Here is a 135284-nt window from a genome sequence, read left to right as displayed (position 1 = left end):
AATTAAACAAAAACTTCCCTTAACCACCAGACAGACAACCTAAATCCTTGAAATTTAGGAAGGTTTTCCTGGACTTCCCTGCTGATCCCAGGTCTGCTTGCTCCCTATTCATAGAACCATTATTTGGGTTGGAAGGAACATTAAAGCCCATTTCACTCCACCCTCGGCCATGGGCAGGGACACCTTCCACTAGCCCAGGTTGCTACAAGCCCCATCCAACCTGGCCTTGGACACTTCCAGGGATGGAGCAACAGGTTCTCTGGGGAGCTTGTGCCAGGGCCTCCCCACCCACACAGGGAAGAATTTCTTCCCAACATCTAATCCAAACCTGCTCTCTTTCAGACTTGAAAGAGATCCCCTCTTGAGACCATCCCCTCTTGCCCTGTCACTACAGTTCCTGATGAAAATATGAATTCAGAATGTGAATATCCTGTTTCTAAAACTTAATTGGGAAGAGCTGCAGACATTCACAAGTGCTTCACAGAACATGAAGCCACTCCATAGATTTCATGGGACACTGTGAGAAGACATTAACAAAGCAACATTTTTTGATACACCAAGTCTCTACCAAGACAATCCGAGTGTTAAATCCTGCCTCCCATGCCACACTTGTCACAGTTTTGGATTTGCTTACATAGGACCAGTTATTTGCTTACCTGAGCATAAATGTTTGACAACCTATAAAAAAAAGTCCGAACTGACAGACAGCCCATACTGAAATATGGGCTCAGGCCTGTGGTGCTTGGAAGCAGTGAGTTTGGGATTGTCCTTGATTTAGTAAAACTTGTTACCCAGCCCTGAAATGAAAACAGAAATCTGGGTTCAGGCAGCACAAGATGACACATGGCCAGTAATAAACAGAGGAAAGCTCTTGGAATTGGCTTCACTAACACAGGGGCTTGTTTGATGTCATGTCTGGAAAACATTCCCGCTTCCCAGAAATCAAGGACAGCAAAACCCGAGCCCAAGCTGCCACCCTCCTCCAAGCCAAGCTGGGCACTGACCTCAGCCCACCTGGAGCCACCACCATCCCCTGTGTTCCATCAGGGCTGACCTGGTCAGTCAAATGTTGCTCCAGGCGCTGCAGCCCTTCAGTCTCCCCTCCTTTCCAAGGGGAAAGGCTCTCTGGGGAAATCTTCAAATCCACAGGGAGAGGCACCCTGTAACACTCAGCCAGGCCTGGGTCAGGGGCCCTACATCTCCTAAGGTGAGAGAGAAAACTCTTTGACAGGAGCAACAGGAGCCAGGAGAAAGAGGCAGTCCCTGTCCATGCACATACCAACTATCATCTATCAAGTCCAACCAGAGCACAGAGAAGGAAAGCACAGTGAGAAATCCCAGGCTGTACTCTCCTGGGGGAGAAGAGTTCATCCTGCAAGAGTTCATCCTAGGGGATTCTAGCCTGAACCGGGGAAGAGGAACAGTCCCACCAAGTTACAGTGCTCAGAGCAGTCAGCTGCATCCCCAGCTCAGACCCCTTTTAATTCCCATGCCCTACACAAGGCTCAGAGGCAGCTCCTCTCCAGTTCCTCCCAGCTGTTACATCCATCCCTCGGAGGGAACCAAGAGCCTCCTCAGACCCTAAACACAATTACGGTGCTGCCTCCAAATGCCACCCCAGCTCCTGTGCCTCTGAGTAGAGGTCACTCAGGAGTCACAGAATCCCAGACTGGTTTGGGTTGGAAGGGACATTAAAGCCCATCCAGTTCCACCTCCTGCCATGGGCAGAGACACCTTCCCTACATTGCTCCAAGCCCCAGCCAACCTGGCCTTGGACACTTCCAGGCATGGTGCAGCCACAGCTTCTCTGGGCAACCTGTGCTAGGGCCTCACCACTGGAGAATTTCTTCCCAACATCTAATCTAAACCTTCTCTCTTTCAGTTTCATAGGGAAGGAGGCAGATCAGCTTCCTGGGCCACCCCAGCTACTTGCTCCTAACCAAGCTGGGGGCCCCAAGCCCACACCCCTTAGCAGCCCCCTCCCACATCTCCTCAGCCTCAGTTGCTGAGGCTTCCCAAGGCCTCTGCCCCCCATATGGCTGGAAGAGCATCAGTTTGGTTTTTCTTCCACCCCATAAAACACAGATGAAGAGGCCCAAGGAAGTGCTGGTGACACAGAGACTTCTCACAACCCATGAATTAACTCAGACATCAACAGATCTTTGTACTTACCTGGACAAACCTGAGCTCAGCCCTGCTGCAGACACCTATAGAGGTGGGGCCAGTGCAGCTCTCAGAGCACTGACATAGCTCAGGCCTGCTGGGAAGCACGTGAACCACTTATCTCTCATCAGCATTAATTTTAAAAGTCCAAACAAACAAATCAGGCAAGAAAGAGAAAAAAAAACAGCACTCAAAAAAATACAGGAACTTACATATCCCAGTAGTTACATAAGTCTTGCCATCAGACTGCCTGAGGACAACATTCAGGAAGTAACAGGACTCCCCCAAGATGGGAAGATCCAAGCCTGGGTTGGAGGCACTGAGCTGAGGCCATGCAGGAGGTACCTGATATTGAATCCCAAGTACCTGCAGTCCCATTCCAGCTCTCTCCTGCTCCAGTCTTACTTCCCTTTGGATCACTGACCTTTCCTCATGGAGAGCAAAACACAAGACATCCTTGACTCTGAGCTTCTTTTCAAGTCCTGGGAAGCAAGGGCTCAGTCTCTCTTTCCCATATAACAGATGGGAGAAGAGATTTAAAGCCAGGAGGGAACAGTAGCATCATTCCATCAAACTTCCTGCATAAAACAAACTACTGTACAAGGTTCATCCAATTCCTGTCCAACATCTTGAGAGGAATGCAGAGCATGCCTTTGAGTAAATTCCCCAGGCTTTCCTCAGCAGGAGTTTGACATCTCTTAAAAGCTTTTCTCAAGGTGTGTCTTAGGTTACAAGATGTGGCTGGGGGTGTGTATTCTACTGCCATCTGTTTGAGATGGGACAGTTATCGTCTGTTAATTGGGCCACCTGTTAAAACCAGGTGAGGCAGTTGTCTTTATATTTTCACACTCTCCCTCAGGGGAGATCTCTTCTGTTCATGGGCCAGTGAGTGTCCCTGCATGGCTGATAAAATTCCATCATCTCATTGGGAGATGCTCCGCCCAGGGGGAGGAGTCAAGCATTCCTACCTGGATAGAATCTGACTTTTGGAATACCACAGTCAGCCTTTTCCACTGGATCCCAGAGGAGCAGCTTTCTTCTCCACTGGATTCCCAGTGGAGGACCAGGCCCATCTACACCACCACTGGACCTTCAGAGGAAAACTACACCCTTCCACAGGATCACTGCTTCAACAGAACCACACCTGTCACTCCAAGATGATTGCAGCCACCATTTAATGGGACTGCTACCAACACCCTGACCCCACAGGGTGTCAGTTCCTATTCTGATTCTGTCAGTCTGTTTTGGTTTTTTGATTTTTTTTTTTACTATTGCATTTGTATTTTTAATTTTCCTAGTAATGAACTGTTATTCCTATTCCCATATCTTTCCCTGAGAGCCCCTTAATTTCAAAATTATAATAATTTAGAGGGAGGGGGTTTACATTTTCCATTTCAAGGGAGGCTCCTGCCTTCTTTAGCAGACATCTGTCTTTTCAAACCAAGAAAAAGTGCCTTGCAAAAGCTTAAGACTTTTATGGAATCACAGAATTATTAAGGTTGGAAAAAAACTTTTAAGTCATTGAATCCAACCATTATTTTGTGAGGTATCCCACATGGTGAGAAATCTGCACAAATATCAAAAGAGATGAGTATCAGACCATTCTGCCATCTGGTCTCCCCTCCCAACAGCAAACACATCCCCTGTATATACAGAATCAAAAACCCTCCATGCACAGAAATAAAAAAAGAAAACATCTAAAATGCCTCATTATCATTTGGGCCTGGCTCTTCTTTTGGGCAGAGAAAGAGGACCAGCAATTCCCGCTCACAGGCTGGTACTTACTGGAAGTCTTCAGCTGTGAGGTTTCGGACAGGCACCTCAGGGTCACCAAGCAAAGACAGAATGTGAAGGAACCTCTTGTAAGTTAATGGGGGACTCCCACCATTTAGGTCCAAAATCCTTAAAAAAAAAAAACAAAACAAAAAAAAAACAAGATCTCTTCTCACATAAAGAAACCAAGGAAGAAGCTGGAACTGCCAGTGGACAGGAAGGTGGCATCACAGGCTATAACAACTCCATTACTGCAACTGAATGTAGAAATTACAGATTTTACAAGTGAAACTCCCCTGGGTGAATGTACATCTATCCCAAGAGCAGTTTCTCAGGACCTAGGACAACAAAACTGGGATCAGGATTCCAGCCACGGCTTCACCTGCAAAGCCACACACAGCCAGGAGACATGGGGCAGGGTGTGGGACACCTCTGGTGTCACAAAAAACAGGTTCAGGGCAGTAAATAACTGTCCTCTCTGAACAATCACCTGTGCAAACAGCTTGAATTCAAGATAGCAAGTTACACACATCCATTCATTTACAAAACTTAGGGGTTTTGCAAAGTTGGAGTGTTAGGGCTGGTTTAATTATTACTTATCTTCAGTCATTCAACACTGAGTAACAGCTTGGATCCAAGCATATTCAGACACCAGTGAAAGTTGATTTGAAAGATTTCGAAAAACTCTGACACCAAAACCTCTTACTATATTTAATAGAACTTTTACAAGTCCTACTAAAGGTGTTAAGAGAATTTCTTCTGCTCTGTTTAAAAGAGTAAGTTTTTAGGTAAATTAAACTGCCCAAAAGGAAAAGTTAAGCAGCTGCTTGGGCTGAAATCCTAAAACCTGTGCACAATCTCTTCTGTTTCTTCCAAGAGAGCAACACACAAAGTTCTCCCAGCAAACAGCACCACATTCACCTCAGACAGTTCAATTTCCTCCAAAGGAAAAACCAAGACACTTGGCCTTTTCTCTTCTAAAATGACCTCCCTGGGGAAACTTGTGGGTTTGGGGCAGTCACATACCGCTGGGTATTGTACAGGCTGTGGCTCACCAGGGAGAGCACCTCAAAGCCCAGCTCTGCCCCCAGGCGCTGGATGTTGGCCTCCATCTCCTTGTAAAATGGCTCCATCTCGGCATCCAGCGTCACTTGTGTGATATTCCACTTCCGGATGTGATCCCTAAGAACAATCTCATACTCCCCTTGAATAACCAGCAAGCAGGAGCCCATCTGACCCAAGTTTTTGTGAAGATCCTCAAGGGACTGGAGCAGGAAATTCCAGCGCAGGGCCCCAATGTGCATGGAGGAGGTCAGGAATACTCTGTCCAGGATGTACACGGGGTACAGGGCCTCTGAGGACTCCAGGGCAGCCAGCAGCACTGGGTTGTCATGGAGCCGGAGTTCCTTCCGGAAAAGGTGAATGGTGCGATGCAGCATCCTGGATACAGAAGGAAGGGAACCCTTGGCTTTTAGGATACCAAATCCCTATAAAGATGGAAGGTCAATTAACAATTAGAAATAGAGCTCAAAAAAAATCCTCTGCAGTTTTTACCACAAACTTCTTGCTTTGATAAGTTTTCATAAGAGCGAAACGCAGGAACAAGACCAAACCTCTCCCGTGGCCCCACCATTCAGCAGCATGATCACCCAGCTCCACAGAGAATGGCCTCTGCCCCAAATGAGTCAATCAAATCCTTAAGTTAAATCTCTCAATGAAATTATATCCCAATAACCCTCACCAGAAGGAAGGAATCAAAACAGATGGAGCTGCCAGAGCTCGATTTAGTGCACAAACACTTTTTAACCCCACAGATGTGGCTGTCAGCAAACCCTCTGGAAGTCATCAGCTGATTTCAAGGAGGTCCACAGGAGCAATCAGCTCATCAGAGACCTGGTACAATACACCCTCTGTCAGGTGATGTTAGTAGGAGACACGTGAACTTATGGATTTCACTGAATCCCAGACTGGTTTGCGTTGGAAGGGACATTAAAGCCCATCCAGTTCCACCTCCTGCCATGGGCAGGGACACCTTATTCTGTCCTAGGTTGCTCCAAGCCCCATCCAACTTGGCCTTGGACACTTCCAGGCATGGTGCAGCCACAGCTTCTCTGGGCAACCTGTGCCAGAGCCTCACCACCCTCACAGGGGAGAATTTCTTCCACTCTCTCATCTCACCCTGCCCTCCGGCAGTGGGAAGCCATTCCCCCTTGTCCTGTTCCTCCAGACCCTTGTCCAAAGTCCCTCTCTAGTTCTCTTGAAGTCCCTTTAGGCACTGGAAGGGGCTTTGAAGTCTCCCCTTTTCTAGGCTGGACATCCCCAGGTCTCCCAGCCTGCCTCCAGAGCAGAGCTGGGTGTGATAATGACACAAAACTACTCTTGATTCATACTTTTATTCCCCTTTGAACCACTTCAGCTGAGTTCAGAGGGTTAGCAGGAGTGCTAACTTTGTGTCTTAGGCTGAAACATCTCAGGGTACAGTTTGGGAAGCAGCTCCCAAGCTCTGGCTGCCCTGTTCAGGACAGTGGACCCAGCAGATGCTGGGAAGCACAGGAGGAGCCCAGCTGCCCCCTTGTGCCTGCACCAAGCCCAGCAGCACCTCCTAAACTTGCCTTCCTGTGTGAAATTGGGAAAGTTGAACGCCCACCTCCCAAGTGGGTCCCCACCTGCTGCTAATTTCCATCCAGCCTTACCCCCAGAGGAGAAGAGATTAGAGATTAACAAAGAACCAAACAACAATCCCTAATCCAGCTCAGCTCTTCCAGCCAAACAGCTCCACTCACCCCCTCACAATGGCTGCACCAGGCAACTCAGCCCTTGTCCCTGCTCAACCCACACCAGCAGCTTTTCCATAAATCTGATTTGCTCCATTCCCAAACACATGCACCAGCAGCACCCAGACAGGCCCACTTTGTAACAACCCCCCAGTAAGGCCCCAAACTCACGAGCTCAGGGTGCAGCCCAATGCAGGGCTGGGCTGTGTGGCGTGCTCTGCCCTGCACCCACTTCCTGGCAGAACCGGAAAAACAAGGTGACTCTTGCTGCTCAGGGGAGCACCCAGATGGCATTTTTGGGTACTAAACCATGCAAAGTGTGCTGGAAGAGTCCCCTGCATCCTATGCACCAGCTAGACTCACTGAAGGACTGCCCCAGTCAGGGGCTCCAAGGCCCCCACAGCCTTACAGCCTTTGGAGCTGTAAAGCCCTGTGGCCCCACATGCTCTGCAGGGTCACCCCAAATTCAGGGCCCTGCAGCCCCCTGATGTTTGTGGGATCACATTCATCCTCATGCCCCTTCGTCTCACACACTTGAGACTGCTCTGAGCCCAGTGCCCTGCACAGCCCATGGGATGGCCCCAAGATATGTCCCTAGGCAGAACCCATCTCATCCCATCCGTTCCAGTGATGGCATCCCTGCAGGAGCAGTGGGGAGCAGGCCCACACCACAACAGGGACTGGGCTGGGCACAGGGCAGGCAGGCCCCAGGCCAGGGCCTGGATGGGCTGTAGGGTCTGGCTTAACAGCAGCTCTGGGGATGCCACTAAAGGGGACTGGGGGAATCAGAGCTGGGGGGACAAGGATTTCATTAAAACAGGCTGGGAGGAGCAGGGGCTCCATTCAAAGGGGCTGAAGCTCATTGAGGAGGTTGGGAGCCTGTTGCTGTTTGTGCAATACAACAGGAGCCCAGAGCCAAAGAGGTGTCAAAGCTGGGTGAGGAGCTGGGATCCCCTGCTGGGTGGGAAGGAAGGGGGAGGCAGATCACTTGTGCAGGCCATGGGTGGTGTCAGAAAGAAACTGAGCTCTAGGACACTCCTGTCGTGTCATAAGGAAAGGAAAGATGCTCTGGGATGTTGGAGAGGGCAGAGCAGGTGCTGTCTGTCATTGACATCATGTTGGGATTTATCCACTGTTACTCTTCCATCTCTCCATGAACCAGTGGTTTGAGTCTGTTCACCCAGCAAGGCTGGGCAGATTCCCTGTCACACCCAGATCACATCTGCTCCCCAAAAATCAACCAGGCAGGCAGAAAATACACCTCACACAGGATTCATCCCTGCACTTTGGGACAGGTACACCAAGACAGAAAGCAGGGAAACTGAGGCCTTACCTTGAAGTTTGCACAGTTGATGCCCCAGAGTCTTTACAACATGTCACCCCAAAAAAAGGAGGTCACACAGTCACTGATCCCAGCTCTCCTGCTGCTGAGCATTTCTCTCCACAGGCAGGAATGTGCTGCAGGGGTGCAAAGGCTGTCAGTGGCACTATCCAAAATCCACTGTGCTGCTCCTGTTCCTACAGGCATTCAGAAATGAGTTGCCCAGTTTTAAACACCACTAAATACCATAAATATCTGCACTGATGGGGATTCTGCATCAAAGATGGTCTAAGCCACTCAAGCTTTTGTGTAATTCCCAAGAGCCAAGGAGGAGGATTGCAGGCAGCTCCTTTCTGGTCCCACTGGCCCTTGGAGCTGGCAGAGCCAGATGGGGCAGGGACAGACCAAGGCCTAAGGAACTAGGAAGAGAAATTTTTAACAGTTTAATTTCCTCTGGGGACACTCTCCATTGTCAAATGCTCCTTAACTATATCTTGGCTGCTTCAGAAGCAATAGTGAAACAGATAAAGACAGGTGTCAGACACCTGGAGAGAGCAGCCTCACACCTGCTCTCTCAAACAGTCTGGGCTTGGGAAGTGGAATAATTATCACCATTAATTTGTTTAATGTTATTCTGATTTGACAGACTTGAGAACAATTCTTAATTGGGATCTAAGAATAAATTTTTTGCACTAATCTGGTTCCATAATCCCACTCTCCACACTGAGCCAGACCTGAGGCTACGGTTGATTCCAGCCTCTAGGTTCTTTCCCTTGTTTGAATACTTTAGGTGGTAAATACAGTGCTGGATACAGCTTTGATGCAAGAAAACGGCATATTGAATCAGAGGAGGAAATAAGTCCCAAACACATCGAAGTGTAGGGGCTTGACTGGGGCTTCTCCGGCAACGGGTCGAGAACCACACCCGAGTCTCTGCCTATGGGGGATGGGGCGGAGAGAGGACGGGCTGAGGCTCCAGGACCCCTTGCCCGGGACCCTCGGATGGACGGGGAAGTGGCGAGGAGGCAGCAGCTAGGGGCGAACGGGCCAGCCTGGACTCCCACCTCCTCCCTCGGGGGGGGGGGGGGGGGGGGGGGGGGGGGGGGGGGGGGGGGGGGCCCTGAGCCCGCCTTTACCTCCTTCCCCACGGCCTGTGGTGGCGGCGGGCGCGGCAGCGGTTCCTCGCCCCACGGGGCCGGTTACACAACGCCGGCTGGAACGGGTTATGTAAGGACCGTTCCAGCGGGGCCCTGCCCGCTGTCCACGGCGGTTTAACGCGGTTCGGGGGGGAGGGTCCCAAGGCTGGAGAACGCTAGGGCCGGGAAACCTGGAAAGTCCCCGAGGGTCCCGGAGCGCCTCCGACCCCGCTCCCACCTCCCCGCCACAACCTCAGGCCACACCCGGCGCGCGCCCAACAAGGGGCGGAGCTTGGGTTCCCGCCCGCAGCGCTCACTCAATAGCAGCGCCCTATTTCAATTGAGGGGCGGGGCTGAGCGCCAGAACAGCCAATCAGCGCCAGAGCGGCGGGCCAGGGGCGGGGCTGCCCGCCCGGAGCCCGCCCGTTGCCAGGTGATAGCGGAAGTGCGGCCCCCGCCGCGCGCCGCCTCACGGTCTGTGCGGCGCGAGCCCGGGCCTTGGTCAGTGGGGAGAGCGTTAACTAGTTAGAGTGAGGCGGTAATTAGTAAGCAGAGAGGGTGGAGGTCGTTCCGAAGAGATTGTGTGGGGGATCTTGGAAGGGTGGGGCTGTGGGTAGCCGTTCCTATCCGTGGGGAGTGGGAAGGGTGGCGCAGATCTTGTCTGCGGGGGTAATTAGGCTGAGGGGTATTTAATTAGGCTGATGGAGGAGGGTGAAACGCTTCTTTAGTGGGGATAGTTAGGCTAGAGGTGTAGTGAAACTGAGCGGTGCTTGGGCGAGGGTGTCTGTGGGGTGGTAATGGTCTGAGGGAAATGATAATCCCTGGAGGGGGCACTTAGGCCTCGGGGCTGTCCCCCGTCCTCAGGGTGAGTGGTTAAGGCTGTGGTGGGTTATGGTTCCTCTCAGGGTGGACTGGCAGGTGTGCTTACATCCTTGTCTGTGGGGACTGAGGGGCAGACACCTCCTTTGGGAGTGTCAGGAGCATTGGTGTGGCGGGGGGTGGCCCATCCCTGAAGCAGCTTTCAGGTCTCCCCCTGCACAGGAAGGGGGAGATGGAGCCTTTGGGTAGGAAGGGGCACTGATGGATGGTCCCAGCAGGGCAGTGGGTACCTGAACCATAAAAGGACACAGGTGATCCCAGGGCAGATGTTACAGTCCCAATAAGGGGTTGGGAGCCTGGTTATAGCCTCCCAGTTTATTAGGGTTTCTTATACCCCAGGGTTTATTAGACTCAGCTGGGGACTGAGGGGATGGGATTGATTATAAAGGGTTTCATGCCCCTCCACCAGCTGGGTGCAAGAGTAGTTCTAGGAACTAGCTCAGCCTCTTTGTGACTCTGATATCACATCAGGATAACAGCTCAATACCCAGGTCCTTAGCAAAAAAGCTCTCAGTTTAAATGCTTTTTTAAAAAATACAGGTTTGTCAGGAATAGAATTTGGTTTCAGAGCTCTAGCACCATGCAGAGAGCTTCGCGGCTGACAAGGGAGCTCTCGCTCCTGGCTACAGAGCCACCTCCGGGCATCACTTGCTGGCAGAACGGGAAGCTGGATGACTTACGGGCACGTACGTACCCTGGGGGTTCCCAAAGGCAGGGCTGGGCTGCAGTTTGCTGCTAGGTCTCTGCATGCTTTGGGCTTTACAGGCTATGTGGAAATGTGGGATTGTAGTTTCCTTTAAACATAGCTTGGCCTGTGCCTTGGCTGGTCTGCCCTTAATTTTGATTGCTAGGGGATGGAACTAGTCTTACATAAGATGACATTTTTTAATCCTGGATTCTCCCCTGTGAGGGAAGTGAGGCCCTGGCACAGGTTGCTCAGAGAAGCTGGCTGTCCCATCCCTGGGAGTGTCCAGGTTAGATGAGGCTTGGAGCAACCTGGGATAATGGAAGGGGTTCCTGGAACTGGGTGGTCTTTAAGGTCCCTCCCTATTGCAGTGCATCTCCCAACCCTTAACATTCTGTGAATCTGTCACCTGAGCAGCTGTGTAACTGTGGGAGGTACATGGGAACTGCTGGACAATGAGGTGATCTTGAAGGTCCCTTCCAACCCAAACTATTCTGTAATTCTGATTTTGAATGTAATTCTTGTATTTTCATCTTGCTCCTAAAGAAATTTTAGGAGGTGTGGACACACCATATGAGAAAGGAATATTCAACCTGGAAATCATAGTTCCTGAAAGGTAAATGGGCAATAGATTCTAGCTAGATTAATTAAGAAGGAGTTCTCCCCTGTGAGGGTGGAGAGGCCCTGGCCCAGGTTGCTCAGAGCAGCTGTGGCGGCCCCATCCCTGGAAGTGTCCAAGGCCAGGTTGGACAGGGCTTGGAGCATCTTGGGATAGTGGAAGGTGTCCCTGTCAATGGCAGGGGGTGGAGCAAAATGTGCTTTAAGGTCCTTTCTAATGTAAACCTGGCTGATTCTCTGATTAAGTAGTTGGTGTAGTCCTGCTTTAAATATGAGTAAACTGATGTAAGGTATTTGCTGTAAATACTAACATGTTAGTCTTTATCCTCTCAACAAGGAATTGAGACCCTCATTTTAAGGATAGTAGCTGATACTTATTTTGCATTGCACATCAAAGATGTGTGATTAAAAACCTAAAAGTGCCATGATAACAATTTTGCCTCATCATACTGTCTCAAAGCTTTCTGGAAAGACCTTGTTCATCAGTACAAATTTTCTTATGTTCTTCCCTTTGTAGAAGGCTATCCAGGGAAGTGTTAGTCCGGCACAGCTGGAAGCAGCCAAGGCAGAGCACTGCCTCTGAAGATTTGTGGGGAAGGGTGTCATGTAAGCTGGGAGGAGGAAATTATGGCATTGCTTGAGTGACAAAACAACTAGTCCTTTAGATATAGCAATCACTTTTGTTTCTTAATGCTTATCCCTTCAGGTATCCATTTGAGCCGCCAAAGATTCGCTTCCTGACCCCCATCTACCATCCTAACATTGACTCTGCTGGAAGGATTTGCCTGGATGTTCTTAAGTTACCACCGAAGGTAAGACAGTGCTTGGGTGTGGGTAAGTGAGCCTGGGCAGGATAATGAACTCCTTATCTGCTTCTTGTAAAAGCCTGATTGAATGTCTATTTGGTCCTGACTTATTTACAGGGAGCAGGGGATGAAGTTTTGAGTGGCATCTTCTTTGTTCAGAGCCAGAACATGATGGGTTTTGTTCCATATAAGTTTCCAAGGCTTTAAAGATTGGAGTCAAAAGGCATTATGTCTGAAAGTGAGTTGCCCCAACACAGCAGAGATGTGCAGGGTACAGCCCATAGAATTATGGAATCTCCTGAATTGGAAGGATCATCAGGGTCACAAGCTGGATTTGCACAGGACAAGCCCAAAGTCCCACCATGTGCTTGGGAGCTTTATCCAAATGCTCCTTGAGCTCTGGCAGCCTTGGAGCCATGACCACTGCCCTGGTTGTCAGTTGGGCTTCCTTGGAGCCTTGTATTGAGAGTGGGTCTGGTATGTTCCATGGGGGATTAGGTGCTGGAAGTCCCAAGGCAACTGTGGGCGGGTTGTGTTGAAGTGCTGTAGGTTCTGAGTTTTCTCTGGGCTGCCGTGTGCTGGTTTCTTTCTCCAAGCTGCTGCTCTCATCCTGTTTCATTACAGGGTGCATGGAGGCCTTCCCTGAACATCTCCACCCTGCTGACCTCCATCCAGCTGCTGATGGCAGAGCCCAACCCTGATGATCCTCTCATGGCCAATATCGTACGTGAGCTCCCTCTCTCCTGGCCGTGGACACAGGTGGGGAGGGAGTGGGGGGCTGGACTTAGGCTCAACTTCTGCTTCACTCTCTCTGGATTGACACACTTGGAGCATGGCTTGACCTGGATCAGCTGGGGCATCTCTGGGCTTCCCTGAGGCAGTTGAGGCAAGAAGAGATTGTCAAGGTCTTGTCTTCAAGCTTTATCTTCAGTGCAAATGGCAGCACGAGTTCTTCAAGCTATATGAATTTTACACTTCATGCTTGTTGCAGTTTTAGTCTGGTTTAGGAGTCCTAAAGCCAGACTTAGTCCCAGCTTCTTGGTGACATGTAGTCAATCAAATCTCTGTCTTTGTCTTGCTCTTCCCATTTAGTCCTCGGAGTATAAGTACAACAAGCAGCTGTTCCTGCTCAATGCCAGGGAGTGGACTGAGAAATACGCAGGGCAGCTTAGGGTAAGGACCACACTCTGCTCACTTGGTATAGCTCCCTCTTGGTCTACAGTCCTTTTGTCTCAGTTTTCCTTTCACAGTTGCTTTGTTCTTTCCTTCCTCACCTTCTGCTCTGTGTTTTGGAGCTGTATTTAATTTCCTTATATTTTTTTAAGCTCATTATGTTCTCTCCTTCTAATTAAATGTGCTCATTCACTAATAACTGCCATGCTGCTCGAGGAGGAGGGACAGATGGATAACCCTTCCCAGGGACCCTGTAGCCCTATTTTCCTTCAGCTCTGTTCCCTGTCCTCCTGTGCCTTGAAGCCCACCTGTGCCTGTTCTCCACCTGCTCATCCATTCACTGACTGGTCTCCCTATTCCCTGATGGAGTTCAGCCTTCCTCCCATCATCCTTCCTCTCTTCCTGCCTCCTTTCCTTTCTGTCACCTCACCAATGTGTCTCATAAAAATGAAATCACACTTAAGCAGATCAAAGCCTCTGCCCAAAAATCAGTTACCTTTGGGCTTTCTCCCTTCCCTAGGTGCCTTCCCTCCCTTGCACCTGATTTGGGCAACACCCTTTCCGGGATGGGGATATCTTCCCTGCAGGAGCCATGCTCACTGCTCCAGCTCTGAACGCATTTCCAAGTTAACTGTAGTTGTCAGGAGGGCACAGAGTGAAGCCATCCCTGCAACAACACACAGAGCCCTGGAGCAACCTGCCTCATCTATGTGTGTTCTACTGCTCTGCTCAGCCATTATCTTGTTCTCTTGTCATCCTTCTTCCTAAAAATCCCAGCAGTAGGAGCAGAATAACAAAGGCTCACTGGGTAAGAGCCAGAGTACAGTCGGCTCTGACCTTGGTGGAGCACTGGGCATTCCAATGACTGTAAAATTAAGTTATTCACAACTCTTTAATTTCTTGGGTTATCACAGGCTTCCAAGCCTTTGGAAGAGAAAATCATCCAAAGTGGAACAAGCACCAGCAGTGAATTGACCATGCAGAAAAGAAAAGGGGTTGACATCAGTAGGAAGGAGAAGAAATCCCGCCCAGATTCCTGAGGGGTTTTTGTTCTCTGTGGGCTGTCACTGTCCCCTTCCCCTCACACATGTACAAGGCAAGAGTCTGCCGTTCAGGGGCTGTACCAGCTTTATGTTTCTGTTTCCTTGGGGTGTTATTTTTTTGTGAAAAGTTCCATTAATAAAATATAAAGCTTTTAATTTATATCTACTTTTCTATTTTGTTGAGTGGAGATTTTGAAATATTCAAAAGAAAAGGTGAGTTGATGTGGCTCAGCATGGTTTTTGGTAGCGGGAGAGGGCCACAGGAGTAGCTTCTGTGAGAAGCTGCTAGAAGCTTCCACCATTTCTGACAGAGCCAACTTCTGATGGCGCTGAAGATGGACATGCTGCTGGCCCAGTTAGAGAGGTTGGTATTGCCTCTGTGATGACATTTAAGAAGAAAGTCAAAACAGCACACAGGCAGTTTTTCTCCAGTGGTGGGGAGGCACTGCCTTGCTGGTGTGGCCTGTGTTGAGCCTTGCCTGCCTGGCCACGCCTAGCTAGCCACTGCGGACAGAAGCGCAGGATCAGTGTCTTCCCCTTCCCAGTGCCCTGCAAGAGGAGAAGTGTTAAATGGTGCCAACGCCCACGCAATGACAGCCAGGCCAACTGGTCAGCAAGGGAACCAGGGCAAGCAATTCCCTGATGTGGAACCTAGATGAGATCAACTTCTCTGCGCTGCAGGATGTTGCAAGAATTAGAGGGACTTCTTGGCAAGAGTACCTACAAGCAGCGGTTTTTCTTCTAGTCAGAGGAGAGGAGGAAGTGAGAACATGTCAGAGAAAACAACATGGCAGCACCAAGGTCAGTGGGGGAGGAGGTGCTCCAAGTGTTGGAGCCAAGATTCCTCTGCAAGCCACGGTGAGGACCATGGTGAAACAAACTGTCCCCCTGTAATGCACAAAGTCCACAAGGGATGCAGAAATTCACTTACAGTCCATGAGAAAAGGGCTTGTGCTGGAGCGGGTGGATGCCAGAGAAAGCTGTAATCCAGTGGGAGACCCAAATAGAGAGGGCCCTTGCTTCCAAACTAGAGCAGCCTATCATTAAAAAACTACATGCCCATGATAAGTGACCTATACCACAGCAGTTTTAGTTTTAGGAAGACTGTTTGCCTGTGGGAGGGACCTCACAGCATAGGAGAGAAAAAGCTCTGCTCCCTGAGCGAACAGAAGATCTCAAGTGACAAAATGAGCAAAACCCCCACACCCTGTTTCCCTACACTGTCAGTGGGGAAGAGGGAGGGGCTGGAGGAGAAAAAATGTGAGAAGTAAAAGAAGCCCTTAAACTATTCTCCTCTTCTGACTCTGTTAATAATAAATATACTTTATATCTTTAAATTTGAACCTGTTTTGCCCTCAGTGTTTCTTTTCTCCAAGTCTTTATCTCAATTCATGAGCCCTTCATTTTTTCCCCCTCTCCTCTGCCCAACAGTAGCAGGAGAGGGTAAGCAAATGACTTTAATGCCTGGCATTTGGCCAGTGTCAAATCATTACAAAAGGAAAACTGAAACCACTGCTTCAGCTTCCAATTTCCAACTTACAGAGACATGGCAACAGTGCCAAGTAGTTCAGTTTCTATTTTCACAACCAAATGAGAGCAGGAGCTGAGCAGCAGACAGGTTCAGAACCAGTTGGTGGGAATCCTTTCCCAGGAAAGGCTTAGTTTTCCATGTAATCTCAAGGGCTTAGTCATTAAACTCAAGTTTTACAACTCCAGCTCTCCAGAGCAGTCTGTTAGGTTCCAGTTGGACCATTTAGGACAACCTGGATGGTGTCTTGGCTCTATTGTGACTCCAAGAGGTAGCCAGTGACAAGAACCAGCTCACAGCTGGTGAGGAAGAGCCCAAAGGATTCCCAGGGATCTGGGAGGATGGATGTGGAAGAGCAGGATGTCAGCGATGTGCAGGGTGAAGAGCGCAAGATGATTGGGCTAAGGAGATCAATTCTTGGTGCTTCCACAGACCCAAAGATGCGGGCTGGTGGCAGATTGCAATAGGAGCAAGTCAGGTGCTCAGCCTCTTGCTCTGCAGGTTCTCTGCTGGGAATTTAACCCATGTCCTGTCCCTGCTCCCAGAAGAGCGAGTCAGGCCCATCTCTGCAGCCGAGAGGACTCAATGAGGTTCTCAGTGCCTGGGAAGCAATGAAGCTCAGTGATGTTATGAATAAGGTGTAGTAATTGGTTCATGCAAATGAGGAGGGGTTAATAAGTATGGTGGGAAGAAGTTCTGTTAAGGCTTACAGTTCTTTTGATATGTACTTTTGTTGTTCCAGTTTGGTTTTGAATCGTTTTCTGTTCACACCATCACACCAGAAGCTGTTTTAATTCTAGTTACAATGTCTTTTATAAATTTTTTATCCAATCAGCTATCTCCACAAAGCTCACCAGCATCTTCATAAAACAATCATTAATTGCTATGTTTTATAAGATTTTGCTGCAATGCATCTGTTTTTATCCAATCATATAACTCTACAGAAACTTATTGCTCTATCTTGTACTTTTTACTAACTCTATGACAAGTTCCATCACTAGACTTTAAAATTTTCTACTATCTTGCTTAACATATTTATTCACTTACATGAGGCATATTTCTACTTGCATAAAACATTTTTCTGCTTAAACTACAAATCTTTATTCTTACTTTGTGTCTGTTTCACTTTTTTATTCTAAACCTTCAAGCCTTCTCCAAGGTCTTAGGTCAAACATTGTATCCATCTCTACCTCTGAGCTTGTGTGTTCCAGACTTTGGGAGCTCTCTGTGCTTGCATTCCCCACATCTCCCCCTTTCTGTCAAACCACAAATACTCCCTTAAAAGCTTTATCATATTTATTATATTTATTTATGCTGCATACATTGAAGCAAGCAAGGCACCATTATTAGCACAACTACTATGTCAATTTGTATGTGTATATATATATATATATATATATATATATATATATATATAACATACACACACACACACACACACATATATATATATATATATGTATATATGTATATGCCTGTTTTTAAAGTTGTTTCAGCCAAGGTGTGAAACTCCATCTCTTGAACAGATCATCTAACCAAGTTTTATCAACAACCCTAATTTTGGATACACCTTCTTTCAATTGCTGTATGCTTCCATGGATGGATTCTGAATGATCAGACAGATTCATACAACACATTCTATCAAAATCTTTGCATCCATGACCATGTGCCAATAAGAGAAAATCAATTGCCCTATTTTGCAGAGTTGCATGTCTTACACCTTTGACAACTTCTAACAAACCACTTAATGCAAGAGAAGTAGCATTGGTTTGTGATCGGTTTCTCCTTGAGCCTGGTCTTATGAGCACTCAGAGAACCTATCACACCCAAGATAGCTCAGCTACCTCGAATGGCATAAAATTAGCAGGATGGCTTCTGAAGTAGTGTTTTAAAAAGTTTTAATAAAAGGCAAAAAACAAGGATCTTTCAGAGAAAATCCGAGCCTGGGGCAAGAGGTTCTTGCTCCTGCTAAACACTCCACAAAACCAATTATTTCCTTTGTTCTCTTCTTTTTCTAGTGAATTACCTAGGCAGCACCTTTTGGCCTCAGTCCAGTTGGGCAGCCCCAGGTTTGAGGTGCAGTTCCAAAGGTCCTATGAAGTGTCTTTTTACCAAATTGAGGAGAGAAACTGTTGGGCTTTTTGCCTTTTTAAGAAGACAAAGAATAATTTGGTCATTCCGTCAACAGGGGGCACATTCCTACAGATTTGTTTACTTAGCCAGCAGCCTATTAGATTTATTTGCTTTAACACTACTGCAGAGGCAAGTTGAGGCAAAAGTATAGATGCTGAAAACCTTCTTCAAAAACTCCAAGGTTCAAAATCACCTTTACAATCTGATTCATATTGATGAACAAACCTCTTACCTCTGTGTCTATTGTCAGTGATCATTTTTATACTCAGTGTTAGCAAAGTAAATCTCCCCAAGCTACATGGGCCACCTATGATGTGTGATGGAATGGCAGGCCAGGATCTATCTCCACAGATAAGAAACATCCCTTGTGGCAGCTGTAAAGGTGTGTCAATAGACCTTTGTTATGGAGAAGTATAATTTCACCAAGTCTTGTTCTGATAACTTGGTGATAGGGAGAAACATTTTTAATCAACCATGACTCTTTGCCTGTATAGCTGAACTTAATATAAAAATCCATTTTTACTGAGCCAAGAAGATCAATCTCCTGAGGCTCTGAGGATGTTCAAGAAAGTTCTCCAGACCAGTAATTCCAAGTGTCTACAGGGTTGTGATCCCAATCCCACATGCTGCCAACATTTTTACCTCTTAAAACCTGAATAGTTTTCTCCTTTATTGGCCATGTGTCTGCGGGCCGTCTTACTAAGCAAATGGAAAATGGATTTTCTGGGGTTGTAGTGGCTAAGCATATAGTGCCTAAGCCTGATGCATTTGCTAAAGTCACCCAAACATTTGTTTTGTATTGATTAACAGGAAAAGTTGCGCTACTAAAAGCAAACAAAATAAAAAGACCTAAGCGTGACATTTGATTTAGCTCCACAATCCCCCAGTTAAAACAGTCACTTTCTTGCTTCCTTTTGGCCTTCCTTGTGGTTTTCTTACTAGCTGTGTTTTTACATCACCCTGTGGGATAATAGCTATGTTCCCACCATGTTCCTGTAGCTGTTTCTTTGGTCTCCCCCTCTTTTTCTTCTGGCCTTTAGTCAGTGTAGATGAGATGGGGTTCCTGGCTCCTCGTTGCTCATGTATGCACTCTCCATTGCTAGATGTAGTCTCTGCTCTGCTCACGTCTGCCTTCTTATTTCTCTGCTTGTGGGGTTGTCAGCGTGTTTTTGCACATGATATGGCTTTACATTCTTTGCTGGAATCCACTTAGGTCCTCTACCTGTCAAAACACAAGCATACCCTTTGCCCCAGGTTATTAAAGGAAATGGACCCTCAATTTGTCCTGTTTCTAATTAAAACTATTGGATTTTCTTTCAACTTTGCCTGTGGGCTATTAGAAAAATGCCAAAAAATTAGTGGGTCTGGTTCTGCAAAAGAGCTGTTAAAAAATTAAAGACATAAAGGTTTATTCAATTGCATCTGTGGTGTTGCCTGTGTTACTCCCCCTTTTAGTTTATCCAAGATATGTTTCAAAGTGTGATGTGCTCTTTCACTTGAGCCGTGGGAGAGTAGGGAATACCAAAAGTGTGGTGAACACCCCAGTCCATTAAGAATGTGGCCACTTTTTGAGCTGTATATGCAGGACCATTGTCTGGTTTTATTTCTTGAGGTACACCTAAGGAAGCAAATGCTTGCAAAAAATGTTGACAAGCATGATTGGCAGTTTCTCCTATGTGTAAGGAAGCAAAAACTGCACCTGAAAAAGTGTCCACTGACACATGAATGTTTTTAAATTTCCCAAAAGATGGATATTTGGTGATATCTGTCTGTCATAATTGCAAGCTTTGCAACCTTCATGGGTTGATAGTTCCTGTGGACATGAGAGGTTGCACAAGTTTATGATCAGGGCAAGCATTTACAATAGCTTTTGCTTAATCTTTAGAAATAGAAAACATTCACATAAGTGCTTGTGCATTTTGATGAAAAAAGGCATGACTCAATTTTGCTTGTTCAAAAATATTGGGTAAGGTATTTGCAACAACCATTGTTAATTTATATGCTCTTGTGTTTCTTTCCGCTATAAATCCTAGAAGCAAAGAATGTGCCCCAATATGGGAAATAAAATATTTGTTAGTTCTCTGTTGTAAATTTAGTAAAGCCATGTGAGATAACAATACAGGGTATCATTATTAACATCTTTTAAAACTGATTCTTCTATTCTTCTAACCACAGTAGCAACATAAACAGAATCCATAATCAAATTAAACAAACACCTGAACAATTTAGCAATGCAATTTGTAAGTATTCTGAATGTTGTAAAGCCCAATCAAAATATTTCTTTTTCAAAGAAGGTAAATCACAAAAAATCTTGGCCTGCTGTAGTTAGCAATCTTGCTCTGGCTCTGATTATGATCTGAGCCATCATTTATAATGTTGTAAAAATTTTTAGGGATCTGTAAGGTAAAAACATCCACTCTATTATCAGCAGAGGATCTTTTTCAGAAGTGTCTCATTGAAACATGATACCGTACAACTGCATTTTTTTCTCCTAATACTGCAAGAAAAAAGGGTTGTGATATTACACAACGGTGTGCTTGTCTTTGTTGAAGAGCTTCAGTAACTTTTTCAAGGGTTTTTTGGGCTTCAGGTGTAAAAATTCTAGGAGATTTAATGTTACAATTTCCTCTTAACAATCAAGAAGTGGTGCAAGCTCATCATTAGTAATCCCTAAGACAGGTCTAATCCAACTGATTTCTCTTAAAAGTTGCTGTAAATCTTGCAAAGTATAAACACTGATCTGAAGTTGTATTTTTTGTGGCCTAATTGACTGTTCTGTTATTTTCCATCCTAAATACTTCAATGGTGAGGATTCTTTTATCTTTCATGTAGAAATTTCTAGTCCAGCATTTTGACTTTCTGTGATTATGCAGTCACGAGCTTCTTCCATCTCCTTTCGTGTTGGTGCTGCAATAAGCAAATAATCCATATAATGTAAAATCATTGTTTGAGGATGCTTCTGTCAAGCTGGAGACAAGGCTCATGCTACGAACCATTGGAAAATAGTAGGTGAATTGTTCATCCCTTGAGGAAGAACAACCCAGTGACATCTTTGCAAAGGCTCTTGTCTATTGATGCTTGGAACTGACAAGGCAAAAAGAGGGGCATCTATTGGATGAAGTGGAATATTGTAAAAACAATCTTTTAGATTGATGATAACAAGAGGGCAATCTCTTGGGATCATTTAAAGAGAAGGAAGTCCCAGTTATAGAGGTCCCATGTCTTCTATAATTTGATTAATTCTTCTAAGATCATGAAGAAATCTCCAAGAGTCAGAGTTTTTCTTGTGTATGACAAACACTGATGAATTCCAGGGGCTGTTTGTTGGTTTGATGTGGCCCTTTTGCAATTGTTCATCCACTCATTTTTTAAGAGCACTAAGTTTATTATCTTCTAGGGGCAACAGGTCCATGCAAACAGGATCGCTGGTTTTCCACGACAGCTTTAGAGTGGTGAGTGCTGTCGTGACCCCCATCAAAAATCTACTTCTATTTTCGTTCCCCACTGGGATAGCAGGTCTCTTCCCCACACTATGATGGGTTTTTGCATGATAAAGGGACACATGGCTGCTGTTTTCCTTTCAGGCCCTGTAACAGTAATCACAGTTCATTCTGTAATTGTATTTTGGCACCCCCAGTACCTGTGAGAGAGTCCAAAGGCGTTATTAACTTCCAATCTCTTGTCCAAAACACATGAGATATTACCATGACATCTGCGCCAGTGTCTTGCAAGCCTGTAATTGTAATTGTCTGGTTATTATATGTCAGTAGCAGGTCACCTGTGGTTGATCACGGCCAATGTGCTTTATCCAAAAGACATCAGTCTCCGTGTCAGAGCTTTCAGGTGGTGACTGCTGGCATTTTGTTAACCAAACTCACTTAGCCAGGTTAGCTGGTAAAGCAAGAGCTGTTGCTATTGGGGTCTTTTCTGGAATTACTGATGGTCATCGATATGCTTGAGTAAAGACTGTAAGTTCTTCATTACAGTTAGCTGAAACAATGGTTGGAGAAACAACAAGTGCTAGAAAGTGCTAGAAAGCAGTTTCTATCTTTCCCCATAATAAAAAATCTTGTCTTTTCTGTGGTGTTCCAGTAACTCCCGTGGGAACTGCAACATGAATCTCACTCGTAAAATGTATTAATTTAGAAGTTGCCAGTTTGCATTGTGCCCCTGGAGGCAAGAACTTGGGGTTGCTTGCAAAATTACTGATAATTTCGCAAATTGTATCTGGCTGAAGTCTCCAGTTTGATTCACCCTTACAAAGTTTTCAGGTTGTTGGGCTGCCACTACTTGTGTCGTCAAGCAGTGGTGCTGCACATTCACTTGTGAGTTTCCTGACAAAGGCTTCCCAGAAACATCAAACTTTGAGGGGCATTGACTTGCACAGTGTCTTCCTTTCCTGCACTTAGGGCAAAGAGTAAGTGGTTTTTTGCTTTCTGCAGGCTCTGGGCAGCTTTTTTTTTTAGTGCATGTCCAGGCTTTCCACATCAGAAACATATTTTTTTAACAGTCTCTGCTTGCATTACTGCCTTAAAAGTGTTCTGTTGAGGTGTTAAGAGCAGCAAGGGTTTTTATGAGTTTCTGGTCTATCACTTCTGCCTGTGCTGCAAAGGCTTTTTCAAGTCTCTTTCCTAAAGTGTCTGCTTGTATTGTAGCTATATGCTGTGGACTACCTATTTTACTACAAGCTTCAATTATCTGATGCAGGTCTGGCTGTATATCCGCCAAGTCACAAATAATCTTTTTACATTCTTCATTAGCATTTGCAAAGGCAATATTATGAAGCATACGTGGAAGGACTAAATCACCATCACATTGCCTTTCAATGGCCTGTGTTAAGCGATCTATGAAGGTGGTGAATGGCTCACACATTCCTTGCCTTCTTTGTGTGTAGACCCCTTCAGAGCTCCCTGCCAGCTGAACTTGCAGGATAGCCTTGTGAGCAGCATCTTTAATGTTAGCAAGCACAACCCTAGGTAATTCAACTGCTTGACCCTCTGCTCTGTTGTGAGGCCGATCTCCAGCCAGATGGGCAATTGTAAAAGCAGCATTTGCATCTCCTGCATAGTTTTTATCAGCCTATTAAGAAGCCTTCTCCACTTTAAATCCCACAAAACATATTGTGAGCCCGTTAGAATGATGGATGAGACATAATAACAATCATAATGTGTTAAATCATAATTACCATAAATGCCTTTCAACAGCTATTTAAAATACAGTGAGCCTAAGCCACTGTCTTTAATAGCTTTTTGCAAGTCTTAAATCTCATCAACTGTCATTGGCTCCCACCTTGGATTTACGTTCTGCCTGCCGTACCTCACTGGAATAGCTAGGACCCAGTCATACCCTAAGTCAAAGTTTCTTTCTTTTATTGCTTTGTGCCATATTTCAGCCCAATCATCAATTTTAAATTGTTTTTTGAAAAAGCCTTTGATTTGGAAAGGATCAGGAACTCTCTAGGGTCAGGAGGGAACAAGTCAAGTTTTAAATCTGGGTCCATGGGACCAGAGTCTAGCAGATCAATTTCTTCTTCAGAAGTAGAATAATTTTCTGACTCCTGCACCCCCATAATCTGTTCAAAAGTTCCAAGCTCCTTCTCATCTTTTCCTTCCTTTGTGGTGTTAGAAGCAGCTAAGGATGGCATAGTTGGAGCTGCAGCTGCAGGCGCAGCTGCTGCCAGGGCAGAAGAGCAGAGGCAGGAGAGGAAACCACCCAAGACGGGGGTGCCGCCAAGTAGGCACAGCCACAGTGGGTGGTGGTGGGCTTCATGGAGCTGAGGGAGTTACCAAAGGTGCAGCTGGACTAGACTACTTGCTAAATATCTCAGTAAGCGCATGACACACTGGCAGCAACATAGCAGCCGTAAAATCTCAATGGGAGATCGCATTATAGTGATTAACTCCAACGGCATCCCAAAGAGACGTAGTAAAAACAGACTCAAGATCTGCATTCGCAAAAGTTTTTTGTACCCGGCTTAAAGGCCTTTATGTTCTTGCTTGGGTACGACACGGAAATTAGATCTTATCAGGGTTTTTAAACGGGTATAAACTTCTCTCTGTTCTTTGGACATCTCTTGTCCCGTTCCCCAGAGCTCCCCTGTGCTCTCTTTGCAGGTGATCCAAGTCAAGCTGAGGCCGGGCACAATCCAGCAAGCACAGTTATTCTGCTGCCTCTCAGCAGCAGATTAGAGCTTGACTCACCCTCATCTCAGGTGTACATTTTCCACAGAATCTGCTTCCTTTCAGCAGCCTTTTAAGCGTCCTCTGGGGCAGTCCCAAACTGAGACAAAAAGTCTTCTTCCTCACACAGTGGGCAACAATTGTTTGGGATACAGAGTACACGGGGTTGAGTGATGAGGCGATTATAAAATGGTTTATTGCAAAATCAGCCTCATGGAAGGGTGAGACTGTAAGGTTGTTGCATCCAGCACCATCACACCAGAAGCTGTTTTAATTCTAGTTACAATGTCTTTTATAAATTTCATATCTAATCAGCTATTTCCACAAAGCTCACCAGCATCTTCATAAAACAATCATTAATTGCTATGTTTTATAAGATTTTGCTGCAATGCATCTCTTTTTATCCAATCATATAACTCTACAGAAACTTATTGCTCTATCTTGTACTTTTTACTAACTCTATGACAAGTTCCATCACTAGACTTTAAAATTTTCTACTATCTTGCTTAACATATTTATTCACTTACATGAGGCATATTTCTACTTGCATAAAACATTTTTCTGCTTAAACTACAAATCTTTATTCTTACTTTGTGTCTGTTTCACTTTTTTATTCTAAACCTTCAAGCCTTCTCCAAGGTCTTAGGTCAAACATTGTATCCATCTCTACCTCTGAGCTTGTGTGTTCCAGACTTTGGGAGCTCTCTGTGCTTGCATTTCCCACAGCAGGGTAACACCTCAGCACCAACCAGAGGCACAGAGGACTAACTGACAGACCTTGGGAGGAGCCAAATCTACTTGTAAGAATGAGATCATGGACCCTAGGAGGAGCCAAGTATATTTGTATGGGCAAAGCCACGGACTGTGGGAAGTGCTGGGAGGACACAGAAGGACTGCATATGAATATTAATGTGGCTGATGCAACCTTGAGTGTATAAAAGGCAAAGATGCTTTTGTGAGCTGAGCCTCTGGTGAGCAGAGAGAGTGTCACTATGCTCCTAGCGCCGTCCCCTCTTTGCTTTGTAACTTTAAGGGGTTGTAATTAAATTTTATTTAGTCATTTCCATCCAGGGTCTGAGTCGTTTATGCAGTGATGAGCTGATCTCTGCTGGGTGAGGAAAGGCTGTGTCCTCAGCTGCTCCCAAAGCCTTGGGCATGTCCCTGTCCCACTCAGTCGAAGTTGTAGTAAAGGCAGAAGGCGAAGAACATGGCAAAGATCTGAAATGATGGAGGTGGGAGAGGGTCAGCCCCATAGCAGGACCGGGCCAGGCCAGGGCAGAGAGGGGCTGGAGGATCCCTGGCCTGGGGCCATTGCTGTGCCCCTCAAGGGCCTGATGCAGCTCTCCTGGTATTGCACAGGGACACTAGGGCAAGGAGACCCAGGGGGAGTAAAACAAACCCTTCCTTGTTCCTTCACCTATCCTATCTGCAGCGGAGAGCACCGAGACAGACCTGAGCCCATTTGTGCTCTCCTTGCCCACTGAGCAACCCCCCTGCAAAAAGAGTGGACGTTTTGCCTGCCCTGTCCCCAGCCCTCCTCATTACCTCAATGCCTAGCACGGCTAAGCTGCAGGTCCCAGGGAGGGAGATGTACGTCTGCAGGGTCTTGCCGAAGGTAGAGAAGCAGCCCTGGGGCAGAGAGAGGAGGGAGAGGCTCTCTCATGTTCCCCATGGCCATAGGGAGCCCAGAGGGGAACTGGGATGCAGGGGGATGTGGGGGGTCCCCTGTGGGGCAGGACAAGCTGAAGACTTTGGGAGCCACTGCACTGCTGAATCACAACCAGGCGATGTCCCTGGTTTCCGTCCCTTATGCTCCGCTCCACGAGCCTGGAAAGGGCTGAGGCTGGGACAGGTACACAGACACAGCAGAGCTGTGCCATACCTGCTCATGGATGTAGCCAGGGCTTCTGTCCTGGCACTGCTCCCAGCCCAGGAGTTCTCCCACCTGCAGAAGCCCATCCCGGGCACAACATGCCCGTGGCCATGGCATCCCTGGGTGCAGCTCTTGGAAGCGGGAGCCGTTCCCAAAGTCTTCAGGTCCTAAAACACCACAGCACGAGAACTGGAACAGAAGGGAAACATCATCACCATGGTCACCCTTGGTGGATCCTGTGCATCCCCCAGGAGCCTCCCAGCTGCTCACCGTGACCATGAGGGTGTTCCAGGCTGTGGAGAACACCTCAGCACCCTCGTCCCCACCATAGTTCTTCTGCAGCTCAGACAGGAAGTGCTCAGGCTGGACCTGTGGAATTGGTGCCAGGGTTGGGACTGTTCCTCTCCCACTCTGCTCAGGACTAGCTCCTATTGAGGAGAATTGGGCACCCAGTGGATCCCCCCCACCTGCTTTGCACTTTGTATTGTGGTGCTGATGATGGACGTGAGGGGAAGGGTGTCCCTACACCAGCCCCAGTCGCCTGGTGGACTCAGAGCCATGGCTATGGCGTGACAGGGGGAGGCTGGTGACACTGGGGATGGTGTCGGTACCTGTTTCCAGTGCACCAGGAAGAGAACGGCCCCAATGAGCTGCGTGAGAAAGACAAGGCTGACGAGGATGAAGAACTGGAAGGCAGCAGATGAAGGAGTCAGAGACCAGCCTGATCCCACTAGCAGCTTGCTCACATTATCCCTGCCCTCCTCTGCACCAGCCCTGCCCGTGCCCTGTGTCCCCGAGACCAGGGACATGTGTACAGCTCCTGGGGATGGATGCCACATCTCTGACCACTGTGGCTGCAATGCAGGGGTTAAAAACAAGCAGTGTCTGCAAGGGACTGAGGATGCTGAAGAAATGGGGGTCTTGGTGCTCAAACAGGCATTTTTCTGCCCCTTACCAGCAGTAGAGTCATCTTGGAAATGCCACATGAGACAAGCCGGTGGCTTCAGAGAGAATTGACCCTACTTGGTAGCTTTATAAATCCTCTGGGCTCTAAATTGAGATTCACAAGGTGGGGAGTGGATGGCAGGACATGTTGAGGATGAGGGGCACCAGCTCCTTGCTCCTCCAGGAACACCTGCATCCCAGGAACACCACCATCCAGCCCATGACTCCTGCCCCCAGTGCCCCCTGGCCGTATCCTGCAGCCCCTTCCCACCCATCTTCCCTCCCTCACCAGCAGCAGGAGCGGGCGGCTCCGGCGCAGGGCCCCGCAGCAGCCCAGGAAGCCCAGCAGGGAGAGGGCGATGCCCACGACCAGCAGCAGCCACACGCCTGCACTCAGCACGGCCCTGGTGGCCACGATGTCTTGGAAACCAGCTGGGTCCACGGCCACCCAGACTCCCATGCCTGCCAGGCATGTTCCCCCAGCCTGCAGGGGGAGGTCAGGAGATGATCATGGGCTCAGGGGATGTCCAAGCCTTGGTCCCCTTCCTGGGAATAGGTGTCACCCACCCCTGAGCCAGACAGAAATGTCAGCCCATGTGGATGGGGGATGCTTCACCCCTTGGTTCCCTCCCTGGGACTGGTGTCACCCACCCCTGAGCCAGATGAAGTTATCAGTCCCCAGGCACAGGTTCCCTCCACCCCTGCACCCCACAGGGCCCAGGGGGACTCACAAACACCAGCACGTTGAAGATGAACATCAGGTACTTCATGCAGCTCAAGACACCCATGGGGACACCGAGAGGCAGGACACGGCAGTATTTGTCCCTATGGAGAGGAGAGCAGAGCCCTGCCCACAGCCAACCCTGACTTGTCCTGGACCCCATGGCTCCAGCAGAATGTGGGGGGATGAAGCTTCCCAAAATTCCCAGATCATTTTCTATCCCCACCCTCTCCCATGACACCCCAAAAAGCCCCAAACCTGTGTCCTCTCGAAATCCGTGTCCCCTCCCAACCACGTGTCCCCTTCAAACCCCATGTTTCCAGTCCTTTGTCCTGTCTAAATCCTGTGTCCCCTCCAAATCTTGTGTCGCCTACAAACCCATGTCCCCTGCAGACCTTGTGTCCCCACCAAATCATGTGTCCGCTACAAATTCCATGTCCCCTCCAAACCCATGTCCTCTCTAAATCCTGTGTTCCTTTCAGCCCCCACACCACTCACCCTGCAGGGATAGTGGGCGACCCAGGTACCTCCAGCCTTCCCTGGTGCTGCCAGCACCTATATAACATCACGAAGGTCAGAAAATCTCTCCCCCCTTGCTACTCCAGCAGTCCCCAAGAAATCTCTTCCAGCAGCAGGGCCATGAATGATTGATGGGGAACAGGATCCACCATTGTACAGCTGGCGGCTGGGAGTCTCCTGCTCTTGTCAGCCAAGGAAATTAAACCTGTGGGCAGGGAAAGATGAGCCGCCCCATCAGGCCAGGGGTGACCTCAGCCATTGCTGTGACCGTTCGGGAAAGCCCTCAATGGCCACATGTGGGCAGGCAGGTGGTGCTGCAAGGGCTATGGGCTGCTGGGACAGAGGGACATCACAGGTGGATGACAGGGTCTCTTGCCTCTTGTTGCCTACTTTAGGAACTCTCTAAACACAGAGTCATGTTAGAAAGGAAACATTATTTATTCTGCACCAGGTACAAAGAGGAGGTTTCCACAAATCAAGCGCATCGAGGGGTAAAAGGTTAAATACAGTAAAATTTACATGAACCCACATATCTGAAGCACATTCTTTGCCTGCCTAATAATGAATATTTGTTTTGGTGATGTGACTTTACTCAATGCTTGAAACACAAAGTTCTTCATTAAAGCATCTTCTGTTGGAGAAATTGAATTACGACAGTAACATTTGCAAAAGGCGAGCGAATTCGTCCTGGGGCCGCCAATTCACCTGGGAGGCGGTGTCGGTGTCACCGCGGCGTCACCCAGGGACCCCGGCGCCCCGGCCCCCGCTGTACCCCCGGGCTGCCAGCAGGGGGCAGCGGAGCGCGCAGCCGCAAAGCTGCGCCGCGCGGCCAGAGCGGCTTCCGCCGGGCCCCCGCGAGGCAGCTCGGCCAATCGCAGCGGGCGGTGGCTGTTGGGGCGGGAGAAAAGAGGGACAGACAGTGCTCTTGACCAATCACAGAGCGCCCTTCTGCGGGCTGGGGCCCTGGTGGGGGCGCGGCCCCGAGGCCGGAACCAACGCTGTGCGTTCCCGTTCCCTCAGCGTCGCTTCCGGTGCCGCCGCCGCCGCCCGCGGGATGTAGCGGCCGGTGAGGGGCGGGCGGGGGAGCCGGGCGTCCGCTGTTTCCAGAACCCCGGGGAGAGCCCTGCCGCCGGTCCCCTCGGTCCCGATAACTCTGTGCTTCTTCCCCCCCCAGCGCGGCGGCAGAAGGACGCGGAGGGACCTTCACCGGCTGCCTCGGAGCCGCACGCACCCGCCGCCCCGATGGCGTCCCGCAAGGCCCCCGCCGGGGCGGGCAGCGGGCTTGTAGCCGCCGGCCGAGACCGGGACCGGGATCGGGAGCGGGAACGGGAACGGGCGCACCTGGAGCTCGCCGAGCTGGGGCCGCTCCTAGAAGAGAAGGGGGACCAAGGACCCACCGGCGCGGCCAGCGTGAGCCCTCCGGGACCCCCGGGCGGAGGGGATGCAGAGCCTGGCTCAGTCTCCTCGCTCCGTCTTCGCGGATTATCCCGGGAATCTGCCCGTTATCCCATTAAGACCTAGAGGAGAACGGCTCCGTGTTGCTCCTCGAGCCGGTCCGTGTTCCGAGCCGGCCCAAACAGCTCCTGCCGAGCGGGCATGGAGCCGGGATAGTTCTTCACAGGGATGTCACTGAGATCGCTGTGTCTGTACCGGGTGTTTCCAGTGTCCCAGCATTTCCACAGGGCCAGGAATCACCTTCCTCAACCCCTTCCCGGCTGAGGATAGCAGGAGCCGTGCCGGGACCCAGAGTGTTCCCAGCTCGGAGCTGCCTCTGCTCGGGTGGGCCGGCTCTGGTCTCCCGGCTGGGCCAAGCGGCCGTTCCAGCCTTGATTGTAGGGATGAAAATCCCTGGTGCTAATCCTGCTTTTCGACAGGATAAATCTGGGATTAGCATGCCTGGATGGGTCAGGCAGCAGCATGTTGCATAAACGAGGGTGACCGGCGGGTCCTGCCCATCCTGTCAGAGGGATGAAGCCCCAGGTGCTCTCAGAAGGGCAGAGGTGATTCCTCTCCCGGGGGCTGGAATGATTCCCTCCTGGCTCTTTTTGCTGCAGGCAGAGGACCCACCATGCCCAGTGGCCCATGAGGAGGAGGAGGAGGTGGTGCGGGTGCTGACCCTGCCTCTGCAGGCTCACCATGCCATGGAGAAGATGGAGGAGTTTGTGTACAAGGTACCAGAGCCTGTGGCGATCCCCCAGTCTTGATTTTGGAGCAGATTCCCCAATCCCCGGGTTTGGGGTGACAGGATGTGTCCGCATAAAGCACACGGCTGCAGGTGGCTCCAGCTCTGCTGGGCTCCTTCCAGCAGCATCCCCGAGAACAGTGTGGGAAGGGGATGGCCTGGATGGGAGTTCGCCCAGCCATGGTGGGTGAGAACCTGGGAGCAATTCAGATGTTCCCGCGGGCCTGGGTGGGGCCTGGGAGTCCAAGTGCCAGATGGGGTGTCACCCAGTGCCTGCAGTCACTGTGGCTCCTGTGCTTCTTCCCTGATCAAATGAAAACTGCAGGGAACAGTCTGTGGGTATGGAAGGGTTAAAGCTGAGGGTATTAACCACCCCCTGACTTCCTGGGGGGTCCTGGAATCTCTCCCTTCAGGGGCTGGGAGTCAGTCCTTGTGGGAACTGAGGTGGGGGTAAAATCACTCCCTGGGGCGACTGGGAATCACTCCCTGGCGAGTTATGGAGAGCAAAGGGCAGGATGTGGGTGCGTGGCTTCCAGGATCCCACAGGGCACCTGATGTCAGAGAAGCCAAACTTCCTCTGCCTGAGGAGCATCCCAGGGCTGGGCTGTTCCCCATGGATTTGGGGCTCTGGGCTGCCCTGATCCCTCTGGTGTGTTGCAGGTGTGGGAAGGGCGCTGGCGTGTGATCCCATATGACGTCCTGCCCGACTGGCTCAAGGACAACGATTACCTCCTGCATGGACACCGGCCCCCCATGCCCTCCTTCCGCGCCTGCTTCCGGAGCATTTTCCGCATACACACTGAGACAGGCAACATCTGGACACACCTGCTGGGTGACTGTGGGGAATGGGGATCCCTGGGGCTGGAGGTACTCAGACCCTGCATTAGGGTCACAACGGGCCTGGTGCCGGGTCCTCTCCATGCCCAGGTCTCCCTGTGCGGATCCTGTGCATGCATGAGGATCAGACATGGAGGGCCTGGAGTTCCTGGAGCCCCCTGGGAGAGAGGACCAGGGCTGGGCTCAGCCACTGCAGGAGTGGGACAGGGAAATGTGTCCTGGGCAAAACAGGGGAGCCTCAGAGGATGTTCCTCTGAAATTAGTCAGAGGAGGCCACAGAGATGCTCTGAGGGCTGGAGTTCTTCTGCTCTGGAGTTGGGCTGGGAATGCTGGGAATATTTAGCCTGGAGAAAAGAAGGTTCCAGGGAGACCTCAGAGCTCCTTCCAGTACTTAAAGGGGCTCTCCAGGAGAGCTGTAGAGGGATTTAAGGGCCAGGAGTCACAGGACAAGAGGGAATGGCTTCCCACTGCCAGAGGGCAGGGATAGATGGGAGAATGGAAGAAATTCTTCCCTGTGAGGGTGGGGAGGCCCTGGCAGGTTGCGCAGAGAAGCTGTGGCTGCCCCATCCCTGGAAGCGTCCATGGCCAGGCTGGATGAGGCTCGGAGCAACCTGGGATAATGGAAGGTGTCCCTGCCCATGGCAGGGGGTGGAATGTGGTGAGCTTTAAGGTCCCTTCCCACCTAAACCAGTCTGTGATTCCATGACCCTGTGAAACAGCAGCTCAGCAGCTCTTTGCCCTGTGCCTGCCCCTTGCCCTTCCCCCAGCCCTTCTTGTTTGCATGAGCAAAGGCTTCAGCCAAAGCCCCACTGTGGGTCACTGAGCACCCCTGGGATACATCCAGGACCTCCAGGAGCATGGCCAGGGCTGTTCTTATCCTGGCTTTGCTGAAATTTCCCACTGTCCCCCTGACTTCCCTCTCCATGTGTTCCTGCAGGGTTTGTTCTGTTCCTCTGCCTGGGGATCCTGACCATGCTGCGGCCCAACATGTACTTTATGGCTCCTCTCCAAGAGAAGGTGGTGTTCGGGATGTTCTTCCTGGGAGCAGTGCTGTGTCTCAGCTTCTCCTGGCTTTTCCACACTGTGTACTGTCACTCGGAGAAGGTCTCACGGACTTTTTCGAAGTGAGTCAGCATGAGTGTGGTTGTGTGGTCTTCCGGGAGGTTTTGGATTTTTGCAGCACTTCCTTTTGGAAAGCACTGCGTTCCCAAATGTTTTATCCCGGGGGAAGGGAGTGTCAACCCAATCCAGCGTGGAACTGAGGGGGATCATAACAGGGTTCTGGAGGGTTCTGCCTGAGCACCTTAAATGTGCCAGATCAGGAGCCTCAGGTGCATGATAAAGATCCTGGGACCCTGCAGCTCCCAAGGGAACAGGATCCTGGCTCCCAAGGGAATGGCCTCTGTGCTCCCAAGGGAACAGGTTCTATGCCCCTTATAGTAGTGAATTGAGGAGGGGTCACTCTCACGAGGCAGATGGGGGCCATGGCCAGTTTGGCAGGTTCCAGTTTACTGGATGCTTTTAAAAACTTCTGTTTTGGATCCAGTTTGGACTGAAGCCAAATGGAAAGAAGAAACACAAACAGGATTCCCAGGAGATTGGGAAGGTTGGTCAGTGTTTGGTGCCTGTTCCTGGGCTGCTCCAAGGGTCAAGCTCCCATCAGCCTTTACAGCGAGGCTTTCAAGTGACATTCTGCTCCCATATGGCTGTTAAAGGCATTTATTTGGGTGCTGCTTGCTGGGAATCCTGCCCATCCCCTTTGCACAACCACCAGAGATCCCGTGGGATCCTGTCTCCAGAACAAATCCAGCAGGAATGCCCTTGTGTTCCTGGGAAGGCAATGGGGACAGTTCAGGGGCTATGTTTCTGTGGTGAGATGAGTAGAGGATCACAGATCCCTGTACACAGGGATTTGTTCCCGAGGGTTTGAGCTCCACTGAAGAGCTCCTCGTCTTGTCCCTCCCCAGCATTCCCACTGTGCCCAGGCCCTTTCTCCTGGTGCACCTGCCCAGCACACCCCTCCTGCCCAGTGACTCCACTCAGGTGCAGGCTGGAGAGTTCCCACACATGGAGGGGTTGGATTTTGGGGCTCACATGTGGCTCTCTGTCATTGCACCCTGCCTGCAGGTTGGATTATTCAGGAATTGCACTGCTGATCATGGGGAGCTTTGTCCCGTGGCTCTACTACTCGTTCTACTGCTCCCCACAGCCAAGACTCATCTACCTCTCCATCGTCTGTGTCTTGGGTATCTCTGCCATCATTGTGGCACAGTGGGACCGATTTGCTACCCCCAAGCACAGGCAGACCAGAGCAGGTAGGAGCTCCCTCCTCCCCGAGTCCTGGGAGGCACTTTGGGCAGATCCCATTTGGGAGAAGCTCTGGGCACCTGCAGGATTCATTCCCCCTGAGCAGTACAGCACTGCAGGGAGTGGCCTCCTGCCTTCTCTTGCTGTACTGGGGATTCAAAACCTGAGCAGAGCCTGAGGTTTGGAGTTTAAAAATAGCCCTGGGCAGGCTGGGGCTGTGCCTTTTCTCCCTTCTCTGGGAAGCAGTTTAAGCAACAGGAACCTGCAGCTGGGGTGGAGGAGGAAGGCATTCCTGAGCTCTTCCCTGCCAGGGACATGCTGGCTGGTCCCTGCCTTCCTGGGGTTGGAGTGGGGGGCTGCCTCCAGCCCCACACCCCAATTTACCCCAATTTTAATGGCACATCCCATCAGCCTTGCTGAGCACCAGGAGACACCTCCCTCCCTAAATCCCAGGGGTCCTGACAAATGTCTCTCAGAACACTGTCCTGGCTACATGAGTGAGGAAAGACCATGCTGAGACAGAGGCCATCTGAGAGCCCTCAGATGAGGACAGGGGACAGGCAGGACTCACGTCCCCATGGCTCCTCCCCACTGCATCCTGTTACCCCAGCATAAGCAGGATCCAGCCGAGTGCCACCCAGAGCCTCTCCAGGCCAGTGTCACTACGGTGCCACTTGTTCTCTGCCAACTTACCAGAGGCCAAAGTTGAACATTTCAGCTGCTGCTGAGCTCCTTCCTCAGGAGCTGCAAGAAATTACTTTCTTGGAAGGGGTGGCTGTGTTCCTGGTGCAATCCAAAAGGCTGGCACCTTCCAAAATGTCCATTCCCATAGCCAGGAGTGGGAGCTGCTGCAGCCCTGCATAAGAAACACTGGGCAGGTTCTGCCCAGTGAGCCCAGGTGGAGCATGCCACACCTGGGATGTGGAGCTGCGGGTCCCTGATTTTGTGAAGGATAAGTGCCACGAGGATTGGAGAAGTGTTTGGACAATGCTTTCAGGCACAGGGTGAGATTGTTTGGGGGTCTCCAGTGCAGGGCCAAGAGTTGGACACAATGATCTATATGGGTCCTTTCCAGCTTGAGATATTCTATGAATTCAGTGAAGAAAAGCTGCTTCCCTAGCACAGGATGAGGGATCAAGGGGAGTTTGTGGGAGGAGTGGCTCCCCCTCCACACTTGAGCTCTTTTCCCTGACCTCCTCTCTGGGCCACAGGCGTGTTCCTGGGGCTGGGACTGAGCGGGGTTGTGCCCACCATGCACTTCACCATTGCCGAGGGCTTTGTGAAGGCCACCACGGTGGGGCAGATGGGCTGGTTCTTCCTCATGGCTGTGATGTACATCACGGGCGCTGGGCTCTACGCTGCCCGCATCCCTGAGCGCTTCTTCCCGGGCAAGTTTGACATCTGGGTGAGTGTGGGGGTGAAAAGGTTGTCTGGGGGCAGTTCTGGGGTTAGGGGAGGGGGCATTGAGGGGCTGGAGGCTGGATGTGTCCGACTCTGCTTCAGCACATGCTGGCAGGCAGACCTTGAACAGGTTCTGTATGTGGGCAGGGCAAAGTACAGGGTGGAAATCGCTGCTGGGTGCAACAGAGCCGGGGGAGCAGAGCTCAGAGGACAGTCCTGGAGCAGCAAAGCGGAAGAGGAGGTGTTGACAATGTTGCTGTCCCCTTTGTTGTGGTCTAAAGGCTTTTTTGCTTCCCTGCAGTTCCAGTCTCATCAGATCTTCCATGTGCTGGTGGTGGCTGCAGCCTTTGTCCACTTCTATGGGGTGTCCAACCTGCAGGAATTCCGCTACGGCCTGGAAGGGGGATGCACAGATGACTCTCTCCTCTGAGAGTGCCTGGTTTTAGTACAAGCTTCCTAAGTGCTTTTTAAACTCTTGTCTTTGCTAAAATCAAAGGAAGACTCAAAACCATTTGGGGTTGTTGGTTTGTTGTTTTTTTTTTAAGAAACAAAAAAAAAGAAATGGATAAATCCTTTAGCAAAGTTGTTGACCAAATCCTCACCCCCTTCCCCATGCACTGCGCTGGGGCTGCAGGGGCACTCCCGACTCCTCCAGTGTTTTAGCTGCACCGGGATAACCTGCTGCTCCGACAGCACAGGGAACAGCTTCCTGCTCCCACACAGCCAAGCACATCCCGCTCCTCACGCACCAGGAGTTTTGCATATCCCCCACAGCAGTGCCTGGCTGGGGCAGCCCCAGGCATGGGCACGCACTCATGTAATTTAAAGTTTTAATTGTCCTTTTTGTTTTGTTCTGTTTTCCATGACAAAGTAATGTAAACATAAATTAAAGAATATTTAATATTTAATACTAAGCTTTAAGACAACATGCTGCCACCGCAGTCCTCGGCTCCCTTGCTGTCGGGAGGAAGGACGGTGTTGTAGGGAATGTAGAGCTGCTGTAGCTGATTGAAATAAAAGGTCAATAGTTCAGTGTCACTGCTGTGTCCATGTCCATTTTTGAGGCAGGGAAGAGAGGGCTCTGGGCACCCCAGGAGCAGGGCAGGAGTGCCCTGGGGCAGTAGGATCCCTCCAGCTGCAGTGGACTCTGAACTGGGCTGCAATAAAACATGAAATCAGGGTGTTGCGGTGATGACAGGGCAGGAAATACAGCCCTGGTTGGTGACAGCTCCGCAACTGTGACTTCCCTTGGGGCTCAGTAGGGCAGGAGAGGTGCCACAGCCTGTCTAGGGTGGGGGCAGTGCAGGACTATGCCCCAGTCAGAGGCTTCTCCTGGTGCACAGGGGACAGTGATTATCAGGGGATTTGGAGGGGCAGATGTCAGCACAGTAAAGTCGAGCTTGGGCAGCAGAAGGCCATTGCCTGACCTATGAGTGAAGGAGTGTAGGCAGAGCCACTACAGCCCCTGTGCCCCCTGTCCCTGCCCTCCCCCAGAGATGAGGGTGTCCTTCTGCTGAGCTGTTTGGATGTAGCCCAGCTTTGGAAGTCCCCCAGGCTCCCTACTGTATCAGGAACTGCCAGCAAGCAATGACGTCAATTAGTTAATTAACAAGTTACAACAAAAAACCTCACTGGATGTGATTTTGTAACTGCTAGCAAGAGGGAAGGGGCTTCCACAGCTGGAATTTAAGGACAAAACCACAGAGCAGATGTGGTAACTCTGCTCAGGCCAAGCTCTGAGATGAAAAGCAGGAGGCTGTGCTGGCAGCAGGTGCAATGCTTCCCTCTCCAGCCCCATAACCTAAATCTAACAGGGAAGAGGCTACATTCCAGCTGTGTTCACTGCAGGTGCAACATCCCAGACGAGACTCTGAGACTTTCACTCATCTGTGTCCAAAGGATGACAAGACTCCATTTGGTCCTTGTCTCAAACTTCCTTGTATTCTACCAGACATGTGTAACATTACAGCAATGGAATATATCAGGAATAAATAGATTTTCTTTTCTAAAAGTTCTCCTGAGCAGTTTGATGTTGAGAAATGTTGCAGGTCCTCCTGGCACGGTGTGTAAGGGACAACCATTGGTGTTAAGTACAAACCCCCTCCGCATCCTCCAGGTGGGATGACTCAGGAACAGGGAAGGAGAAGAAAGAGGAGGAGGAGGACGAGGAAGAGGAGGAGAAGGAGGAGGTGGAGGTGGTTGGGGACCATCATTGATACTGTCGGTAGTCGCTGAAAGGGGGTGGCTGGAGCTGGGATGGATCCTCTGACAACTGTGGGCCTGGAGGACGGACAGGGAAAAGGCAAATAAATTCCAAAATGCAGGAGATTCTTCCTATTAACAGAATTCACAGCTGGTTTGTTTTTATAAATCCCTCTTAAAATTAACCATAAAACCTGGAATTGTTTGGATTTCATAAAAAGTTTCAAAAGTTACATAGAATCGAAGACTGGTTGGGCTTGGAAAAGACCTTAACGCTTATCCAATTCTACCTCCTGCCATAGCAGGGACACCTTCCACTATCCCAGGTTGCTCCAAGCCCCATCCAACCTGGCCTTGGACACTTCCAGGGATGGGGCAGACACTGCTTCTCTGGGAAACCTGGGCCAGGGCTTCACTACCCTCACAGGGAAGAATTTCTTCCCAATATCCCATCTAACTCTGCCTTCTGGCAGTGGGAAGCCATTCCCCCTTGTCCTGTCCCTCCAGGACCTTGTCCAAAACCCCTCTTCAACCCTCTTTTAGGAAAAGTACACTGTTCAAGCTGCTCCAAAGACAAAGCGCTTCTCTCCGAGTTTCATAGAATCCATGGAATTGTGGAATGATTTGGGTTGTTGCAGCTGGTGGGTGAGCCCACCAGGGGAGAGACGATGTTAGATCTGTAATCTGCAAATAGAGAAGGGTTGATGGGAGATGTGGTGGTTGGAGGCCACTTGGGGCATAGAGATCATGAAATTATAAAATTCTCAATATTTGGTGAAATCAGGAAGAACATTAATAAGACTTTTACACTGGACTTCCAGAGGGCAGACTTTGGCCTATTCAGGAGACTTATTCAGAGAGTTCCTTGGGAAGTAATACTTAAAAATAAAGGAGTTCAGGAAGGGTGGGCATGCTTCAAAATGGAGATCTTGAGGGCACAGGAACAGACTGTCCCTGTGTGTCAAAAGACAAGTCAATTAGGCAAACGTCCAGCCTGGATGGGCAAGGAGGTTTTGAAGGAACTCAGAAACTAAAAAAGGATGTATTATCTTGGAAGGAGGGTCCGGTTTCTCAGGTAGTATTTAAGAGGGCTGCTAGAGTATGTAGGGAAAAAATTAGGGATGCTGAAGCTCAGTTTGAACTTAAAATGGCGACTTTTGTAAAGGATAACAAAAATGTTTTTATAAATAAATATATTAGTGGTAAAAGGAAGAGTAAGACTAACCTTTGTTCTTTATTAGATGGAGAAGGGAACTTAGTAACTGCAGATGAGGAGAAGGCAGAGGTGTTTAAGGCCTTCTTTGTCTCAGATTTTAGTGAGAAGACTTGCCTTCAGGATAACTGTCCTCTTGGGTTGCTCGATCATATCAGGGAGCAGAATGGTCCCCCCATTATCCAAGAGGAGACAGTTAAGAAAACTGCTGAGCTGCTAGGATGTTCATAATCTATGGGACCAGATGGGATCCACCCCGGGGTAATGGGGGAGCTGGCAGATGAGCTTGCAAAACCACTCTCCATCATTTACCAACAGTCCTGGCTCACTGGTGAGGTTCCAGATGACTGGAAGCTGGCCAATGTGACTCCCATTCACAACAAGGTTGAGAAGGAGGATCCTGGCAATTATAGGCCAGACATCCTGACATCAGTACCCAGTAAGGTAATGGAACTGTTTATACTGAGTGTCATCACACAGCACTTACAGGATGGCTGGGGGATCAGACCCAGCCAGCAGGGGTTTAGGAGGGGTAGGTCGTGTTTGACCAACCTGATCTCCTTCTGTGACCAAGTGAACCGCCTGGTGGATGCAGAGGAGGGCTGTGGATGTGTCTACCTGGACTTTGGCAAAGGCTTTGACACTGTCTCCCACAGCACACTCCTGGAAAAGCTGGCAGCCCACAGCTGGGACAGGAGCACTCTGTGCCGGGTTAGGAACTGGCTGGATGGCTGGCCCAGAGAGCGGTGCTGAACGGTGCTGCATCCAGCTGGCAGCCAGTCACCAGTGCTGTCCCCCAGGGCTCTGTGCTGGGGCCAGTCCTATTTAATCTCTTCATCGACGATCTGAATGAGGGGAATGAGTCCACCATCAGTAAATTTGCAGATGACACCAAGCTGGGAGCATGTCCCAGCTTGAGGGTAGGAGGGCTCTGCAGAGAGACTTGGAATGGTTGAATGGATGGGCTGAGTCTAACAGGATGAAGTTTAATAAGTCCAAGGGCTAAGTCCTGCATTTTGGCCACAATAACCCCTGCAACGCTACAGGCTGGGGATGGTGTGGCTGGACGGTGCCAGACAGACAGGGACATGGGGGTTCTGGTCGACAGCCGGCTGGACATGAGCCAGCAGTGTGCCCTGGTGGCCAAGAAGGCCGATGGCTCCTGGCCTGGATCAGGAATGGTGTGGCCAGCAGAGCAGGGAGGTCATTCTGCCCCTGCCCTGGGCACTGGTGAGGCCACACTTCGAGTGCTGTGTCCAGTTCTGGCCCCTCAGTTTGGGAAGGACGTTGAGATGCTTGAGCACGTCTAAGGCAACAAGGCTGGTGAGGGGCTTGGAACACAAACCCTGTGAGGAACAACTGACGGAGCTGGGGGTGTTTAGCCTGGAGAAAAGGAGACTTAGGGGTGACCTTACCACTCTCTACAACTTCCTAAAAGGTGGCTGTGGTCAGGTAGAGTTGGATTCTTTCACCAGGCAGCAACTGACAGAACCAGAAGTCACAGTCTCAAGCTGCATCAAGGGGAATACAGGTTGGATATTAGGAAAAAGTTTTTTACAGAAAGGGTGATAAAGTTCTGGAATGGCCTGCCCAGGGAGATGGTGGAGTCACCATCCCTGGATGTGTTTAAAAAAAGACTGGATGTGGCACTTAGTGCCATGGTTTAGCTGAGGTGTTGGGGCATGGGTTGGACTTAATGATCTTTAAGGTATCTTCCAACCTGATCATTCTGTCAATTCTGTGACCTTAAAGCTCATCTTGCTCCGCCCTCTGCCATGGGCAGGGACACCTTGCACTAGACAAAGTTTCTAACAGGGAAATGGACCAGAGGAGGGAGAGGGAAACCTTTCCAGTCATCTAAAGGAGCTGGAAACTTGCACATGAGGGCTTTTGATGTGACCTTGGCCCTTCTGGAAAGGTTTAACCACGGTGACTTGCCTGACAATAAAGCAACCAGTGAAATGGAACAAGTGTGGCATCACCTTCCTGATCCACTGCCTGCTGCTGGAGGGAGCAACACAACTGTGGTGGGACAATCCAGAGAGAATTAATTGTCATGGACAGATGATACACTTTCTCCAAGGCAGACTAATTTTCAAGCATCTTTAAAAAACAGAAATTGTCATAGTTTAGGTTGGATGAAGAATATTGGTGAACAAACCTAGGAGAGGATTCACTTGGGAATTAGTGACCTGCTAGTCATCCAACACTAGTGGTTTGTGTTCTTCGCAAAATAAGGTGGAGCATTTTTCCTATGAGGAAAGGCTGGAAGAGCTGGCAATGTTAAACCTGGAGAGCAGAAGGCTTAGAGCCCCTTCCAGTGCCTAAAGGGGTTCCAAGAGAGCTGGAGAGGGACTTCAGACAAGGACCTGGAATCACAGAACAAGGGGGAATGGCTTCCAACTGACAGAGGGCTCAGTTAGATGGGATATTGGGACAGAATTCTTCCCTGTGAAAGTTCCCTGGCCCAGGCTGCCCAGAGAAGCTGTGTCTGCCCCATCCCTGGCAGTGTGCAAGCCCAGGTTGGACGGAGCTTGGAGCAACCTGGGATAGTGGAAGGTATCCCTACCTATGGTAGGAGGTAGAATGAGATGGGCTTTGAGGTCCCTGCCATCCCAAACCAGTCTGGCATTCTGTGACAGAGGTATTTAGGATTTTCCACAGGAAGCATTCACACAACAGTTTGTGACTCAGTGAGAGTTCTGCTTGCATTTTACTTGGGAAAGAAAAAAGGGATGTAGATACTGAAGCAGTTTAGAAAAGAATCACCACCACCCTTTTTGGAAATCATGTATCTGTACCTGCCAGGTCTTTATCCTCTCATTTACCTGGGATTCCCCAGAAAGACCATGGCCTGCCAGAACCACCCCTCTTTTGCACAATTTGCTGCCTGCCATTCCCTCAAACCATTGTTTCTCACCCCTGAGTAAAACCCTTCTGCCACCGTGTGTGGCAGAAGCCAGGGACAGCAGGAACATCCCTGCTCTCAGCCATGCCACCTCCCATCTCCCAGGGGGAGATAATCTTATGTCGTCAGCACCTGCAGCTCCTCCTTGGCTTTCCACAGCCTCAGGAGCTAGCAGGGCAGTGCAGATTCACTCTAGGATAAGATGATTGCCAGGGGCACATCAGCAAAGCAAATCCTTGTGACGCATCCTCTGCCAGCTCCTTACCATTTGGGAATTGTGTGGAGGCAAATCTTGTCAGCAGAATGCCAGCTCCTTCGATCAGGGCCAGGAGAATTCCTCCCATTGCAGCAGATCCAACCATGGCAACAGGGCCATCTGGAAATGAAAAGCACAAACCAACACTTAATTTCTTTGCTGCATGTTAGAATCCATTGAATCCCAGGATGGTTTGAGCTGGAAGGGACCATGAAGATCATTTCGTTCCACCCCCTGCCATGGGGAGGGACACCTTCCACCATCCCAGGTTGCTTCAAGCCCCATTCAGCCCGGCCTTGGACACCTCCAGGGATGGGGCAGCTACAGCTTCTCTGGGCAACCTGTACCAGGGCCTCACCACCCTCTTCGTGCTTTAATCTCTCCTGAAACAGACTCAGAGCAGTAATTTTGCATCCATTAAGCTGCATTAAAGGATAATTACTGGGCAACTCCCCCCGTCCTCCCTTCAAGGAACACCAGGAACATTTGGGAGCCTGATTATTACTTTCCTAAGTACAGGAAAACAGTTTCAGATTATTTTTCAGCATCTGAGACAGCAAATTCCAATTAGGGTGTCACAGACTGTTGCTTTGCTATAACAATGACAACTATACATTTAGAAAATAGGAGATTTTCAACTGATATCCCCAGTTTCTTACTTCTTGCAGCTAAAATGGCTCCAGTCAAGGCTCCACTCGTGATGGAATTCCAGGGATCTTCCTTCCCTCTCATTCTAACCATACTGCAGTCAATCATGGAGAAGAGACCTCCCCAGACAGCAAAGCTCCCTGCTCCAAATCAAACCAAAGCCACTTTGGAGAGAGCAGAGAAGGCAGTTATGCTGCACAACACATGCTGTGGTGTTACTGTGCTCCCTTTCAGACATGAAGTAAATTCATAAAGAGCCAAATACAGGTTAAAATCAATACAGGGAAATTTCCAACTCAACACGTCATCATCCCCCTCTCCCCCCATTTTATATATTTTTATATAATTGTATAAATATATATATATTTATACAATAAACTACAGAAAACTTATCAAACTGTGATTATAATGGAACTTTCATCCCAACAAAGTCAGATTAGCTAAGGGAACTTCCAGATTTATCCCTTTTTAACATACTTCCTTACAGACAATGATGCAGTCATGTCACACCTCACACCCCATCCAACTCTGCTCCTGTGGCCTCAGGAGCTTGGCACCCTACAGCACATGCATGGACACGCCCAAGTTCTATTTTTCATCCAAACTGGATCACTGCTTCTAATGAGTTAGTTTTATCTTAACCCCCTTCACACCATGAAGAGGTTCCAGGGAGCTCTGCTGTTTAAGATATGACCAGTTATTACAGGTGGCTAATCACTCCAGGAACATAGACTGTTTCCTCCCTAACCAAACCCCTTTTGGATATACCAGAACTGAATTTACCTGTTGCTTGGGCCAACAAACCTGCTGAGACTCAGCGCAGGTGTCAGTGCAGCTGCACCATGTTACATTCCCAAACTCTATTATCTAACAACACTCAATTCTGTGCAACAAAACCCCAAAATCCATTACCTCCCAGTTGTGGAGCTCTGGTTTTAATAGCCGTCAAACTGCCCCGCAGCCGGTGGTTTACACCCTAAAATAAGAGAATTCAGTCAAAATAAAACAGTACCCACACAGGCCCAACACATTTCTGAGCCCCCTCAGCAGCTGTAAGGAGCTGAGACAAAGTGTACTTTACACCTATTTCACTATTTATCACTCCCATACAATATTCCTGTCAGGTACAGATGGGAATTACAGTCACCAGGCAGGAAACAATTTGGGTTCACAGTCTGAGTGGGACTGAAGGAGGCATTACAGTAACATTTATCAGGATAATCAGTGATTTTTCACATGTATAATTTTTTCTTCCCAGCTGCTGGGCAATCCCACTAGCTGTCCTATGTTTAGTCATTCTTGCAGGTGAAATTGTAGGTGTCTTTGTAGTCAAGAGAAGCAAAGTCATGCTGGGCCTTCCAGAGTCCAGTACTCAACATGTCATCCAGGGCCCCACAGAACAATTACACATTATCCCACACTTTAACACAGTTTAAAGAATATCGACCAAGTTTTATTTTTGTTACAAACACTCAGAAGTGGGGATAGGTATATTTAGCAAGTCTTAAGCAAAATTAAGACTCTTAATTAAGCACATAGTCCTTTGCAAGTGAAGTGTCTGCAGGATCTGACGAGTTTGGAAACAGCTATTTATTAAACCCACCTCAAGCCAACAGCTTATTGTCAGACTAACATAAAAAAAAACCTTATCTATGAAGTCAGAGAAATTTTAAAACTAATGTTCAAGCAGCAATTGAATCTTAATTTATCAAATGTCTCTGCAATGGGTTTATAGACTAAATTTTGCAGCAGATATCCCAAAAGTGAAAACCAACTTGTACCAGCAAAACTTCCTTCCATGTTTACTCACTCCTGCATTGAAACCAAATCTGAGCATTAAAAAATCGAGCTAATAAAAATGGCAATGATTAAAAAGAGATTACTTAAAGAAAAATTGACTCTTTAATATAAATCTGAAGGAGAAAAATATTCTTTCTTTGAGTCGTTCCATGTTTTAAAAGAAAGGAAAAGGCCAGGAGAGAAAGGAGAGCCTAGGCTTCATGTCCCTCCATGCAGACAGAACCACAGGCAGATGGATCTTTCCTGCTGCACTTCCCCATCCTGAGGGAAATGTTCATCAGTTAGGGAGGAACAAGTGACCAGTGTCTCACAGCGGCCACCAGAGCAAACAGGAAGCAGCAATTTTATCCCAAAAGATGAACCCCCCCCCAGATCTTGAGCCAGGACAGATTCTCATGGTCTGGATTAACAATGCAGAGGTCTTTAATCAGCCCTGCTCCCTGCACAGGGATTTATTATCCTTCCCCTTCACTGCCACACTCCCTAGGGAAGGACAGTGCAGACAGGCAGTGCAAGACTGCAGTCAATGCACCTTCAGAGGATTTTACTCACCACTGGGGAATTTCGGAAGCCTTTGATTGCCTGGAAAATGCCCCCTCCTATGGCCCCCATGGTGAAGGCCCCTCCACAGTCATCCACTATCCTCCAGGGACTGGAAAGAAAAATAGAGATGAAAATATTAAATCCCATCATGTTAAACCATGTAAGTGAGTGGGATGGATCCAGCACTTCAGCACTGGTATAACTGGGGTGAAGATTGAGCCTGGTGGCTATACCATCTCACATCCAGCTAACTGAGCAGGCAGCAACAAAAAAATCAAGAATATTACAGCAAAACAGAGTCAACCTTTGCCAGAGTCTCCTGGCCCAATTCTCTGGAGTGGGAAGTACCAAATACATGGAAATGCCTGAACTCCTCACACAAGGCAGAGAGACATACTTCCATCATAAAAAATTCCTGCAGAATTCCAGTTCTGCCCTACACTATTTACATAGTGTAAATAGCTTTAAATTCCCTGATCTCATTCTTCTCTTGACCTACAGAGAACTGAGGTACCAAATTCCATGAGATGCCACTCCCAGGTGGTCCAAACACTTTTTCTTGAATCACTCGTCCTTTTCATTAGTTCTGCTTATTTAAGTGAGACTTCAAAGTCATCTTTGCTGAGCTGGAAAGGTTTTTCCTGATGCATCCTGGATCTCTGAAGTCCATTCAAACAAAAGAGAGATCCCCTCAGAGCACCCACAATAGCATCCACAATTCCTGCTCCAACACCACAGAGCAGCCAGGAAAACCTTGCATAAAACCTTCCTGCAGCACAGGCTGTCAGTACCTGCCAAGGGACCCTTGTTTACAGGTTCAGAACCTCTGGCAAGAACTGGAGCCTTGCAACCCTAAACCAAACTCCTGGATTAGGTGAGCTCTAAGATGTCATTAACTTCTGCTGTCACCGTGGAAAATTTCAGAGCACAGAATAACAAAGTTGTTTGGTTTCTTTCATCTTGTATCTAGATCTTCCAGCCAAGCACTCAGGTGATTTAACTCCTACACTGCCAATCATCAGAAAATGCAAAAATCTGCCTACAACAGCATGCAGGTCATAAATCTGAGCACCATGGCAAACTCAGTGTTTCTGTCAGGCAGGAGCATCGATGAGCGCTTGCAATTTCACTCGTAATGTCATGTTTCTGTTCCTGAGGATCCCCTACAGCTTCCAGCTCCTGCACATGAGGACATCATCCCTCACCTGCCACCTCCCCACCTCACAGACCTCCTCTAGCAAGGGGTGACAAACCCCCCTCACTGTGCTGCAGGCTTTGCCACAAGGTGTTTTCTTCCTGGAGAAAGTATCACTAATTTTCAGTCTCTCCCCCTGAGTGTCCTCCCAGGCTCCTCATGTTCACAACCTACTTCCAAACCTCCTCCTCCGCAGCCAGCCCTGCCTCCTACAAAGAGAACTCCTGTGTGCACAGGTCACACTCAATGCTGGCTTTGCTTCTGTACCTTGGATTGCTGGGTTGTTCCCAAGGCACCAGGACCACACCCAAGTGTCATCACTAAGTGTCCCCAGTGACAGCTACATCCAGGTCCCAAACCCACAAAGCCTCAGGAAGCAGGGGGGTGTATTTTATCCTCCATCACCTCCTGTTTGTCTGCCATGCCTGCATATGGTCTCATCTTATCTCATTACAACCCCCTTAGCCCTAACTGCATTCAATAATTCAACAGTTTATTTTCCTTCCACTTTTTCCTGCATCAGGAAAAAGTTCTTAGACTCTTGTCTAAGATGCCAAGATGAAAAACAACTTACATCATTTTTCTCACGGATTTTTTTGCTGTTTTGTTCTTACATCTCCTGTGCAGATTTTTATCTCTTCTGCTATGAATAAAACATCCCAACCCTCTTCCTTTGTTAACTCCGAGAGTGATCTCGTTAAAAGGCTTTTCGGAAATATAAATGGATTATATAAAGTGGGCTTCCCTTATCCATAAAGTCAAGGAATTCCAATCTACAAATCATGGCTGCTTTTTTCTTGAAGCCTTGTTAATGAGACCCCAATCAGGGAATGCTTCCCTCTTTAACTTCATTAACTGTTACCTTCAGGGTTCCAAATTTTCCTTTTAAACTACTCTCCAAACTTTTCTGAGCAGCTTTTAAATGACAGAACATCTTTGATCCCAGCACAGCCAGCATGTGTCAGCTCCTCCAAACTCCCTCAGAGCTGACGCAAAATACTCCCAGTTCTGGCACTGCCTGACCTCATGAAGAATTGGAGGAGAAGAAAAGAGATTATGCCATTGTTAATCTGGCACTTATCTACAAGCAAAACATTACTGTTAATTGTTTCCCTGACTCAGATGGGAGCCCTGGCTATAGGGAAATGCCATGTGGATAAGGTTGGGTTCCTGCTCCTGATGGCACCAGAAATTTCTCAAGATGAGGACAGCAGATGGCAAGACTTTTCCCAGGGCTATGGGACAGCCTCACACCAGCTCTGGCTGCCTTGGAGAGGGGTGAGTCCTCCCTCCAAGCCCCACAGCACCCTGCAGCTCTCCCGAAGGCTGGATAACTACTGGAATCAGAGGCCACCACAGTTTAAATTAACAAAGGGGCCTTTTCTCTGTGCCAATGGTTCACAGGGAACCAGCCTGACTCCAGGATAGCAGCTCCCAGGGGCTGGGTAACAGGAGGACCACCACAGGGTAACCAGCAGCCAAGGGGCCAGAACAATGGGGGACACCAACAGCCCTACACGGCTTGGCAGCAAACCATCCCAACTGCACAGCATTAAGGACACAGCTTCATGCTGTGCCTGGGGAGGGTCAGGAGGTTATCAGGAGGAATTTCTCATCAGAAGGGACTGTCAGGCATTGGAAGGGATCTGCCTAGGGAGGTGGTGGAATCCCCATCCCTGGAGGTGTTCAAAGAATGGCTGGACATGGCACTCAGTGCTCTGGTCTGGTTGACAAGGTGGGGTCACAGGTTGACAATGGGTCACAGGTTGGACTTGATGGTCTGAGAGGTCTTTTCCAACCTAAGTAATTCTGGGATTACCTGGAGTCCACAGCAATGTATTAAGAAATACTATTTACTTTGCTCATGTCCCAGATGTTATGCTGTGAAAAGGCAGGAGTGATATTTATAAAGGACAAATGTAATACCTGTCAGCAGAGCAATTTGCAAAGTTTGGGAAAAGCCTCATGAACAGTCGCAGGTAAACCGTCTGCAAAGGTGAACAGAATCTCAGACTGGTTTGGGCTGGAAGAGACCTTGAAGCTCATCCTATTCCTCTCCCTGTCATGGGCAGGGACACCCTCCACCACTCCAGGCTGCTCCAAGCCCCATCCAACCTGGCCTTGGACACTGCCAGGGATGGGCCAGCCACAGCTTCTCTGGGCAACCTGTGCCAAGGCCTCATGACACAGGGAAGAATTTTTCCCCACTGTCCCATCTAACCTTGCCCTCTGGCAGTGGGAAGCCATTCCCCTCTGTCCTGCCTGTGACTCCAGGCCCTTGACCCAAGTCCCTCATCATGATGAGAAACTCTGCTCATGATTCAGTAACCCTGCACCTGAGCTTGCATTTAATCCTTTTACTACTACAAATACAACCTCTGACTTGCAACCAATGTGGCTGTGTAGGTCTACAAAGACAGTTCTGAACCGTGACAGGATTCAGACGCTGCCAGCTTGGCATGGAGGGGGCCAGGCTAGGCTTATGGAAATGGAGAAGGAAAAGAGAAGGGCCACGGGAGGCAGGAGGGGAGCCTGGGAGGGCCAAGGATGAGGGAGGACTTGAGGACTGAGGGGAGGCTGAAGATGAATTAAGGGTGAGAGAAGGCTGAGGTGGGGTGTGGGAGAGGCTGAGAGTGAGGTGGGCTGTAGATGAAAGGAAGGCTGAGATGGGAGGCTGAAGATGGTAGCTCTGAGAATCAGGAGAGCTTTGGCTGAGAGGGAGGACTGAGGATGGGGGGACTGAAATGGTGGCTGAGAATGAAGAGGGGTCTGAGGATTGGAGGGGTGGGACATCGGGGGGAGACATGAGGCGACCTGAGAATGAGGGGCGATTGAGGATGGATGATCTGAGATGGGGAGCAGAGGGGGAGGGGGGCAGCCTGGGGGGGATGAGGAAGGGACCGAGAATGTGAGGAGCTGAGGATAAGGGGGAGTTGAGGCTAGGGAAGCCGATGGTGGGGACTGAGAATGAGGGGGCAGTGAAGATAAGGGAAGGCTGGAAGGGAAGCTGAGGATGAGGGACGGAGGCAAGGTTGCGAGTAAGGGGTTGCTGAAGCACCGAACGCGGGACCGTCAGTGCAGGGCCCGCAGCCCCCGGAGGCGCATGATCCGTGCAGGTCGCAAGACCTCGCCGGCCCCTCGCCGCTCCGGGAGGCCGCACGGGGCTCGGTAGAGGAGGGGTTTCGCTGCCCAGGCTCCGAACGGGCCTCGCGGCACGGCCAGCACGGCCTCCCCCGCCTCCCTCAGGGGGCCCCACCAAGGTCAACCCCACCCCTCGACGGGGAGCGGCCCCGGGGAGCGGCCCCGGGGAGCGGCCGCGGGGCGCGCCCGCACCGCTTCCTCGCCCCTTCCTGGTGCTCGCAGATCCCGATCCCAAATCCCCGATCCCCGATCCCGATGGCCGATCCCCTCACCAGGGCTCGCGAGCGTACTCCTCCATCTTGGCCGGCCCCACCGCCTCCCCGCGCGCGATTGGCTGCGGCGGCCCCGCGCCGGCCAATGGCAGCGGAGGGCAGGACGAGGCACGGCGTAGGGACGTGCCTGCGCATGCGCCATGCCCTGGCCCCGCCCCAGGCGCTGATTGACAGCGCGGTGACGGTGGGGGTGTCGCCCAGCCGTGAGGAGAGGAATGTCGGAGCGAGGGATGCGTTGGCCCTTAATTCCCGTGCTACGCCTCGCTATGGACAAGGACACTTTCCACTATTCCAGGGCGCTCTAAGCACCGGCCATACTGACCTTGGACATTTCCAGGCATGAGGCAGCCACAGCTTCTCTAGGCAACCTGGGCCAAGGCCTCACCATTCTCACAGGGAGAGGAATTCCTTCCCAGTACCCCATCTAACCCTTTGGCAGTGGGAAGCTCTTTGTCCTGTCACTCCAGGCCTTTGTCCAAAGTCCCTCTCCATCTCTTTTAGCCAGTATCTGTGCAAATTGCTCCAAGGACAAACCACTCTGCTACAAATTTAATGGAATCAAGGAGTGGTTTGGGTTTGAAGGGACCTTGAATCTCATCTCATTCCACCCCCTGCAATGGGCAGGGACATCTTCCACCAGACCAGGTTGCTCCAAGCCTGTCCAACCTAGCCTAGAATGTCAGGGTCCAAGCCCATGTCTTTCCTGATGCTGCTGCATGAGCTGGGCTGACCTCACATGTCCCAGGGGATGTTCTTGTGGTCCTGCATGCAGCTGGGAGCTGGGACTTGACATCCCTATCACCAGGTCAGTTTCCTGGGCAGGCAGAGCTGGAATCCAGAGAACAGCATCTGTGCCACCAGAAATTCCCAGGCAGCTTGCAAAGCTCTCAGCACAAGATGAGGGTGTTCCCTCTTGTCCCATGGCTTGTTCCCTGGAACCACCTCTACCCCCACCCAGCTCCACCCTCCTGTCAGGGAGCTGTGGAGAGTGAGAAGGTCCCCCCTCAGCCTCCTTTTCTGCTTTGGAGCCTTGCCCAACCCAGGGGTTTGCAGCCTCTCTAAGTTGTAAATCGCTTATTCTTTTCCACTTCTAATTTAACAGTACACATTCTGCTCTGCTGCAAGGGCAGCAAATCATTCGGTAGCAAAAACTGAATGCAAAAGAAGTTGTTCTCCAGTGACTTCATTGTTTTAATAAGTAATGGTCTGAAGCACAATGAAGGAACTGGAATGCTCCACCTGCTGTGTTGGGTTTTGCTGCTTTAAAAGACTCCTACTGTCTCACGAACAGGTGTGTTTGGCCTCATTTAAGGTGGGGGAGTAGAGGTCATGCAATTTTGGAGATTCCTGGGAATCTCCAGGTATTGTGGTATTGTTGTTTCCGCTTTGGTCAAGAAGGGGAGATGGGAAAAGTAGGAAATATTGGCCTCTCTCAGCCACTGGAGCAACTCTCCCTAATCCTGTGTCCTTTGGCACTGCTGTGACTTCACCCAGTTGTGCAGGGCAGTGGTGAGGCAACACCTCCAATCCTGGGGTCAGTTCTGGGCCCCTCAGTTCAGTAAGGACATTGAGGGGCTGCAGCATGTTTAGGGAAGGGAACAGAGCTGGGGAAAGGACTGGAGAACCAGGAGCAGCTGAGGGAGCTGGGGGGCTCAGCCTGGAGAGAAGGAGGCTCAGGGAGGACCTGCTGGTTCTGCACAACTCCCTGACAGGAGGGGGGGAGGAAGGGAGGTGTTAGGTGTCAGGCTCTGCTGCCAGGGGACAAGGGACAGGTCAAGAGGAAACGGCCTTAAGCTGGGCCAGGGAGGTTCAGTTGGGATACTGGGGAAAATTTCTGCCTGGAAAGGTTGGTCAGGCACTGGCACAGCTGCCCAGGACAGTGGTGTAATCACCATCCCTGGAGGGATTCAAAAAACATATGGATGTGGCACTTGAGGACATGGGCTAGTCGTGGCCTTGGCAGTGCTGGGGAACTTACAGGGGGCTTTTCCAAACTCAACAATTCTATTATGATGTGACTGATCTGACTCTTCTCACTGTGGCAATCCTTTGCTGTGGCCCTTATTCTTTCCCCTAATGAGTGGTAGATTAATTAAATCAGGCTGAATGGTCATTCTGGTCCCACCTTTCACAAGCTGTAGGAGAGCTGGTGAAACATGGTGAGTCCATGAGGTACAGGAACTTCTGCATCACCCAAGAAACCTGGTGCCACCCTCGGACAGGCTCACAGAAGATACCCAAGGGCTTTCTGGGATTTGTGAGTTTCCCCACAGCCAGGATTTTGTTAGTTCCCCAAAATATATCACCTTCTCCACTCTTGCTGTCATGTAAGCATGTGTCTGGAGAGAAGGTTTTGGATAAAGATGCATTGGGTTTGGGAGAGAAGCGATTTCTCTCACTGGCCACAAGACACACACTGCCTGCTGTGGCCAGGAAGGAAAGGTCACTTTTCAGTGAACAGCTTAGAAAATTATAAAAAGATCAGTTTTCAGCCTCAGTCAGCTTCTGTGGGCTCTGAAGGAAGGAGAAAGATAACAGGCTAGAAAAATTCACTCAAAAGTTCAGTGGTCCTTTATCAGCTAACAGGGAAGAATAATAGCAGATGGATGGTCCCAGGTGGCGATGAAAGAGGTGGGGGCACGGAAAGCTTTCTCAGCTCTACCAGAGGTTGTAAATATGCCTGGAAAAGCTGCTTAATCTAACTCTGTCCCTCCTCTCTAATGGCTTGTTGCAGTCCTTCAAAGACAGTGGTTTGGAAATACCCATCAGTGCCCTCAGGTGTTGTTTGCTATGGAGATGGGACCTCGATAAATCCAGGACTAATGGATTCAGAGCTGCCAAGAGCTCCTGTGTGCCAAGCCACACAGCATCCCAGTGTTCTGAACCATACAGGGCCTGGACCATCTCTCTGAAGAGGAGAGACTGCAGGAGCTGGGCCTAGTGAGTCCAGAGAGCACTGAGAGGGGATACCATCAATCCAGACAAATACCTCCAAGGGGTGTCAGAGGATAGTGCTAGACTCTTTTCAGTGGTGCCCAGTGACAGGATGAAAAGCAATGGCCATAAACTAAACCCCAAGAAGTTCCATCTCAACATGAGGAAGAACTTCTTTGCACGGGGGAGGGCAGAGCACTGGAACAGCTGCCCAGGGAGGGTGTGAAGTCTCCTTCTCTGGACATACTCTAAACCCACCTGGAACTGTTCCTGTGTCACCAGGTGACTCTGCCTGGGCAAGGGGGCCAGACTGGATGATCTCCAGAGGTCCCTTCCAACCCCAACAATTCTGGGGTTCTGGGATTCTGGAACCAGCTTCAGAGCATGGCCCAAGGGTCCGCAAATACATCCCCATTCCCAGTTGTTGGTAGCCCATGAAGGACCAGTCAGTGCAGACATATCCAGAGCTTCTCTAATTCTGGGGTGAAAACACAAATTTTTTTTCTACTGTTTTCTTTGTACAGCTCCAAGAACCCTGTGGAATATGGTCTAACAGAACTGTGCCAATATCCCAGTTAAAAAGGACTGTGTGACAGCCAACATAAATCACAGTGAGACCATCCACTCTGAACCATTGTCAGAGTCTCCCCCAGGTCAGGGTGACCCCGAAAGGTGGAAAAGTCTCTGCTCCAACCCGTGCCTTCAAAGAAAGACTCAGTAGTCTTCAGTCGTCCGGTCTCAAGGTAGTTTATTGTATGTTATCTAAAAGATTTTCTTCCTGAGCTGCCGAGGTCTGCTCAGCAGGTCAGCCAGAGGCACATTCTCCGCCCCGAGGCTGGTGCTATCTTTTATACTAAAAACTACGTGTACTATATTTACAATTCCGTTCCAATAGCTATCACCTATGTTAGACAGTCAGCTTCTATTCTAAACCAATCTAAAAGTGCCAACATCACCCAAATCATGGAGGCTAGGAAGAAGAAGGAAGGAGGACAAGGCACGCCCAAATCCCTCCATCTTAGAACCTTTGACCCCCATGTACAAAACTTGGACCCCTGTGTACAAGGCTTAAAACCCCCTTGTACAGCACTCAAAAATCCTTCCTTTCACTTTGTGACTACTTCTACTACAATACGTAAACTTTTGTGACTTGTAATTCTTCATACAGAGTTGGTAATTTGCTCCACGGGCTAAGATCGAAACCCCACGTGTCTTTGGGTCTTTGGCTGCATGCCAGGGTCTCAGAGCCCCCTGCCAGCGGCTCAGGCCATCCAGGGCACCCACAGGGGTGTTCCTGGGTTCCGACAAACCATGACAAGTTTGGGGAGTCCCCTGCTTCTCTCCCTGATTCTCTGCTAATGTAGGAGTATTTGCCCACAAAATTATGGTCTGTGCTACCTCTGCCTGGCTCTGCAGTGTAGGGGAGGAGTGCACAGCAGTTGTGGACTCCTAGATCAGGAAAAGATGGGTGATACTTCAGGAGAAACTTGGAGTCTCCCAGGCCACATTCACAGCTTCTTAGGGAATTTGGTGTGCGGTACCTCCCATCACATGAATCAAGGTTCAGGAATGACAAAATAGGGATTTTATCAAGGTGTTGACAGTGATTGTATTTTGTTGAAAACCTATTTACAACATGGGAAAGTTTGCAAACATTTACTATGAAGGAAAGGCAGACAGAGAAAATTCCAGATTTCCCTTTTAAGTAGAAGGATTCTTTCTCTGGCTTAGCATTGCAGATTGTCCCTAGGGCTGTCTACATGTCCTGTCCCTTGAGCCAGGGGTGGCACACCTGGGAATGCTTGGATTGTTCCAAGAAGAGGCCGACACAAAGATGTGATTCCTCACTACCTTTTTGTTGTGTGCTTTCCAGTTGGGAAATTAGCTTCCAGTTTGTTGCTCTCCTCTCATAAGTACTTGATGATTGAGCACAACAATACTGTAGAAACACTGGAGGGTTGGGCATTTATAGAATAGCATAATGGACTTGTATAGGTTGAAAAAGTCTTCTAAGATCATCAGTCCAACTATTGCCCCAGGACTATCACTAATTCAGTAAATTCCTCCAAAGCATGGGGACTCCACCACTGCCCTGGGCAGCTGCGCCAAGACTGAGAAATCCTTTCAGGTAAGAAATTTTCCCAATATCCAACCTAAACTTCTGCTGGTGCAACTTGAGGCCATTTCCTTTTGTCCTGTCTCTTGTTCCCTGGGAGAAGAGCCTGACACCCACCTAGGTCCACCCTCCTGTCAGTTAATTTCTTCCACCCCCAGGCTCTGTAACTGAAATTTCTCTTCCAAAACACACAGTGTTAGAACATGCTCAGCCTTGTATCCTGAAAAGGGACCAGACAGGACCTTAAGAGAGATTCAGGTCTGTATTAAGGTGGAACAAACAAGACACTCGTTTGGCTTCTTTAGGCAAAGATGGCACCAAATGGACACCAAAGACTCAATTCACTGTGGTTTCTGTTGCCCTCAGCACTGTCACAGCTGTGGCAGTGTTGTGGAAAGAGAGTTAAAGGAGATGAAGAGGAACTTTTCATCAGGAACTGGAGGGACAGGACAAGGAGGAATGGCTTCCCACTGCCAGAGGGCAGGGTTACATGTGTTATAAGTATATCAAAATTCATAGGCGGATAAAACGTTATTATGATATTGTTATGAATAGAGTCAAAATTCATAAAAATAATAAATGTTATGGTGAATATAATATAGTTATAAATGTGGGGAATAATAAAAATAAGTTAGAAGTAGTTACAAGAATTAGGAGGTTATGTTTTAGCACAAGAAACTTGCCCAGACAAGTTTCCAGGGGCTAAGAAAAACGGCTTGCAGGATTGGGAAACCGGTAGACATACAGATACCACAGAACACGGCCACATTTACATGTGAAGGGGAAAAAGCAACACAGAGTTTAGGAGGTTTTAGCTAAGTAAAGAATTACGCCATCAGCAGCACACCCGGCTGCTGATGACCGGAGTGGGGGAAGACACATCCGATGAAAATTCATTCAGGCTTGTAATCTGTTTCTGGGAAATCCCTTAGTATGAAACGGATTTCCAGTAAGGACTGTTTATCATGTATCAGGACTGTCAGCTGGGGTATCTCTTTAGACATGGGATTTTGTGTATTGTAAATGCGAGTATTTGAGTTCTGTCTAGCACAAGACAAGAAGTCGATGAATTATTCCCAAGACATCGAGAGCTGGACCATCTTTCATCTGATAGCATTATCCTGGACCGGAGAAGCTTTTTGGACTTACTTGATTAAGAAAAGGACAAAGGACATCCTGGCCCGCGGCAAGAAAAAGAGTATAAGAACTGAACTCAAAAACACAGTGGTGTGCCACTGCACTCTGATGCATGCAGGGGCTCAGAGCTGTGTAAGTGCAGCACCCAGGGTCTAGTCCCGGGCTAGACTCTGTACAATTCGTGGCTGATCTAAATTTTGTCATTCGATCGCGAAATAAATGTTATACTTTGTTATTATATCATAATTTGGCTCTTGCAAATTATTGATTCGATTAGATTGGCAATTTCATTCATAACAATATAAATATATTAAATGTCATTTTCTTACAAGGATATTAAAAGTTCACTGATAAATGAAATATAGTTACATTGACCAAAGGTAGAAACTGCTAAAGGAAGCATGCCCAGACTAGTTGCCAAAGCCAAGAGGGGAAGCTTACACTGAAACTGTCAGGATTGGGAAATCAGTTGTCTCACACATACCACCTATAGTCTTGCAGAATTTACATGTGAAGAAGGAGAGGCTGCAGGAACTGGAGATCTTGATCAGGGTGCAAGACATGTTGCCCACCTGGCCACTGATGTCTAAAAGATAGCATAACTGACAACTAACTTAAACATGAATAGACAGTTCTGGGAAACCTACTAAACACTTGAAAGCCTATGCCAGGAACCACTATTCAACTTGGTGTGTGTATTTCGAAGCAGCCTTTGTTTCAAGGGAGACGAGGTTCTGTGAGGAACAGGAAAAGGAGATGAATATGGATGAAGGCACGAGACTGGACTGTCTACACATCTTATCCGTGGACCGTGGACCAGAGGAATATTGAGAAACCATCAGATCAAGAAAAGAACAAAGAAAATCATAGCTCCGGGCAAGAAAAAGAGTATAAGAACCGGACTCAAACTTGAGCAAATCGTGAACTCACCACTCTGATGCAAGGAAGGGGGTCAGAGCTGTGTGTTTTCACCCAGAGCCAGAGTCCCGGGCTTGGCTCTGTCCTTTTTGATTCGTGGCTGGCTTAAATTGTGAATTCGAACGTGAAATAAATTTTTATATTTTGTTATGTTATCATAATTTGGCTCTTGCAAATTATTGATCCAGCTTAATTGGCATTTCATTTATAACACATGGGATATTGGGAGGAAACTGTTCCCTGTGAGGGTGGTGAGGCCGTGGCCCAGGTTGCTCAGAGAAGCTGTGGGTGCCCCCGGATCCCTGGAAGTGTCCAAAGTCAGGCTGGATGGGGCTTGCAGCAACCTGGAATAGTGGAAGGTGTCCCTGCCTATAGCAGGGGCTGGAACATGGTGAGCTTTAAGGTCCTTTCATACCCAAACCATTCCATGATTCTGTGTGCGGGGCCAGCTGGGGAAGAAAATGGCTGTGTCCCTCCTAGTGCAAGCAAGCACCAAGACCCCCTGGTTGCAGGATCAGGGAAACAGAAGTGAGGGAGATAGAATTCACCACGGCAACATTTAAGTTTGTGCACTTAGAAACTAAAACCAACAAATACTTCTACAATCTGGAAAAAATCTCAGCTGTGCTGATGAATCATAGGAAGGATATGAGCCGGACCTGGACACTGCAATGCTGGAGATAAAGGAAATTCTGGAATGCACCAAGAATGTACATTTCCTGTCAGGATAGAAAATGTCTAGTTTGTTACTAGGAGACTCACCTGGAGCACCTGGTGCCTGTGTGCAGGGTGGGATCTGGCCACGAAGACAGGCAGAGGAGGTGATTAGGCTGAGGAAAATCCATGGGGAGCTTTTTTTGTCAAAAAACACCAAAGGGCTCCTTGCTTCAATCAGCAGAGAGGCCTGGGAGCAGGCAGTAAATATTAGGAGGATGATAAAGGATGAAGAAAACCAGGATGAAGCTGGCAGGATAACAAATGGGTATAAAATGCTGGACATGGGGTAAAGCTGCCTGTAAACTTGCAGAGAAAAGCCTGTCTCCTGTCCCTGTGGGAGAGCTCCCACGTGCCAGTTAAGCTTCTGTATGGATTAGGGAAATGGAAAGTTGGTGCTGCCAGCCAAAGCCCAGGCTTAGGCCACTGCCTGGACCAGGAGCAGGGGAAACTCAGGAATTCCCTGTGTGCAGAAGAAGGGATGTCTTTGGGGCTTGGCTAGGGCAAGTGAGAGTGTGTGAGGAAGAGCGGCTGCGGGAACAGCCCCTCAGGGTCTGAGGGTCGGAGCTCCGACAATCCTCGGGGAGTCAGGTCTGCAGAGCCGGGAGCACTCACTACCTGCTGCCTCCATCCCTCGATGGAACCAGTCTGCCTCACCCCCACCACTTCCAGCTCTTTCCTGTGGGGCTGAGCGCGTCAGCTACAGCACCAATCCCAGACTGCAGCGGGACAAAGAGGAAAACTTCCTCTGGAGTGGCTGCTTCCTTGCCGATTTTAGCTAAGAGCTGTCACTGTCACAGCAGAGACTGCCCTCATCCCTTTGTAGCCACGCTGCCCACTTTAGTAGCCCCCCAGCCTCCATGACACAGGCTGGGGCTGCCTCCTCCACCCCCCCCCCCCCCTTCATTCCCGGCCTGCCGGCTCGTGCATTTTTCCCTGTTTTCTCACTAGGTTGGCCCATTGCCTTTAAAAGGCGAAATGCTCCGCACTAAATTTGGTCATGTAGCTCTGCACGGTTCCCTGGAATGTCCTCGGGTTTCAAGCTCCTCTGATAGCACCATTCCCCGCCTCCCGCCGGGCTCCATTGGCTTCCCAGCGCCCGAACCGCCGCTGGGTCCTGTTATTGGCCAACTCTTGGACCGAGGGGTGTCCCCTCTGGATAACCACCGTAGCTCGGGCTGGAGAGCTGCTGAGATTTAACACTTCAGCACCTGCTACCATTCGGGAAGCAGTCTTGGAGCTTCGGCTTCTTTTTTTCCTCCTGCTTTGGGTACCACACAACCGCCACCGTGTCTCGCCAGCGAGCCAAGATGTCCAAAGTGGCCAAATACCGGCGACAAGTTAGTGAAGATCCAGATATAGACAATTTATTGTCTACTTTGTCTCCAGAGGAGATGGAGGAGCTGGAAAAGGAGCTGGATGTGGTGGATGCAGACGGGAGCATCCCTGTGGAGCGCAGTCAGACAAACCAATCAGAAAACTCCTTACCTGGCCCACAAAACTGTGACACGGAGCTCAACCACCACGACAAGGACACCAGGAGGCTCCTGCAGCGGGAGCAGTCGATAGACGTAAGTCACGTCCCCCACTGCTGCTGCGGGAAACGTGGGAGCACACCTCAGACCCCCCCTTCCCTCGGGCTGAATGAGGGACGAGATGGAAAACACAAAACCCGAGAAAGGAGTGTGCTTGCTGAGGAGGAATAGCTGTCCTGGAGAGACCAGGGAGCTGGTCCTGGCGCTTGGGAGGAAACAGGGTGTCATAAAATCCCGGTGTTACTAGCAAAGCCCAAACCTGTGCTGGAGCCAGGGATTTTCTCCCTGCCCCTTCTCTAACGTCCCTGGGCAGGGCTGGGAGCGAAGCTGGGATTCACAGGAGGCTGCTGGAGGGGCCGGTGCAGTGATAGAGATGCCATGAGCTGCGTTTTTTCTTTTCTATTTTTTTCCTCCCCCCTCCTTTGGAGATCTCTGGACTCTTGATCCTTTCAGTTCTTCTTATGCAAAAGATTAAACAGTCTCTTGTGGAATAAAAATGTTTCCTGCCCTGTGGAAATCACATCGAGAAGCAGGTTTCACCCCATGCCATTTGTTTTGCATTTATTGTTCACTTAAAAGTCCTTCTTTTAGTTTGATTTGGGTACATTTATCTCCCTCTCTGCACCTGGCAAATCCTTTAAGAGTTTGCTTGGAGCTCAAGAGCTTCATATCAGTCCTTTTCCTCTTTTTGTGTTGTGGCTTAGTGGGAGCCAGTCCTGCTTTTCTGTAACATTTATTAACCTCAGTACTAAGAATATTTGGTATGTGCTTTGTGCATGGAAGCCTGAGAAGTATCTGGTTTCCCTAGTTTTCATGGCAGGCTGAGCCAAAAAATGAAAAACAGCGATTCTTCAGCAGTTGATCCATGTGATCATGGGCTGGTTTCATGTCGCAGGCAGGATTCGCATCTGCTGTGCCGAGGCAGGGCTGGAGAGTGTTGGCAGCACAAGCAGTGCCAAGTATTGTGGGGCACTGCTCTGCTCTGGCTCTGATTCCAGATCTATTCCAAGTCACCCAGCTGCAACCTGGGTCTTCCAGCTGGGTAATCAATCTGTAACTACCCCAGAGCACTTGGATATTTCTCTTTCTGGATATTTATGGAGTTTATATAGGAGGGTCCTCTCCTGACTGTGGCCTAGACACCATTATTCCTTTCTAAATATTGGGATGAATGGGAATGAAAATTGCACCCGTAGGAAAAATAACTGAAGCTTGATTTTGGAGAGCAGAACAAAGGGTTAAATTGTTCCTTCCCACCACTGTCCTGGCAGCCTAGGAGCTTGCTCTGGCCCTGAGGATAAAGAGCAGCTTTCACCTTCTATGTGTGATGCTTGACATGGGCTAGGGGCAGTGAGTGCCATGCCCCTCACCACAAGGGCTCTGCCTTGATTTCCTCACCAGTGGAAAATTGCCCTGTGGTGGGGAAGTGCAGGTGCTGCAGGACAAACCTGCCTGGAGAGGGAAATGCTTTTATGTAGGACCAGTCATCCCAGTGACGGCTATTTTGCAGGTGATCCCAAGAGGTGACACTAAAAAATCTTGCTTTTTCAGGTGGGGTGACATTTGGGTTTGACATCACTTGTGTTGCTGTTTCAGTGTTAACTGTTGGAACAACAGGGCTTGATTGGGAATTGGCACAGGGAAGCGTCCATGACCAGGAGGAAGGGATGAAATTTGTGAGTTTTGTTAAAAAGAGACCTGGGAAATTGCCTGATTTAACATAATGTTGTTTGGAAATGCCTGAGAGTGATGTGCAGTGGGAGAAGACTTGGGATGTGGAAAGGGATGGCCTGGGGAGGAGAGACACGTGAGTGAGGGTGTAGGGCTCTGGCTGGAGGGGAGGGCAGCACAGGGGTCCTAGAAAATCTCCTGCTGCCCTCTGCTGCCCTCTGAGTTAAGGAGATTCAGACCATGGAAGAGAGCAAATTGGCAACAGGTCAAGTTTGTCAGTGAAAATGGCCCAGTTTGATTGTATTGCAGTAACTGGATAGGGCAGAACTGACTTTCTTCTTGTATTTCAACCCCTGGAGGCCAAGAAAAAAAAGTATACCCTACTCCCCTCCCTCCCTGCCATTGTTAGGATCTGGGATTAGCACCTAGAAAATGCCAGTTTACAGTGCTGGCACATCAGATCATGCTGGTGGTGGAGTAGGGCTGCCTTCTGCCATGGGGCCCAAGGAAGGGATGGGATGGGATGGAATCATCAGACCACAGGAACAGTCACAAAAAACAGTGCAGGAAGCCAATGGTCCCCTCTGTCCAAGGAAGCCCCAGGCTATGTTTTGCTGAAGGATGGAATGAGAACATGGAGCCATCCAGAGCACCCCAGGCAGGTGCCGAACTCTCCCCCAGCTGCTCAGAGCTCTGAGGTCTCCGATGACAAATCCCTCTCGTGTGTCAGCAGATTTCATGTTGTGCCAGCCAGCACAGGCATGGTGGCTGCACTCCCACGGGGTTGGCATTCCCCCAGGGTGTGTAGGCATCACCCCATACATGTCCATCCCAGCCCCTCTTATCATCAGCTCCCAGTATTCTGAAGCAAATCCTGAGGAGGTCACAGAGATGCTCTGAGGCCTGGATTTCCTCTGATCTGGAGACACACTGGGAGAGCTGGAGATGTCCAGCCTGGAGAAGAGAAGGCTCCGAGGAGATCTCCTGAAGAGACATCACAGACACAGGATAACATCTTCTAGATGTTCACAGGTAATTCCCACTGGAATTACCTCCCATTCCTTCCCTGACCTTGTGCATGTGCTTCACCACCCCACTCCCACCTCCTGCCCTGCTCACACATCTGCTTCTGGCTTGCAAAGGTTTCTCTTGATGCCTTAAATTAGGAATGCCAGGCACTGTCTGTGATGTGTCTTCAGTAGGGAGGGACAGGAGGGCAGATTCTCGTCCTTGAACTACATGGAGTTTATCTGTCCTTAGTTCATGGAATCATGGGATGGTTTGGGTGGAAAGGGACCTTAAAGTTCATCCCATTCTAACCCTGGATGGGCAAGGACACCTTCCACTATCCCAGGTTGCTCCAAGCCCCATCAAACCTGGCCTTGGACACTCCCAGGCATGGGACAGCCACAGCTGCTCTGGGCAACCTGTGCCAGGACCTCACCACCCTCACAGGGAACAGTTTCCTCCTCATATCCCATCCAACCCTGCCTTCTGGCAGTGAAAAGTCATTCCCAAGTCCAGGCCCTTGTCCCAAATCCCTCTCCAGCTCTCTAGAGCCCCTTTAGGCACTGCAAGGGACCCTGAGGTCTCCTCGGAGCCTTCTCTGCTCCAGGTGAACACCCCCAGCTCTCCCAGTCTGTCTCCAGATAAGAGGGGCTACAGCCCTCAGAGCATCTCTGTGGCTTCCTCTGGACCTGCTTCAGAAGTTCCATGTTCTTCTTATGTCCTCCCTGCTGTTCTTCCATGCCTCCTGATGGGAATCTCTGTTGTGGGACATTGTGTGTTAGCTGGGATGTGCAGGAATCCCTCCAAAGTGCAAAATAAGGTATTTTGAAGGGAAATGTTGAGTTTCTGCCCATCTCACTGTTCTTGAAGTCATTGCCCTGTTCTTGGACTGGCTCCAGGCACCTACATTTCCACCTAAATATTGGGAGAAGTGGATATATTTAGAAATATTGTTAACTACATAATAACACATCTTCTTAGTGATGAAAAGGGCAAACTAGGGTAACTAGGAAGCAGATTATAAACAGCCCAAAACAGACGTGAGCTTTGCCCCAGCCTTTCCACACTGGGCAGCCAAATTCCCATCTCAGCGATGCAGTAATAAATTAATCTTAATTGTGTCTTGCTAATGAGTGGAAGTATAACCCAGCTCAAGGGTGGGGCTTGGGCCAGTGCCCCTCTCTGGATGTACTCAACAAGGTCCATGTGTCACGGAGGCTGGTCACGAGCAGATAAACGAAGAGATGATTTCTGTTAGCTCATGGCTAGGCATAGCAAGAAAAAATTCCAATTAGAAACATGCTGTGAAGTTGGTGCTGTGGTATTAAACTGCCAGAGGGCAGGATTAGATGGGATATTGGGAAGACATTCTTCCCTGTGAGGGTGGTGAGGCCCTGGCACAGGTTGCCCAGAGAAGCTGTGGCTGCCCCATGCCTGGAGGCATCCAAGGCCAGGATGGATGGGGCTTGGAGCAATCTGGGATAGTAGGAGGTGTCCCTGCCCATGGCAGGGAGTGGAATGAAATGATCTTTAAGGTCCCTTTCCACCCAAACCAGTCTAGGATTCCATGAGTTACCTGGGGCACAATTGACTTGCTGTCACTTGAAATCCTTGTATCATGCCTGGGATTTCTGTCCAGAAGAGGAAAAGTTGTATGTGTCAGAGCACAGGGGCTCTGTGCAGCTGTCCGTGTGGGATGGGTTTCTCTGAGAGTTGAGCTGTGTGAGGAAATGTGGTCTGTGGGAGCTGGTTCCATTCCTCTATTGCTGGTGACATCTATAAAAACCCATGTGTCTGTGCAGAGAGCACAGTTCTACCTTCCCTGAGAACATCCCATCCATAGGGTCTCTTTCATGATGGTCTTTAAGGGAATGATCTTCAAAGTCCCTTCCAAGCATAACCATTCCATAATTCCGTGATCTTTCCCACTGGCACTTGTTTAGCCCTAAACACTCTCAGGGAACCTCTGCCAGATGGGACCTAGATGAGAAGAGCTGTCCCATGGGAAGGATCTCCATGTGAACTGCACGTGCCATGGACTGGTGCTTTGGTGTACGAGTCCTCCTTAGCAGTTGCCAAGTCCACAACAGGAAGTTTTACTTTCCAAAGCATTCCACTAAATCCACCTGCAGCTGTTCATGGCTTTGCTTGGATTCTCACCTGGCCTCACCACAGCACCCTGGTGACTCCCAAAACACCAAGCACCTGATGGCAGAGGCAGCTCCTTCTTGTGATTTCCCTTCTCTAGCATCACTGTCTTCCCTGGGAATGGATGGAGCCTTCTTCTCTCAGCTCACATAATGATGGAATATCCTGAGTTGGAAGGGAACCACAAGGATCACTGAGTCTAACTCCTAGCCCTGCACAGGACAACCCCAAAATCCCACCCACCATGTGCCTCAGAGAGTTGTCCAAATGCTTTTTGAAGCTTACCTGTAACGGGAGGACACCTGCATGTCCCAATCCCATCAGAGTTCCCAGTCCTGCCTCCCAACAGGGCTTGTTTTGATTTGGTTGCATGCAGCTTCAAGCAGGGATGGCTGGGAAGTGCAGGGAAATTGCATGAGCGAGCATTATCCTGCTTATACAGGGGAATCATTCCAGGGCCATGAACCCAATTTTTTATGAAGATACTCATGTCATGGATGTCTCCTTCCATGGAAGCCCAGGGACCAGCTTCCTTGAGGAGAAGACTCTGAACAGGGGATGCTGGATGTCAGGGCAGTTTTGCACAGCCAGACCCAGACGTGCACAGCCAGGGCCAGATGTGCACAGTGCAGATGGTCCCCGTATTTTTGTCTCATGAAGGCTGAACCCCCTTTGCACAGGAGAAGCTGAGGTGGTTCAGTTATCTTCCAGCACCTTTTCGCTTTCTCTCAGATATCTCACTCCGCAAGAGCACTCCTCTGCAGGCAAGACCTCCTCCTGTTCCAGGTCCATACATCCTTATCCCTGCAGGCTCCTGGGAACATCTGTATGTCCCCAAATTCTCTTCTTGTAGGCTGGACAGGATCCTTATGGCCTGGTCTGGATGCAGAGGGGGGAAAAGTGAGCTCAGAGGGTTTATTTAATCCAAATTCTGTGTGTCTGAAGGATGCTGGTGCCAGAGGACAGCAGGTACTGGAGAAGGATTTGTTTTTACAAGACCTTGGGAAGGTCTTGTAAAAAGTCCTGCCTTCCTTTCTAACTCTCTCAGGCTTGGAACTTGCTGCTGGGTGATTTTTAATCTAGTCACCTGATTTCCCTCTATGGAAAGTGGAGATCCTCAGCAGTGAGCCCTTCTTCAACACCACGGGCAAACAAGCCAGGATTTAAATTTTTTATTAGTGCTCAAAGCTTGTCATCTTTCCATTAAAATATCTGGAGGAAAAAAAACCCAAACAAGCTCTTTATTTAACTTCCTGGTTCAGACTTGAGGGAATTGTCAAACAAGGGTACAGCAGGGGTTAAATCATTCCTTGAGCATCTTCCCAGTTTGTCCCTAACACATGTGTACTGAAACACTGTTCTTCTGTTTAGTTCTCAGTTCTCCGTTCTCTTGACTGCCAGGATCGTTCCTTCTCCCTTCCAAGAGTCTTCACTAATTCTCAACTTTTGCCTTTGTTTTAGCCATGTCCTGACCTGGTCTCTTTTCCCTCATCAGAGAATCTTTATGATTGGAAAAGGCCACTAAGATAATCAAGTTCAAAGAATCCCAGAATCCCAGACTCGTTTGGGTGGAAAGGGACATTGAAGCCCATCCCATTCCACCTAGCCCTGCCATAAGTAGGGACACCTTCCACTATCCCAGGATGCTCCAAGCCCTGTCCAGGCTGGCCTTGGACACTTCCAGGGATGGGGCAGCCACAGCTGCTCTGGGCAACCTGGGCCACGTTCTCATCTCTCTCATAGGAGAGAACGGACCATAACATATTGTTCTGAAGAGCTTCTGGCCTCCAAAAGAGATGAAAGGGGTGGGGGACACTGGGACATCCATCCAGACGCTTCTCCAGTGGCTTGCGGCCCATGGAATGAGAAGTGGGCAAAGCTGTGGGTACTTCCACTAGCACACAGAGAGGAATAGAGCTGGCAGCTTCCTGGGCTTTGCATTCCTCCATGGATGATAGCCAGGGATATCCAAACTAGTCACACAGTTGGAAAGAAACCAAAGGTATTGAGCTGTTCCTATTTGGTCCTTAAAGGAGGCCGGGGATGGTCCCTCCAGCTGCACAAGTCACTCTCCAACTCCCTGGCAGGAGGGAGCAGCCAGGTGGGGGTCAGGCTCTGCTCCAAGGGTTCAACTTGGACATCACAAGGAATTTCTCCATGAAAAGGGTGGTCATATATTGGACAGGACAGGACTGCCCACGGCAGTGATGGGGTCCCCTTTCCTGGAGGTGTCCAAGGAATGCCTGGATGTGGCACTTAGTGCTCTGGGCTGGGTTGCAAGGTGGGGGGATTGGTCACAGATCGGACTAGATGATCTCAGAGGCCTTTTCCAACCATACTGATTCTGTAATTCTGTGAAGTCCAGGAGATCCCTTTCATTGCTCAGAAATGAAAATTGTTGTCTGTGCTCTGGTGTTTCATTCTGAGTTTCTGAAAAAGTCCCAACCTTGTCACAAGAGGGATGAGCAGCAGCAGCAGGAGCTGTTACCTGCAGCAGAAGATAAAGCAACCCTCCAAGGTTAACATAGAAGCAAGAACAATCCCATAACAGCTCCCAGAAGGATCTGCATTGTGGAGAACAGCTGAAAAATGTGAAGCAAGAACACAGGCATCTTTGAGCTGAATTCCTAAAAAAATGGTGTGAGAAAGACCTTCACAGCTGCATCAGTGTTTTTGTGATGCCCTTGGGGGCAGAAGCTTTGCTTTCCTTGTTTTTCCTTTTGTGACCAGGGTGAGTTGCAGCACAAAGCGTTCCCAGTGATGTGGAGCTCATGCCAAAGGCACGCACAAGTCTGGGAAATCCATGGTCCATCTAAGGGCACAAGCAGGGAAAAAAACCCATGGATTTCTAGTCAATTGGGAAAAAAAGAGTAAAAATCTGAGTTCTATATTTACATAAAGCACAACAGGGATGCAGATAAATCCATGGAAGTGTTGGGAGTGTTTAACTTATATGGGCTGAGCTGCCCAGGAGGTTTAATATGTGTTTATGTTGAGCTGATAAACAGACATGGAGGAGAAGAGCTGGGTTCGTTATGTGTCCCTCTCTTTCACAGCACTATGACATCACTTCTGTGCTAAAACCATCTCAGTGACTCAGCTTCCAGCAGGACACTGGGATTAATGGGTCACATTGCTCCATCCCACCCTTTGCTGTGTGGGAATCGTGGCAGGATGGAGCAAGAGGATCTCAGTGTCAGGGCATATGTTTTGAAGTCAAGGTGTGGCTGGCAGGATAGTGGGGGACAGACACACCGTGGAGGGTCAAGAGTCCTGCTCTGTCCTTTCCTCTGCCCAGAATGTGGAGCAAACAGGGATGAAAACAGAAATGAATTGTAGCTGCAGAAACAACAAGAGCCTGTCCCGGCCATGGTGTGGCAGCAGGACCAGGGCAGTGCCCACCCCCTGTGCTGGCACTACTGGTGTCACACCTTCAATCCCGGTAACAGTTTTGGGCTGCTCAGGACAAGAAAGTCATTGAGGGGCTGGAGCATGACCAGAGAAGGGAACAGAGCTGAGGAAGAGTCTGGAGCCCCAGGAGTGGCTGAAGGAGCTGGCGGGGAGCTCAGCCTGGAGAAAAGGAGGCTCAGAGGGGAACCTTCTGGCTCTGCACAACTCCCTGACAGGAGGCTGCAGCTATGTGGAAGTCAGGCTCTGCTCCCAGGGAACAAGGGACAGGAGGAGAGGAAACGGCCTCAAGCTGTGCCAGGGAAGGTTCAGGTTGGAAACTGGGGAAAATTTCCTGGATGGAAAGGATTGTAAAGCACTGGCATAGGCTGTCCAGGGCAGAGGTGGAGTCACCATCCCTGGAGGGATTTAAGAGCTGTATGGATGTGGATGTTGTGGACGTGGGTTAGCGGTGAACATAGCAGTACTGGGGGAATGGTTGGACTTGATGAGCTTAGAGGGCTTTTCCAACCATAGTGATTCCATTATTCTGTGATTTCCTGAAACACAACTGGAGAGGCACCAGCCCAGATCATAGAGGTGTCCTGTGCAGCCCCATTGACCATGTGTTGAGCAGCCCAGGGCTTATGCACAGTATTTGAGTCAGGATTTATGCTGCATGCTGCTGAGGGCTCCAGGGGGTCCCTCCTGCTGACAGGGGCACCATGGCATATGTTAGACATGCCCAGCACAGAAATGAACACCTGCACAGCCATGGCAGCCTCTGCCATAGAGAGTGATTTGCCATTTTCTTCCTTACAGGGAATTCCCCAGTTCCCAAGAACCAGAGATGGTGACCCCTGGCATACCTGGCTGTATGCCTACTAAGTGGTGTGTCCTGGGATGCATCTCGCATGTGGTGCCAGAGGCTGAGGAGCTGGTGCTCCTGTTTCCCACAAACTATTTAAGGGAATGACCAGCAAAACTGGTCTGATTTTCCAGGTAGGCACCTAGAGCTTGGCTTGTCTCACCTACTTCAAGGACCTGCGATCATCTTCCAGCACCAGGTGCCCACTGCCAAGGGGTATCTGTGATGGCTCCATGGGCTGCTGGATGGGATCCATTGGATACCTGCACCAGCAAGGGGCCTGGAGATGTGCCCATGTGTTACCAGGAGGCTGGGAGCAGTGTTCTGCTCCTTGACCATCCAGCACTTATGACACAGAGGATGGAGATAGGATCAAGACTTGCTAGGGCTGAATTGCAATTCTCCTGTTCCTAAAAATCCAATGAATGCTTTTTGTGGGCTTCCCACAAAGTGCACTCAGCAGAAATCCAGCCTAGAGGTGTTTGTAGTGTTAATTGCTGACATTCCCTGCCCTTTTCAATCCCTGGTGAAGAGGAGACAAGCAGGGAGACGGTCTCATCTTGGGAATATTCAGTTCAGCCATGGCAGTGCCAGGAGAAGGGCTGGGAATGGAGCGAATAGAAGAGAAAAACCTGGACTTCTAAAACCTGATTTTGTTAGATGAGAAAAGGTTTCCATTTGCATAGTATTCAGTGGCTTAACGGCTTTCTGGAAAATGGCTGTGTCTCCATAGAAGGTCTGGAGCTCTTCTGTTAAAGGAAACCAAGTTAAAACATTTATCGCCTTAATTCAGGGAAAAAAAAAAAAAAGAAAAAAGAGGCAAAATCAGGGCCAGATGCTGCCAGTCTCTGGAGAACAGCTCTGCATCTCAGAAAGAGGACTTTTTAAAAACATTAGCCTGAGACATGCAAAGACACAGTGATACTTGGGATCAGAGAGGTCTGGGCAGAAGGGAAGGGGAAAAGCTGAGTTCATTGTTAAAATGACAGGATAATATGTGAGGCAGGACAGGGCAGGGAGTTGCTTACATCTCTCTGGGCTTTAGCACACAGAGCATGGCCAGGGGTCATGTGTGTCCCAGTGCTGATAGCTGAGGTCCTTTCAACCTTCCTTCCTGCCAAAAGAATCCAAATGTGCCAAGAGAAACTCTTGGCTGCCTGATCCTCTCAAGGAGCCCCTGGAATGTGAGCAGGGTCTCCCACAAAGCTTTCCATGGTATTTGCTCTGAGCTGAGGAGCGGGAGGGTTGTCCAGGGTGTCCCAGAGTCAGCAGAAACTTCGCAATCATGCTTCCTTTGCAGGTCACTGGCAATCCAGGTTCAGCAGCTCCCAGGACTCAGCCAAGGACACAGCATTCTTTCTGGGAATGTCCTTGGCTCTGAGTTGTCCCTAGGCTACTCAAAACTGGCTGAGGAATGGAGGAAAAGAGCTTGGGCAGCTCGTTGTGGTTTGGCTTGACTCTAGCAATCCTCTCCAGGAGCAGGTACCCAAATAGCAGGAACATCAAACAACCTGCAACCGCCCTGCTTTTGCCCCCAACCACCTTGATGGCTTCTCCATGCAGTGGGACAGTCTCAGAGGACATCCCTGTCCCCGGGGAGCTCTCACAGGGCTCGTGCTCAGCCTCCTCAGCCCCACAGTCACACTGAGGGGTGGAGATGCTGGTGCCTTGCTCATGGACTCTGGCTGGGATTTGGGATGGGTGGGTGGGACAGAGGGAACATAGGAGTCCTCAGAGCCTGGCAGGTAGACAGGTGTCTTCAGAGAGTGATGCCCAAAGTCGGAGCTGTGGATTCACTCCTAGAGTCTTGAGGGAGCTTTGGAGACTTTATAGGGCTTGGCAGCAGCCCTATAAAGGGCTGTAGGACAGACTGAAACCTCCCAGGCAGTGGAGGAAGATTGGCTTTTTAGTCATGGATAATAATTATCCCTAAACCTGCTCGTTCAAGTAACTCAACCCAGTTTCCTTCTCTCACCAGTCTGATCTGGGACCCCCACAGCTGACCAAGACATCTTGGTGAATTGTCTGTCTGTGTCTCAGAGATTTCACCTCATCCCTGGGCTTCCCCACTTCCCCATTTTTCTACCACCAAAAGCCACTCAGGATTTGTGTGGGACCAATGGAATTGTGCTGGTGTTGTCTAAGCCATGCCATGCCAAGAGATGATCTGTAAAATGTCTCATAGGCTGCAGGAGGAATTTATTATCCCAGCAGAGGCTGGGAGAGAGGAACAACCCCTTGGCCTGGGTGTTATTCCTAAGTCTGCAGCTCTGGAGGGGTTGCAGTTGCTTTGCAAGGAGCTTGATTCTGGTGGGACAGTCTTTGTTGGTGGCCAGATCCACATGCCACACAGCCAGCATGGCCCTGCCTGGGGAGCTGCTGGAAAGGAGGGAGGCAGTGGGTCCCCAGAGGAGGGATGTGGTGGGCTCCAGTGCATGTGCAGAAACCACCATCAGCCACCTTGGAGCTGGACCTAGACTTCCCAGCAGTACAGATGATTGGGATGGACCCAATCCTGGTGCAAGCTTCCCTTGTCGTGCTCCTGAAGTTCTCATATCGTCACAGGATGATGTCTCACACTCAGCTTCCAGAGGCCCCTAGAGCTGCAGGCGACATAGAGACTGAGCCAGTGCCATGGCTGCAGGCTGAGCTGAGTTCAGTGTTCCTGGAGCCACTTTCACAGGAGCTGCAAGTGCAGGTTTGGCCTGAGATCTTTTGCTGACGTGCCCCTTTCCTCATGGGGACCAGCATGACTCGTGTCTCCAGCAGTCACCCGCACAGAGGAACCTGTGGACTCTTGAATCATGGAATGGTCTGGGTGGGAAGGGACCTTAAAGATAATCTCATTCCAGCTCTGCCATGGGACACCTTCCACTGTGCCAGGTTGCTCCAAGCCCCATCCAACCTGGCCTTGGACACTTCCAGGCATGGGACAGCTCCAGCTTCTCTGGGCAACATGGGCCAGGGCCTCACCACCCTCACAGGGAGGAATTCCTTCTCAGTATCCCATCTATCCCTGCCCTCCAGCAGTGAGAAGCCATTTCCCCTAGTCTGTTTCTCCAGGCCCTTGTCCCAAGTCCCTCTCCAGCTCTCCTGGAGCCCATTTAGGTGCTGGAAGCTGCTCTAAGCCTTCCAGCCTTGAGGCTCCTCAAAGCCTTCTTTTCTCCAGGCTGGACACCCCCAGCTCTCCCAGTCTGTCTCCAGATAAGAAGGGCTCCAGACCCCAGAGCATCTCTTGGCCTCCTCTGGACTCACTCCAGAAGCTCCATGCCCTTCTGATCTTGGGGGTCTTCTGGCTTCCCAGCCAAGCCCTCCTTGAACCTCCAGGTACTCCTCCCTGGAGCTAGCACGGAGCTGCTCATGCTCCCAAGATTCCATCCTCACATCTTGTTCTTTACCTGAGCCAAGCACATCCTACTGTGGTGAGACCATGAGGGACTCTTCCCAGGACATACTTCTGAAAATAACTGCAGGCTGGGGAAAGCTGGCCCCTTACAAAGAATAAATTTCAGCAAACGCATTTCCATATGCCTCCTCTGCCTGGGACTGATGTACCAGCAGCTGCTGAGCCACCAAGTGTCCCTTCCCTCATCTTGGGTACAGGATTTGTGAATCCCTGGGTAACACCTCCTCTCCTCTCCTCTCCTCTCCTCTCCTCTCCTCTCCTCTCCTCTCCTCTCCTCTCCTCTCCTCTCCTCTCCTCCTCTCCTCTCCTCTCCTCTCCTCTCCTCTCCTCTCCTCTCCTCTCCTCTCCTCTCCTCTCCTCTCCTCTCCTCTCCTCTCCTCTCCTCTCCTCTCCTCTCCTCTCCTCTCCTCTCCTCTCCTCTCCTCTCCTCTCCCTTTTGCTTGGAAATCTGCTCTGAGCACAGCAGGGTGACTGTGCCCACATTCCGCCTGCTAAACAAACAGCCAGATCAATAACTGCCAAAAAACAGCCATTTTCCACCCCAAAATGAGCTGTGGGGCTTTTGGGGCAGGAAGTGAGACCCTCACTCCACCTCCAGATTCATTTTCCCCATCTCCAGCTCTATCCCCATCCCCATCCCTTGCTCGGTGCTGGAGCGAGTGCTTGGATTCCAGGCAAGAAGTTCCCAGTCTCCTTTGCCTTTTAAGGCAACATCTGTGTGGGTTTGAGGGTTACAAATGCTAACAAGCCATGGCAATGCTCATTTTAGTCTATTTAGAGGAAACGGGAAGGCATTTCAGTTTATCAAAACACTGGTGATTAATCAACAGACTACCAGGCTGTTTTCATTAGGCTTATTTTTAAAGGTCTGACACACTGTGTAAAAATATTCCCCTAATAAATGTGCTTGTGGCAGAGGGAATGGCACAGAGGGGGTGCAGCAGCACTGGTTTCCAGGTACCCAAGGTAAATAGGCCAGTGGGCAGAGAGAAGTGAGCAGGCAGGACTCGGGATAGCCATGAAGAGGGGACAGCTGGCCTTGGGCTGCAGGAGAAACTGTGCTGGTGGCCACGGGGGCACCCAGGGCTTCCAGAGCAGCGGAAAGGTGCTTTTCTCACCCTGAAACACAGCTCTGCCACCAAGCTCCACTTCCAGTTGCACTTCCAGTCTGGAGGGGAGGACTTTGGAATTACCACCAGTGGTGGGCTGGTGACACCTGAGGCTGGCTGCTGCAGCATGGGCTGGGCCAGTGGTACACACTAAGAGCCCTGAGATGGTGGAAAGGCAGGAGGAGACAAGGACATGTTCCCTCTTGGGCACACATGTAGCCTCAGGCAGGGCCCAGAGCACACCTGCTTTGGAGATTACCCCAGGCTCCAGCAAGGGATGGAGATGGGCCACAGTGATCCTTGGTTTTAGAAACGCAGATCTGGTTTCTTGCCTGAACTTTTTTCCCTCCTGACTCCTGTCCCTCTGCCGCCACTGGAGCTGGGTGCGTGCCAAGGGCTCTCCCAAGGCATCTCCACAGGAGATGAAGCAGCTTGAACCCTTCTCATCCCCTGTGACCATCCAGCACTTCTTCCAGTAACCTGCAACTCTTAGATGGGATCCTTCTGATGCATCCCAAATTTGCTGTAAGCAAATGATCCCACAAGTGCTACCCACAGTGACAGAAACACCGTGGTCACTGCATATCTGTTGCATTCCCTTATTCCCATGCCTGGGGCCACAGCTGGCTCATTTTCCCCCAGCTTCTTTTCCCTGACTTCTTCCAGCTCTCTTTTTTCCTGATTCCTTTTCCCCAACCCCATTCTCTGGCTCCAGGTCTCTCCTCCCCCAAACCGCAGCACGTGGACACGTGGCCACACATCCATGGATGGAAACTTTAACCACGTAACAGGACATACACAGCATGTGCTGCAGCAGCTTCCCCAAGTAGGGATTTTCCATGGATTTAATTTTCCTCTAGTTTAATTTGCTTGGAGTCAGCCATCACCTTCTCCAAGTATGGGAGAGGTTGCTGGTCATTCTTACCAGGGTTTTTCTCCCTTTCTCCAAGTTCTGTTCATCCCTGGCCAAAGCCTTTGCTCTTCTTCATCTTGGATGTGCCCAGGGTGCTCAGGAGAGACTCAGAGCTCACCAGTGTTAGGCTCAGTGAGCTTCGGCTGGGAAGGAGAAAGATCTTTGGAGCAGCTGGCGCAGAGATGAGGCTGCTGGCTCTGACTCAATGGGTGCTCAACCTGGGGTCACCAAAGGGTCACAGAGCCCTGAGGAGGATAAATGTCCCTTCTCAGAGCAACCTGCAACCTGGGTACTCCCAAACACCTTGGAGAGGCCCTGTTGGATACCAGCAGGGGAACACCAGTGTCCTCACCCCACAGTCCTCCTGGCAGGGCTCTTCCTCCACCGAGGTGCTTCAGGATGTCACTGAGCATCTGTGCACCATTCTGGTGCTGAGAATAGACCACAGCTTGGTGAGGAGGACCCCTAGCTCAGTGCCAGAGGAGGTGGCATCGCCTGCTCCCTGCAGCACCCAGGACTGGGGTGCATGGGAGCCCCATCCCTGGTCCCTGGGGTGGCAGCAGTGGGGGCTGTGTGGACACTGGGCCAGGCTCTGTAGAGGTCTGGCATGAGCCTTCCTGTCCCTGCTCAGCCTTGCGCCAGGGAGCCAAGAAATTGCTTAACTAAATAAACAGCTCTCTCGTCCCCGATGGCATCTGTTTATACACCAGGTACAAACAGTCCCCAGGGCTGCCCATGCACAGCCAGTTCTTTCCACAAAAATCTGTCCCGAGGGCTGGCAGTACTGCATGTGGGGAAAGCTCAGCCTTATGCTGCCCCAGCATGGACACTGTGGAGCCCCAGGATAAAGAAGAGGAGGCCAGCCTGACTGCAGACTGTGGTGTCGGGATTCAGGTCTGGGGGTTCCAGGCACTGGGTGAAGCCACAGTGCTGTCCTGATCATGAGAGGGTCCAGGGAGATTGTAAAGGCATCACAGCTGCATCTCCCAGAGGCATCTTCCTTCTTCCTTTCCCTGGAGTCCTAAAATCCCCCCCAGCAAAGATTATGAGCCAGGCCAGTGCTGAGGACCTGTGTGTTCCCTAGCTGTGGAGGAGGGAGAAGGGCATTTAAATTGCCAAACATTGATGTGAAATTTATGGTAGTATCCTCCACTGTGCAGCAAACTTGGTCCTAGTATCAAGTTCATCTCCCTTCAGCCACCTGAAGCATTGGTTCCTCTCCCTTGGGAATGGATGTGTTTCACGTCATGGAGTCCCTGACTAGTTTGGGTTGGAAGGAGCCTTAAAGTTCATCCTATTCCATCTCCTGCCGTGTGCAGGGACACCTTCCACTAGCCCAGGCTGCTCTAAGCCCTGTCCAGCCTGGCTTTGGACACTTCCAGAGATGGGGCATCCGCAGCTGCTGCGGGCAACCTGTGCCAGGGCCTCCCCACCCTCCCAGGGAGAATCTCTTCCCAATATCCCACCTAACTGTGCCCTCTGGCAATTGCCAGAGAGAAGGATGGGAACCATATCAAAGGTTGTACCAATGTTGATGGGGACCCCTCCCAGCCCCTCAGCCTTGGTTGAAGGCTGCACGAGGCATTGGTTGTGTCCCCAAGCTGCTGGAGTTGGCTATGGCCAGCAGCAATGCCCAGGACAGGCTGTACCAAGGGCAAGGGTCGCGTGCTTGTAAAAATGACCAAAACTTCTTTCTGACCTTCCCTCAGACTCTCCAAGCTATTTCCTCTTATGATGTCTTTGGACACTGGGAGCAGATATGCTGGGAGAACCTCATGCATTAGAAAGCTATAAATGCCATACTCCCATTTAATTGGTTTTCTGCTCAAAAGTGCAAACTGCTGTTGAAAGGAGAATGGTTTTGCAGAACCCAGGGCTGGAGTGACTGCTGGGTCAGCAGTGTCACTAGGGACACAGCTGTGGGCTCTCCCCTGCTTGCACACACATCCAGGACAGTGTGGAGAGTGTTGGGCTATGGACTGTGAAAAGCCACCAAGCATCCAGCTGGAAACCTTTTAGGAAAGGTGGGAAAGCATCTGGGATTCACAGAAAGGTGCTACTTCTATCCCTAGTTAGAAAAATTATTTAAAAATTATAACTTGGAGGGGGTATGAGAGAAGGTGCCTCCTACAGCTTGTTAGTTTATGGGCTGTTAGGGAAGGTGTCCTGCAGACCTCCAGAGCCCTTTGGGGGGGGAGGCTGGAGGCAGAAAAAGAGCAGAGCTGCTTTAGAGAGCTGCAGCAGGACCTCATCACACCTGAGTCCTGCAGGCTCTGCCTACATTCAAGGCACTCAGATGCTGAACCCTTCTCTGGTGCTGGGACCTTGCCTGGGCCAAACATTCCTCTTCCAAAGGCCAGCCACAGGCTGCAGGACGTTCCCATGTGACAGAGGTCAGTGACAGTGAGATGGGGATGGCAAGTCTGTAGGTCAGAGGCACCTTTTTCTGTAATTCCCAGGTGTTTTTCTCCCACTAGGAAAGCAGGTTGAGCAAGAATAAGGGAGACAAAAATCAAGAAGAAAAAGGAAAAGAATCTCCTTCCAAAGAACTGGCCCAGAAACAAGATACTAAAGTGGGGAAAGACTCTAAAAAGAAAGAAAGTGTTCAGAAAGCCGAACTGAAAGGTAAAGCTGAGACTGAGACCAAGAGCAGAGAGAACAAAGCTATGAATGATAAAGTCAAGGCCATGGAGAAAAAGCTGATGGGGAAGGACAAGAAGGAGGAAGAGAAGGGTTCAGTGTTGAAGAAGGACACAGGGAAGAACAAAAAGGAGGAAGAGAAGAGCTCAGAGTTGAAGAAAGATGCAGGGGAGGATAAAAAGGAAGAAGAGAACAGCTCATATTCTAAAAAGGAGGATGCAGGGAAGGATAAAAAGGAAAAAGAGAAGGTCTCAGCAGCAAAGGAGGAGACAGAGAAGGAAAAAAAGCAAGAAGAAAAGGATTCAGCATCAAAGGACATAGGGAAGGACAAAAAGGAGAAGAGTTCAGAATCAAAGAAACAGGGAGAAAAAGACACAAGAGAGGAAGGTAAGAAAGAAAATGATAAAAAAGAAGAGGAAAAGACTTTAGCTGTGAAAAAATCCAAGGCAGATGAGAATGATAAATCCCAGACAGAAGCAAAAAAGGCAGAAAAGGTAGAGGAGAAACAGGAGGCCAAGGCAGCAGCCGGGAGCAGCCCTTCCAAGTCTTCCTCCAGCAGCTCTGCAGATCAAGTCAAGGACGATGAAGCTTCCAGCATCTTTGACGAGCTCATCGAGAAGGTGAAGAACAACGACGCTGAGGTGACTGAGGTCAACGTGAACAACTCTGACTGCATCAACAACGAGACCCTGGTGCGCTTCACCGAGGCCCTGGAGTTCAACACTGTGGTCAAGGTGTTTGCCCTGGCTAACACCCGCGCTGATGACCACGTGGCCTTTGCCATTGCCATAATGCTCAAGTCCAACAAGGTGCTGACAAGCATCAACTTGGACTCCAACCACATCACAGGCAAGGGTATCCTGGCCATTTTCCGGGCACTGTTGCAGAACAACACACTGACGGAGCTACGTTTTCACAACCAGCGGCACATCTGTGGGGGAAAAACAGAGATGGAAATTGCCAAGCTCCTGAAAGAGAACACCACACTCCTGAAGCTGGGTTACCACTTTGAGCTGGCTGGGCCACGCATGACCGTCACCAACCTGCTGAGCCGAAACATGGACAGGCAGAGGCAGAAACGCCTCCAGGAGCAGAAACTGGCACAGGAACAGGGCGAGAAGAAAGACCTCCTGGAGGTGCCCAAGCCTGGAGCACTGCCAAAGGGGTCCCCCAAGGCATCCCCGCAGCCATCCCCCAAGGCTTCCCCCAAAAGCTCTCCCAAGAAAGGAGGGGCACCCATCATGCCACCCCCCCCTCCTCCTCCACTCGCTCCACCACTGATGATCAACGAGAACCTGAAGAACTCACTCTCGCCAGCCACACAGAGGAAGTTGGGAGACCGGGCGCTGCCGGTCCAGGAGAAGAACTCTCGAGACCAGCTCCTGGCAGCCATTCGCTCCAGCAACCTCAAACAGCTCAAGAAGGCAAGTGCAGGGCCAGGTGGGCTGGGGGCTGGGGGCTGAGGTCATAGCCACTGTCACTCTGGCAGTGTCCTTCTCTGAAGTGGGGTTGTGTCCAACCCCTGCACAGGGGCAGATCCATCCCTTTGCCAAGCACATGGGGAAGGAAGATCCATCCTTTAATACCATCCTGCAGAGCAGATGGGGTCAGCAGGTCCATCCCTTGGCAGAGCATCCAACAGGAGATCCATCCCTTGGCAGAGAGCATGACAGGCGCAGATCTATCCCTTGGCAGAGCTCCTGTGTTGGGCAGATCCACCAGGATCCAGGGGCTGGGACACAAGGAAAAACCCATCTGTAAGTTATAACTCACTGGGCTCTTGATATCTTGTTGTTGTGGCTGAGCCCATGCCCCTGGGGTAGAAGGTGGCCCAAGGTGGCTGGAGAGGTTTCATCTGCTTTTAAACAACTGAAACATTTCTTGATGTCAGCCCCAGTCTGGACTTGAGCAATCCTTTTGAACTCTTTACATACAAGTGACTGAATGTTGGTCTGAGGCTACTGACACAGCACTTGGGGACAAGCAGAGAGGTGTGGCCTACTTCTCAAAACAGCTAGACTTAGCCAAGGGTGGCCTGGGTGCTTGAAAGCTGTGGCAGCAACTGCCCTCCTAATATAGGACGCCCAAAAATTCACCCTCAGGCAGCACATTGTCAAGTACGTACCCCATGCAGTAATAACTGCCGGAATAGAAGGGCCTAATGCTGGTCCCAGTATGGAGCCTTGAAACCTCTCACACACTCCAGGTGGTTTGTGTCCCTGCTGGGCTGTCCATGGGCTGGAGTGTGGGGACAGCCAGCCTGGCCAAGAGAAAGAGGTCATTGAATGGTTTGGGTTGGAAGGGGACCTTAGAGATCATCTCTTTCCTGCCATGGGCAGGGACACCTCCACTAGCCCAGGTTGCTCCAAACCCCATCCAACCTGGCCTTGAACACTTCCAGGATAAGGCAGCCCCATCTTCTGTGGGCAATCTGTGCCAGGACCTCCCCACCTTCACAGGGAGGAACTTCTCCCCAGTAGCCCATCTAACCCTGCCGTGGATGTCCCTACACCATGTCAGTGACATTCCTGCAGCCTGTCCTATTGCTCGCCCAGTAATGGGGTGTGCTTCCCTGCAGGTGGAGTTGCCGAAGCTGCTGCAGTAGGGAGTGGGAGGATTTTTCCCCTGCAGCCCATGGCAGACCCCCAGACACTCACCTTTCTCGTGACAAGCCCTTTGGAACCTGCAGTGACCGACGCCAAGGAGCAGGGATCTCTCTGGGACACAGAGGATGGGCCGGGCCCAGCAGGACATGATGGAGGAGGTTGTATTTATTTTTTGATGGTTGTGAAGCCTTCAAGCTTACTCTTCTACCAGCACTGTGCCCCACCGGAGATGCCAAGAATAGAGCAGGGGCCTGCTGATCCTTATGGAAATCCCCCTTCAGAGCATAACAAAGGGGTTTGGCACCCCACTCTATTCACGGTCCAGCCTGGGGTGAGCAAGAGTGCCCCCAGCCTTGGGGGGAGCAGGGGACAGGACACCCAGACCATCATCATATCACCACAAGGTCTCTGGGTGGCCAGCAGAGTTTTGGGATTCAGGCACAGCAGTGGCTGCAGAGTCAGGGGTTCAGGCTTGATGTCAGGAGGAATGGGAGGGTGGGAGAAGGGAGCAGCCAGGGAGAGAGGGGGCATGGAAGTGGTGGGATGCAGGGAGCCAGGCTGGGGCCAGGAGCTCGGGACATCTTGTACACACCCACAGCATTGCAGGGGGACCCCCAGAACCCTCAGAGCATGGAAACCAAATCTGCCTCAGAGAGAGTAGGGAAAGCACCAGCTCAAGGGGGGCAGTGGGTTTTGGGGTCATGTGATGCCCCTCCTCCCCCACCCCCCATCCTTCCTGTCGTGACACCTTGATCACGATTTGTATGACTGCGGCCACTGCATCAGCAATAAAGCTCACCCAACGCTTCCTGTGCCTCTGGACAGGTCCACACCCCCAGACCCCAAATTGAGGCGCAGGGGGTGTCTGGGAAATGGACTCAGCAATCTCGGTCAGGGGCAGCCCTTCCCTCTCCCACACCCATAGCCCACCCTGAACTGGGCACCCTGGGACCACCTGGACAACCCAGCCTGGGTGTCCCTGGTCACCCACCCAGAACCCCGGCAAATGGGGCACCCAGGACACCCCAAATGGGACAGCCAAAACCTCCAAATGGGGCACCCTGCTGCTGCTGGACACAGACAACCAGGCACCCAGAGCCATGCAGACACCCCAAACCTCTGGAGTCATGAAGAACTGGACACTCCAGGACCACCCCACAGTCACCTAAAACCCTTTGAGTGCACCCATAACTGGGAATCCTGCGGCTGCCCCAGGGTCACCCCGAACTCCAAGGCAATCCAGAAATGGGTGCCTCAGGGTCACCCTAAAACTCCAAAAGAGATGGCCCCAAAACTGAGCACCCGAAACCCCCGGAGTAACCCAGAACTGCTCTTCCCCCTGACCACGGGGCTGGGGCCGCAGCAGCCCACGGGTGTCCCCCGGGAGGCTCCCCCTCTTCCGGGACACCCACATGCGTGGCTGAGAGGCGGCTCCCGATACAGGTGAAACGCCGTTTTGGGGAGCATTTCATCAGTCGCGCAGAGCCGTGGCCCCAGCGGGAGGGGCAGCATCCGTACCACGGGGTCCTCATGCCCCCTGCCCCCGCACTCCTGCCCCTCGGGGCGGCCCCTGCTAACGCGGGCACCGCGGAGCCATTGGGACATCCCACACCGAGCATCCGGCCGGCCTCGGGGTGAGAGCACCAGGGGCGTCACCCGAGCACCGACGATGTCACTGAAAGCACGGGGGCCCGGGCGGAGCGGGGCAGAGCAGCCCCCGAGGGGGAGGCAGGGGCCCGGCAGGGGGCGCCGTTAACGCACCGGGGGCGCTGCTGTGCGCGGCGGGGCCGGCAGGGGGCGCGCTGCAGCCCCGGCCCGTCCGGTCCGTCCCGGATCCGGTGGCGGCAGCGCCCGACGGGGGCTACCGGGGGTGTCCGGCTCCGCTCCCTGCGCTCCGTTCCGGGGAACCGGCGCAGGGCACGCGGCGGCGGCGATGGACGGTGGGGCGGCGGCATGAGGCGGCGGAGGCGGCGGGGAGCATGGCGGCGGCGGGCGGCGGCGGGGCGCGGCGGGGGCTGCTGAAGCGGAAGCCGAACTTCACGCTGCAGGAGCTGGAGGTGCTGATGAGCGAAGTGCTCCGGTACGAGCCGCTGCTGTTCGGCGCCGCCGCCGGTACCGTGAACGCGTACGAGAAGCAGAAGATCTGGTGGCGGATCACGCACAAGGTGAACGCCGCCGGCCGCCACCAGCGCGACATCGGCGAGGTGAAGAACCGCTGGCGGGGGCTACGCCGCCGCGCCGGGGACAAGATCAGCCGGCACCGGCTGGAGCGGCAGGGCCCGGCCGGCAGGGCCGCCGCCAGGACCGGGAACACCGGGAGCACGGGGAATAACGGGAGCAACGGGAACGGCTCGGCCGAGCCCGGCCCGGGGCCCGCCCCCGTCTGGGGTCCTCGCGGCGCCGCCGGAACCGACCCTGCGATGCGCACCGCCGAGGGGTCGGCTCAGCACGGTGAATGTGCGGGCAGCGGCAGGGGGACGGGGCAGGGACACGGGGATGCTGGGGCCGGGACGGAAGAATGGAGAGACGTACGTGGAGGGCCAGGACACGGACATGCGGGACAGGGACTAGGACAGGGGAGAGCGGGGCAGGGTCACGGGGATGCTGGGACCAGGTTGCAGGGGGACCGGCATACGGACACAGGCACTGGGACCGGTGCAGGTGTATGATAGGACGGGGACATGAAGAACCAGGACACAGACATGGGAGACTGGGGCAGGGACTTGCTGGGTGACCGCGATGGGCATGGAGGACGAAATAGGGACCACGGATGAGGTGGAATGGGACGTGGAGAAATGGGTTTAGGAAGTGGGGACAAGCAACAGGTACATGGGGACGCTGGGACCAGGACATATGCATGGAAGAATGTCTCCCCAGTATCCCATCTAACCCTGGTTTCAAGAGAGACAAGGACCAGGACCAGAACATGGGGGATCAGGACATGGACATGGGAAACCAGGAGACAGACACAGGGCCACTGGGACTGGGAGAGGTTGGGAAGAACAGGGAACACGAGGGGACCAGGAAGTGAGGGGATCAGGATACAGGAGACCACGATAGTGACATGGAGGTACTGTGGCCAAGATGTGGGGGACCAGGACATGGACATGGGGGACTGGGACTTGGATGCAAGAGAACTGAGACTGAAACAGGTCACTGGGACCAGGACAGGTGCATGCAGGGACACAGGAGACCAGGACCAGGTTGTGCAGGACCAGGAAAGGAGCACAGCCAGACCAGAACACAGGGGCGGGTGCATGGGGAGATGGGGCTGGGGACTCGGGGGATCTGGATCAGCACCTGGAGAACCAGGATACAGGGCATCAGGACAGGGACATGAGGAACTGGGACAGGGACTCAGAAGCACTGGGACCAGTACAGGGACATGGAATAACCAGGACCCAGGGGACCAGGACAGAAACATGGTTCTGGGACAGGGACACAGGAGACCAGGACCAAGAGCAAGGGATGAGGAGCAAGAAACTGGGAGCAAGACAGGTGTGTAGAGGGACCAGGACAGGAACACAGGAGATTAAGGCCAGGACAGGGACACTGGGACCATGCCATGGGGGACAGGGGCATGGATACATGGGACAATGGCAGGGACATGGAGGATTGGGACAGGGACATGGGGGATATGGGAGCATCCTAAGGCATCACAAGGCCTGGGAAGATACATGGAGGGACTGGTTCACAGATGCAGGCAAACAGAGTAGGGATGTGAGGGGACTGGGACCAAGATGTGGGAAAAACCAGGACCAGGACACTGGGACCACTACAGGTGCATGGAGGGACTGGGGCAGGAACAGTGGGGCAGGGACACAGAGGCAAGAGTCAGGGCATAGGGATATGAACATGGAATACTGGGACAGGGACACAGGTGACAGGGATGTGGGAGGACCAGAACAGGGACATAGGAGACAGGGAGAATAACAGAGGCACCTATACCAGGACAGAAGGGTACCAGGATCAGGACAAGGATATGAGTGACTGGGATTAGGACAGGGACAAAAGGTGCAGGATACTTGGACCTGGACAGGGATAAGAAGGGGCTGGGAACAGGGAAAATATGTGGTGGGACTGGGACAGTGACATGGGACAGGACCAAGACGGAGACAAGGAACATGCCAGTACTGGGACCAGAACAGGGACAGGGGGGTTAGTGGGGTGAGAACTGGGCCATGGTGGTACCAGGACCAAACAGGGACCTAGAGGCACCACATTCAGGACAGGGCTATGTGTGGACTAGGGCAGGGACATGGAGGTAGCAGGACCATACAGGCACATGGAGACACCACATTCAGGACAGGGGTATGGGAGTACTGGGAACAGGAGAGAGACAAGGGACAGGCGATGGGGTTGAACTATCATGAGGGACACGGGATTGTGGAGATAGATATAGATGGAACCAGGACTGGGTGCAGGAGAGGGAATGTGGGAGCATAGGGATGGAGATAACAGGGGCCGTGGGGTACTGGAGACACGGGAGATCCCTGCAGCTGCCCTGTGCTCCCCCTCTGTCCCACAGGTGTCAAGGAGGAGCCGGTGAAGGAGGAGCCTGTGGAGGTGAAGACTGAGCCCTTCCACGGCCCCGCTGCCGACGGCATTCCCGGCCGCGGCTCAGACTGTCGGCTGCCCCGCACCGGCATCTGCCCGCCCAACGAGCTGTGCGAGGGCTGGAGCCGGAGCCCCCCGCGCTCCGCACCCTCGGAACTCTCCCTCGGCGACCTCCGCGGGCCGCAGGAGCCGCTGGGCTCCGACTTCCCGAGTCTGCTATTGGAGCAGGAGGCCGAGCAGCTCAGTCACTGCGGCGCGGGAGAGGCGGGGCCCCCCGGGGCGGCGGGGCTGGACGGGACCCCCGAGTGCCCCCAGCTCAGCCTCGTGCAGTCCAATGAGCGGCTGGTGCAGGAGATGCGCGCGTTCCGCCGGGAATACGCCGAGAGCCGTCGGGAGACCACGGCGGTGCTGCGCGGCATCGCCCAGGCGCTGGGCGTGCTTAGTCGCAGCCTGGCCGAAATCCGTGACCTCTACCTCCGGGAGCGGGGGGTCCCCAAATCCTGAGCCTCCCACGCAGCTGGCTGTGTACCCACACCCCTACCCCTCCCCCCCGAATCCACGTCGCTGCTTTTATTATTATTTTTATTATTATTTATTTTCCTGTCCATCCCACTTCAATAAAACTCGGAGCAGCACCCCCACGGCTCCCCACCCTCCGGGCACCTCATACGGTTTTTGGGGATGATGTGGGAGGCTGGGAGATGGGACAGGGGTTTGTCCTTCCAGGCAGCTCTGCCTGGCTTTTCTCCTGGACTGATGGACTCTGGTCCCACATTTAGCCAGCAGTGCTGGCAGGAATGAATCCCACCAGGAACAACCATCGGGGTGACACACCACCCACCTTCCCCCGCTGATTCCTGTCCAGGGAAGGGGGCATGGATAGAGGAATTGTTCATGCGCCCACAGTCCCAATCCTGGCACAGAATTTGCTGTTTTCTCACCCAAAAGATTCTAGGGGTGGTTTCACGCCCCCATTTAGAGTGAGAGGGGCTGGGTGGGCGGCAGCACTCCAGGCTGGCTCATCCAAGCAGCTGATTTGGTGGCAATTACCCATTCCAACACAATTTTGGGATGGAGAATTCTCAGGAGCAAAAGAGACAGGGTGGAATTCATGTTCCCCCGCATTACATTTCGCGGGAAGGGCTTGGGGGCGTTGCCCTCCCTTTTTTCCCCCATTAGAGTCACTGAGACGACACCAGGCTGTGGGCACAAGACGTGGTTTAATGCCAACCCCGGAGGGAAGAGCCGGGGGTGAATCCGGGGATAGGTGTGCAGGGAGACAGCGGTGCACGGCCCTCGGAGGAATCCCCCCGGGAACCCCTCTGCGGGTGCTCAGGGCCACTGGCACCCCGAGCTGGGGGAGTCGGCGCCCACAAAGGGCCCAGTGTGCAGCACAAGGGCTGCCCTGTTCTGCTGACACCAGATCACCTCAGGATGGCTGGGAAGAGCCCGATCCAGCGCTGGCTAAGGCAGCCCCCCAGCGCCGGGGGGGTCCCTGGGGTCCCCAGCCTGGCCCCGCTGGCCGGTGGCGGGTGCGAGGGGTCCCTGCGAGGACTTATGCTCCAGGGTAGCTGGGCTGTGCCGGGACGTAGGGTGGTGGTGCTGCAGGGGGAGCAGATGCGGTGTCACCAGGCCACCAGGCCCCCCGGGGAATAGGGAGGGTCTCTGTTCCACCCTGGTGCTCACCTGTGGGGTTGTAGACAGGGGGGCCAGAGGGGTACATGGGGTACTGGGCGGCAGGGCCAGGCGGGGGGTACATGGCCATCGGGGTGAAGCCAGGCTGGGGAGGTGTAGGGCCGGCTTTGGGGTCCACAGGGAAGGGAGCTGGGGGAGCTGCAGGGTGATAGCTGGACAGGGGAATTTCCGGGCCTGCAGGAGAGATTGGGGAGGTCTGTGGCACCCCGACACAGGGACAGGGATGGTGCCTAAGGGTGGTGGTGGCCCTCGGGTTGGTGGCCACTGGGGTGTTATCCACACCCCCACCACCGTGCCCAATTTTCTCCCCGCATCCCTTTCAGGTCCCACCACCTCACCCCCCCCACCCCACAACTCCTCCACTGTGTACCTCAAGACCTCTCCTTCTCCCCTATCCCTGTACCCTACCCCTCCTCCTACACCTTCATCCCTGCAGTCCACCCTCCCGATCTCTCCCTTCATTCCAACAGCTCCCCTTCCCTTTGCCTCCCCCACCACTCCCCCCTCCCCACACGTACAGGACTCTTCTTCTCCCTCTCATCTCTCATCCCTTCACCTTTCAGCTTCCACCTTTCATCCCAACATCCCTGCATATCTCCAGCCCACCCCCCCCGCCCCCAGACCCCTTCACCCTGTACCTACAGAATCCTGCAAACCCCCATCCCTGCAACTTCCCTCTTTCTATCCCCAGGCCTCCCTGCATTCCTTGGGGCACCCTCAAAATCCCTGTACCCTGGAACCCTCCTGTAGCTCCCCCATCCCTGCTGCCCAACTCTCACACTCCAATACCCCCTTGCATTGCTCCAGGCCCACCCTCCTTGCCTCTTCCCAAACCCCTCCACTCTTTACCTACAGGACCCTCCTGCACCTCCCACCCGTGTAGCCCACACACACACACACCCACCAATTCCCACAGGCCTCTGTCCATGCTCCCCCAATCCCCCACCCTGTAGCTACAGCACTGTCATGCACCGAGCCTCCTCCTGCATCCCCCATCCGTGCATCCCCCATTCCTGCACCCTCCCATTCCCCCAGGTCCCTAACCCCTGCACCTCCTTGCCTGCAGGATCCTCTTGATCCTCTCCTCCTGCACACCCTGCATCCCCCATCCCTACAGCCCCCCACCAGACCCCCCTTCCCCCTGAAATCCTCTAGGCCTCCTCAACACCACTCCACCCTCTTTTCCTACAGGACCCTCCTCCTCCCCCTGCACCCCCATCCCTCCCCCCCAGCCCCGCACCTTGCAGGGGTGTGCGGGGGTGCTGCCGGCGCTGGTACAAATAGCAGCAGGAGCACATGAAGCAGCAGACGATGGTGGTGACAATGGCGATGAAAAGCACCACAGCTGAGGCGATCCCTGCGATGGTCTTGGGGCTGTGGGACCCCCGGGCGTGGGGAGCAGGGCCTGGGGGGCACCCGCAGCACACACCCCCAGCCAGCACCCACTGATACTGCCCACTGCCCTGTGCCCAGCACCCAGTGACACTGCCCAGTGCCCAGAACCAATACCCAGTGACATTGTCCAGCACTGCTATCAGCACCCAGTCGCAGTGCCCAGTACCCAGTGCCAATGCCCTGTACCAGTGCCCACTGCCCAGTGACCATCATCCAGTAGCAGTAACCAGCACCCAGTGCAAAATTCCAGTACCAGCATCCATCCCCCAATGCGCAGTGCCCAATATCAGTGCCCAGTACCAGTGTCCAGCACCCAGAACCCAATACCAGCACTCAGTACCAATGTCAAGAGCCTGGCACCCAGTACCAGTACCAAGTGCACAGCACCTAGTAGGAGTGCCCAGCACCCACTGCAAAGCACCAATGCCCAGTACCACTGCCAAAAGACCAACGACCCAGTACCAGTATCCAACACCCAGTACCACTGCCCAGTGCCCAGTGCCCAGTGCCCAGTGCCCAGTACCCAGCACCCAATGTTAGTGTCCAGCACCCATAGCCAACAGCCTGGCAACCCAGTAGCAATGTCCAGTGCCCAGTACCACTCCCCAGTGCTCAGAACCAGTGCACAGCACCTGCATTCAGCATCCAGTAACAGTGCCCGGTACCCCACACCCAGTCCCCCCACCAAGTACCAGTGCAGAGCACCCAGCATCCAGCACCCACTGCCACTGCTCAGTACCAATGTCCAAGCCCCAGTACTAGTGCCCAGTACCAGTGCCCAGCACCCAATGCCCAATACCCACTACAAGGGCCCAGATACCACTGCCCAGTACCTAATACCAGTGTCCAGCACCACTGCCCAGGGCAGAGCACACAATGACCAGCACCCAGTACAACTGCCTATCACCAGCACCCCGTACTAGTGCCCAGCACCCAGTCCCAGAACCCAGCCCTCCCAGGGGAGCCCCCGGCCCCGTCAGCCCCAGCTGTGGCACCTGAAGGCAAGGCAGTGGCGCTGCTGGCGCTCGGTGAGCAGGCGCAGAGGGTCTCGGCAGCAGTATCGCTGGTGGCACGTGCCACAGCAGAAGGTGAAGAACTCGCAGTCGAAGCCAGGGTGCCATGACCCGTTTCTGTCCACGTACCACAGGCAGTCTTCGCCCCCGGCCACTGTGGACAGCCACCCACCACCGGGCCCTTGGAGCACCCGGCCATCACCACCCTCAGGGGCATCAGCAGCACCCCATGCCCTTCCTCCCCGCCATGAGCACAGCCTGTACCCCACTGTGTCGTATTCCCCTTGTATCCTGGTCCATCCTGCCCCGTGGACCCCCAAAGTGTGCCCCTACACACCCCTTAAATACCCTGCTCCTTCCTGTCCCCCTGTCCCTCATACCCAGCCCCACATCCCCTATACCCTGCTGCGTCCTGCCCCATGGACCCACAGACGGTGCCCCTATGTACTCCCAAATCCCTGCTCTGCTCCATCCTGCCCCATATCCCTTAAAACCCTGCTCCATTCCGCCCCTGTGTACCCCCATATTCTGCCCCATCCCACTCCACTTCCTTCCAAACCCTGCCTCTATGTACCCCCATACCCTGCTCCATCCAACCCTACACCCTTGCAGATGCCCCTCCATCCCACCCAGCTCTCCAACCCCTCCAGATTTCTCCAGATCTCCCCAGCTTCCCCTCCTTCCGCGTGTTCCAGTGGCACTTCCCACTCTATTTCTGTCCGGAGCCACCTGTCTTCCCAGAAATAGCCGCGGGCCGAGGCCCGGGGGCGGCCGAAGGCGCCGGGGCAGCCACAGAAATGGGCTTTGCGGGAATCTCACATGGTATTATTCACACCCCCCCAAAATGGGATCACGGCAGTTCAGGGACAAGTGAGGAAACTGAGGCACAGGGTTCGTGTATGGGAAGCCTCCAAATTCCCCGGGGCTGGGCATCCCGGTCAGCCACCGGCTCCCTGCCTGCTGTTCCCGGGGTCACCCCGAAAGCGGCAAATGGGAGGCGGGTTTAGGGGGAGTGGACACATTGCCCAGGGGGACACTTTGTTGCAAGCAACTCCCGGTCAAAGGGGCCGTGTATGGCACGACTCACAGTCACGGCTGGTGGCACTAAGTCCCTCCCACCCAGCGGGATCCCCGTGGCACAGATGGTGGCACCATGTCCAGACGCAGGATGGCACCGGATCCCCCGGCCCTCTCCGGTCCCCGTATATCTCTTACCCATCGAGGCGGCCACGGCCACCAGCAGGGTCCCGGCCAGGGGCCAGCCGCTCCCGGGGCCGCCGGGCGCCATCCCGAGGCCGGGCCCGGTGTCCCCGCTCAGAGCTGCCCGGGACAAGGGCGGCGGCTGCGCGGCGGCACCGGGACCGGGGCCGCTCCCGTGGCCGGTCCTGGCGCCGTCCGGTGCCGGTGCCGCGGGGCCGCTCCCTCTGCCGGTGTCTCCCGGTGCCGTCCGCTGCCGGTGCGGGGCCGGCGCAGGCCCGCAGTGACGCCGCAGCCCGGCGGCGCTCGGTTGCTGCCCGGTGTCCCCCCCTCTCCCGTTCCCCCGGCGCCGCCTCCCGCCGCAGCCACCGGCCCCCGCCCACCCCCACCGGGAGGAACGGCGCCGCCGGCCCCGGGCACTGGCAAGGCTGGGCGGGGATGCGGGGACCGGAGTGTCTTCTCTGGCACTGCACCCCCCCGCCGGCGACCCTTAGCTCCCCTCTTCTTGCACCCCATCCCTTCGCTCGTCCTTGCACCACTCCCCGCACCCCATCCCCTACATCCAATCCCTTCCCTACCTCCTGCTCCCCATGATTTCCCCTTCCAGCACCCTTTCTCTCATCACATCCCACCCTGCACTCCTTATGCGCCTGCTCTGCGCCCCATCCCCTCCCTGCACCCCATCATTTTGTTTCACAGCAAGCACCCTTTCTCCAACCCCATCATTTCCCTGAACACCTTATTTCCCTCCCCCTGCACCCCAACCCCACACCCTTCACCTCCATTCCATCCTTCCTTTCTACTCCTTGCCCTTTTCCCAGCCTAGGTCACTGGGTGCCAGCGTTGCACAGCTGGATCTGGGGCATCCTCTTGCCACTGGGATCACCTCATTACTACCCCGAGCATAGCCAGACCCCAAATACACGGAGTCCCATCCTGGCAAGGCCAATGGGACCCGGGGATGGTGGACTTCAGAGGAGACATGGAGGTGACACATCCTGCGAGTGACATATCCCAAAAACCACTTTTATTAGAGACCAGAACCTCAAATTCAGGGTCGTGGTGACACCAAGGTCACCATAAGCACTGGGGTCGCAGTGTCCCTATCAGCATTACAGTGCCAGTGAGGGAACACAGGGTGGGGGCCAGCCCCTGCCACCCCACTGTGGCTCTCTCCTGTGCCCCCACACCAGGGTGGGGAGGCATGAGACGTCCCTGCCGCCCCTGGGCCAGCCAGGATGTGCCCCCGCCCTGGGGTGGGGGCATGAGCACTCACACTTGGGTGACAATCTCGCCGTTCTCGGGCGTATAGAACTGCACGGGCACGCTGGCTGCTGAGCGTCGCAGCACCTGCACCGGGGGATCCTGGGGGAACAAAGACCCTGTGAGTGTTGGCACCCTACCTTGTTTGAGATGTTGAGGGGCACCACTGGGGGCACATCCCAGCACCAGGGTTGGGCTGGAGGAGCTATGGGGGCATGGCCACAGGTCCTCACTTGCCCAGCCTGTGTCCCAGCTGTGCCACGGGTGCATTTGTCCCAGTGAGACTGCCAGGTGGAAAGGAAGAGCTGACCACTGAAATGTCTGCAGGGATCCTTCCCTGCTCAAGGGCACCCCAGTGCTCAAGGGCACCCCAGTGCTACCCCAGGGACCCACATGAGTCCTGCTTGTGGGAACCTGGGTGTGACAGGAGGGACCCACACGGATTCTGCCCTAGAGACCCCCCTGAAGTCCTGGTCCATCCCATGGGACTCTCATGGGACCCCAGTCTTGCCCCAGTAATCCAGTAATCCCCTTAAGGTTCTGGTCTTTCCTGTGGGACCCCAGTTCTGCAACAGGAACCCCTGTAGGGTCCTTGTCTTGCCCTTGGGATCTTCAAAAGTAGGGACCTACATGGGACCCCAGTCCTGCCCCAGAGGGTCCTGGTTCTGCCCCTGGGACCTATGCAGAACTCCAAACCTGCCCATGGCACCCTCAGCAGGTCCTCATCCCACCCCGAATGACCTTAAAGACCTTACTTCTGTTCCCAAGAACATAAGACTGTGGTCCTGGATGCTGGACCTCCTCAGTCCTGCCCCAGAGACCCCTCTGGGACCCAAATTCTTTCTTTGTGATTCCCTCAGGACCCTAATCTTCCCATGGAGACCCACTCAGGACTCTGGTCCTGCCCCAGGAACTAGCAGGGACCCTCCAGACCCAACCTATGGGACCTTGGACCTGCTCAGAGGACCCTCACAGGGTCCCAATCCTGCCTCAAAGGATCTTAAAGGACCTTGATCCTCTCCTCATGACTCTCCTGAGACCATGTTCCTGCCCCAGGGTCCCTTCTGGAATCCCAGTCCTGACCCAGCAACCCTCACAGGACCCCATGGACTCCCACAGGACTTCACTCCTGCTCTAGAAATTCTCATGGGACCCCACCAGAGCCGCATGTCCCCACACTACCTCACGGTAACAACTCATGTCACCTGCAGGACAGCACCCAGGGGTCCCCCTTCTCCCACATGACCACTCCCAGCCAGACCCTATGTCATACCTGAACCAGTGACAGGATTCCATGAGCAATGGGCACATCCCTGGTGGTCCCACCATGGGGTCTCTGGAAAGCTCCTTGCCGGTCGAGGGAGTGGGGCCGGGCACCCCTCAGCCGGGCGCGTTGGTGCCACGACTTGAGCTCCTCAGTGACAGCGGCCTTGGAGAGCCCACGGGCCCCAGCGGGTGCGTAGTCTTTGAGCGAGGGTGTGCGCACAATGCGGCTACGTGAGGGCACCAGGCGCTGGTACCGCAGTGGGGCCAGATCCTGCTCATACAGGAAAGTCAGAGGGCCAGCAGGTGGCAGGAGCTGGAGGGCACCCCGTGGGTAGTGACCCGGGGCAAGGTGCAGCGGAACTGCAAAGGACGTGTCAGGGCTGCTGCTGCCTGGGGAGGTGGCGTGGGAGATGCTGGAGAGGTCGGAGATGCTGTCATCAGAGCCGGAATGGCACGCGGGGCCGGGGGTCAGGATGCAGGAGGTGGGCACAGTGACTGTGTAGTAGGTGGGGCGCCGGCGGGGTGCGGCGCTGCGGCCCCGTGGCTCGGCTGGCTGCCAGCATGGGTCCACCCTGCAGGCAAGACACTGGCTGCAGGAGGACCCTTCCCCTCACCCTAAAGCCAGGGCAAGCCCTGGGAAAGGTGTACCCATGGTACAGCCAGCCACCCCATGAGGAGACATCTAGCTTCCTCCCATGGGATTAGCTCCAGCTTCCCTGTGGGGCAGTCTCCAGCCTCCTCCCAAGGGATTAGTTCATCCTCCCCATGGGGCTGACCTCCATAGTCTCCATAGGGTTACTTCCATCCTCTCCATGGGATCATCTCCAACCTCCTCCCAATGGATTTCTGTCCTTCCTCCCCACAGGGTTTTCTCCCACATCCCCATAGGATTATCTTCATCCTGTCTCTGGGATTATCTCAATCCTCCCCATAATATTGTCTCCATCCTCCCAATGACTGAGCTCCATCATCTCCATGGGGTTAGTTCCATCCCCTCCCCATGCGATTATGTCCATCCTCCCCAAAAGAATTTCTCCATCCTCCCCATAGAGTTAGGTCCACATTTCCCTTGGTGTTCTCTCCATTATCTTCTCCATAGGATTATTTCCATCCACCTCCCCATGGGTTTAGCTCCATTAACTCCATGAGGTTCTCTTCATCCTCTTCCACAGGATTACTCCCATCCTCCTTCCCATGGATTGAGCTCCATCCTCCACATGGGATTATCTCCATCCCTCTCTCCATGGCGTTATCTTCGACCTCCCTTGCAGAAGCCCTTGTCTGCCCTCCCCATGCTCAGGACATACCTCAGAGATTGGGTCTGTTCCTGCCGTCCTGATGGCTGTGGGGCGCTGGAAGCACTGGAACCCGCCTGACGGCACAGCACCAGGGTCCGGATGGGGACAAACCGGTAGGGAGGGTCCCCTGTCCTGCACACTGGGGAGCCTGAAGAGTCAGGGCTGCTGGCAGGGGCAGCCATCAGGGACCCAAGATAGCATTGGGAGGTCTGGGTTTCCCCATCCTCAGGGTCAATGCTGGGATTTTTGGCCCTCTCGTAGGGTCTGTCCAGACTGGTCTCCTGCCAGGGAATGGTGGGGGGCATCAGAAGCCCTGACTCCTCCTCCTCCTCCTTGGTGAGGTCCTTGGGAGATGGGGACCTCTGTGGGATGGCAGGTCCTGGTGGCTGTGTGTCCTCTGCAGGAGAGATGGAGGGTTGGGATGGAGAGGACACAAAGAGAGAGTTGGGATGGAGGGAACAGGTGAATGGTTGGTATGGAGGGGAGATATGGGGGGTTGAGATGGAAGGGACACACAGGAGAACAGCATGGAGGGGACACATGGCAGTGGAATGGGATGGAGGAGACACAGGAAGAGTGGAGATAGAGGGGACACAGGAAGGCTTGGAATGGAGGGAACATACCAGGGGTCCCCCCTGGTCCCCACAGCCCCCTCACCCTCCTCCAGCAGTCTGGTGTCAAATATGGAGCTCTCGTCAGAGGCACTGAGCTCTATGGGGCAGGGCCCTGTGAGAACAGAGCTGGGGCTGCCTCCGGGTGCCAAAGCACTCCCACGGCCCCACCACCACCCAGCGTGTCCCCGCGGGCCTCCACTCCCCTCTCCCACGCCACCTGTCCCAACACGCTCCGGGACGGCAGCGGTACCGGCCAGGCCGGCTCTGCTGAGCCGTGTGCAGTTCCCGGCCTGCCTGGGATGGGCAGGCTGGAGGCACCAACAGGGAAGGAGACGTCACCACCATGCCCTGGTCCTTGGAGGGGACAGGGACAGAGAGAATGGGGGCTCCCTTGGATGGCCACCACTGGGATGGAGACACGGCAGCTGGGCCACATCCTGCCCCCCTTCGGGTGCAGCTGCTGAGGGTGGGTGACTGGGGATAGTTATAGGGTGGAAGTGGCAAGGGTGAAGTATTAGGGTACTTTCAGAGGGGTGCAATCAACGGAGGTGAAGTACTGGGGTGGATTCATTGGGGTACTGCTGGGGATGGTTCGGGGTGCATGCACTATGGATGGACTTTTGGGGTGCATTCTGGGGGTATATATGCCAGGAATGGTTATTGGGGTACATGCACTGGGTGCAACCACCAGAGATGAATTATTGGGGTACCTCCAAAAGGGTGCATTGACAGTGAGAGTGTATGAAGGTGCATGTACCAGGGATGGCCTTCCAGGGGGCATCCAAGGGGTATATTCAGCAGGGATGGGAAATTGGGGTGCATTCACCAGGGGGTATTGGGGGGGGTGCATTCATTGGGGGTGTAGAACCGGGTTGTATTCACAGGGGATGGAAAGTTGGAGTGCATCCAACGGGTGTATTCACCAGGAATGGGAATTTGGGGTGTATCCAGGGAGGTGCGTTCACCAGGGATGGGCACTGGGGTGCATGCATTGTGGATGGCATATTGGGAAGGGACACACAGGGGAAGGGCAGAGGAGCACACATCCAGAGGGATGCATGCACGTGGGATGAAGGACTAGGCAGCATCCAGTGGGGTGCATTCACAGGGAATGGGTAATTCAGATGCATTCCCCAGGGACACCCAACCAAGCAGCACCCCATTCTGCCTCCCTGCTCTCCAGCATCCCCCCACCATGGGGCTCGGGGGGCTCACCCTTGGCAGTATTGGTGTCCTGCTGCCCTGCCAGGAGCCGCCGCTGGCTCAGGACCTGCTCCAGATCCCGCAGCTTCTGCTCCTCCCGGAGTGCTGCCGTCTGCCGCCTCTTCCGCACCTGCCGGCCAATGTTCTCCTCACGGCAGAGCCGGCGGGAGGCCTCGGCAATCTGCAGCTGCAGCGCCCGCTCCCGTTCCAGAGGGTCCTGGGCATGGGGCACACGCTCAGAAACACGCCTCAACACCCCTGAGCCCCCCATCATGCTTAACACCCCAACACCACCCATAGCACTTGGGATCCCGACCCCTCCCAGCATCTCATCTAGGTCCCCAACACCTAGCAGTACTCTTGGAACCCAACACCACCCATCATGCTCAAGAGCCCACCACCACCCATAACATTCGGAACCCACCTCCTCCCATAATTCTGGCACCCCGATAAACCTGGGACCCCCCCCACACCCATCACCTTGGCACCCCAACCCCACACATTATGTTCAGGACCCCGTGATAACCCCATGAACTCAACACCCCAACACCACCCATCATGCTTGAAAGCACCCTCCTGCCCCTCTCACCTACAGCACTTGGTACCCAATCACCTATGGAATGGGGATGGCAGCATTTCCAGGTGACCCTGAGGCAGCTTCCACAGCAGAGGGGATGGGATGGGATGGGATGGGATGGGATGGGATGGGATGGGATGGGATGGGATGGGATGGGATGGGATGGGATGGGTCCCCACCACCTTTGCACCCCAGGGACTGCCTCACCACCCCACGCAGAACAGCGATCTCATCCAGCTTGAAGGCAGCCCCAATCCTGCGACGGACCTTGGGGGGCTTCTCGCCAGCTTTCAGGGGGTACTCGCAGGGCAGGGTCCCTGTCAGCTCCTGGGGATGGCACAGTGATACTGAGCAGAGCCATGGTAGTATATGAAGGTGGGCAGGGGGTCCTCATGCCCTGCTCACCGCCTCACGCAGGCACAGCCGTCGCAGCTCCTGGATGCAGCCATCAAGCTGGGCCTCCAGTGCCTGCTGCTGCCGCTGCCCCACCTGCACCCGCTCCTTCAGGGGGGACACTGGGCTGTTAGGGCCTGGAACAGGACATATGGATGTCTGGAGGGATGGGAGCACCCAGGTACCACCCTCCACCACCCCACAGTCTCCTGCCTTAGTTTCCCTACAGCGCAGGGGGAGGAAAAAGCAGCCATGGGTACTCAAGCTGCCCCAAAGCAGCTGTGCCTCCCTTCCCCCACAGCAGCATTGGTGGGTGTACTGACTCCCGTGGAACACCTGTTTCCCCCACCCATTGGTGTTCCAGCCCCCCAGGGTATCCAGGAACCCCTCCGTCAGCAGCACCCATGGGTCCTCCAATCCCCCAGGATATGCATGAAATTCCCTCAGCAGCACTATGGGTGCTTCAGCCCCCCCCCCCCCCCGCCCCGAGACACGTGTGACATCCCTGCTGGGGGGTGGGAGGGGGGCACAGGAGGAAGGTTTCAGTCTGACTCAGCCATCCCAAGCCAAACCCGTCTGAGTCAAATCCTGTCCACAGCACCCTCCACTATACTTGGGGTGCCTCCTGAAAAGCAGGGGAAGCCTCCATTCCTCCACCCCTTCATTTCCCCAAAGCTTTCTCCAGGCAGCTCATGCGTCCCTAATGTGTCCCCATGCACCGAAGTGCTCCGTTCCCTGCCTGGGAAGGAGGGACACGTCTATCAGAGCACTCATGGGCGACAGGGGCACCCCAAAACCTCCCTCACCCCCAAACCCCCTTCTCACCCGAGTGCAGCATGATCCCGCTGTCCATGTCACTTGCCTCCCCCATGCCGCGCCGACAGCCTGCGGGCAACAGCGGGGACACAGCTCGTCCCCACGGCCCCAACCGGGCTGCACCCATGGGTGCCCCCCACCCTGCACCCCTAAAATCCCTCATGTCACCCGGGCGTGCCGCGATGGCGGCGGAGGGGAGGCGAGGCTATGTTTTCTTTGCCTTCTTGTAGGTCCTGCCATAAATAAAAGGCGCGGACTGCGCGAGGCGGGGGGAGGGTGACACCCTGGAAGAGGTCAAAGGTGGTCGGGGTGCGGTGAGGGGAGGGCCGAAGGGCCCTTCGCTCCTGCCCCAGCTGGTTTCGCTGGGAACCTCTCCCAGTTTCCATCTGGGCTGGCGGCGGATCCTGGGGTGGGAGCGACCGCCGGCCTCGGAAAAGGGGATCCCCAGCATCCCAGGACTCCCAAACTCTTGGGGAGGGAGTGAAAGGGGGGCAATGGGACGGGGGAGAGGGGGTTCACACCGCTTTTCCAGCGCCGTCGCCTGGCCATGCCTCAGTTTCCCCAGCCCGCTCCACGTCGCACTGGGCGCCAGAGGCAGGACGGAGGCTCCGGGGGTCCCAGCGGGGTGGGAGAATCCCTTACCTGAGCCCGCCGCCGCTGCCGGCTCTGCTGCGCCGGGGCACGGACGGGTCTGGACTTGAGCGGAGGGAGGAGCAAGGTGAGCAACATCTGCCCCAGTCCCCGCCCCGCCCCGCTGTACGGCCCTCCAGCGGCTGCACCGCGCGGAAGGGCACGGAATGGGATGACGCTGCACGGCATGACACATTTGTGGCATGGCATGGCATGGCATGGCATGGCATGGCATGGCATGGCATGGCATGGCATGGCATGGCATGGCATGGTACGGTATAGATGTGTCACAGCATGGCCTGGCACATCATAGCAGGAGGTGGTGCCGTTCGGTGTGGTGTGGCACCGCAGCCCAGCACAGCCTAGCACGGTGCTTGCTGAGGCTCCAGCCCTAGTGCCATGTAGGCATAGGCCAAGCACAATAACCACTGTCCCCGTCCTGGCCTTGGCCATGCACAGCAGGACAGTGCCAGGATGGTGACACCATTGTCCCAGGATGGTGCCAAGGCTCTCCCAGGCTGTGAAACAATGATGCCTCAGCCACTGTGGCCCCTCTGAACTGGATTGGAGTGAGTTGGGCACATCCTGCACTGTTAACACCTGGCAGGGTAGGGAAGAATCCTCGTGGGACGGGGCTAGAGAGGATGGGCTGAGAAGGCAGGGAATAGGCAGAGTGCAGGCAGGGGGATGCAGGGGTCAGGCAAGATGCAGGCAGGGGATGCAGGAAGCAGGCAGTGCTGCAGATTTCCCAGAACAATGGCCTGTTCCTTGCCTTGGTGCCCAGGGTGGTGCTGTCAGTCTGGGGCTGTTGATGTGAGACCTATTCAAACCAGTGTCTCTTCCTCCCTCCCAGTGCCTCCCAGCTGCAGGTGGAAAGGGCAGGGGTGAAACACATTTAACTGTGGAAATGGAAAAAAAAAAAAAAACATCAGGAGAAGACAGAGAAGAAAGGAGAGGGAGACTGAATGAGTAAGGAAGTCTCTGTGCCACCAGGGGATGGCTGAAGGCCTTGGATGGATGCCAACTGTAGTTGAGCTGGTGGCACTACTGGTAAAATGAGCCAGCGGCCACCATGACTACCCTCCATCCCCACCATGCACCATTAGCCCAAGGCAATGCCACCCCATCCCTGTCTCTGTCCAATTTCCACCAAGAAAACCAGATAAAATACTTTATTTGGTTTTTTATGGTTCATGGAATCAGGGCAGATGCCGGTCAGAGGGAGAGTGTTGCCTGCATCCCCCATATCACCCCTGTCACTGCCCTGGTGTTACCACCTCCTTCCAACTCTAGCATCCTGGTTGTCACCGGCATGGGAACACCAAGGCTCCAGTACTCACCCCCAGCCACAAGCTCACTCAGAATGGCAGTGCCAGATGTTGTTCCCAGTGCCAGGATGTGCTGGGGACGGGGACAGGGGCAGCCCAGTGTGTGCCTGGGGGCTCAGGGAGCTCTGCTGGGCTGGCTTTGGCTGACATGTGCCAGGCATCTGCCTTTGCCAGCTTCATCTTCTCCAGCAGGCTGTCCCACACCTGCAGGAACCTGGGACGAGGGTCCGGCTCTGGCCCAGCCACTTCCCGCTCATGCTGCAGGAGGGGCAGCCATAGGGCCTGTTTGGGATGCCCCAGCCCTCCCCATGACCCGACTGTCTCCTGACAGGGGTGTTCCCTCAGCTGTCACCATGACCTGGTCACTGCTGACCATCCCTTGGCCCATGTCCAGCTTCCTTCAGCCACTCCTCAAGTTCCCTGGACATTCCTCAGCCGAACTGCCCCAACAGCCTGATCAGCACTTGACTGTCCCCAGGGAAGGACATGGATATATAGCTGATTGAACATGTGGAGGGCGGATGGATGGATGGATGGATGGATGGATGGATGGATGGACGGAGAATGGAGAAGGAGTGAACATGTGAATGGATGGATGCAGGGATGGACGGAGGAGGAAAGAATGGTAGAGGGATGGAAGGATGGAGCATACATGAATGAACATGATGGAGGACACATGAATGGAAAGATGGATGGATGGATGGATGGATGGATGGATGGATGGATGGATGGATGGATGATGGATGGATACATGGATACATGGATGTACGGAGATTGGATGGATGGATGGATGGATTCATGGGTACATGGATGGATGAGGGATGGATTCATGCTCGTATGTATGGATACATGGGTGGATGAATGGATGGAAAATGGTGAGGTGAAGGCAGGAGAACTGGCCTGGATACAGGGATGGAGGCTGGGACAGACAGACAAGGACAAAGGGACATCACAGACCTCCTCAAGTCTGTGGTGGCACTTCCTCAGCTGCTGCTCCAGGTCAGATGGGGGTCCCTGCACCTTCTCCCGCAGCTGCCTCAGCCGCCAGCTCTCTAGCACCTTCAGGAGCTCAGCCCTGTGGCAGGGCAGGATCCCCCTGTGGTGATGGACAGGCTTCAACCAGCCACCACACCCAGACACTCAGCTGGAGACAGGCCCTTTCCTATGCCCACCTCCTATGGCTGAAGAGTAGCTCCTAGTGCAGGTCTTGTTGGCTACGGGACTCCCATATCAGGTTTGGCACCTTCTCAGACTGAATAATGCTCCTGTGGCCATCAAGGGCCAGGTCCAGGGAGAAAACATCACTCCTGTCACCTTCTTGAGAGGGAGGGGATCAGCAGGGGATGGGAGCACCAGGGGATAAGTCACCAGAAGCATGGAGTCATCAGTGGGAAAGGGTCACCGGGGATGGGGCCACCGCAAGGGATGGCACAACCTGGGACAGAGTCACCAGGGGATGGGGAGGAGCCAGTACAGGGTGAAATCTTGGACACCAGCCCCTGTGTCCCCCAACCCCTGTGGTCCCCCCAACCCGGAGTCCTCACATGCTGCTCCCAGCATCCTCAGGGTCCCTGTTTGCAAGTGTCCCTGTCCCAGGCTACCCTGTGGTCTCAGGCCACCTCATATCTTCCCATCACTTCTTGGGGTCCTCATTATTCCTGGAGTACCCACCACTCATCAGATGCCCATCACCCTCTCAGGTCCCCATTGTCCCCTGGGGTCCTCATTGTCCCTGGGATTCCCATCACCCCCGGGGTGTTCACTATCCCTCAAGGTCCTCATTACTTCTTGAGATCCCTGTCACCTTCAGGATCCCTATTGTCCCTGGGGTCTCCCTCACTCCAAGGTCCCCATCACCCCTGGTGTCCTGTTGTCCCTGTGTCCCCTTCACCCTTGGGGTTCCCAGCACCACTGGGGTCCCCATCAGTCCAGGTGTCACCACTGTACTGTGTGTCCTCATAACTTTCAAGTCCTCACTGTCCCTGGGATCCCCATCACCCCTGGGGTGTTAATCATCCCTCAGGGTCCTCATTACTCCTTGGAGTCTCTATTGCCTTCAGCATCCCATTTGTCCCTGTGTTCCCCGTTGCTCCTGAGGGCCCCAGGTTCCCATCACCCTTGGGATTCCACCACCCCCTAATCCCCATAACATCCAGGTTCCCACTGTCCCTGTGTCTCCATCACTCCTGGCATCCCCATTGTTCTTGGGGTACCCATCACGCCCCATTCCCCTGGGTCTCACGGCCCCATGCCCTAGTGCCAGCACATGCCCACCCAGCACTGCGCTGCTCCTCAAGGCTTTGTTGTCACCCTGGCCAAGCTGTCACTAGTGGAGACCAAATCAACCCCTGATGTCCCCCCTGCTGGGAGCTGTGGCTGGCTGTGGTGACTGGGTACAAGGGAGCAGGAGGAGAATGGATGTAATCCACGTTAGCTCTGGAGCCTGAGGAGGGCGAAGGGTCCTCAGGCTGAACTCCAGGACAGGCACTGGAATCTGCTGGGAGCACCAGACTCACTTGGGGAGCACTAGGTTGGCTGAGGACACTGGGAACACTGGAGACATTGGGAGCACTGGGTGTAGTAGGAGCACGGGGTTTGCTGGGAGCACTGGGACTGCTAGGGGCACTGGGTGCAATGGGAACACTGAGACATTTAGGTTTGCTGGGGGCACAGGGAACATTGGGGGTACTCGGGACTGCTGGGGGCACCAGGACCACTGTAGGGACATTGGGACCCCTGGAGGCACTGGGAACACAGTGGGTACTGGGGTCACTGAGAAGACTGGGACAGCCTGGGGCACTGGGGTCCGCTGGGGACACTGGAAACACAGGGACCACTGTTGGGCACTGAGAACCCTGGCGGCCTTGGGGATTGCTGTGAGCACTGGGAACACTGGATTGGGTTGTGTGGGTTACTGTGGGAGCTGAGCGTTACTGGAGAAACTGGGCTGGGGACTGGATGCACTGGGTGTTCTGGGAGATAAAAGGTGCATTGGGGGGTCAGTTAGGAGACTTATGGGGGATACTGGGATGGGGATTGGGTGGCATATGATGTTACTGGGAAGGACTGGGATACTGGAGGCAGTGGGGTTTATTGCGGGACTTGGGGTTACTGCGGAGGACTGGCAATTACTGGAAGAGCTGGGATGGGGACTGGGTGCTTGGAGAGGGGTCCTTAGGGTTAGACTGGGAACCTGGGAGTCAGTTTGTACTGGGGGGTTACTGGGATGACTGGGACTGAAGGCTGGAATGGAGACTGGTTACACCTGGGTGGTACTGGGATACTGGGAGGACTGAGGGTTACTGGGTTGCTGCCATGGGAACTGGTTGCACTGGAGGGAGGTACTGGGAGGACTGGAGCTTACTGGGGTTAGGGATGAGCACCGGGGGCTGGAGAGTTATGGGGAGATTGCGAGTTTCTGGGAAATCCGGGGGTCACTGGGGTGTGGTTGCACTGGGGAGGTACTGGGAGGACTGGGGACTACTGGGAGTACTGGTGGGTTAGTGGGAGGACTGGAATGGGGACTGGGTGCACTGCGGGACACTGGGGGTCACTGGGGGACCGGGACGGCTCACGCGCGGCAGAGCGCACAGGCCGCTCCCGCACAGGCCGGGGCCGCAGCGCTCGGGGCGCCCGCGCGGCTGGGGGGGGGACCGGGCCGCGCTGCTGCTGCGCACGCGCCTCCCCGATAGGCGCTCGATTGAGGCCGCCTGCTCCTCAGGGTGCGCGTCGGGCGGGTCGGCGCTCGGCTGGCCGCGCCTGTCGCCCGCTTCCGCTGTCGTGTTGGCGCGGCGGGGGCCCGGGGGGTCCGGGGGCGCCATGACCAACGGTGGGAACGGGAGGCTGGGGGTCAGGGGCTGCCGAGGGGGGCCTGAGGAGAACCGGAGGCCAGCATAACCGATGCTGGGAACGGGGGAACGAGCGGGCTGTGGGCGGACGGGAGGGTCCTGGGGCCACCGTGACTGGTGGTGGGAACCGGGGAATGGAGGGGCCGGGGAGTCCGGGCAAGTCCGGGGCCTCAGGGACCATGGGGGGAGGGGGGTACCGGGGGTTTTTGGGGATCCGAAGGCGGGGGGCCTGTATGGGGCACCATGGGGAGAGCACTCAGGTACCGGCAGGCGGCGGGGGAGATGGGGCTGATGGGGAGGTACCGAGAGGACTTTTGGGAGGCGACTGGGAGACTGTGTCCCTTTGGGGCCGGGGTACTGGCAGTTCTGAGTGCCGTCGGTGGAGATACGGGGAGGTCTGAGTCCCTTTTCGGGGGGATCCCGGGAAGTCTGCATCCCCTCATAGGGGCAGAGATGGGAGATTGTTCACACGAAGTGTGGAGGTCGGGCAGGGGCCCGGAGTGCCCCCTGACCCCTCCCCGACCTCCCTCCCCGCAGTTTACTCTCTGGACGGGCTCCTGGTGTTCGGGCTGCTACTGGTTTGCACTTGTGCGTACCTGCGGAAGGTGCCCCGACTGCGCACCTGGCTTCTGTCCGAGCGCAGGGGGGTCTGGGGAGTCTGCCACAAGGGTGAGGGGCACTTGGAACACTGGGGTACAGGATGGGGATGCTGGGAACACTGGGGTGGGGGCACTTGGGACATTGGAGTACAGGATGGGGATGCTGGGATCACTGGGTGAGGGGCACTTGGGACACTGGGGTATGGCGCGGGGGTGCTGGGAGCACTGGGATGTGGCTCTTGGAACACTGGGGTACAGGATGGGGATGCTGGGAACACTGGGTGAGGGGCACTTGGGACATGGGGTATGGTGCAGAGATGCTGGGATCACTGGGGTGGGGCCACTTGGAACATTGGGATAAAGGATGGGGATGCTGGGAACACTGGGGTCCGGTCTAGGACAGGAGCATTGGGTCCAGGATGGGGACACAGAGATGTGGGATGGGGGTTTTGGGGTCTGGGATAAGAACACAGGGATTGGGAATGGGAACAGTGGGGTTTGGGATGGGAACATTGGGTCTGGGATGGGCTCACAGGGATTCAGGATGGATCTGGGATGGGGACATGGGACCTCACCCCATCCTGTCCCACCCGCAGCTGCTGTGATTGGGACCCGCCTGCACGTGGCTGTGTCCATGTCCTGTCTTCTCATGGCCTTCTATGTCCTTGTGGGAAAGTGACCACACGGGGACCTGCTGGTAACCTGAGAGAAACCTGGGACTGACTAGAGATCCTGTGACTGATCCCAGTATGGACCAGAGACCCCGGTACTGACCCCAGTGTCCCAGTACCAACCAGAGACCCCATTGCTGACCCTGGAGACCCTGGTACTGACCCTGAACCACCCCTGATCCTGCCCTTGGCAGCAACCTGGATCCTGTGTGTGGCAACCCAGGGACCATCATGGCCCATCACCCTCCTTGAGCCCACCAAGGGCAACTGTGAGGGCCAACAGGGGACCTTTAGACTGTTGGAAAAGGATTTCCTGTGAGCTCTGTGGAGAAGTGGGTGAAGGGATCCCCAGGACTGGGGGACCCAGCTCTGCCCTCTAAGCCCCTTCTCTTGATGCTGAGCAGGGTCCTAGTGAGACCATGGCAGGCTCTGGGGGCCAGGCAGGGTCCCCCCTGATCCTTGGGATCTTCCTATGCCCTTGGAGTGGCAGGGGACCCTCAGGGGGGGTCTCCTTTAGCCGTGGGGGGTTGGTGACCCCCCCGGGTTGTAAATACTGGACCACCACGTGCAAATAAAGTGGGGGTTCCTTTGTGGCAGTGCTGGCCTGAGGGTCCTGTGGGGCTGGGGGGGCTCCTGTGAGGTTGGTGCCCTGCTTGGGGGTCCTGTGGTGTGGGTTGAGGGTCCCAGTGGGTGTGTGTGAGGGGGTCTTTGGAGGCTGCCTCCCATGGGGTGGAGGGCTCCCGTAGTTATGGTCCTGGGGTGGGGAGGATTTGTGCAAATAAAGGGGGGGAGGGGGGCTGTGGGGTGGAGAATTACTGACTGGAGCCTCCTGGCCCGGTTCGTGCAGCTCTGGGGCCGGGAGCGATGCAGCCCCGCCGTGAGGGGCACGGAGCGCTGTGCCGCCCCCGGTGCGCGTGCCCGGCCCCGCCTGCGCGCGCCGCGCTGTGCCGGCCGCGCGCCCGGGAGACGCGCTGCGCGGCGCTCCTCCGGCCAGCCGGGGGCGCGCCAGAGCTCTGCGCCACCTTCCCGGCCTGCTCCGCGCGGCTACGGTAGATAAAGGGCCGGACCGGAGGTGGCCGTGGCTGTGCGCGCGTGTGCGAGCGCGTGAGTGTGTGCGCGAGTGAGTGTGCGCGTGAGTGTGTGTGCGCGTGAGTGTGTGTGTGAGTGTGCGCGCGTGTGAGTGTGTGTGCGAGCGCGTGAGTGTGTGCGCGCGTGAGTGTGCGCGCGCGTGTGTGCGAGTCACGGGTGTCCGTGTGTGTGTGTGAGGCGCCAGCCACCCTCCCGTCCCTACACGTTGATCTTATTCGATCGGCCGGGCCCCGCCGGGCCGAGGTGAGAAGAAAGCGCCGCGAAGCCCTCGGGCGCTGTGCGGCTGGGCCGGGCGGGATGAGTCGATCAGATAGGCGAGGCCACGGCCGCTGAGCGCCCTGCGATTCTGACCCGCGCCCACGTCTGCAGCCCCGGGGCCGACACCCACCCAGTCCCGACAGCGGCGGAAGACGAAACGCCGCAGTTTCATCCCGGCCCGGCCAGTGGAGGCGGGAAGTGCGGCCTGCCGCAGGCTCCGTGCGTGCTTTGCAGGGCTCCGTGCTGGCCTTGTGGGGCCGTGCGCGCTCCGTGCCATGGTGGCAGTGGTTCACCGGGCCCTGCAGCTGCGTGCGGCACAACAGCTATACACGGGGCTGTGTTGGCACCGTGCCACGTGTGTGAGCTGGGCACGGACCCTGCTAGCCCCGCGGGACACCGGGAACTCTTATTAGACCTACGAGCCTCATGCAACACGGCCTCGATGTTTTATTGGCGGTGTGTGGTGATGGGGATAGCCGTGGTGGTGACAAGAGGATGGCCACAAGGGGACAACCATGATGAAGACAGGGAGATGGCCATGGTGACAAGAGGGACAGCCATGGTGGTGACAAAGCTGTGATGGTAACCAGGGGGCAGCCACTGTGGAAACTCTGGAAAAGTATAATTGTGCTGGTAACGAGAGGATGGCCATGGTGATAACAGGAAGACAGCTGTGGTGATAGCAAGAGGATGGCCATGGCTGTGACAAGGGGACAGTAAGGATGGGTGACCAAGGGTGGCTACAGTGGTGACAAAAGGATGGGCTTGAGAGGACAGCCACAGAAGTGAAAAGGCTGTGGTGGTGATGAAGGGACAGCAGTGATTCTGGCATTATTGGGAGAGGCAACTGTGGGGGCTGCTGATGGTGGCCCTGCTGTGGGGAGACTCTGAGAGGAGGTCACCAGCTTAGTGGTACCTGGCAGGCTTCATCTGCCAAAGTGACACTGCACATGCTGTGGGGCGTGGCCACCCCATGCCACTGTCTCTAGCTGTGGCACAGGCAGGCGTGGGGTTGTCCCCATGCTGCCATAGCGACAGGCATGTTCCCTTCCTGTGGCTGTGTCCCCCCCTGCCTGTGGTACTTGCTGGCACCCCTGTGCCACCACAGATGGACATGTGTTACTAGTGTGCCCCAACCCACAGGGTGACCCTGTGCCACCAGAGTTGGGACCTCTGTATTACCTTAGCAGCTTTGTCCCTCATGTCCTCTTGTGACTGTGGTCCCCATGTGCCCATGTTCCCCATCTCCCTGTGTCACTGTATTAGCTGTGCCCTCCATGTCCCTCGTGCTCCCATGTTGTCTGTATTCATGTCCCCCTACGTCCCCCATCTCCCCGTGTTCCCATATCAGCTGTGTACCCAATGTCCCTCAGTAGCCTCTTCCCAGCTGTGTCTCCTATGTCCCTCATGTCCAGATATCCCCTGTCCCTCTGTGTCCTCCATTCTCATATATCCCCTGTATTCCCCTTGTCCCGTGTCTCTGTATCAGCTCTGTACACAGTGTCCCTGATGTTCCTGTGTCCCCCGTATTCCTATATCCCCTGTACCCCCCATGTCCCCCGTGTCCTCCATGTCCAGACTATGCAGCCACATGTGTCCCCTGTCCTGTCCCCAGTGCACTGGGGCTGGCTCGACTCCGTGAGGACGTGGCCTGAGGGGCACACGAGTGGCACACAGTCTCCGGTGGGGTGGAGGTGGCTTCGGGGTGCGGGGGGCTCATGACCCCCCTTCGCCGTGTCCCGGTCCTCCCTCAGCCCCGGCGAGAGGAGGGGCTGTTCCCGGGGACGGGGAGGCGGGGGCGTGATTCCCCGAGACGGTCCCGGTGCTGTTCCTGGAATAACATTCCCAAATTCTTTCCCAGGGATAAGTTCCCAATGCCGTTCCCGGGAACACGTTCCGGGGATTACATTCCCGTTTCCGGGGATACACTCCCAAGGATGATGGGGCTCCCGGCGGCGCTCTCATGGATAACATTCCCAGTGCCGATGCCCGGCGCCGATCTCAGGATACCATTCCCGGGTATAAGCTTGGGCGTGCTGTTCCTGGGAGTTCCATTCCCGTGTCTCTATTCCCGATACCAATGCGCGGTGCCATTCCCATGAATAACATTCTCGATACCGATTCCCGGTGTCGTTCTCATGGCAAGCGTTGCCGGAGGCGATGCCAGCTGCAGTTCCAGGGGGTTCTATTCGTGATCCACTGCCCGTTCCCTGGGGCGATGCCCCATGCCGTTGCCCCCGTTCCTGGTGCCCGTTCTCAGAGCTGATGCCCGGTGCCGTTCCCCGGGGGTTCCTCTCCCGGTGCCTGTTCCCGTTCCCGGGGGCGGGGGCAGGTAGCGGCAGGTGCGTGGAGGCCGGGCCGTTGGCGGGGGCGGGGCAGCAGCGCCGGTGCTCGCACCGGCCGAGCTGCTGCCGTTGCCACCGCCGTTGCCGCCGCCATGGCCGGTACCGGAGCCCGGTGGATGCCGCTGGCGCTGTGTCTGGCTGTTGCCGTGTCACCGGGGCGCACCGGAGAGCAGCTACACGTCTGCAAGGAGGTACCGGCACCGGGAATGGCGGGGGGGGGGGGGGGGGGGGAGAGTGGGCAACCGGTAACACACCGCCACCACCGCAACCAGCCCAAAATTCTCCCCACACACCGATGAAACGGAGTCCCGGCCGCTCCCTATGAGATGGGGGGGGGGGGGGGGGGGGCAAGGAGGGGGTCGGGCGTCCCGGTGGCACTGGAGATGGGGTATCTCCTATAGCGGGGAGGGACTGGCCGACCTCCTGGGGGCCCAGGGAGAGGTCTTTGCTCCCAGTGGCTTGGCCAGTGCCCGAGGGTCTCCTTGGGGACCCCAACTGGTGTCATCCCATCATTGTCCCTAAGTCCCTACCCCTCAGACACATTGTTGTCTCCCTGAGTGCTGCTGGGGGGATGACAAGGAGCAGGGAGGACAATCCCAATGGCCACGTCTCATTCCCAGCCCAGCACATGGTATCCTGCCCCCCCCCCCAGTTTTCCTCCCCCCTCGTCAGACCTGCGGCTGCTTTTAAACTGGGCCAGGGTTTTTTTGTTTGGTTTTTTTTTTTTTTTTTTTTTTTTTTTGCTCTGATCCAATTATTTTTGTCCGTGTTCCATGATCCAGAGCTGGAAACAATAGACTGGGGCTGGCACCTGCCCCAGGAGTGATCAGTGCCCCAGAGGGGGTGTCCCCTGTCCTTCACAAGGGACAGCTCTTCTCCCTCCCCTGGCCAGAGCAGAGTTACAGTGGCAGGTTGGGGTGCCCTCCGCCCCCAGAGCCACCCTGGGGCTGAATTAGGTTCATTTATGTAGATTTAATAAAAACCTAGAAAAGTTCAGGAAGAGAGAAGAAATACCCTCTCCTCAAGGAAATCCCGTGAGACTGAGAGCAATGTGGTAGTTCAGGGCTGCTGAAAGTTGGGGTGACCCTTTCACCCAAACAAAGGGGGTAGTGGGGACCTTTCTCTGTGCCCCCATCCCAGGGCCTGGGGGGGTTCCATGCTGCCTGTACATGGGCAAAGGGTACTGCAGGCATCTCTCTGTCCTCACTTTTCCTTCTCCACCCTCCTTTTACCTCTCCCATCTGTCTTTCCCCTTCATACCTCCCCATCCCCCTCTTCCCCCCCCCCCCGCCCCCCCCCACCATTGCTGTGTTTCCAGCTGATGGGAACATCAAAGCAGTTGTTTTCTCATCAACCTGCCACGCTCCAGCAGCTGCTGGGAGCATAAAGCCACAGCTCTGGCTCTGACACCTCAGAGCTGCTGCTGGGGGGGGTGGGGAGCCCCCCTTTTACCTCAAACCCCAACACCACCACCAGATGTGGCCTTCACACTGCCCACGCCATCTGTCCCTGGCATCACCTCACCAGCCTTAAGCCAGTCTCAGCTTGGTGCAGCTGGCAGGACGGGGGGGTCACGGTGCCTCCACTGTCCCCAGCACTTCCTGGTTCCCCCTAGTCCCCCCTGTGCTCCTGCCCTATGCCCGGGGTGCTCCCAGGCCAGATCCGGGTTGTGCCACAGCTGTTTGATGAGCAAAGTGTGTCACAGCAGCGCCAAGGCACACCAAGGGGTGTGACAGTGCCATGTGATCCCAGGAACACGGGGGGGGGGGGGTGGGGCACAGGGGTTCACCCTCACACCAGGGAGGGGTGCGGGGCTGCTGCTGCTCCAAGGCTCCTGGGCAACCCCAGCCAGATCACCCCTCCACCCACAGCACCCCCATTTCCCAGTGTCCTCTCAAACTGTCCCCTCTCCCTCAACCACAATACTCACCCACTCTGAGCATCCCCCTGGTCCCCAGCTCCCCTTAATCCAGAGCACCTCCCACACAAATCACCCCCATTTTCCAGCATCCCCCCCCCCACTGAACTCTCCCCCACTCCAGTATCCCCCCACTCTGAGCACCCTCCCAAGCCCCCCTTGTCAGGCCCTGGGCACCACGGGACATTGCCACACCTTAACTCAAAACCATCCCTTAAAGGCACTGCTGGGCCCAAGGGCCAGACCTGTCAGGGAGCATTGGGTGTGGGGGCAGCCCAGGAGGTCTTGGGCGCAGCTCCCTGCATGTTCCCTCTCTGTCTCCTGCAGTCCGAGTACCACTATGAGTACACAGCCTGTGACAGCTCAGGATCCCGCTGGAGGGTGGCTGTACCGCACACACCTGGACTCTGCACCGGCCTGCCTGACCCTGTCAGGGGCACTGAATGCTGTAAGATTCCCACCAGGAATGGGATGGGGTCAGGCTGGGGGGTGGGAATAACAGGGATGGGAAATGAGGGCGAGAGGAGGGAGAGAGTGGGGAGACAAGCACAGCCATTGTTAGCTCCAGTGCAGGCAGCAACAGGAGAATAGAATGGGATCAGTGGGATGGGAATCCCCTGGAATGGGATGGTAGAAGAACTACAAGCACTGGGATGGGATGGAATAGGAATCATACACAGAGCGACTCCCTGGGATGGGATGAGAGGGATGAGAACCACACACACACAGGCATTGGGATGGGATGAGACAGATGGGAATCACATGCACACACAGATAGCATGGGATGGGAATCACACATACAGTCATGGAATGGGATGAGAGGGATGGGAATCTCCTCATCCCACACATACACCAGGACAGGATGAGCAAGATGAGCACTCACTCACCCAAATGGGATGAGAGATATGTAAATCCAACACACTTAATGGGATAGGATGGGATGGGAATCCCACATATGGACACTAGGATGGGATAAGAGGGATGGAAATGATACGCACACATCCACAAGGATGGGAGGGGAATCATACACACAGTTGCCAAATGGAATGAGAGCCATGGGAATCCCACCACACATACACTTGGATGGAAATCTCCCCATCGCACACATGCACCAGGATAGGATGAGCAAGATGAGAATCCCCCTCACACAAACTCACTTACAAGAGGGATGAGCAGGATAGGAATCCCAAACACATGCCCCCAAAAGCCTGGGGTGCCCCAGCTCCATGGCAGAGGGTTACATCCTGCCTGGATTGGGCAGAGCTGGGTGTCAGGTACCAAAACTCATGGATGGGGGGGTTGCCTTGGTGGAAAGGTAAGAATGGGGGAATCCCAGCACCTCCACCAGCTGGAGCACTTGGAAATGCAGAGCTGAGGGTGATGAGGCTGTAGCAGTACCAGGAGGATTGGAGGTGACCCTCCATGCCCTGTGCCTCCGTCTCCATCGGCAGCATTCTCCTGCAAGGCGGGTGAGTTCCTGGAGATGCAGACACAGACATGCCGGCCTTGTGCTGCGGGCACCTACTCGCTGGGCACTGGTGTCCGCTTTGATGAGTGGGACGAGGTGCCCCATGGCTTCGCCAACGTGGCCACCAACCTGGAGGTGGATGACGGCTTTGGCGATGCGGCAGAGAACTGCACAGCGTGAGTCACTGTGTCACTGGCTGTGACACCAGCACATGGGCACCTGGCACGTCAGGACTGGGTGCGGGGCACAGCGAGCAGGATGGGTGTGACACCCCTGTGCATCCATAGTGCCCAGTTGCCCTGACACCTTTCTGTTATCCTGCTCTGGGAGGTGACACCAGCAAGGCATTACAGGGGCACCCTGGTCACAGCAAGGGAACACCCAGCAGCCTCTCCCCCCCCAAGAAGTGGCAGGACCCCACCCCATGGGACCACCACATCAATATTCCTTGGACATGGAGCACCCATCGAGGTCCCCACAGCTCCTGTGGAGGTCTCTACAGCACCCACGGGGGTCTCCATACCCCTGTGCCAACCAGCGAGAGCCTTTGGCACCACAGCCCTTTGATCCTCTCTGGCAACCTCTGAGCTCTTTCGGTTGTGTTGGCAGCCACCAGAGCCTCCCAGTTGTTCCACAGCCATTAAACATCCCACCAGCAGGTTGTACCAGCAGCCACCAAACCCTCTTACTTGTACCACAGCCATCAAGGCCTCTCAATTGTACCAGCAGCTGCCAAGCCCTCCCAGTTGTTCCACTGCCACTGAACTTCCCACCAGCTGGTTGTACCAGCAGCCACTGGTACACAGCAAATACCGACAGCCACAAAACCCCCCTGGTTACACCAACAACCACCAAACTATCCCATATGTACTAGCAGGTTCTGAACCCTCCTGATTATACCAACAACCACCAAACCCTCAGTTTTACTGGCACCACCATGCTGCTCCATTGATGCCCCTCTCAGCCATTCCCTACTCCCAGTTGTGTGTTCCTCATCCAGCCACATTCCCAGAACAGGGGGACCCCACTCTCTTCTCCTTGCAGTCCACACGGCTCTTAGCAGGCCAGGGGATTCTCCCTAGGGATATGTGTCTAGCCACCACACCTTGCCATGTTCCTAAGATGTGCCCAAGCTCCTGTGCCCCCCATTTCCCCCCTGCTTCCTGGGGACTTCCAGGCTGTCCCTGCAATCCCTGTTCTGCCTGTTGAGAGTGGTGACAGGATATATCACTTGCCCCAGGTCAACGTGGGTGCCACTGGGGGACTACGTGGCCTCCAACACAGATGAGTGCACGGCCACTCTCATGTATGCTGTGAGCCTCAAGCAGTCGGGGACTGTCACCTTTGAGTACATCTACCCTGACAGCAGCATCGTCTTCGAATTCTTTGTGGGTGACAGGGGCGGGGGTGGAGTCTCTGGGGACATGGGAGGGTCCTTGGGGCATGGGAGGGGTCTCTTGGGACATGGAGGTGTCCATTGGGATATGGGAGAGGGTCCTAGATGGCATGAAGAGTCCCTAGGTACATGGGAGAGGTTCCTTGTGACCTGAGTGAGTCCATGGGGATTCCTTGGGGGTCCCTGGGGACATGATATTTGTCCCTAGGGACATGGAAGTAGTCTCTGAGAACATGATGTTTGTCCCTGGGGACATGGAAGGATCTCTGGTGGATGTGACAGGGATCTCTGGGGACATGGGGAAGAGGACCTTGGATATATGGGAGGGGTCCCTGGGGGCATCATGGGGGTCCTTGCAGACATGGAGGGGTCCCTGGGGACATGAGAGTGGACCCTGGGGACATGAGGGGAGCCCCATGGGATATGGCAGTGGTTCATGGAGACATGAGAAGTGATCCCTAGGAATATGGAGGGTCCCTGGGGACATGCAGGGGTTCCTGACACTCTCCCTGCAGGTGCAGAACGACCAGTGTCAGCCCACAGTGGAGGAGTCCCGCTGGATGCGGACGACAGAGAAGGGCTGGGAATTCCACAGCGTGAGTGTTTGGTGGGAGGTGACACCGGGGGGAGGTCCCTCGGTGCTGCACAGGCGTTTCTTGTCCCTCCCGTGGGAAGATGTTCCACGAGGCTGAGGAGGGGGTGATGGATGGTGACAGGCGGGGGTGCCACACACCCCCCTCCACTGGTGCCAGCCCCCTCCTCGGCAGCGGGATCCCCCATCCATGGTGCCAAACCCATCCCTGGCAGTGGGATTACCCAATCCCGTGGGATCCCTCTCCCAGGTGGAGCTGAGCCGTGGGAACAACGTGCTGTACTGGCGGACCACTGCCTTCTCTGTCTGGTCCAAGGTGCCTAAACCGGTGCTGGTGAGGAACATCGGCATTACAGGTGGGTGGGGGCAGGAAGGAGGGTCTCGGGGCTCACGCACCCCCCTCCCTGCTACCTGAGCCTCCTCCCGTTCCCAGGGGTGGCCTTCACTTCCGAGTGCTTCCCCTGCAAGCCCGGCACCTTCGCCCCCACCGCCGGCTCAACCACCTGCCAGCCCTGTCCCGCCGACACCTTCTCTGGCAAAGGGGCCACCGCGTGCCAGCCCTGCGACCCTGACACCTATGCCGGTGAGAGGGGACACCCGGGGCTCCCCCCTCCCAGAGCCGTCCCTCTAGTATATGACCCTGGGAAGGGAAGGGAAGGGAAGGGAAGGGGGGATGTGGGGAGCAGGGGTGACCTGACATCCCCTGGTGGCGATAGTGTTGGCGCCCCTGACAAACCTGACGCCTATGCTTTTGAGGGGGGACACCCTTAGGCGTGCCTTTGTTCCCGCAGTCTGCGCTGCAGGAGTGGCCCTGGGGGAGGGAGAGATGATGTGGGGAGTAGGGAGGCCCCACTACCCCTTGGTTGGGAGGGAAGACAAGGACACACCGCGTGGTGGGAACAGCGCTGGGGTCCCCGGGCTATGCTGGCTCACCTGCCGTGTCCCCCCTCGGCAGAGCCCGGCTCAGGGTCCTGCAAGCCACGCCCGCCCTGCACGGACAAGGATTTCTTCTACACCCACACGGCCTGCGACGCTGGTGGGGAGGTAAGGCGGGGGCATCCCGGGGTGGTCCCCCTGTCCCCTGGTGTCCCCCCCAGCTCACCCACTCCCCCGGCAGACCCAGCTGATGTACAAGTGGGCAGAGCCCAAGATCTGCAGCGAGGAGCTGCCGCAGGCGGCCCGGCTGCCATCCTCGGGGGTCAAGACCCGATGCCCCCCCTGCAACCCTGGCTTCGCCAAAGGCAACAGCAGCACCTGCCAGCCCTGTCCCTATGGCTTCTATTCCAATGGCTCCGGTAAGGCGGCTCCATCATTGTCCCCAAAGTGTGAGCTGCCAGGGGAAGGTGGGTGCCACTCCAGTGCAGGGTTGTCTCCTCCTGTCCCCATGGCTACAATAAGGACACCCCTACCACTGTCCCCAAGGAGTAACTGGGGTCACTGGGGCTACCGTGGGGAGATGAGCGCCACTTCAGTGCAGGATTCTCCCATTCTGTTCCCATCATTGTTCCAAAGTAGTGACCAAGGCACCCAAAACTGACAGAAAGGTGGTACCACCCTGGTGCAGGGCTGTCCCTATGTATCCAGCAAGAACATCCCAGTTATTGTCCCCAGTAAGTAACTGGGATCCCTGGAGCTGCCAAGGGAAGGTGGGTGCCACCTCAGTACAGAGCTGTCCTCTCCTGTCTCCATCATTGTCCCCAAGAGGTGTTTACCAGGTCATCCCAAGCTGCACAGAGGGGAATGTGCTACCACCCTAGGCTGTCCCCTCTTGTCCCCATCACTGGCCTCAAGGGGTAAGCAGGGCACCCCAAGCTGACGGAGGGGTAGGTGGGTGCCACCCCTGTGCAGGGCTGTTGCCTCCTCTCCCCAGCCTGCCTCAGTTGCCCAGAGGGCACTGAGCCGGTGCTGGGCTTGGAGTACAAGTGGTGGAACGTGCTGCCCCCCAACATGGAGACCACTGTGCTCAGCGGCATCAACTTCGAGTACAAGGGCATTGCAGGTAGAGGCAGAGGGCTGTCCCTTCCCTGTCCCTTGCCAGGGCACTGCCAGGGACCTCTCTGAGTGTCACTGCATCCTTGCAGGCTGGGAGGTAGCTGGAGACTACATTTACACAGCAGCTGGAGCCTCTGACAGCGACTTCATGATCCTCACACTGGTGGTTCCTGGCTTCAGGTGAGGTGGTGGCTACCACCAGGGAGCAGGGGGGACACGGCCATGGAGCAGAGCTAGCAGTGTCCCCACGCTGTCCCCAGCCCTCCAAGCCCAGTGCTGGAGGACACAGAGAGCAGGGAGGTGGCCAGGATCACCTTCGTTTTCGAGACACTGTGCAGCGTTGGCTGTGAGCTCTACTTTATGGTGGTGAGTGGGGAGACATAGCAGTTTGGGGGGGCACAGTGAATTTGGGTGGTGCCATCTCCCCCGTCCCCACAGGGTGTCAACTCACACACCAACACTCCGGTGGAGACATGGACAGGCTCCACAGGGAAACAATCCTACACCTACTTGGTGGAGAAAAATGCGACCATGAGCTTCACCTGGGCCTTCCAGCGCACCCCCTACCACGAGGCGGTGAGGGACAGGGGGCCATGCTTTGAGGGGGCTGGAGGGCCCCCACTTTGGGGGTCTGGTGGGGGGCGGGGGGCAGATGGTGATGGTCCTCTTGGTGCCAGGGCCGGCGGTTCACCAGTGATGTGGCCAAGCTGTACAGCATCAACGTCACCAATGTGCAGGGGGGGGTGGCCTCCTTCTGCCGCCGCTGTGCCCCCCAGCCCACTGGGTCCTGTGCCCCGTGTTCCCCTGGCAGTGCTGTGGACCCGAGCTCAGGCACCTGTCAGCCCTGCCCACCTGGCACCTACCTGCAGGGCCACCCCTCTGACGGGACACCCACCTGCCACCCCTGTGGCCCTGGCACACACAGCAACCAGGTGATTGGGGATGGCAGGGGGTCCAAGTGTCCCTAAGTGTCCCCACGGGTGATGCCAATGGGCCCCAGAGGAGTGACACCAGCCTCCCCACACCCAGGATATTCCAGATGGTGGCACTGGCTAGCACCAGGAGGGTGACACCATCACGGGTGGGTGACACGAGCCTCCCCCAGTCATCCTGGGTGCATGACACCATGTCCCCACAGAGGTGACACCAGCCTCTTACAGCCATTCTGGGTGGGTGACAGGATGGGTGGCAGTGTGGATGACAGTGTCTGACCCAGGGTGGGTGATGCCTGCCTTCCTTGGCCATCTCCAGGGAGGTGACACCAGCCCTGTGGCAATTGTGCGTGGGTGACAAAGTGGGTGACAATGTCCAATCCTGGGTGGGTAATGCTAGTCCCCCAGCTGTCCCCAGAGAGATGACACCAGCTCCTCCCAGCCATCCCAGATGGGTGACAGTATCTGACACTGGTGGGTGGCAGTGGGTGACCCTGGTGGTGCCAGCTCTCCAGAGTCCCCACAAGGGTGTCCCCAGTGGGTGACATGGCCATCCCTGAGCTCCCTGTCCCTGTTCCCAGCTGCGATCACTATGCTACAACAACTGCAGCCTGGTACTGGCACTGCCAGGCCGGATGCTGCACTTCGAGTTCCCGTCGCTGGGCCAAGGTGCCGGGGTGGGCACTGGGCCCAGCTTCACCCCCAAAGGGCTGCGCTACAGCCATCACTTCCGCCTTAGCCTCTGTGGGCACCAGGTGAGACCCATGTGGGCAAACACATGTGCACACATGGGAACACACCCGGGGGGTGGGCACAGGCACACAAGTGCAAACACAGGCACGTGGGTGGGCACTCAGGAGAGTAGTCACACATGGGCAGGAGGCCATGGAAACATGCATGCAGACATGGGAACACACCTGGGAAGGCACACAGGGGCACACACAGGAGGGCACAGAAACATGCATGAATGTATGGGAACACACCTGGGCTCATGGGTGGGTGGTCATAGGTACACAAGTACAAACACGAGCGCACAGAGGGTGTGTGTGCACTCACAGGCACGAGTACAAACATGGGCACACAGGTGGGCGTGCAAGTGAGTGGGCACAAGCACGAGCACAAACATGGGCACAACGGGTGGGTACTCAGGAGGGTGGGCACAGGAACACAGGTGGGCACATTTGGGTACACACAGGCAGGAGGGCTCAGGAATACAGATGCACACATAGGCATCTGGATGGGCGAACATGGGCACACACATGGGATGGGACATGCAGGTGGGCAGACACAGACACACATGTGCATATGTGCTCGTAGTCATGCAAACACAAGGATGTGTATGCAAACACACATTCCCACACGCAGGTGTGCAAATACAGGTGTATATGCTGTCACACCTGCACACACCCACCCACCCGCCCACTTGTGTAGTCACTTGTGCAGAGTCACTCAAGCACAGTTGTGCAGACACATGTGAACACTTGTGTAAACACATATGGACACTTGTGCAGCCACACCTGCACACCTATGGCCCTGCACACAAAAATGCCAGTCCCTTGTATACACAATCTCACTCCACACACATGTGTCATGTATGTCCCCGCAGGGCAGGAAGATGGCCTCATGTGCTGACAATGTGACAGCAGGTCGGGGGGGCCCTGCCCGTGTTGTCACCTCTTATGTGTGCCAGGCCATTCTGGTGCCCCCTGATGTCACCGGTGCCCACGCAGCTGTGTCTTCTCAGCCCGTCAGCCTGGGTGACCACTTGCTGGGTGAGCGGTGGGGGGGCACCCTGGGGCACTGGGACACTGAGGTCACTGAGACACATGGGCGGGACAGACACTGGAACATCTTGGTGGCACTGGCACACCAACACTGGGACTCCTCAGGGGGACTGGGACACCTTGTTGAGACTAGGACACCCTGGTAGACAGGGACCAGGGCATCCCAGTGGCACTGGGACACATGGGTGGGACAGGGAGTAGCCTACTCCAGTGGCACTGGGATGCCCCAGTGGGACTCGGACACCCTGGTGGGACTGGGACACGCCAGTGGCACTAGGAGTGGGATACCCTGGTAGGATTGGGACAGTCTGCTGGGACTGGGACACTGGCACTAGGACATTTCAGCAGCACTGGGATACTGTGGCACAGGGACACCCCAATGGGAATGAAATGCACCCTGGTGGGACTGGAACACTACAGGGGCACCTTGTTTGGGACTGGGACATTGTCACTGGTCTATGTCACTGACACCCCAAGTGGGACTGAGACACCATGGTGTGACTTGAGACACCCTGGTGGGACTGGGACCCACAGGTGGGACTGGGACACTGACACTGGGACACCCTGTTGGGACTGGGATATCCTGGTGGCACTGGGACACCCTAGTAGGACTGGTACCCTCTGGTGGCACTAGGACACTGAGACTGGAACACACCCCAGTGGGACTGGAGTCACCCCTCTCTCCCTGCAGGTGTCACCACCAGCTCTGTGCTGGACGGCATCGTGTCTCCCCCAGAGCACTTCCCCCCCAGCCACCCTGACCTGCCTGACATCATCTTCTTCTTCAGGTGCAGGCAGGTGACAGGGGGTTGACACCCACACTGTGCCCCCCCCCGTCCTTCTGACAGCCTATGTGCCCTGGCAGGTCCAATGACATGACACAGCCCTGCAGTGGTGGCCGGGCCACCACCATCCGCCTACGCTGTGACCCCCTGCGCCTTGGCACTGGCACCCTGGCTGTCCCCAGGTGGGGAGGGGATATGGGGGACCCCGAGGGTGGTTTTGGGTGACCCAATCATCTCCTGCTGTCAGGGTTGGGCACATCCCTGGGGTGCTTCGCTTTAGAGACACCATAGTCAGAGTGTCAGTATCCCTTACTCTGAGGTGTCACCCTGGCTGTTCCCAAGTGGAGGCAGGGTAGGACACTGGGGACACCAAGGGGGGCTTAGGGGACTCCCAAAGTGACCCAAACATCTCCTGCTGTCATGGGAGGGCGTGCCCCTGAGGTGCTTTGCTTTAGGGACGACATTGACATGATGAAAGAGTCCCTCACACTGAGGTGTCATCCTGGCTGTGTCACCGGCGCCCTGCGTGTACTCAGGTTGGCAGTGAAACAAAGGAGACTCTGGGGAGGTTTGGGAACCTCCAAGATCCCCTGCTGTCATCGGTAGATACTTCTTTGGAGTGCTTCACTTTGGAGATACCGCTGTCATGCTGTCCCGACCCTGGGGTGTCACCTTAGCTGTAATCCCCACTTTGGAGTGTCACCGTCACCTGAGTCCCCCCTTTTTGTCCCTCCCCAGCAAATGCCCCGAGGGCACCTGCGACGGCTGCACCTTCCATTTCCTGTGGGTGACGGCCGAGGGGTGTCCCCGCTGCTCCAGCTCCCACCACCGCGCTATCGTCGGCGCCTGTATCGGCGGCGTTCAGGTACCGCCCCGTGCCCCGGGCTGGGCTACAATTCCTACGGCCCCTGAACCCCCTTTCCCTCCATCAGAAAACCACCTACGTGTGGCGGGAGCCCCGGCTGTGCCACGGCGGGGACGCCCTGCCGCCGCAGGTGATCCAGGCGTGCCGGAGCGTGGATTTTTGGCTAAAAGTGGGAATTTCCACTGGGACGTGCGTGGCCGTCTTGCTGGCCGCGCTCGCCGCTTATTTCTGGAAAAAGACTCAAAAGTGAGCAATTGGCAGCGGTATTTGGGGACACGGGGGCTAGCACTGTCACGGGGGGGTTGATGGCACCGCCTGCATTCCCAGGTTGGAATACAAATATTCCAAGCTGGTGATGGACGCGGCGGCCCGGGAGACCGACGCGACGTCGCCCGACAGCTGCGCCATTATGGAGGGGGAGGACGCGGAGGACGAGCTGCTCTTTGCAACCGAAATGTCACTTTTTGGAAAACTTAAAGCCCTGACGGCCAAGGTGAGGGGTGGGATGGGGGGATGGAAACAACCCTGGAGTAGCCACCGGACAAGCCATGGTGGGGGTGGGATTTGAGGATGGTCCGTGTCTCAATTCCCCACCCCGGGGGTCTCCGTGTCTCAGTTTCCCCACTCCAAGGGGGGGCTCTGTGCCTCAGTTCCCCACCCCGGGGGGCTCCGGGCCTCAGTTTCCCCACCCCACAGCGGATGCCGGATGGATTCGACTCGGTCCCGCTCAAGACCTCATCCAGCAGCACCGATCGGGAGCTGTAAGAGGACAGGGGGCATCTTGCATCCCCCAGCCCTCCCGGGAGCTGTGACGGGCCAAAGGGGCACCCACGGACACCCCGCCCCCGGGCAGCTGTGAAGGGAAGGGGGGGTACCCACGGCCCATCCCCCCGCGCCCTCGACGTGGCCTTAGGGACCCGCTTCGGACCGGAGCCTCGTTACGGCTTTTGTACGTGTGTCCCCACCCGCGCCCCCCACCGTGTGCTCCCCATCCCAAGCACCCAAAAATGCCAAATACAGGAGTGGGGTTTGTATAAGGGCTCCGTGTGTGTGGGCACACGGGGGCGGGGGCACGCATAGGGAGGGCGGGGAGTTGAGCGTGGTCACCAAAAATGGGTCGGGGGAGGGTGTGGGGTGTGCGCAGGGTGTCACACGCGTGGCAGTGGGTGCCTAGGGGTGAGGTGGGGGAGCAGCGGAACTTTGACTTCCATCTGCACGCCCCCTCATGGGGGGAAGTGGTATAGGGTCCCCCACATGGGTGGGGGCACCAGAACCCCGCCGGGACCCCCGAGGAGGGGACAGTGGGGTGACATGGGGTGACATGGGGTGACATGCGGTGCCACGGACGGCCACAGTCCTGCGACGGGGTGCTGTAGAGGGGCGTGGGGCGGCTCTTGGAAGCCTCGTGAACAACTGAGGTGCGAGGTGTCCTCGGGTAGGAGATCCGCAGAGCCCACCAGTATCCCTGGGATGTGGCTGAGGAACCCCAGGAATCCTCCGGGTGCGGGGGCAGAACTGCGGAGACCCCTCTGGCGGGGGCGGGGCTCGAAGATGCTCGGACCGCTCGGGCCACTCCAGACCCCGCCCTATCCTCCCCAAACCCTCTCATAACTTCCCGATACCTCCATCCTCCCGCCCTGCCTGGCCCTACCGACCGGCTGTAACCCCCCTTGGTGGGGGTCAGGGGTGCTCGGAGCCCCGGCCCTGCTCGTCCGTCCCGTACCGCCCCCGCGCCCCGCGCCCCGCTCTCCCTGCTGCTGCGCCGCCTCCCAGCCGCCAAGGGGCGCTGCTGCGCCCCGCCCCCATCGCCGCGGCCACGCCCCTTCCGCGCACGCGCGCGGAGCAGCTGTCCCCGCCGCGCTCGCGGTGCCGCCGCCGCCATCACCGGTCATGGTGCTGGACCTGGACCTGTTCCGCGCCGACAAGGGCGGAGACCCCGCCATGGTGCGGGACATGCAGCGCAAGCGTTTCAAGGACCCCGGGCTGGTGGATGCGCTGGTGCGAGCGGACGGCGCCTGGCGGAGGTGTACGTGGGGGTGGGTGGGTGAGGGGAGGGAACCTCCGGGCTTGGGGACTCCCTTGTCACACGCGGGCATGTCTCCCCATCCCGGTGCCTTTTCCCCCCACCCGGTCAGCCTGGGGACCGGTCCGCAGGTGATAGGACCCTCCCCACCATCGCCCCTCCTCGGGGATGGAGGATCTCCTGGGGGTCCCTCCCTCCCTCCCGAGGAACTGGAAACGACCTCCTCGATGAGATGGGGTGACCTTTCGGGGGGTCTTTCCCATGAATCCCAGCTGTTTGTCGATTCATCCCTTACCCTCGGGGATCACCTCGGCGGATCATTGCCCTCTGGGACTAGATCCTGTGGGTAAATCACAGCAGAGACCGAGGGCTTGTCCCTGGGTGGATCCCCCTCGTCCCTAATCCCAGGGATTGAGGTGGGAGTTCTCCCACTAGACCCGCCTTCCCTCCTCCCAGGCTGGCGGGCACATCCCAGGTTGCCCTTAGCCCGGACATGGATCCCGTCGCATTGCGATCCCCAGGGATCCGCTCCCTGCATTGCCGCAGGGTCCAGCTGGGCGGGGGGGGATCCTAGACAGTGGCACCCCCAGATGTGGGGTACACCCACACCTGGGCGGCTTGGGGGGGGTGGGGGAGCAGGAGCCACCTCCTCGTGGCTCCCGGCGGGATATGGGGCAGCGGGATGCGTATCCAGCTCTGTCAGGGGGTGCCGGATGTGGGGAGGAGTTGGAGGGTGGCGGGACGAGTGGGTACCCCCAAACCCCGCCGTTCCCAGGGCACCCCAGCATTCCATTGCTGCGAGATGAAAGCGGCGCTTGGGGCTCCCCTTTAATGCGTTCGCCTTGATGTCCAAGGGATCACCCGCTTCCCAGCCCCCTTCCCGCGGGCTCTGTGTCCCCAGGACGGCGGTGCTGGAGAATGGCGGGTGCCTACAGGGTGAGGCAGGCGGGCGGGTCGCGCTGGCTGATGCAATGCCGCGGCGCCGGTGCGTGGAGCCCGTGCTGTGTCCTGTTGGTGTTCCCTGGCTCTGGATCCCCTGGATCTCTCCCGCTGATTAGGGTGGTGTTCTCAGCATAGGTGTCCCCAGTTTGAGCTGCCCCGGGTCCTTGGCTCTGCCCTTCCCAGCCCTGGGGTCACGAGGGGGAAACATCCATGCTCCCCTCATCCAACACCCCCTGAATCTCGTCACTGTGGCCTCAGATCCCAGGGTCTGCTCAGTCCTTAGCAGTCCCATCCCACTGAGGGAGGTGTCTCATCACGATGTGGGGTCCCAGCACAGTGTGGGGGTCCCATCATAGCAGGGAGGTCCTTGCATGGGGGGCTCTGAGCCTGTGGAGGGAGGTGTGCAGCCCTGCATGGGCGTCTCATTGCAGCATGAGGATCTCATCCTGGTGGGGGGGGGGGTCCCAGCCCAGCACTGGGGCATCCAAGTGAAGTATGGAGATCTCATACTGATATGAGGGGTCCCGTCCTGGTGGAGGGATTCCTATTTTGGCAGGGTAAGGTTCCCAGTCCAGCATGGGGGTCACAGCCCAATGTGGGGGATCCTACCATGGGGTGGGGATCCCATTTCAGTACATTGTTCCCAGCCGGGCATGGGACTTTCACCCCAGTGTGGAGGTCCTATCTCATTGTGGGGGTCCCAGCCCAGCACAGGGAACCCCAGTGTAGGGTTCTCATCTTAGAGTTGAGGTGTCCCATCCCAGCATGGGTCCAGCAGGTCATTGGGGTTTCCAGCCTGGCATGGAGGTCCCAGTGCAATGTCACTTCAGGTGTTTTCCAGTGACATCCCTACTTCTTGCAGCTCTGCTCCACACAATCAACCTCTGTCCTTCCAAAAACCCCAGGGCTGGTGCCTGTGGGTTTTGCTGGAATTGCCACCCCCCTCTGCTGCTCCCATGGGGGCTCCATATCACCTCTCTGTACCAGATAGGGGCCCCAGCCCTTCTCTCACTCCAGGTGACAGCCCCTGCCTTCCTTTCCAGGCAGATTTCGTGCTGACAACCTGAACAAGCTGAAGAACCTGTGCAGCAAAACCATTGGGGACAAGATGAAGGTGGGGCACGAGTGCCCTGGGTCACCTTATGGTGGGACATCACCAACTGGTGACATCTCTCCTTCTCCCAGCCCTCCAGTCTCTCCCTTGTGTTACTGAGGGAAGTTTTCCTGCTGGAATTTTACTCTTTAACTCTCCTGGGGTTCCTTTTTCCTCTTGCTGCAGAAAAAGGAGCCAGTAGGGACGGATGAATCTGTACCAGAGAGTGCACAGAACCTGGATGAACTCACAGCTGATGTCCTGGGGGTGAGTGAGACCCCAACTCCCTCCACTGTGCCTACAGTTTGTCCAGAGCTTTGCCTGGAATTGTCCAAATTGGTGGCCTGAAGTGCCTGCCAAATGAGGGGGGACTGCCTGATGGCCCATCTGGGAGGATCCTTTATCTCTCAGTCCAACACCAGCAATAACTCAGTGTCCTTGATCTTCCCAGCATTGCTCTGTGTCAGTCAGGGACTCATCTCTGGGAATTTGAGCAGCCTCAGTCCGTGTCCTCAGTGTGTCCCTCCCTGCCTGCTTCCATCCCAGTTCGGTAGTCAACCTGGTTAATGAATGCAAAGCTGGCTGCCATGGGAACAGCTCAGGCCTTCCAGAGCCCAGCTTGTCACCCCTTTATCCTTTCAGGCTGTTCTTGAGTGTGTCCAGCCCAGGGACTAACTCCAGAATATGTGGAGGGTCCAGAATTCACCCAGGCTTCCCTGTGCTGGATGAGCAGGCCCCTCTTCCCAGTTGTCTTCTCTCTTCCGCCCCCTCATCTGGAGGTCTCTCTGCAGTGTCTCCAGGTATCCCAGATAAAGAAAGTTCGGCTGCTCATTGATGAGGCCATCCTGGAGTGCGATGCTGAGCGCCTGCGGCTGGAGGCTGAACGCTTTGAGAGCCTCCGGGAGATTGGGAACCTCCTCCACCCCTCTGTGCCCATTAGCAACGACGAGGTGGGACACGGGAAGGGAGATGGGGCTGGGTCAGAGGGGCCAGGAAGCTGACAGTAGGAAGCAGGGGCCTCCCAGCGGGTGAGGGAAATCTGCATGACAAGCCAGCATTTCCCACCAGGATCAGACAAAGCAGCTCAGACAACATTGAGCACACCATTGTTGGGGGAATTCATGGGAAAGGCGCTTACGGTGGTGATGACAGGGTCTCCCTCTGCTGCCTCCATTCATCCCACGAGAATATTTTCCCAGGGGGAGCACAACTGGGCCAGGCTTGCTGCCAAGTGGCTGCACAGTAAGCTACAGGCTGGAGTTTGAGCTCCCGAAGTGGGCCCAGTGTGGTTCAGGTACTGGTGTTACAGTGTTCCAGGGCACTGAGGAGGTGATAGATTCCTGCTTCTCTTTTCTCCGGGTTCCTGCAGGATGTGGACAACAAGGTGGAGCGGGTGTGGGGTGACTGCAGCTGCAGGAAGAAGTATTCTCATGTGGATCTGGTGGTGATGGTGGATGGCTATGAGGGGGAAAAGGGCGCTGTGGTGGCTGGCAGCCGTGGCTACTTCCTTAAGGTGAGAGCTGTGACCTCAGAATGATTGGGTTCAGAGAGGAACAAGGAGGGACAGGGGCCTTGGGTTGTCCTCCCCTGGGATTGATGATGGGAGCCTCCAGAGGCCTCCTGGGTCCTCTGAGCAAGACGGAGTGGCCCAGCAGAGTGTGTGTGTGACAGGCAGTGTGACCCTTGTTCCCAGGGCCCGCTGGTGTTCCTGGAGCAGGCACTGATCCAGTACGCGCTGCAGAGCCTCCGTGCCCGGGGTTACACCCCGGTGTACACCCCCTTCTTCATGCGCAAGGAGGTGATGCAGGAGGTGGCCCAGCTCAGCCAGTTTGACGAGGAGCTTTACAAGGTAAGGGATCACTCCGGATTTGGGACTTGGAAGCAAGCACCCCCATGGGGCTGTGGAGAGGGAGGCAGCAGGGTCCCCTCTGCCCTGGCAAGCTTGTGGTGGTGGTAGCAATGGTAGCAGTGGTTCCTTCCCCTCTCCTTGGGATCCGTCTCCACGTTTTGATGGTGATGATGTGACAGGGAGATGGCTTGTCTTGGGGGTCCACCTCTGTGGGAAACACATCGTGGTGAAGCTGCAGTAACAAGGAGGTGGCTCATCTTGGGTCCATCTCCATGGGTGACACACTGTGATGAGGTGATGAGATGGCTGTTCTCTGGAGTCCATCTCCATTGGTGACATGTGGTGACAAGCATGACCCCTTATCTCTGGGGTCCATGTTTATGGATGCCACATAATGATGATCAGGTGACAAGGAGGTGGCTCATCTTTGGGGTCCATTTGCACAGGTGACACATGATGGCAGTGCAGTGACAAGGAGGTGACATGCTCTGGGGGCCATCTCCATGGGTGACATAGGTGACAAGGAGGTGGCTTGTGATGGTGATGACGTGACACGGAGGTGGCTCATCTCTGGAGTCCATCTCCACGGGTGATACAGGTGACTCGTCCGTGCCATCAGCCCCCTTGAATGACCAACAAAGCCCCCTGTGGTGAATTCCCAAACCATCTGGCCCTGGAAAACCTCCCTGCTTGTCCCTGGAGGTGCAGGAGCAGCTAGAAGAGGGCCGGCGGCTCATGTCCCCTGCAGGTGATCGGGAAGGGCAGTGAGCGGGCGGAAGACAGTTCCATCGATGAGAAGTACCTGATTGCCACGTCAGAGCAGCCTATCGCCGCCCTGCACCGCGACGAGTGGCTGCGGCCTGAGGACCTGCCCCTCAAGTACGCAGGGCTCAGCACCTGCTTCCGCCAGGAGGTGGGATCCCATGGCCGGGACACCCGCGGCATCTTCCGCGTCCACCAGTTTGAGAAGGTGAAGAAGCAATCCTGGGAGGAATTTGGGGTGTACTGAGGGTTGCTGTGGGGTTCCAGTGGGAATGCAGCATGTTCCGGTGGAAACTCATGGTGTATCTGGTGCCACTGCAGCGTACCCAGCAGGAATTCAGGGTGTACCCATTGTCACCGTGGTGTTCCATCAGGAAGTTGAGGTGTATACTCCATGTCACTGTGGAGTTCCAGTGGGAATTCAGGGTCTACCTGGTGTCACTGTGGGGTTCCAGTTGGAATTCAGGCTGTACCTGGTGTCACTGTGGGGTTCCCTTGGGAACTGGAGCTATACCTGGTGTCACTGTGGAATTCCTTCTCTTGCAGATTGAGCAGTTTGTCTACTCCTCCCCCCATGACAACAAATCCTGGGAGATGTTTGAGGAGATGATGGCCACAGCTGAGGAATTCTACCAGTCCCTCGAGATTCCCTATCACATCGTCAACATCGTCTCGGGTAGGGGCTCCTGTGCCACGGGGGGCTGAGGGGATCCCTGATCTGCTTCCTGTATGGCAATTTCTTGTCTCTGGCTCATTGCTGTCCCCAACCTGAGATGGAGGAAGAGAAGGGGACATTCTGTTTTCTGTGAAATCCTCAGCCTTGCTCTGGGTCTGTGGGAGTGAGTGTGACACTGCTGTGATGGATTGTTCGTGCTGTCCCTTCCAGAGGGACAGCTGGAGTGTCCCAGCTCCTCCTGGAAATGCTCACAGGAAAAAGATTGGTTTAAAAGCTCCCCGTGGCTGAGTAGGACCCCTTTAACCCATTGGCAGAGCGAGAACCCCGCGTTCCCATGCTAAGTGGGAACCTCACATCCCCATGCTTGAGCAGAAATCCCTCATTCCTGTGTCCAAGCAGGAATTGCAGATTCCCATTGGCATAATCCTACCTCCCCCATAGTCAAGTGGGAAGCCCATGTCCATGTGGCTGAGAAAGAACCCCATGTTCCCATAGCTGACTGGGAATCTCACATCCACAAAGCTGAAAGACCCCCACATTCCTGTGAGTAAGTGGGACCCCCATATCGCCATGGCACAGCAGGAACCCAGTGTCCTGTGGCTGAGCAGGAGTTTCCCATCCCTGTGTCTGGGCAGGACTCCCACACCCCCATGTCCCCGTGACCAAACAGCTTGTGGCTTGTTGACCCTGTGACCGAGCAGGTACCCCACATTTCAATGGCTGAGAGGTAACCCCACATCACTATGGCAGAGCAGAAATCCATGTTGGATTGGCACCAAGCCATGGGAGTGATTTTGGAGGCTTCACCCTACACTTTGCCCCAGGATAGGCAAATTTGGGATGGCAGTGGGGCCCTCCACTCAGCACTGTTCCCCCTCCAGGCTCCCTGAACCATGCAGCCAGCAAAAAACTGGATTTGGAGGCTTGGTTCCCTGGCTCTGGTGCCTTCCGCGAGCTTGTCTCCTGTTCCAACTGCACTGACTACCAGGCCCGGCGTCTGCGCATCCGCTATGGCCAGACCAAGAAGATGATGGACAAGGTGAGGCTAGTGGGCATAGGGGAGTTCTTCCTGTGTTCCTTTGCTTTCACCATGTCACAGGTGTCCCCTGTGTCCCCCTGCCACAGGTAGAGTTTGTGCACATGCTGAACGCCACCATGTGTGCTACCACCCGCACCATCTGCGCCATCCTGGAGAACCACCAGACTCCTGAGGGCATCCGCATCCCTGAAAAGCTCCAAAACTTCATGCCTCCAGGTAATATCCCCGTGTGCCCTCCCTGTCCCCTGCTCCTTGGCGGGGGGCTGACGGCGGTCCCTTGTCCCCCCAGACCTGCGGGAGCTGATTCCATTCATCAAGCCGGCGCCCATTGAGCAGGAGCTCTCCAAGAAGCAGAAGAAGCAGCAGGAAGGAGGGAGCAAGAAGAAGGCAGGGGGGGGACGTGACCAGGTGCTGGAGGAGCAGATGAAGAACATGGAGGTCTGAGGGTGTCCCCCCGTACCCCAAGGACTTTGAGGGCCTCCCAAGTCATCTCATCTTCATTGCCAGGCTGTGCCCTACATCATCGTGTTTGCCTCGGAGGGGAGTCACCGTCTGTCCTCCCTGTTCCTCAAAGAACTGACACTGTCAGGGCGCTGTCCCTCTCCCTGTGTGTCCCCCTTACCCTGCTGAGTAGGGCTGGGATCCGCCACGTGTCCCCCTCATGCTGAGTGATGCTGGGGACCCCCGTGCCCATGTAATATGTCCCTCCTCCATCCAAAATAAAGCCAAGAGCTGCTGAGCCGTGTGTTCTTGCGGGGTTCCGAGGAAAGAATGGGGGGGTCCAGCCCTGGGAGGTGTCTCCGTTGCACACCACCCCTCCCCCTCGCCCCCCGCACCTCCCTCCTCCCAGTTCTCCCTCCTGCCAGCCCCAGACAAAGCCCCAGACAAAGCCCCTTTGTGATGCAAAGTGGAGCCGAGGGCCCCCAGCCTCAGCCCCAGCTGCTGTTCGTCCCCCGCTCCGGGGTGGAGTGATACACGGGAGGGTTGCCCCCTTTCATCGCCATGCAGGGAGGGCTGGCTGCCGCCCGCTGCTCTGCGTGGAAAACCCCCGGCAGGCCTCGGGCGTCGGGTGGAACCGGCGGGGAGCAGCCCAGTGAGTCACCGGAGCCCCCGGCGGAGGCGAGGGGGTTCCGGCGCTCCAAGCTCCTCCCCGGTACCCGTCGGACCCGTTCCGCCGGGGGGGTGAGGCGACTCCGCGCCGCCTGCCTGCACCCACGCGCCGGCTGGGGCGGCGGGGCGGGGGGGAGCAGCAACCACAGACGGCGGGGATCCGCCCCCGTCTAGCTTCTCTAGTCCCGTCTGTCTGTTCTAGCCCCCCGACATCCCCTGTCCCTCCCAGTTTGTCTCAGTGCCCCCCAGCATTCCCAGTCCCTCTCAGCCAGGTCCAGTCGCTCCCAGTCTGTTCTATTGCTCCCGGTCCTGGTGCGAGCCCGGGAATCTGGGCGGGGGCTATGTGGCACGGAGTGAGGGGAGATGGACCTCCATGTGTGGAGTCACGGCCGGCGGTGGGGACACGGGGGGGCTTGAGGGACGTGAGTATGTCACACGTGCGGTATGTGCCACACGTGTGCTGGGTGTTCACACACATGATCTCCGTGCTGTATCACACACGTTCTCTCTGTCTCATACATGTATCCTCCGTGTGCGTTTCACATGTGCTCTGTGTGTCACATACGTGGTTCCCATGTCATACGTGATCGCTGGTGCCTGTGTGCCCTGCGTGTGCGACGTGCGTGTCCCCTGAGCGTGCAACACGCGCGCCTGCAATGCACAGGTGCGTGCAAGGCCCGTCACATCTGTGTGTGTGCGTGTGTGCGCGCAGGGCGCACATGTGCCCTCACACGAGTGCGCGCAACCTGCGCGCAGTGCGCGCTCGCTCCCCCCGCGCTGCCGCAGCGGGTGCGCTTGCGGGTGCCGCCGGCGAGTGCCGGGGGCGGCGGCGGCGGCTCCTTTAAGAGCGGCCGGGCCGGTGAATTGGCGGCTCCGCCCCTGCGGGCGCGCGCGGGCGAGGGCGGGGCGCAGGCGGCGGAGCGGGTCGCTGCGGGCACCAGCGCGGGCACCGGGGGCACCGGGGGGCAGCGGCCATGGGCCCTCCGCCCACCCGCCGGGCCGCGCTCCGGCTGCTGCCGCTGTTGCTGCTGTTGCCGCTGGCCGCACCGGGACCCGCTACCGCCATCGCCCCCGTCATCGGCACCGGCACCCGCACCCGACCGTCCAGCACGCTACCGGCGCCACTCCAGCTCCGCGGCGGCACCGGGGACAGCGGCGGCGCGTGGCCCCCGCCGAGCACCGGGGACAGCGGCGACAGCTCTGGGCCCGCACCGGCCGCGGGCGGCATCGATGGGACTGCACCAGGCACCGACTACAGCGGCGGTGCGTGGCCACCGCCGAGCACCGGGGACAGCGGTGATAGCGCTGGGCCCGCACCGGCCGCGGGCGGCAGCGATGGGACAGCGCCAGGCACCGGCTCTTCCAGTGGGGACAGCGGCAGTGGCATTAGGGGGTCCCCAGGTATCAGCGGCTCCAGGGTTACCGGGGACACTGGAGGCACCGTGAATGCTGGAGACACCTGGAAGCCTGGAGGCACTGGGGGCGTTGGAAGCACCAGGGACGCTGGAGGCACCCGGGATAGTGGAGGCACCGGGGTTACTGGAGGAACTGGAGACACTGGAAGCACCCATGTCCTCAGGGGTACCAGGAGTGCCGGGAATACTGGACACACTGGGGATACCAACATCCCCACGGAGGACACTGGTAGCACTGGGAACAGGCTGACCCCTGGGGGTGTTTGGGGCACTGGGAGCACGCCAGTCCCCAGAGGCATCAGGAATTCTGTACTTACTGGAGAGACTGGGAGAGTCTCCAGAATTGCTGGCAGCACTAGGAAAGTCCTCAGGGATGCTGGGATCACCAGAGATACTGAACATAATGGGCAGACTGGGAAAGACCTCAGCAACACCAGGAATACTACGGACACTGGACGTGCTGGGAACACCAGTATCCCCAGGAAGACCAGTGGCACTGGGGATTCGATAGACACTGGGGATGTTGTGGAGTTCCAGACCACCGCAGTCCCCAGGCCCCCCATACCTCACCACCGTCCCTGCCGCAGCCCCAACACAGCACCGCAGTTCCAGCCCTCCAGCTACCAGGCCACAGTGGAGGAGAACCGGCCAGCAGGCACTCCAGTGACACAGGTGACAGCACAGGACCCTGATGAGGGGGAGGCAGGCCGGCTGCACTACTCTATGGCTGCGCTCTTCGACAGCCGCTCCGATGACCTCTTCACCATGGACTCTGTCACTGGTGCCATCAGCACCGCTGCACTGCTGGACCGCGAGAGCAAGAGCACGCACGTGTTCCGCGTGACAGCAGTGGACCACGGGACACCCCGGCGCAGTGCCATGGCCACACTGACAGTGACAGTGAGCGACACCAACGACCACGACCCAGCCTTTGAGCAACCAGAATACCGGGAGAGTGTGCGAGAGAATCTGGAGGTGGGCTATGAGGTACTGACAGTGCGGGCCACCGATGGCGATGCTGGTCCCAATGCCAACATCCTCTACCGCCTCCTCAATGCCGGTGACGCCAGCGAGGTCTTTGAGATCGATTCCCGCTCAGGCGTCATCCGCACCCGTGGCCCTGTGGACCGGGAAGTAGTGGATGCCTTTGAGCTGTTGGTGGAGGCCACAGACCAGGGCCAGGATCCAGGTCCCCGGAGTGCCACAGCCACTGTCCGCATCGCTGTGGAGGACGACAATGACAATGCGCCGCAGTTCAGTGAGCGACGTTACGTGGCACAGGTCCCTGAGGACGTGGTGCCCAATGTGGCGATTCTGCAGGTGATGGCCACTGACCGTGACAAAGGCAGCAATGCGCTGGTGCACTACAGCATTGTCAGCGGCAACACCCGTGGGCACTTCTACATTGATGCACAGACAGGCACGCTAGATGTTGTTACCCCTCTGGACTACGAGGTCACCAAGGAGTTCACCCTGCGGATCCGTGCGCAGGACGGTGGCCGCCCACCTCTCTCCAACATCAGCGGTTTGGTTACCATCCAGGTGTTGGATGTCAATGACAATGCGCCCATCTTTGTCAGCACGCCTTTCCAGGCCACTGTACTGGAGAATGTCCCCGTGGGCTACTCCGTCATCCATATACAAGCCATTGATGCCGATTCAGGTGACAACAGCCGGTTAGTTTACACCCTGCTGGAGACTGGCACTGGCTTTCCCTTCACCATCAACAACAGCACTGGGTGGATTGTGGTGGCCTCTGAGCTGGACCGGGAGGTGGTTGACTTCTACAGTTTCGGGGTGGAGGCACAGGACCATGGCACCCCCCCAATGGCCTCCATGGCCAGCGTCAGTGTCATCATCCTGGATGTCAATGACAACAGCCCTGAGTTCACCCAGCGGGAGTATGGCGCCCGCCTGAACGAGGACGCGGCAGTGGGCACCAGTGTCCTGACTGTGTCTGCCATCGACCGTGATGCTTACAGTGTCATCACCTACCAGATCTCCAGTGGCAACACCCGCAACCGGTTCTCCATCACCAGCCAGAGCGGTGGTGGGCTCATCTCCCTTGCCCTGCCCCTGGACTACAAGCTGGAGCGGCAGTACCTGCTCACCATTGCTGCCTCTGATGGCACCCGCCAGGACACTGCCCAGGTGGTTGTCAATGTCACTGATGCCAACACCCACCGCCCCGTCTTCCAGAGCTCCCATTACACCATCAACATCAATGAGGATCGGCCAGTGGGCACAACAGTGGTGGTCATCAGTGCCACAGATGAGGACACGGGGGAGAACGCCCGCATCACCTACCTGATGGAGGACAGCATACCCCAGTTCAGCATTGCTGCTGATACTGGTGCTGTCACCACTCAGATGGAGCTGGACTATGAGGACCAGGTGTCCTACACCTTGGCCATCACGGCGCGGGACAATGGTATTCCGCAGAAATCTGACACAACTTACCTGGAGATCCTAGTGAGTGATGTCAATGACAACGCACCCCAGTTCCTCCGTCATTCCTACCAGGGATCCATCTACGAGGATGTCCCCACCTTCACCAGTGTCCTCCAGGTCTCCGCAACTGATCGTGACTCTGGGCTCAATGGCAGGGTCTTCTACACCTTCCAAGGGGGTGATGATGGTGATGGCGACTTCATCATTGAGTCCACCTCAGGCATTGTCCGCACCTTGCGCCGTCTGGACCGGGAGAATGTGCCGCTGTATTCTCTGCGGGCATTCGCCGTGGATAAGGGGGTTCCAGCCCGGCGGACACCAGTGGAGATCCAGGTGACAGTGTTGGATGTCAATGACAACCCGCCTGTGTTTGAGCGGGACGAGTTTGACATCTTTGTGGAGGAGAACAGCCCCATTGGGCTGGTGGTGGCCCGGATCACCGCCACCGACCCTGATGAGGGCACCAATGCCCAGATCATGTACCAGATTGTGGAGGGCAACATCCCCGAGGTCTTCCAGCTCGATATCTTCTCTGGAGAGCTCACCGCCCTGGCTGACCTGGACTATGAAACCAAGGCTGAATACATCATGGTGGTCCAGGCAACCTCGGCACCGCTGGTGAGTCGGGCCACCATCCATGTGCGCCTGCGTGACACCAACGACAACAGCCCCCAGCTCAAGAACTTCGAGATCCTCTTCAACAACTACATCACCAACCGTTCCGGCAGCTTCCCTGGGGGCGTCATTGGCCGCATCCCTGCCCATGACCCCGATGTCTCTGACCACCTCACTTACGCTTTTGAGCAGGGCAATGAGCTCAACCTTGTGCTGCTGGACCCACACACTGGGGACCTGCGCCTCAGCCCAGCCCTGGACAACAACCGCCCGCTTGAGGCCGTCATGAGGGTGTCTGTGTCTGGTAAGACCCCCACCCGTGGAGGGCACCTTGCAGGGGGGGTGAAGTTTGTGGGTATATCGACCTCTATTTCTGCATGGAGGCGAGGTGTTATGGGGTCTCACTACCCCTGTTTTGGCTGCCTCCACCCTCCAGATCAGAAGGGATGATGTGTTGTGGGGTCCCACCACCCCACTGAGGTGTTTTGGAGTTCCACCACCCCATCCTGGTTGCCTCCACCCTCCAAATCTGGGGGAGGGGGGAATAATGGGATGCTGTGCCTCCCTCACACCCCAGACATCCAAGCTGGAGGCTGTAGGGGTCCCTAGCACCCCCTTTGCTTTCCCCACCCACCCACCCTGGGCTGTCCAGAGGTGGTCCTGGCACTTCTCTGTCTGTCACTGAGCAGGGTGGGGCAGGACCCAATGCATGTACTGGGGGAGCAGAGGCTGGTGTGGGTCTGCAGGGTCCTAGTGCTCTTGGGGGCTTGTTATGGGGGTGTGATGAGTGAATCTGGGAAGGCTCAGGGTGCAGTGCAGTATTGGGGGAGTCCTGGCACCGCCATGTTTGTGTTTCCAGGAGACTTCACTTGAATGAATTCAGTGCAGGAGACACAAGGCCTGGTGTGTGTATTCGGGGGGGCAACCTGGCCTCCACTGAGAAGTCCCCAAACCCATTTGGGGGGGGAATCCTCACAAGATGAGGGGGGTTGTGCCATCAATTGTCAGCACTATTTGGGTGGTGGCGTGTCCAGGAGGTGCTTCTGGGGGATGGGAGTCACCCCAAGGTGGGGGAACACCTCCTTGGTCACCCCCAGGTCAGGGGGAAACTGGGTCACAGGCCATGCCTGATGTCCATTGTCCTCAGCCACATGGCCCCCATCACCCCACAGCTTCCCCTGGCAGGGGTCCCTGCTCTGGCCACACAAAGCAGGGGGCCCAGGGCACAAAGGGTGGGGGCAGGGAGTCCCTCGTGTCCCCCCCACCAAGCGCAGAGGCAGGCAGGAGGGAAACAAAAGGTCCAGCCATAGCTGGGCCCTCACGGCCGCAGCCATGGTAACCTTCCCCCTGCCGCCAGCCACTGGCTACCAGTCACTGGCCACGGGCCACTGGGCAGCCCTGGCCCCTGCCACCCCCTGAGGCACTTCCTTCTGCCTGCTTGGCCCCCCACCTGTCCTCATGTTCCCTTCATTCCATCTGTCTGCCTGCTCCCCATCTGTCCTGCATCCCACTGCCCTCAGCCAGGGGGAAGACAGAGAAGAGGAGAAAGGTGGGTGCCTCAGTGCCTAGCAGAGATTTTGCTGCTGCAGCCCCACAACCAGCACTAGCCCCACAACCAACACCAACCCCATAATCAGCACCAGCCCCTTAACCAGCACCATCCCCATACCAGCCACAGCCCCAGAAACCAGCACCAACCCCATAACCAGTGCTGGCTCCATAACCAGCCTCAACCTCATAGACAGAACCAGCCCCATAACCAGCCCCATCCCCGTAACCAACCACCAACCCCATTTAGATGCCCCACCCCACAGTGTCCAGGCAGGATGGGCACCCCATGAGCCACACTGTCCCCGTTCCATGGTCACCAAATGGAATGGGCACCCACAACCAGCACCAGCCCCATAACCAGCACTGTCCCCATTCAGCAGTGGCCAGGTGGGACAGGAGCCTTGTAACCAGTTCCAGCCCCATTGCCAACACCATCCCCATCCCACTGTTCCTACCCTGTGGTATGTGGGATGGGCACCCCAAAACCAGTACCAGCCCCATAACCAGCACCAACCCTATAACCATCACTGTCTCTATTTCTTGGTGGCAGAGCAGGAAAGGTCCCCCATAGCCTGCACTGTCCCCACCTTACTGTATCCATTCCATGTTGGTCAAGCGGGATGGGCACCTCATAGCCAGTATTGTCCCCATTACACAGTGGCTACATGGGCCAGGTGTTTCATGGCCAGCGCTGTCCCTATTCTATGGTGGCCAAGCAGGTCAAGCCCCCCTAGCACTGTCCCTGTCCAACAGCAGCTGATTCCGTTGGTTGCCCCATATCTAGCACTATTCCCATCCCACCATCCTTTCCCAGAGTTGTCCATTGCTGTCACTGACCCCCTCCTCTGTCCCCTCTTTGTCCCCAGATGGCGTTTACAGTGCAACAGCGCAGTGCACGCTGCGGGTGACGGTGATCACAGATGAGATGCTCAGCAACAGCATCACCCTGCGTTTGGCTGACATGTCCCAGGAACGCTTCTTGTCCCCCCTACTCAGCCGCTTCCTGGAGGGGGTGGCCGCTGTCCTGGCCACCCCCCGCCACTGCGTCGTCCTCTTCAACATCCAGACGGACACAGACGTGGGGCCGGCGCGGATCCTCAATGTCAGCCTCTCGGCGCTGCTGCCGGCGGCGGTGCCGGGCGCATCGCGGTTCTTCTCGTCGGAGGAGCTGCAGGAGCGGCTGTACCTTAACCGATCGCTCCTGGCAGCTACCACGGCCCAGCGAGTCCTGCCCTTTGATGACAACGTGTGTCTGCGTGAGCCCTGCGAGAACTACATGCGCTGCGTCTCTGTCCTGCAGTTCGACAGCTCTGCGCCCTTCCTTGCCTCCGACACCATCCTTTTTCGCCCCATCCACCCCGTCACGGGTCTGCGCTGCCGCTGCCCGCCTGGCTTCACCGGCGACTACTGCGAGACCGAGATCGACCTCTGCTACTCCAGCCCCTGCGGCAACAACGGGCGGTGCCGGAGCCGTGAGGGTGGATACACCTGCGAGTGCCATGAAGACTTCACTGGTTAGAGTCACTGGCCAGCCCTTCCTCGTAGTGTCCATCCTCATCTTTCCTCATCCAGCTCCTCTTCAGCCCTCCCTCCCTCCCTCCGCCGGTAGACTGGTAGCACTGGGGCCATACCCCCTACACCCACCCTGGGACTCCAGCTCCCACGGGACGCCCTGGTAGGGGGTGCC

General features: G+C 54.6%; 13 protein-coding genes and 1 non-coding gene across 28 annotated transcripts in view; 9 read left to right on the top strand and 5 right to left on the bottom strand.

Annotated features, from left to right (window-relative positions):
* Nucleotides 1-9435, bottom strand: part of LOC119711897 (cryptochrome-1-like) — a 17343-nt gene extending 7908 nt beyond the window's left edge. Inside the window, exons 1-6 of one of the 4 annotated variants that reach the window (XM_038162566.1) lie at nt 9168-9435; nt 8044-8228; nt 4963-5423; nt 3949-4065; nt 1055-1202; nt 657-797 (exon numbers count right to left, since the gene is read on the bottom strand). In XM_038162566.1, the coding sequence (XP_038018494.1) occupies nt 657-797; nt 1055-1202; nt 3949-4065; nt 4963-5375 (819 nt within the window). In that variant the 5' untranslated portion in view covers nt 5376-5423; nt 8044-8228; nt 9168-9435. The other 3 variants (XM_038162565.1, XM_038162563.1, XM_038162564.1) reach the window with 3 other exon arrangements.
* Nucleotides 9436-9580: 145 nt separating this feature from the next.
* UBE2T (ubiquitin conjugating enzyme E2 T) lies at nt 9581-14531 on the top strand. 5 transcript variants are annotated; one of them, XM_038162760.1, is made up of 7 exons: nt 9581-9668; nt 10587-10732; nt 11278-11347; nt 12056-12161; nt 12780-12878; nt 13248-13328; nt 14243-14531. In XM_038162760.1, the coding sequence occupies exons 2-7, from the start codon at nt 10627-10629 to the stop codon at nt 14366-14368; spliced, it is 588 nt and encodes a 195-aa protein (XP_038018688.1). In that variant the 5' UTR covers nt 9581-9668; nt 10587-10626; the 3' UTR covers nt 14369-14531. The 5 variants fall into 5 exon arrangements, with proteins under 5 accessions (XP_038018688.1, XP_038018691.1, XP_038018690.1 ...); XM_038162763.1 differs by having other exon boundaries at nt 9586-9668; nt 10615-10732; XM_038162762.1 differs by having other exon boundaries at nt 9618-9641.
* A 10850-nt stretch (nt 14532-25381) lies between these two features.
* On the bottom strand, nt 25382-27817 carry LOC119711765 (tetraspanin-18-like). Its single transcript, XM_038162299.1, has 7 exons — nt 27761-27817; nt 27319-27513; nt 26696-26770; nt 26355-26453; nt 26094-26273; nt 25757-25840; nt 25382-25429 (listed from the first exon to the last, which is right to left on the bottom strand). Exons 1-7 carry the CDS (start codon nt 27815-27817, stop codon nt 25382-25384), a joined length of 738 nt encoding a protein of 245 aa, XP_038018227.1.
* Nucleotides 27818-29217: 1400 nt separating this feature from the next.
* On the top strand, nt 29218-36034 carry ADIPOR1 (adiponectin receptor 1). The gene is made up of 8 exons (XM_038162450.1): nt 29218-29335; nt 29444-29679; nt 30324-30440; nt 31112-31283; nt 32226-32412; nt 33416-33603; nt 34807-35000; nt 35298-36034. The coding sequence occupies exons 2-8, from the start codon at nt 29512-29514 to the stop codon at nt 35424-35426; spliced, it is 1155 nt and encodes a 384-aa protein (XP_038018378.1). The 5' UTR covers nt 29218-29335; nt 29444-29511; the 3' UTR covers nt 35427-36034.
* An 876-nt stretch (nt 36035-36910) lies between these two features.
* Nucleotides 36911-49292, bottom strand: TIMM17A (translocase of inner mitochondrial membrane 17A). 2 transcript variants are annotated; one of them, XM_038162452.1, is made up of 6 exons: nt 49175-49292; nt 44576-44675; nt 43136-43199; nt 42235-42363; nt 41585-41695; nt 36911-37276 (listed from the first exon to the last, which is right to left on the bottom strand). In XM_038162452.1, exons 1-6 carry the CDS (start codon nt 49198-49200, stop codon nt 37206-37208), a joined length of 501 nt encoding a protein of 166 aa, XP_038018380.1. In that variant the 5' UTR covers nt 49201-49292; the 3' UTR covers nt 36911-37205. The 2 variants fall into 2 exon arrangements, with proteins under 2 accessions (XP_038018380.1, XP_038018379.1); XM_038162451.1 differs by lacking the exon at nt 49175-49292 and adding an exon at nt 47688-47743 and having other exon boundaries at nt 36915-37276.
* An 8794-nt stretch (nt 49293-58086) lies between these two features.
* Nucleotides 58087-79942, top strand: LMOD1 (leiomodin 1). Its single transcript, XM_038162493.1, has 3 exons — nt 58087-58564; nt 75516-77102; nt 78257-79942. Exons 1-3 carry the CDS (start codon nt 58304-58306, stop codon nt 78281-78283), a joined length of 1875 nt encoding a protein of 624 aa, XP_038018421.1. The 5' UTR covers nt 58087-58303; the 3' UTR covers nt 78284-79942.
* A 59-nt stretch (nt 79943-80001) lies between these two features.
* LOC119711859 (myb-related transcription factor, partner of profilin-like) lies at nt 80002-83491 on the top strand. The gene is made up of 2 exons (XM_038162494.1): nt 80002-80741; nt 82813-83491. The coding sequence occupies exons 1-2, from the start codon at nt 80264-80266 to the stop codon at nt 83343-83345; spliced, it is 1011 nt and encodes a 336-aa protein (XP_038018422.1). The 5' UTR covers nt 80002-80263; the 3' UTR covers nt 83346-83491.
* Nucleotides 83492-84042: 551 nt separating this feature from the next.
* Nucleotides 84043-88497, bottom strand: SHISA4 (shisa family member 4). Its single transcript, XM_038162495.1, has 5 exons — nt 88160-88497; nt 86927-87098; nt 85777-85910; nt 84528-84710; nt 84043-84443 (listed from the first exon to the last, which is right to left on the bottom strand). The coding sequence occupies exons 1-5, from the start codon at nt 88230-88232 to the stop codon at nt 84397-84399; spliced, it is 609 nt and encodes a 202-aa protein (XP_038018423.1). The 5' UTR covers nt 88233-88497; the 3' UTR covers nt 84043-84396.
* A 665-nt stretch (nt 88498-89162) lies between these two features.
* Nucleotides 89163-96367, bottom strand: INAVA (innate immunity activator). 2 transcript variants are annotated; one of them, XM_038162420.1, is made up of 9 exons: nt 96214-96367; nt 95581-95640; nt 94768-94892; nt 94570-94689; nt 93798-94002; nt 92626-92694; nt 91978-92365; nt 90678-91242; nt 89163-89506 (listed from the first exon to the last, which is right to left on the bottom strand). In XM_038162420.1, exons 2-9 carry the CDS (start codon nt 95624-95626, stop codon nt 89414-89416), a joined length of 1611 nt encoding a protein of 536 aa, XP_038018348.1. In that variant the 5' UTR covers nt 95627-95640; nt 96214-96367; the 3' UTR covers nt 89163-89413. The 2 variants fall into 2 exon arrangements, with proteins under 2 accessions (XP_038018348.1, XP_038018347.1); XM_038162419.1 differs by lacking the exons at nt 92626-92694; nt 96214-96367 and having other exon boundaries at nt 95581-95701.
* Nucleotides 96368-101244: 4877 nt separating this feature from the next.
* On the top strand, nt 101245-103243 carry TMEM167B (transmembrane protein 167B). The gene is made up of 3 exons (XM_038162390.1): nt 101245-101358; nt 101915-102046; nt 102573-103243. Exons 1-3 carry the CDS (start codon nt 101349-101351, stop codon nt 102653-102655), a joined length of 225 nt encoding a protein of 74 aa, XP_038018318.1. The 5' UTR covers nt 101245-101348; the 3' UTR covers nt 102656-103243.
* A 534-nt stretch (nt 103244-103777) lies between these two features.
* On the top strand, nt 103778-104091 carry LOC119711993. Its single transcript, XR_005259785.1, has one exon.
* A 1209-nt stretch (nt 104092-105300) lies between these two features.
* Nucleotides 105301-119102, top strand: ELAPOR1 (endosome-lysosome associated apoptosis and autophagy regulator 1). Of its 6 annotated transcripts, XM_038162707.1 has the most exons (22): nt 105301-106530; nt 108585-108705; nt 109709-109901; nt 110966-111113; nt 111637-111717; nt 111964-112069; nt 112147-112296; nt 112669-112757; nt 112831-113008; nt 113584-113712; nt 113795-113885; nt 113966-114071; nt 114144-114281; nt 114383-114637; nt 115219-115392; nt 116244-116409; nt 117113-117209; nt 117287-117388; nt 117945-118071; nt 118139-118317; nt 118399-118564; nt 118768-119102. In XM_038162707.1, exons 1-22 carry the CDS (start codon nt 106432-106434, stop codon nt 118834-118836), a joined length of 2964 nt encoding a protein of 987 aa, XP_038018635.1. In that variant the 5' UTR covers nt 105301-106431; the 3' UTR covers nt 118837-119102. The 6 variants fall into 6 exon arrangements, with proteins under 6 accessions (XP_038018635.1, XP_038018637.1, XP_038018634.1 ...); XM_038162709.1 differs by having other exon boundaries at nt 105301-106013; nt 117945-118317; nt 118421-118564; XM_038162706.1 differs by having other exon boundaries at nt 117945-118317; nt 118421-118564.
* An 859-nt stretch (nt 119103-119961) lies between these two features.
* Nucleotides 119962-127194, top strand: SARS1 (seryl-tRNA synthetase 1). Its single transcript, XM_038162738.1, has 11 exons — nt 119962-120097; nt 122080-122150; nt 122316-122396; nt 122921-123079; nt 123499-123642; nt 123823-123978; nt 124727-124948; nt 125287-125416; nt 126298-126455; nt 126542-126671; nt 126745-127194. Exons 1-11 carry the CDS (start codon nt 119962-119964, stop codon nt 126897-126899), a joined length of 1542 nt encoding a protein of 513 aa, XP_038018666.1. The 3' UTR covers nt 126900-127194.
* Nucleotides 127195-128469: 1275 nt separating this feature from the next.
* On the top strand, nt 128470-135118 carry LOC119711976 (cadherin EGF LAG seven-pass G-type receptor 2-like). Its single transcript, XM_038162758.1, has 2 exons — nt 128470-132350; nt 134464-135118. The coding sequence occupies exons 1-2, from the start codon at nt 128540-128542 to the stop codon at nt 135114-135116; spliced, it is 4464 nt and encodes a 1487-aa protein (XP_038018686.1). The 5' UTR covers nt 128470-128539; the 3' UTR covers nt 135117-135118.
* The last annotated feature ends 166 nt before the right edge of the window (nt 135119-135284 follow it).

Source organism: Motacilla alba, chromosome 26 (assembly GCF_015832195.1).
Source record: "Motacilla alba alba isolate MOTALB_02 chromosome 26, Motacilla_alba_V1.0_pri, whole genome shotgun sequence".
Taxonomy (NCBI): Eukaryota; Metazoa; Chordata; class Aves; order Passeriformes; family Motacillidae; genus Motacilla; species Motacilla alba.
This window is presented reverse-complemented; position numbering and strand designations above follow the sequence as displayed.

Coding starts and splice junctions, on each gene's coding strand:
- UBE2T (XM_038162760.1), top strand. CDS start 10,627: ATGCAGAGAGCTTCGCGGCTGACAAGGGAGCTCTCGCTCCTGGCTACA. Junction 12,162..12,779: donor TTCTTAAGTTACCACCGAAG/GTAAGACAGTGC, acceptor GTTTCATTACAG/GGTGCATGGAGGCCTTCCCT. Junction 13,329..14,242: donor AATACGCAGGGCAGCTTAGG/GTAAGGACCACA, acceptor GGGTTATCACAG/GCTTCCAAGCCTTTGGAAGA.
- LOC119711765 (XM_038162299.1), bottom strand. CDS start 27,817: ATGGGTGTCTTGAGCTGCATGAAGTACCTGATGTTCATCTTCAACGTG. Junction 26,274..26,354: donor GGAACACCCTCATGGTCACG/GTGAGCAGCTGG, acceptor CTTCTGTTCCAG/TTCTCGTGCTGTGGTGTTTT. Junction 25,430..25,756: donor TAGCCGTGCTAGGCATTGAG/GTAATGAGGAGG, acceptor CCATCATTTCAG/ATCTTTGCCATGTTCTTCGC.
- ADIPOR1 (XM_038162450.1), top strand. CDS start 29,512: ATGGCGTCCCGCAAGGCCCCCGCCGGGGCGGGCAGCGGGCTTGTAGCC. Junction 32,413..33,415: donor GTCTCACGGACTTTTTCGAA/GTGAGTCAGCAT, acceptor CCCTGCCTGCAG/GTTGGATTATTCAGGAATTG. Junction 35,001..35,297: donor CGGGCAAGTTTGACATCTGG/GTGAGTGTGGGG, acceptor GCTTCCCTGCAG/TTCCAGTCTCATCAGATCTT.
- TIMM17A (XM_038162451.1), bottom strand. CDS start 47,728: ATGAGGCTTTTCCCAAACTTTGCAAATTGCTCTGCTGACAG. Junction 44,676..47,687: donor GCAAATTGCTCTGCTGACAG/GTATTACATTTG, acceptor TTTTCTTTCCAG/TCCCTGGAGGATAGTGGATG. Junction 42,364..43,135: donor CAGAGCTCCACAACTGGGAG/GTAATGGATTTT, acceptor GATTTGGAGCAG/GGAGCTTTGCTGTCTGGGGA.
- LMOD1 (XM_038162493.1), top strand. CDS start 58,304: ATGTCCAAAGTGGCCAAATACCGGCGACAAGTTAGTGAAGATCCAGAT. Junction 58,565..75,515: donor AGCGGGAGCAGTCGATAGAC/GTAAGTCACGTC, acceptor TTCTCCCACTAG/GAAAGCAGGTTGAGCAAGAA. Junction 77,103..78,256: donor ACCTCAAACAGCTCAAGAAG/GCAAGTGCAGGG, acceptor GCTTCCCTGCAG/GTGGAGTTGCCGAAGCTGCT.
- LOC119711859 (XM_038162494.1), top strand. CDS start 80,264: ATGGCGGCGGCGGGCGGCGGCGGGGCGCGGCGGGGGCTGCTGAAGCGG. Junction 80,742..82,812: donor GTCGGCTCAGCACGGTGAAT/GTGCGGGCAGCG, acceptor TCTGTCCCACAG/GTGTCAAGGAGGAGCCGGTG.
- SHISA4 (XM_038162495.1), bottom strand. CDS start 88,232: ATGGCGCCCGGCGGCCCCGGGAGCGGCTGGCCCCTGGCCGGGACCCTG. Junction 87,099..88,159: donor GGCCGTGGCCGCCTCGATGG/GTAAGAGATATA, acceptor GGCTGTCCACAG/TGGCCGGGGGCGAAGACTGC. Junction 84,444..84,527: donor CCCTGTCTACAACCCCACAG/GTGAGCACCAGG, acceptor CTCCCCCTGCAG/CACCACCACCCTACGTCCCG.
- INAVA (XM_038162419.1), bottom strand. CDS start 95,698: ATGGGTGCAGCCCGGTTGGGGCCGTGGGGACGAGCTGTGTCCCCGCTG. Junction 94,893..95,580: donor CGGGATCATGCTGCACTCGG/GTGAGAAGGGGG, acceptor GTCCTGTTCCAG/GCCCTAACAGCCCAGTGTCC. Junction 94,690..94,767: donor GGCTGTGCCTGCGTGAGGCG/GTGAGCAGGGCA, acceptor TGCCATCCCCAG/GAGCTGACAGGGACCCTGCC.
- TMEM167B (XM_038162390.1), top strand. Junction 102,047..102,572: donor CTGGGGAGTCTGCCACAAGG/GTGAGGGGCACT, acceptor TCCCACCCGCAG/CTGCTGTGATTGGGACCCGC.
- ELAPOR1 (XM_038162706.1), top strand. CDS start 106,432: ATGGCCGGTACCGGAGCCCGGTGGATGCCGCTGGCGCTGTGTCTGGCT. Junction 112,297..112,668: donor CGACCCTGACACCTATGCCG/GTGAGAGGGGAC, acceptor CCCCCTCGGCAG/AGCCCGGCTCAGGGTCCTGC. Junction 114,638..115,218: donor CTGGCACACACAGCAACCAG/GTGATTGGGGAT, acceptor CCCTGTTCCCAG/CTGCGATCACTATGCTACAA.
- SARS1 (XM_038162738.1), top strand. CDS start 119,962: ATGGTGCTGGACCTGGACCTGTTCCGCGCCGACAAGGGCGGAGACCCC. Junction 122,151..122,315: donor CCATTGGGGACAAGATGAAG/GTGGGGCACGAG, acceptor CTCTTGCTGCAG/AAAAAGGAGCCAGTAGGGAC. Junction 122,397..122,920: donor TCACAGCTGATGTCCTGGGG/GTGAGTGAGACC, acceptor GTCTCTCTGCAG/TGTCTCCAGGTATCCCAGAT.
- LOC119711976 (XM_038162758.1), top strand. CDS start 128,540: ATGGGCCCTCCGCCCACCCGCCGGGCCGCGCTCCGGCTGCTGCCGCTG. Junction 132,351..134,463: donor CATGAGGGTGTCTGTGTCTG/GTAAGACCCCCA, acceptor CTTTGTCCCCAG/ATGGCGTTTACAGTGCAACA.